The sequence below is a fragment of the Pholcus phalangioides genome, unplaced genomic scaffold, assembly GCF_987345545.1.
Source record: "Pholcus phalangioides strain wild (caught in Gottingen) unplaced genomic scaffold, Ppha-v1.0 ptg000001l_1, whole genome shotgun sequence".
Taxonomy (NCBI): domain Eukaryota; kingdom Metazoa; phylum Arthropoda; class Arachnida; order Araneae; family Pholcidae; genus Pholcus; species Pholcus phalangioides.
In genome coordinates, this window is record NW_028301594.1 from 21,251,127 (window position 1) to 21,375,784 (window position 124,658).

A 124,658-nucleotide genomic window follows, 5' to 3' on the forward strand; every position below is an offset into this window, starting at 1 on the left:
CAAATATGAAATTTGGTCAGTAGTTTTATTTTATGATGCAAAGATTCACTAAGAAGGTTTATTTTTTAATTCGACCCATAAGAGGGTTCAAAGGTTATATAGAGAAGTCTGGGAATTGTGTGTGTGTGTGTGTGTGAGAGAGAACCCATGCCCTCTCACTTGCCGGGTGAACACTAGACCGCAAGGCACTCTAAGGAAAGATTGAGATATTCATTGCCTTTGTAGTCTAGTGCGCTCACTTGGCAAGTGAGAGAACGTGATTTCAATTCTAAATTTTCTTTCTTCCCTAAATTCATCTTCACATCAGCCAGCTATTAAAGCCTTCATATGCGTACACTATTACTGTGCAATGCACACTTAATTGTGCATGATTCAGGTGCTGAAAACTCGTAAGGATACCTTCCCTGAAAGCAAGCCATTGCATCAAACTTTTTTCTGAGCCAGAGTAATGATGAGCTTATAACATAGCTGCCAAGTCTCCCGAATTTTAGCTTCATTCCTCGCCCTCCCAAAAAGTTCTTAAATCTCCAAAATTTCTACAAAAATCACAAAAAATCCCTAATTGTCCCTAAAAATTCCCTATTACATTTTAAAAAAAAATCCCCACTTCTAAAACAGTCCCTAAGGAATTTCTTGTGGGGCATGAAGTCTTTTGCCTCGGTTTTTTTTTTTCTTTCGAAATGACGTCACGCATCGTAAATGGGGAAAATCCTTTTTCAAGGAAGTTTTACAAACCCTCTGATGGTAACAAGAAAGGTGTTTGTCTTATCGTTCAGGAAAATAGCTTAGCAGCCAATAGTCCTCTGGATAATAATGGAAGATTATAGTGCCGCGCATGTGGTTAAAATTTCTTTTGTTGAAGTTACGTATGTGCGATATAACAAAACATGAATACTGATAAGCAAAAACATATTTAATTAATTTTAAAGATACTTATTCCCCAATGAATTTCCTTTCATCAAACGTTCCAGAAAAGGGCAGACTTTTCCTTTTTGTATAAGTTGTGTTATGGACATAAACATCGGTCGGTCATGATGACTGACATCATCACCCATGTGAAAGGGAAAAAACATCAAGCAAGTGTCCCAAAAAGTCGGTGTTCTTCAAAAATTGACGGTTTTTTTCCCTTCATCTTCCGATGTTTTTGGGATCATTCGCGCAGAATGTTTGTTCACGACGTTTCTGATTTATTTTTTTAGATCACCATTTTGAAGTTTTTGCCATCAATTTCACTTGTTTTTTGCATAGGGATTTTATTCCCGAGGTTTTAACTTCCATGTGTATAAAATCTCTATTTTATTTGACTTCAATTTTTAAGTAGGAATGTTATTCCCTACGCTGTAACTTTTCTGTGTGAAAAATCCCTTTTGTATTTATTAGGGGAGTGGTTTTAGTATAAAATATGGGTCCGTGCAAAAATCTCCCTAATTTTCATTTTCAAAAGTTGGCAGCTATGTTATAATGGAAATTTCTAAGAAAACACAGTGAAGAGCAGACTATCTGCAATGAGGAGCAAGTAGCATGGAATGATTAGTTCCATTTCTAACTACAGTGCATCCCACTTATAACGTTTCTCAAAAAAACCGTCATGAGAGTAAGCAGGAAAACGCTTTAAATATGATATGTTGATGAGAATTTTTTATAGAGTTGAGGCCGGAAAAATAAGTCATTCTAAGTGGGATCGACTGTATAGGAGGATGAAAATATGGTGGAGTCCACATGAAATTATGATCCAACTTTCCCGATTGAAATCATACAAATTCATTGCAGGGGGTCACTCTGTGCCGCACTGCACCAAAATTTTTTGTTTTGCGCCATCCTGCTCCAGTTGTGTATTTTCGTATTTTTCTCTGCCAAATAGTGAATTTTGCCTCAGTATGCCCAGAGTTCATGCCAAAAATGTTTTGTTCCTGCTTGCTGTGAAACGATTCCTTCCGGGAAGAATGTGTTTTATTCCACTGTATTTAAACAATCACCTTATTTAAACTATCGGGCGCTCATCAGACTTTCCATCGCGAAACCTGATAATATCCGTGATTGTGCAACTGAAGATGGTTTGTAATGGTCTTTCAGCTTTAAAGCGCAAATATGAGTCAGTTTCCGTTTTCAAAAAGAAAAAAAGTTACCACTGGAAGCAGCAGAAATTACTGTAGTTGATGATCATTGTGTCAAATCTTGATGTTTCATGAAAAAAAATTTCATTCCAGGTGTGCAAAGAGCACGAATTACAAATGCTAATTTAGAAGCTTTGCCAAATAATGAGCGTTAAAATCGCCAATTTTGCAGAATAAAGAGTGTTAAATTGCCAATATCACCAAATAACGAGTTTTAGATCGCCAAATAATGAGTGCTGAATCGCCAAACATCGTGTTGATTTTTCCGAAATTCTGTATAAAAAATTTTAAAACTTATAGAAAATTTTTAGCTCATTTGAAGTGCTGCTGTTCCAGACAGCAAATAGTGCCCTCAATAAGCAAAAATCATCTTGAATAGACTGGTGTGAAAAATTTTGTGACAGCCGCTTTTTCAAACAAGGTGTCAAAAGCCTGAAACACCATAAACAAAAACAAGCTGATGAAAAGATGTTTGATAACAAAAGACAGTGAGTGCAGTTATTTTATTTTGAAAAGGGGTGCAGGTTAATGAAAATATTCTTGGAGATCAAAACCTATATTCAATCAAGGACAAGGTTACTGTTAACCCTAGAATACCAACTCTACGTCTCAGAGACTTAGAGGTATAGGCAATTAACATGCAGTTTTATCAGTTTTTTTTTGTCTAGGGTTAAAACACGATTAATTTTTTGGTTTTTTCTCGGGAAAACGTGGATCAAAGTTTATATTTTTATTTCGTATGAAAAAAAATTACCAAATTTCGTATAACTGATGTACATTAATCTTTTTCTCTCATTTTTAGAAAAAGACAACATATAAGAATTTACATCAACTTAATGTTCCATCAGATGACAGTAGGTTGTTCTGCTTCTGTGTGTGAAAATACATATTGTGCAAAGAACAATTCATTTAAAATTTTAAGTCCGAATGCAACAGCGGCAGCCATCATAGGTTTTCTAAAAGAGAAACCAAAGTTATGTATGGAAGAAAATAATTTGGCAGACCCAGCAGATTTAGAAAGTAAGAATTGTTCCTTGAAAATTAATCACAATTTTAAGGCATAGAATACGGATATGATCCATGATCAGATACGGTCATAGATACCATTTTCGTCATTCGTTCCATTGGGCTAAAACCCCTGTGCGGACACCTATTGCTCCATATTTGGTTCAAATTATGCTCTCTAGATGGCAGCACAAGTTTTAATATTTCATTCACTTTTTAGCTATTATTTATTTAGTTCTTGTTAACCGTTTAAAGGCCAATGTTCCATAAATGGAACATAGTTTTTATTTGCATAAAAATAGATAAAAATTGATTCAAATATTTCCGGTTTTTTATCGTAAATAAAGAAAAGTTCAAAGTATTTTTTGAAATAAATTCAGAAACTTCATGTTGATTTAATCTTTTTTGGCAGAATTTTGAAATTTGACATTTTTTCCCCCATTGTGATTAAAATTTGCCAAAATTTCAATTTTGAAGTAAATTGAAAATTATTTTGTGTGTTTTCTATCACTTAATACATCGATCAAAGTAAATTAGTTTCTTTGTACTGTTAAACATTGAAGAGCTACGCGTGTTCTAATATGCATGTTCTATTTATAGAACATTCGCCTTTCAAGAGAGCTCGATTCTAGGAATATCTAATGTGCAGTACGCTGCTTTGATTTTCCCCATTCGAACCCCAAGGTGATGTCATCATTCGACATGTTTATGGGGGGCGAATTCTAGGTAATATATAACAGAGGAATATGCTTTCTGGAGGGTGAATCGTTTTATTTATACTGGTTGAGTACTTTTTATTCTTGCATTCTTGGAAATACATGTTTTTGTGAACCGCAGACTAATCAAACCGTGATGGGTAAGTGTGGATAGTCTTTTTATGTTCAGCTGTACGTAACCATGTCCGGAAGGTATCTGGCATTAGAACCTGTAGGATATTTAGAAACATTTATATATATATATATATATATATATATATATATATATTATGTGTATGTATATATATACAGGGTGATTATAAAAAAACTATCATAACATTCACAGAAACTGAATGAAATTTTGGCATAAGGTATTTTGATGTATGCGCTCAAGAATATGGAAAACAACAGTGTCACTCTAACAGTTACGGTTACAGTGAGAAAATTTCAAAAATATCAAATGGCAACACCAAGTTTTTTGTATTGGAATGCGATCTCCATTGTGAAAAACCCTAAATAGCGTTCGAACGGCAACTGTAGCATGAAAATCACCGGCGGTAGATAGGCTAAAAGTGAGGACAACCAATAAGGACAGAGAAGCAGCATAAAATAAAGCATTTTATTGTGTTTCACAAATTTTCCACATGACCTCCTTCACACACGATGGCACTTTGCATGCGGCAGATGGTGGATAGCACTGCAGCATGTACCATGGCAATAGGAATCTCTTGAATCGCAGTTCTGATGGCATCTTTCAAATCAGATGCAGTTTGCGGACGAAACTGATACACTTTGGATTTCAGATATCCCCACAGCTAGAAATCCATTGGTGTGAGATCAGGAGACCTTGGTGGCCACGGAAACGGGAAATGACGGGAGATAACTCTGTCGCCAAACTGTTCACTTAAGAAATGTTTGACTGAAGACCCTACATGTGGAGGAGCGCCATCTTGCATCCACACAACTTCAGATAGAGCATTTTGCCGTTGCAATGTGGGAATCGCGTAACGAGTTAACATGTCCAGATAGCGAGCACTCGTTACTGTACATGTTTGCAGATAACCGGCTGTAACCAAAAGTAAGGGCGAGGATGAACGTACTCGTTATACCACGCCACACAGTCACTTTTTCCTCGCGTAATGGACGTGCAAGCACATCATGTGGATTATTGTCTGTCCAGTGCACACAATTTTTCAAATTCACGTTACCAGTTAATGAGAAATGCGCCTCATCTGTCCACAGAATGCTTAAAGGCCAACTGCTATCTTCATCGTACCGGATAAGGAATTGATTCGCAAAATCCAGCCTTAATTGATAGTCTCCCACTTCCAACATCTGGACACTCTGGAATCGATACGGAAACATGTTTAGAACAGAGCGCAGAATCTTGTGGACAGTTGAATTCGGCAGATTCAGAACATGTGAAACACCTCGTGCTCTTGCGGGACGAACTGTGCTTATCGTCTGATGAACTTCTGCAACAGCTTCCACGGGAACGGAAGGTCGTCCAGACCGAGGTCGATCGCATGTGCAACCAGTTTCTTCAAATTTATGAATCAAGTCCCGTACAGCTTTGACAGTGCGCGGGCCTCGCCGTAATCCATGGTTTCTGCAGTAAACACGCAATGTCTCTGCGGCATTTTGTCCATTCAGGTAATAAATCTTTACGATTTTCCCACGTTCTTTCCCTGAAAGTGCCATCTTGTTCGGAATGGCAGAAAGCAACATACGTGGCTCACATTTCGCAGTGCCTTTTCTTTCACCTAGCGTGATGACGTCAGTCATGACTGTGTCTTACGTAGAACCCAAAATTTGCATTTCTTGGTTTGTTCTCGTTTTGTGGAGCACTAATCAGGCTGGGATCTCAGCCGAAGAAACGGTGTGACGAATGAAACGAACATTAATGCTCTGGTGCACGGCAAAGTCCTTTTTACTTTTTCCTTGCCTAGCTCTGGGGATTTTCATGCTACAGGTGCCATTCCAACGCTATTTAGTGTTTTTCAGTATGGACATTTGATATTTTCGAAATTTTCTCACTGTAACCGTAACTGTTAGAGTGACACTGGGGTCATTCCATGTCAAATCACCCAGCCATGACACCCATAGTCTCAGATTTCAATGATTTTTTTTGTATTTGTTGCATTTACCATCCTTATTAACTGCGTGAAATATTATTTGCATGTCTCTAAAACTTTTTGAGAAAAGAAATGTTGAAATTTAACAAAAACTGATGCAGATGACTTTTCCGAGGCTCAATTTTTAAGCGGCATTGTTTGAGAAAATAAATCATAACTTTTTCAATTTTCAATATAGTCAAGTGAAATTTTCACTAAAGTGTTCACAAAAACATACAGAATATGAATAAAAATAATTCATACACTTACATTTGAAATTTACATGCAAAAAAATTATGTAAACTTTGTTTTTGTGGAATTTTTCGTTAGAAAAAATACAATTTTTCAAACGTATTTTTAGACCAGAGGCACAGCAGTTACCAAAACAACTTTTATTTTAAATTTCTCCTAAATATATGAAGTAAAATACTGGGGAAAAAAAATAATGGTTTTTTGACCGTTAATATGTTTATTCTGGCTCGCAACACAAAATTCATCAAAATAAGACTGGATCGTTCCGATTTCAAATCATTCAACTAGATACTGAAATGCAACCTATCATCCCGAATTCCAATTATTATTTTTTATTTATTGCTTCTACCATGCTTGTTGACCATGCAAAGTTTCATGTACATATCTCAAAAAATTTTTGAGAAAAAAAATGTTTTCTAACCTCATGAATGACGTCTCTTAGGCTAACCCATTCAAGCAATATTATTTGTGAAAATATATAACTTTGCAGATTTTCAATATATTCAAATGAAATTTCCACTAAAATGCTCACAAAAAAAATGTAGATTATGACTAGGGAAGAAAATTTAAACCTTAGAGGAAAAAAGTCATTTAAATTTAATTTTTTTATTATTATTTTTTTATTTTTAACACAATTTTTTAAACACTTTTTTTTGGATGCACAGCAGGAATTTTCAATTTTTTTAAAATTTAATCCTATTAATATATTAAGAAGACTGTAGAAAAGTAAACATTATTTTGACAGTTAATATACTTGAGTAACAAAACACAATTGTACTTATATGACTACATTAATTATATTTGTACATTTTGACTTAATATAATGATTTATGCTTAGTAAAGCGAAATTTATATTTTATTTTTCATGTACGCTTATACATTTATTACAGTATTCACTAAATTAAGTTTAGAGTAGTTAATGCAATAATTCAAAAGAATTAATAAATTTTAAAATTCTAGGATTAAATGAATTTATGAAATAATTAGAAATGTTAATGTAATGTGTCAAATGGGAGTTGGTGAAAAAAAAAAGGTTTTAGGTGAACAAAATAATTTTTCAAATTTAACCTTCATGTTCAGATTCTTAGAAGTGTTCAAATTCCAAATAATTAATTTCACTTTTAATTGATCCATAAATATTTCTTATGATGCAACAAAGACAAACTTTTGCAATCTGATATATTTTTGCATAAAGAATTATTTTGTATTTGATAAATCCAGATAATATTAATCATATATATATAGATTAATTTTTGAAGTTTTTTAACATGCTTAATTATAAAGTTATTTTACCACAACAGTGTTAATTTTTTTTTAATTACTTTGATTTTTACAGCATATATTTTAATAAACATATATTTAATGTATATGATAAATATGAAATGGTTATACTTGTGTGAAAAAAATCTACATTATAATATTTAACACAAGCCTCTATATATTTTTCCCAAGAAATAATTTAAAATTGCTGATAAAAAGCCAGAATATGAGGCATTAAATCACAAAGAATGAAATTATCAGCTACAACCTAATTGTTGTAGCTGAGGCAGATGGAAGAGAGTAGAATTGAAAACCTAATGTATATATTGCCTGGTGGTGATATATAAGATGTAATGTTTCTTGTTGTGATGATTATTGTAAAAAATAATAATAGCTTCTGTGAAGATATAAACTATGGCACACTGGTCTTTGTCCTTCAGAGGGCAGCTGGTGTTTTATTTAATTATAAGACTTTATCATCCCAGCAGGTGATGATAAAGTCACTGCTGCTGCTTCATTGAGGAAACTAAAACAAAAGTGTTAGAACTAAACTGCTCCCCATAAAATGATGCAAGTCTCAATTATGATCTTGCTGAAGACAGAATGTGCTCCATAGAGTAGCCAACTCAGGGTTAGCAAATTTTTCTTATGATAACACAATTTCCATTTGAGCTAAATACTTTATATCATTTTGGAATTCAAAGTAAAATGTCAGAAAAGACACTTGAAATTTATAGTGTTGGAAAAAAAACTGGATCTGACTGTCATAAAAATGTAAAATCTGTTACCCATTACATCATTGGACCCATCGGACATCAATATTGAGGAGTGGAGCAAGTTCTGAACATTTATCTACTGTATGTTTAAGCATCATAGAGCTTTTTTCTCAAAGTATGAAATACATCCGAAAGCATGCTTTAATCCTTTAAAATGTCAGAAGAAAAAAAATAACAAAAGGTTTAAGGATAGTAAACTTGTATTTTTCATGTATAAATGAAATAAATGGTTGTACAAAATCAATTCCAGGGCAAAAAATATGGCATGCCTGTAGGGACAGTGAATATAAACAACAAGTTAGGTGAAGAAACTGAATACTGTGAAGAGATGAACAGTGATAGTAATGTAGAGAAGTAACTTGGAAAAATGTCAATTATTAAACAAGAAGCACTTGAAGAAATAAATTCATGTCTACAGAACATAGAAGAGTCACCAATTAAACTTCATAGGGTAGCTCCACAGTGCAAGTCAAACAATGCCAAAAGAAAAGTTGAATCTGCTTGTAACACTTTCAAACCAAATGTTTGTAAAGTTTTTGAAGAATTACCAGAAAATGAATCTCAAAGCACACTTAATGAAGATATTAAACAGAAAGCAAATATGATTATTTTGATAAAGTTAATTAGAAATAAGACTCAATTTAACCATCACAACAAGAGGAAAACTGCAAATTTTAACTCTGGCCCCTGCTTTAGGAAAGGGGAACAAGGAAAAAAAATCTGAAGAGTTCAATGTCACTGAATATGCTGTGCGAAAAGCAGGAGTGCTTTTGTAAATGAAAAAGCAAAGGTGAGCCATTGTGTTTTTATTGTAAAAAGAATCAAAAATTAAATTTCATCAATTTTTTTGCAATCTAATTTTTTAATGCAAAGGTTTAAATTTTTTTCCCTAGTCATAATCTACATTTTTTTGTGAGCATTTTAGTGGAAATTTCATTTGAATATATTGAAAATCTGCAAAGTTATATATTTTCACAAATAATATTGCTTGAATGGGTTAGCTAAGAGATGTCATTCGTGAGGTTAGAAAACATTTTTTTTCTCAAAAATTTTTTGAGATATGTACATGAAACTTTGCATGGTCAACAAGCATGGTAGAAGCAATAAATAAAAAATAATAATTGGAATTCGGGATGATGGGTTGCATTTCAGTATCTAGTTGAATGATTTGAAATCGGAACGATCCAGTTTTATTTTGATGAATTTTGTGTTGCGAGCCAGAATAAACATATTAACGGTCAAAAAACCATTATTTTTTTTCCCCAGTATTTTACTTCATATATTTAGGAGAAATTTAAAATAAAAGTTGTTTTGGTAACTGCTGTGCCTCTGGTCTAAAAATACGTTTGAAAAATTGTATTTTTTCTAACGAAAAATTCCACAAAAACAAAGTTTACATAATTTTTTTGCATGTAAATTTCAAATGTAAGTGTATGAATTATTTTTATTCATATTCTGTATGTTTTTGTGAACACTTTAGTGAAAATTTTACTTGACTATATTGAAAATTGAAAAAGTTATGATTTATTTTCTCAAACAATGCCGCTTAAAAATTGAGCCTCGGAAAAGTCATCTGCATCAGTTTTTGTTAAATTTCAACATTTTTTTTCTCAAAAAGTTTTAGAGACATGCCAATAATATTTCACACAGTTAATAAGGATGGTAAATGCAACAAATAGAAAAAAAATCATTGAAATCTGAGACTATGGGTGTCATTTTGGCATTTTGCCGGGTGATTTGAAATGGAATGACCCACTGTTGTTTTACATATCATTCTTGAGCGCATACCTCAAAATACCTTATGCCAAAATTTCATTCAGTTTCTGTGAATGGTATGATAGTTAGGGGCCCATATGTCGGGATAGTTTTTTTTATAATCACCCTGTATATATGTATATATATATATATATATATACACATAATTAGTAAGATATTTATAACTCGCATATGTATGTCAATTACTTGCTAATGAAAATGGGAACATCACAGATGTTATTGTTGTGTGTTGAATATGATTTAGTGACAACAGTTCCAACTGATGTATGTGGAATGCTAGATATATATTTTGCAACATCGAGGATGAGGTATTAGAAATTCCCGTAACGAGTTTTTAAAAAAATGTAGGGCAGAAAAAAGTGCAACACTCATGTGAAGGTTTCAAGAAAAGGAAGTTTTAAGCAATCCGAAAAAAAACAAAAAAACAATGCATTTGATAAAAAAAAATTCTAGAGAATCCGATCAAAAATCTCAGCTCTGGATTTCCTTTGAAAATATTTGCCATATAACCATTATAGTACGTTGGGATAATTCATTCAGAGTTGCGAGAAGCAGATCTTATTTTGCATTTGGAATTCCGAAGAGGAGTGACAATGAACCTTCTACGAAAGAAGGAAAGGTTAATTAATCATCCAGGTCCACATTGTCACCTGAAAAAAGATGTCAGGCCATCTGATGGCCATTATATTGTGTCTGCGACGCAAGGACGGTGTGCAGTTTCCCAAAAAACACTACATACAAATGCTACCAATGTGACAAACGGGTCCATCAAAGATGTTTTCCTTATTTTATCACGGACATTATAAAAAAATTTGAATTTTCTTCACTCACATTTTTATGCTAAAAAATTGGTATGTGTTGCGAATTTGAAATTGTAGTCCAAAATAGAAAATTTCGTGAGATAACTGTACTCCAGAATTAAAAAATCACGAGAATATAGGCGATACCAGTTTCCGCTTTCACCTCTCCCCAAGTGCCAATGTTCCATATATGGAACGTCGTGAAAAACAAAGGAAAAAATTTTTTTCTTCAAATTTCAAAGTTGATCTATGCATAGGCATGGAAAAGGACCTCAAATTTCAGAACAATGAATGATTTTGTTCATAGTTCAGCCTTTAAACGGTTAATGCTTAGCAACTCTGATGCCAGTTTGCTGGTTGTGCTTGTTCATGCTGTTTAATGTGGCTTTTACTGGTAAATCCTTGCTTTTTCTATCACTAAGATTCCAAAGAGAAAAAAATGAGGTCATTGAATACAGTGAATAATGTAAATGGGAGTTCATGTTCTTGCAAATTAAACAATGTTGGGAGAACACAAATATGCTTAATTTTGGAGGAGAAAGGAATATTGGAAAGAAAAATGGCTGAAAAACAGAAAGCAAGAGAAGATAGAAGAACTTGCCATAGATGCAGTTGTGTATGATTGGTTTGTTTCTACAAGAAAAAGCTTGAGAAGCTGCAGAAGAATTGTGACTCATCAAGTTTAAGGCTTCCAATAATTGGTTAGATCATTTTTGTGTGCATTACAAAATTATATTTAAAAATTTGTGTGGTAAATTTTGTGAAGAATGGAGTAAAAAATTTGCAAAAATTATCAAGGAATATTCTGCCAATGATATAGACCAGGGATGGTCAACATCTGGCCTGAGGGCCTTATGCAGCAAATGTTAGAAGGGGTTGAAATACTCAGCAAAACTAACCAAACATTGGTTGATCAGTTTTTCCAAAAGATGTAAATTCAGTATATGAACTTTACACAATATTTGTTTTGTAATTTTCATTGCGTATCTGTGCAATAATTATGTGCTTTTATGATTTAAATGCATCTTATATTATCAGAATTTCATTCATTTGCAAGCAAAGAACCATTTCAAATATTGTTAGTACTGTATTTTACAGTTTCATCAGGAACCCCTTTTGATGTGGTCACCCCTCCATGGACAAAACAATAAATATTGTATTTCATGTTCTGGAGATTTGTTGTTGTAATATGTTTTATATCACAAGACAAGAGTTTATAGTTTGACAAATAAGGATGAAAAATGTGGGAATCTCTGATTCTTTGTATTTTATGTTTTAGTTCAAATACCAGAAGTGATGAAGAAAAGAATAACGATGGCAAAAAACTACATTTCTAAACTGCAACAGAAAATTGGTAGAGCTGTTTTATTTCGTTATTAAAGTTTTTTGTTTCTTTAGTAATAGCGTGATCCTCATATTCACAAGGGATCAGCACGATCCATCCAGGGAATTTGTTAATTTTAGTAAACACACATCCATGCCCGAGCCGGAATTTGAACCCAGACTTGCATAATGAGAGGCTAAAATTCTGGGTCATTTTGTTCTGACAAAGCATGCAAAGAGCTGCACAATGAAACTTACAAAATTGGACCAATTCCAGTTTTTCGAACATATTGCACGACCAATAAACATCAAAATAATGTTTTAATTTATTTTACTTTATTGAACCCCATAAAATAAGCATAAACTTTTGTGTGTCGATCATTCAGTTTTAAGTAAAATTTAAAATATTAAGAGAAATGTTTTCAATTTTGTCAGTTTCCATAAACTTCAAGTACAATGTGCGATCTGAATGAATGCCAGGGGCTCTGCCACCGGACTTATCTCGTTGCCGAGATCTCTTCCAGCTCAGCTTTGTGGCAGAGTCTGGAACAAAGTGAGTGCACTTAACAGTCTGAGTGTGTAGCTAGTGTTGTGTCTGGTATTTCAGTGCTGCCATCTATGCTTCAAAATTATGAGTGAGGTGTAATGATTGAATATTTGTAATGTTGTAGGTCTGTTGCTCTCTGTGGTGAGACTTTTTAACAGGGAGATCGGCTCGCATTTACGCCTTGAAGTTGGGAACCGCAGAAAACCAACTTCGGCCGGCCACCGGTGGGGTTCGAACCTGGGTCCTCGCGATGAGAGTCGGTCACTATGACCACTTGACCACCACAGCAGCTACGATGCGCGACCAGATGTCAATAGATTTTAAAATTTTTTTGCTTCATTTTTGTTTTTATTAAAGGAGGCAACTTTTCCGCACTATAACGATTTGAAAATGATTTTTTTTTTTTCAACCCACCCTAATGTTCATCATTATGTCCAAATATACATTTTTGGTGCATGTTAAACTGTGTATTTGGTATTTGATTAATAAAATTGACCACACTATAAGGGAATAATTGTTCATACACAAACACAGCCCCTTCTGCGTAATTATATCTGAACCTTGAGTTGTATACAGAACTGTAGCAAGAAGATTGATTGTGAAATTAATGAATAAATGAAATGTAGAATAAATGAATTCGGATAATGAAAATTCTGAGAATTTTCAGAAATGGTGCCTGAATTTTTTTCCTCAAAATTTTTCAAACCCAGCAGAAAATGTATCCAAAATTGTCCTGATCCATCAAAAATAAAACCTTTAGCTATGTAACCAGAACCATAATTTTTTTTTTTTAATCAAACCCAAACTTATAGGAGCTAAAGTCATGTGTTTCTCTTTTTCTTGAATTCCTCGCTGTTAAAGAATACCAGTTTCATTAAATTAAATTTAGAAATGTTTTTAAAATAGCAGTAATAATTAAAAAATGATCTGGTTAAGAAAAGGATATAATAGTTATTCTGAGGATTCATTACTCTGGAGGTATTTTCCACTTGTCCAAATTAGCCATTTTTTGGAACTTAAAACTACAGAATAACTTATTATGATTAAATACAAATGTCAATAACATTATTGTTTATTAGTATCACTTTAAGCAAGACAATCCGTCATGTATAGCAACAGACCTACAGAATACCTTCATCTGGTTGATGATTTTAACAGGCTAATTTTTGGGGTCAGGCTTATATTTTCTGGTTAGGTCTTAGTTTCAAAGAAAAACTATGCTGTTTGTTCTTTTTCACTTGAAGATGTTCGTTACCAATCTTCAATTCAAGTTATTTTGTCAATTCAATGTTATTTTTGTCTCATGATATTTCAGTTGTGAAAGTCTGATGTACCTGTATAAAACATAAAAAAAAGGAATGCAAACATTTAAATATTTTGTTAATGAAAATTCAGTTTACATACATTGGTTTACTTCTTCACAGAGGCTTCAATTTATTTATACAAGGTTTGTGTGTGTGGAAAATTATTGTGTATTATAAATAAGCAATAATTTCTGTGGATATGCTTATTACATATCAGGTATATTTGTTAAATTAAGCTCCATGGTTACAATTTTTTGTTTGCAGTTTCTTGTAACATATTTTAATATGTGAATCTAATACCTAAATGTTTACATAAAAAGGTAGAAGAATTATAAAAAGTGTGTTTTTGATTCCAAAAAATTATTTATCACATTTTTGTTCCTAAAAAAATCATTTAAAAATATTTCAAAATATACATATATATTCTAAACGCTGTACTATGCTGCAATTTTTGGAATACATAAACTAACCTCAAACTAAAATTTTAACCTGAAAGCAACACATTTTCGTCGAAAACAAACAATATTCCCCAAACCAATTTTCCTCAACAAAAAAAAAACCGGGGGGGGGGGGGGGGGGGGGGAATGGGCTGCATCTACCCGGGGAGCAAATTTGACAACCCTGAATGTCACCCCCCTCTGATTTTGTCACCAATTCAATCAATACCCTGTATATGTAACTGCCGATTATTGGTATCAAGCAAATGATTTAAGGATTTCTAGGCTGCTGAATGCTATGTCCTGTTTTTGATTATTTATGCCAGATTTTGACTTGATGCTCCCACCCCTACTGCTATCAAGTAGGTTTGGTATGTCACGGTATATAATATGAATGGCAAGCTTTAGATGATTATATAAACTGGATATGTGCATTACTTGTTGAAGCAATAAATAATTGATGCAATTATTCTTTTTTAGGTCCATCCAGGCGAATCATTCTGTGGGACGTATCTACTATGGATATTCCATACAAATATCTGGAAAATCCCAGCCGCCATTTGAATATTCTGAAACAGTATTTTACAGATGAAACAGCTATCGTGACTGCTATCTATGCATTTTGTCAGTATCCAACAGATTTGGAAATTATGAAGTCCTTTTCTGAAAGCGTAAGTGCTTCCTCCAAGGATGATGTCACTCTCTGCTATCTATATGACTGTCCATCTATGTGTGAGGAGTATTGTGTATGTCCATCTATGTCTCCGTTCAGTGCACAAGAGCTCCAAGGAAAGATCAAGCTATTCTTTGTCTTTGTAGTCTAGGGTGCTCACCCAGTAAGGTAGCAGATGTGGATTCTATTCTCCTGCAAGGGCAGATTAATTTTCTGTCTTTCCAAACTATATCTTCGAATCAGCCACCTGTTAAAAATCTTTGTGAGTGTTGCATTATTATCATACAACAGTAGTTCTCTCAAACTGTACGTCGCAGCGCCATGTTGCACCTCCAACCTTTGTCAAACGTTTTTTGAAGGTCCTAACAGAGGTTCTACAAAGAGATTCTTTGTTAAACAAGCTCTGGGGATCTGAGGAAGCTTGCAGATGAGTATTTGTTAGGGTGAAAGGAGCACCACAGTTGGAAAATGTTTGAGAACCCCTGTCATACGGTATGACAAAATAACATTATTCAGTATTAATGACTATCCATCAGATGAGTAGAAGCTCTGGTGTCTAATGGATACACATATACATTAGATCAGTTGGCTCCGCCTTCGATGCTGAGAAGGGGGAGACAGAAATGGCTTATATATTTACTTATATAATTTCATGGGTTATTTACACCTCATCTTCACTTCTCATTAATTCAAAGCAAACAAATTTTTAATTTTTGTAATTTTTAATTGCTAAATAACAAATTTTTAATTAATACGTTTTATTAATAGATTTTAATTATTAATTTTTAATTATTGGTGGCCCACTTGAGATATGATTTTAAAGCAAATGTCCCAGGGTCAAATTAAGTTTGATGCCCCTGCACTATAACAAGGTTTAACCTCTTGTAGACAGAGTAATTTATTTCAGAAAAATGTACCAAAACTAGAAATCTTTTTTGTTTGTTGTTGCGCATTATACCAATGAAAAGAATAAGCAAACTTAATACAAGTTTCATGGAAAAGAAAAATATTTTTTGGTCACAAATAAGTCGCCCCGTAGGAAGAAAGTTTTGTTCAGGGCGTTATTTTGTCCGGATTTTAGACTTGCCCTTTCACCTTAATTTTTTTGTACACACGGTATGTGTTTTCGAAATTTTTGATTTTCCACACGATCCTGATGTCGTAGACTTTGACCGATTATTCTAAATTAATCCCCTGGAATTTTTGCTCCCCTTGGTGTCAACAGTGAACCGATTTTGAGGCATCTTCGTTGGAAAAATTAAGAGTTTGTAAAAATTTAAATTTGTTCCAGGATAGAGAAGCAGGAGATGGCCATTTTTCGAACTTTCGTTTCCGATCTCGAAGGTGACGTGGAGAGAATATTTTTTTGTTTGTTTGTTTATTTTTGCAGAGGGAAACACACAAAATTACCGCTTTTCGTGTTTGAAACTTTTTGCAACGTCATCAGAATTTTTCTGGAGGATGAGACATACATGCTGATCTATTTTGTGGAATCATTACTTTAAGTAATTCATTAATAATTTCTTTTTTTTTTAATGGAAACTTACACACGTGCCGTTGATATTTGTTAACGTTGAATTTGGATAATGATTCTGATTGGAAAATATTTAGATATTTCAAGAAAGTATTCTATGTGTCATCTTGAATTTAAAATCATGTGTTAATTAATTTTTTTAATTTTCTCTGTCATATGACGAAATTCTTCCTGTATCATTAATTATGCGTCAAAGTATGTCATGTGACCTATCATTGGAACGCGGAATTAATTTCCCGTTTAATGGTAAAATTTGATTGGTATTTTTTTAATGATGTGTGTACGTAATTAAGCGTTTTCCTTTTTGTATAACATTTAGTGCATTGTCCTTGGGATCAGAAGAGTCGCCCCGTAGGAAGAAAGTTTCGTTCATGGCGTTATTTTGTCCGGATTTTAGACTTGCCCTTTCACCTTAATTGGTCAAAATTGATGTCGTAAAAATTTACGCCACGAATCAAAGTGTGCGCATTTTCGAAGCCACGCCCACTTTTCAATTTACTTATACCCTCGAAACGTCGGTGAGTTGGTCAGTTTTTGCTTAGTCGTTGGTCAGTCTTGGTTCAGTCTTCCGTGTTTTCTCTCGGCGAGAAAAACGCGGTTAATTTGATGTTAGTAATGTGAAATCGTTCTCGCGAGATGTTGCTTTCGCTACCGCAATAGTTTCTCCATTTTGTTGCCGAGGCAATCCTGAAGCCTGTCACCATGTCCAGAGCAGAGCCTGAGAGTGCGTTATGCCAGCGGAGAAGGATCCGGAGAGTTTTGTCCTATCTTGGATAGGCCGCCTGTTTCCCGATGTCCCTAGAACTTGATTCGAGATCCAAGAACTGTGGCAGGAACACTGACCCCTGGGTGGCAGAACGTCGAGTAACTCGGAATTTGTGAGTATGTGAGGTATTTTCCTCTTTGTTCTCTCTCTCATTCACCATTTCTTTTGAGTTCGTGGCGGTGATCCGGAAATTTGTAAATTTTTGTTAATATCATGATTTCATTGAGGTTAGATCAAACTCCCCCCTGTTCAATTTTCCAGTTAAGTAGAAATTTCTTATATGTGTCTTAATTCTAATGATCGCTATGGCAATGCACCCATTCGTGTTTATTTTAATATGTTTGTTTCGCTGTTTAAAGTAAGGGTTTGTTAAATGTTGATATTGGAAAAGCATTTTTTTTTCTGCAATAAGAGACTTTTGAATTTGCTCAATGTCAGTTTTGAAGTATTTTAAATGAAGCTGCTGTATTGTTAAAATATCTCATTGAGGAAGAAAAGTAATTAAAATTTAATTATCTTAACTATTATAAATGTGTATGTGTGACTTGTAGTGATTTGGTTCTTTTTACTTGTTTTCATGTGGTAAATGTTAGTTAAGATGGAACACTAGCACTCCCCGTTGATAAGGGTTATTTTGTGGTCAAGGTAACCACGCTCTGTATGCCCTATTCGAATCACTGGCCAAAGTGTTGAACGATATTCATATAAGGAGTAAAATGGTCATAGTTCTCATAAATAATAATGTAGTATGGTAAAATCTATCATGTTAGAAAAGACCAACATAATATATTGGTGCCGTTCCCACTCGAATTGGAGTGCTCAGTGCAACACACTGTAAGCTAACAAGGTTTCTCTTTTGTTTGTTTGTTTATTTGTTGAAATGCATCAAGTTTGCCAATGTGTCAAGCAAGTCACACGGAAAAAAAAAAAGAAGTTCATTTGAGAGTATGTAATATATATGTGTACATATATTTTTTTGAGTTTGCGCATTTGTCATTTTGTTGTAACAGTTGAAATACATGATACAAGGTATTGTTGATCGAATCATTTAGGGGTGACCTCTTTCACTTTTTTTTTCTGCATCTCATTGATTTGTTTTGAGTGACACACATACATTGACCATGGCACAAGCACAAGATACACAAGCTCTGTGGCCTATTCTCATGGGTGCTTATAATAATTTGCCCATATTTTCTGGCACAGCTGAACCTTCAGCTCGTGAACTGTTTCGTTGCATTGACAGTGCTGCTGCATTGGCAGGTTGGAATGCCCCACAGAAAAAGCAACTTGTACTGCAGAAGTGTGCAGGCAAGGTGGCCTCACACTTGCGAGAAAATGAGTACAGAGTATCTCAGCTTACCTATGATCAATTGAAAGAGTACTTAATTGAGCGTTTTGATGCTCATGTCACTCCTGAACACACATTAGCACAGCTCACTAGTTCAGTCCAACAGGATGATGAAAAAGTGAAAGACTTTGCAGACAGATTGGAAGCTCTTTCTCGTAAAGCAGTGCCAGTCACTGAAGGTGAGGATGAATCTGTCACGACCTTGAGGAATTCACTCCTCCTTTCTAGATTTACTCATGGTGTCAACCCCACACTTAGACAGTTGATGGCGACACAAGGTCCCACCACATTTCAAGCTGCAGTGCAGATCGCTCACCGAATTGAGTCAGTGACTAACATGACTGATCTCACAGCTTGGGCTGCCGTAGCTTCACAAACCACACCTCAACCATCTCTTCCACAAGTGCAGTCGCACGTGACTCCCTCAGTGTCACACAGTGTTGATTCAGACATGCTAGTGTCACTTATGGATAAGGTACAGTCACTTGAAAAGTCATTGAAAGAATTGTCACTTTCAACTCAGGCTAGTGTACCAACTACTCGTTCACGTTCACCAAATTTTCATTCATCTACTCAAAGTGCTCAACCACAAAACTTCCAGTCACAAAATGTACCCTACAGTGACACTCGTAAGCATCCAGTTACATGCTTTTATTGTGGATATCGTGGCCATATTGTTAGAGAATGTCGCAAAAGGTTGAGAGACCAGTCCTCTCGTCAGTCTAACACTTACTCACGTGGACGCTCTTCTCGTAACCAGTCATTTCATCGTCCACAATTTTCACGTCCTAACCACAATCGTCCTGTCAGAAGCTCACACTCCACACGTAATGAGAATACACAGTATCAACAACATGAAACTAGGCCTACATCACCAAAAACCACAAATGAAAACAATGCACGCTCCTCTTCTCCAAGAAGGGTCACTTTTCAAGACAATGTGCAGACAAATGAAGAGACTGTAGATTGTTCTGAGTCGGACAAATCACTACCAGTTGTTGATGTCACAGTGGATGGTCGTAAACTCCCATGTCTCGTTGATTCAGGTGCTTCGCTCACTCTGATTTCTCATGTTTGGTGTCGGAACAATCAATTGACTCATAAGTACACACATATAACGCCTGTTGTCATTAAAGGTGTATCCGGAGAGACACTTAAAATTCAAGACACTATTACTCTCTCTTTCCAAATTTTGGACAAAACAGTAGAGCAGACATTTTTTGTTATTCCTGCTAGTTCGTCACAGTTGTATGAAGCTCTCTTAGGAGTTGACTTCTTGACTAAGCACAAACTCACTTCACGTTTTCTTCAAATGGTATGATACTGACATTCCCAGACTCTAAACAAGAATGGTCAACTACACACAGAATAGCATATGGTAGGTCAACCAAACAAATCAAAATTCCTCCACACTCTGAGATATTCATTCCCATTGTTGTCAAACCTCGTGTGTCGTCTAATCTTTTGGTAGTTGACAGAAAACATCCACTTGTCCAAGTATTTCATGTATCGAGTTTTTCAAAATCCTTTGAAGTGGTTAAAAAGAATCTTCGTGTTGCAGCAGAAATCCAGGAGTCGAATCGTTCAGTGAAAGCAGTTGACAAAAACATACAGGTTGGAGACCACGTATACCTTTTCACTCCTAAAGTGCCACCTCACCTTTCGAAGAAATTTTTCAAGAAAAACACAGGACCGTACAAAGTAGTAGATAAGCTGTCACCAGTGAGTTTTCGTATCCAGAAAGTCGATAATGAGCAGGATACCCAGGTTGTCCATGTGGACAGATTGTCAAGACCACATACAAAATCTCCACCTATTTCTTTGGACTCTAACGTAGATGAAAATCAGTCCAGTAATTCCCAAAAGCCAGAGTCGAACGAAGAGACACAGTACATGAGTAATACTCCTTCTTTGTTGTCATTTAGTGACATTCCTTTGTTCAAGTCATGTAATGTGCCTGTTGTTTCCAGACGTAATGTACCTATTGTTCGAAGACATGAGCAATTTCATAACCTTCGTCCCAGTGTTGTTCGACCTGCAAGGTTTCGGGACTAGTTACATTATTATATTCAGCTGTATATGTATATATATTTGTTTTAACGTTATAATTTTCTTTGAGTACTTGTGTTTCTAAAAGTATATTCTGTAATAATTATTTGACATATAAAAGGTTTGGTGTTTTGTAGAACTGTTCACGTTCATGCTATAAAATGTGTGATGTAAGAATTACTCATTATATTTTTTGTTTTCTGTGTTTACAATCAAAACTAATTGTGAATGTGCTCAGGAGAAATATGTGAACATACATATTCAAGTTTTCTTTTCTTTCATACATTGATAATATGTAACTGCTGTGTCTTCTTTGGGAAAGGTGATTGAGCTGCCAAATATTTTTTTTCTTTCAAAAATTAGGCTGTAGCCACACACACACACAGTCTGTGCAAATTCGAATCCTGCATAGGGATACACAAAAAGAGAAAGGATTTGTCAAACTAGCCGAAATTTCTCACTCTCCAGTGCAAACTTTCGGAAAAATCAGACGTTCATAGAACATGTGTAGATCATGAGAATTGGTGTCTCTAGACAAAGAAATATTGTAAGATGATACATGTCTCAAGTATTCAGTATATATGTCATGAAAATGTTTGTCGCCATTTTTTGAAAGATTTGTCTTATGATGTAGGCTGGTGTTGTGACCATGGTGAACAGGAATCCCTTATACCCTGTTTTCTCACTTTTAACTTCGCAAGTTTCTTTAGACCCTAGGGTTGTGATTACCGGAAACCACCCGAGGTAAACCCCTGGCGATCCGGTTTGGGCAAATTCGGCTTGTTCGTTTTGTCCGGCATTAATCCGCTGAGTTCTACAGTTGAAGGTAGGGTCTTTGACTGTGGAGCGAGGATTGGGAGCCAGAGGTCGGGCTATTGCAACTCATCGAAATCCTGGTTTTCAATCCATAATCGATTTCTACATCTTTGCCACGTCACAGCACCCCCCTCTCGAGACCACATTAAAAAAAATTTTCCATTCACTATTTCATATGTCTCTGTAACAAGTTGCATTTGTTTACCAGACCGCCAGAATGAGAGAGAGACGGGAAATCTCACATGCTTGGATGTAATTTTCATTTATGTAACATGTTCTAAAGAATATATATTTTCTTATGCATAACAAATGTCCATATGTGCAAAAAAAAAAAATTTCACCTTTTGAATACTAATCATGTGTTGTTACTTGAGTATTCCAGAAAAAAAAAAGGGAGGAAAACGAAAGCGAGGAGAAAAAATTCTGATAGCAAATCAGTGTTAACCATGGATGTGATAATGTAGATGATTGTGGACAATCAAAAGAATCTCAGAAGAAGTCGGTTTGTAGATTTGAAATTTGTTCGTTTGTGGTATCTGTGAAACACCAGATCTTATTTGTGGTATCTGTGAAACACCAGATCTTATTTGTTGTATCTGTGAAACACCAGATCTTATTTGTTGTATCTGTGAAACACCAGATCTTATTTGTGGTATCTGTGAAACACCAGATCTTATTTGTTGTATCTGTGAAACACCAGATCTTATTTGTTGTATCTGTGAAACACCAGATCACTGTTGCATATTGATGATTCAAGTATTTGTACGTTCATTTCTTCTACGTTTTCATAATTCGTGTGCAGAGTCCTAGCCAGGAAGACATCGGTGAATTGGAAGTAGTATTTTGTATTTTTTTGTGAAGGAGAATCAACATGAGGTACTTTGATGGACTTGCTCAGGTGACACACTTTGATTTTATTCATCTGCGTGGACAATATTCTTTTTCCTCGTCTCAGAATTTAGTTATGGAATGGTATAGCGTTTGCACTTGTTCTTTTCTTCTAAAACCACACTTGCTGTTGCCAGACAACTCACTCAGTCACTCTTTCATTTGTTTTCTTTTTGGCATAAACAGTGACATATCCTCAGTTCTTTACCCTGTCACCTAGTTTTTCTTTGTGGATGTTCAGTCTTCAAAAATGTTTCCTGTGTGAAAATTTTTTTTTCAGATCCGTCGGTAATATGTCAAGGTGGAAAAGTCATAGCACACTTTTCCCCCTCTTTTGACATATGACATAGAGTTTTTGTAATCGAGAGTTATTCATATCATATTTATGTGTCATATTTTTGTATCAAATAGTAGATATGTGTTTTGTGTTGTAAGAAAATTAGTTTGTTGTCCTTTTTCAGTTGGGAAAACGAGTAGGTTACACACCTATTTTTTTGTACACACGGTATGTGTTTTCGAAATTTTTGATTTTCCACACGATCCTGATGTCATAGACTTTGACCGATTATTCTAAATTAATCCCCTGGAATTTTTGCTCCCCTTGGTGTCAACAGTGAACCGATTTTGAGGCATCTTCGTTGGAAAAATTAAGAGTTTGTAAAAATTTAAATTTGTTCCAGGATAGAGAAGCAGGAGATGGCCATTTTTCGAACTTTCGTTTCCGATCTCGAAGGTGACGTGGAGAGAATATTTTTTTTTTGTTTGTTTATTTTTGCAGAGGGAAACACACAAAATTACCGCTTTTCGTGTTTGAAACTTTTTGCAACGTCATCAGAATTTTTCTGGAGGATGAGACATACATGCTGATCTATTTTGTGGAATCATTAATTTAAGTAATTCATTAATAATTTCTTTTTTTTTTAATGGAAACTTACACACGTGCCGTTGATATTTGTTAACGTTGAATTTGGATAATGATTCTGATTGGAAAATATTTAGATATTTCAAGAAAGTATTCTATGTGTCATCTTGAATTTAAAATCATGTGTTAATTAATTTTTTTAATTTTCTCTGTCATATGACGAAATTCTTCCTGTATCATTAATTATGCGTCAAAGTATGTCATGTGACCTATCATTGGAACGCGGAATTAATTTCCCGTTTAATGGTAAAATTTGATTGGTATTTTTTTAATGATGTGTGTACGTAATTAAGCGTTTTCCTTTTTGTATAACATTTAGTGCATTGTCCTTGGGATCAGAAGAGTCGCCCCGTAGGAAGAAAGTTTCGTTCAGGGCGTTATTTTGTCCGGATTTTAGACTTGCCCTTTCACCTTAATTGGTCAAAATTGATGTCGTAAAAATTTACGCCACGAATCAAAGTGTGCGCATTTTCGAAGCCACGCCCACTTTTCAATTTACTTATACCCTCGAAACGTCGATGAGTTGGTCAGTTTTTGCTTAGTCGTTGGTCAGTCTTGGTTCAGTCTTCTGTGTTTTCTCTCGGCGAGAAAAACGCGGTTAATTTGATGTTAGTAATGTGAAATCGTTCTCGCGAGATGTTGCTTTCGCTACCGCAATAGTTTCTCCATTTTGTTGCCGAGGCAATCCTGAAGCCTGTCACCATGTCCAGAGCAGAGCCTGAGAGTGCGTTATGCCAGCGGAGAAGGATCCGGAGAGTTTTGTCCTATCTTGGATAGGCCGCCTGTTTCCCGATGTCCCTAGAACTTGATTCGAGATCCAAGAACTGTGGCAGGAACACTGACCCCTGGGTGGCAGAACGTCGAGTAACTCGGAATTTGTGAGTATGTGAGGTATTTTCCTCTTTGTTCTCTCTCTCATTCACCATTTCTTTTGAGTTCGTGGCGGTGATCCGGAAATTTGTAAATTTTTGTTAATATCATGATTTCATTGAGGTTAGATCAAACTCCCCCCTGTTCAATTTTCCAGTTAAGTAGAAATTTCTTATATGTGTCTTAATTCTAATGATCGCTATGGCAATGCACCCATTCGTGTTTATTTTAATATGTTTGTTTCGCTGTTTAAAGTAAGGGTTTGTTAAATGTTGATATTGGAAAAGCATTTTTTTTTCTGCAATAAGAGACTTTTGAATTTGCTCAATGTCAGTTTTGAAGTATTTTAAATGAAGCTGCTGTATTGTTAAAATATCTCATTGAGGAAGAAAAGTAATTAAAATTTAATTATCTTAACTATTATAAATGTGTATGTGTGACTTGTAGTGATTTGGTTCTTTTTACTTGTTTTCATGTGGTAAATGTTAGTTAAGATGGAACACTAGCACTCCCCGTTGATAAGGGTTATTTTGTGGTCAAGGTAACCACGCTCTGTATGCCCTCTTCGAATCACTGGCCAAAGTGTTGAACGATATTCATATAAGGAGTAAAATGGTCATAGTTCTCATAAATAATAATGTAGTATGGTAAAATCTATCATGTTAGAAAAGACCAACATAATAGAATGATGAAGCAACAGTGGCTGCTGTCATGTCCTTCATCGGTAAAACTTCGATCCAACGGCTGAATCAATCGATTCAGGTGAGGCAATATGTGTAATCTTGGGATGACGGAAGTGGACCAATGATATCGATGTGAACTTGCTTGAAACGAGCGTCTGGCGTTTCTATTTTTCCTGGAGCAGACACAGTATGTTTGTGCACCTTTGACTTTTGCAAGGCACACAACATTGAGTCCAGGTGGTGCAGTCTTTCCGAATTGAAGGCCATGCAAAGCGATCGCAGACAAGACGTGTTGTTGCTTTGATGCCTGGGGGGCATAGATTGTGAAGAACATCGAAAACGTGTCTTCGAAGAGTATTCAGTATATATGGGCACACTCGATTGCAGGATGTGTCACACCAGAGTGGTTTGTCTATACCAACGAAATTGCAGAAGTTGAGTTTTAATTAGGAGGAATGCTTGAGAGAGTCAAGTTCGCTGTCGGTCGCTTGAGCTTCTGCGATCTTGGAATAGTCTATTGATGGAGGACATGCAATGGCTTGTATTCTAGAAAAAGCATCAGAGACCTGATTCTGTACGCCTGATACGTGTCATATGTTGGTGGTATGCTGTCCGATAAAGTCTAGATGTCGTGTTTGTCTGGGAGATATCTTGTGAGGCTTTTGACGAAACGCAAACGTCAACAGCTTATGGTCGGTGTAGAGGATGAAATGTTTTCCTTCAATCATGTGTTGAAACTGCTTCACTGCCGCATACGCTGCTAATAGCTCTCTGTCGTAAGCGCTATAATTCATCTCAGCTTTGATAAGCTTCCTGGAGTAGAAAGCGAGAGGTTGCCAGTGCGATTTGACAAGCTGTTGCAGGCAGGCACCAATTGCTGTGTTGGATGCGTCTACCATGATAGAGAGATCGGCTGATGGATGTGGAAAAGCAAGAAGGGTTGCAGAAATGAGTTTTTGCTTGCAATCTACGAAAGCTTGGTTTGATGTTTCCGTCCACTCGATCTTCGCGTTGCTTTTGACTTTTTTTTGAAGATATGAACATAGTGGAGCTTGTGTTTCTGCTAACCCAGGAAGGAATCTTCGATAAAAATTCAACATTTCCAGAAAACGTTGAAGTTCTTGGATGTTTGCCGGTCTTGGGAAATCTTTTATCGCTTTCACTTTATCATAAAGAGGAGAAATTCCTTTTGATGATATCCTGTGTCCAAGAAATGTGACTTCATCTTGGAAGAATTTGCACTTCAGAGAGTTGATCTTTAGACCATGCTCGGTCAGTCGTTTGAAAACTATGTCCAGGTGCTGTTTATGCTGTTCAGAGTTTGTTGATGCGATGAGGATGTCATCTATGTATCCCGCTGAAAAATTGAGACCAGCCAACACTTGGTCGATGTACCTCTGGAATGTCTGGGCAGCATTGCAAAGTCCGTAGGACATGGAAATTCATAAAGCCCGAAAGGCGTGATGACGGCAGTCTTGGGCACGTCAGCTTCTGCCACTGGAATTTGTTGATATGCCGAGACGAGGTCGATGGTCGAGTAGATTGCAGTCCCATGAAGCATGTGGGTTAGGTCATGGATATGAGGAATGGGATATCTGTCTGGTGTGGTGATCTTATTTAATTGACGGTAGTCACCGCAGATACGCCACGCACCGTTAGGTTTCTTGACCATATGAATTGGACTGGCCCATGCACTATTTGATGGCCGACATAATCCTTGTTTTTGCATGTCCAGAAATTGCTTTTTGGTGCAAGATAACTTTTCTGGAGAGAGACGGCGAGCTTTAGCAAAAATGGGCCTACCTGTTGTCTCGATGATATGCTCACAGCATGGTTTAGCACTCAGTGAAGATTTTCTGAGCAGGCTTTGATAAGTTGTGTCACAGTCGAAAAGTTTGATTGAGTGTACTTCTGACTTCTTTGGTTGACAGTTTGCAGTGAGTTTCGTCCTCATGTTGGGGAGACATTGTCGTCGTAAGTCCGGAAGCAAATTGAAGTTGTACAAGAAATCGGCTCCAAGAATCGGTTTCATTACTGCAGCCAAGAGGAAAGTCCACCTGAAGACTCTGCTGAGTTGAAAATCTAAAGTGACTGTTCGCTCACCATAGACGTTTATTGGAGATGAATTTGCAGCGGAAAGTTGGAGAAGTGGTTGACGTTTGTCAGTGCTGCATGCTGGGAGTATTGAAATGTCAGATCCAGTGTCCACAAGGAATGAAATGTTGGTGCTTGGATCGACTACGAATAAGCGACGAGATGTCGTTGGCAGGGAGCATGTCGCTACTACTCTCCGCCTTCGTCATTTTTTGTAAACCTGCATGGTGAATTGCACCTTCTGGCTTGATTGCCAAATGTCTTATGGTACCAACAAAATTGCCTATCCGGCAATGTAGGTAGTGGTGTTGATCTCTTTGAACGGGAGAAACGCGAGCGCGAAACACTGCGGGAACGCACATGCAAAACTATTTTCAGTTCGCAGCGTAGTTGGGCAACCTCTTCTTGGAGTTGTGCGATCGTGTCCGATTGTTGCCTTTTTTCCACAGCGTCTACATGAGGTGGGCTTGCTTCTTGGATCTTGTCGGCCAGCTCTGCTATTTTGTCAAGGGTTAGTGGGCTGACGGCAGCGAGTATAGATCAAGTGGATTTGGGCAGTTGTTGCAGGAAGAGTTCTGTCAATAGTTTGTCCGAAACGTTGTGAGATTCCGCTCTTCATTTTAATTCACTGAGAATGTTAGACGGTTTCCGATCTCCTAATGGCTCACAAGCGAGAAGTTTCTTAAGCCTGTCCTGTGTAGACGAGGATTCACTGCAGCGTGTGACTAGTTCGCGCTTTAATTTCTCGTATGGCTCCGAAGTTGGCGGGTTCATGAGAATGTCTCGTACTAGAGATGCGTTATCTGGAGGTAGATTTGCAACGATATAGTTGTATTTTGTTTTTTACTCTGTTATTGGTTTTGGAGCGGCTAACTCGAAAGGGCTTTCACACATCACAAACCATAACAAATGGCGGTATAACTACGGCACTCACCTCTGCCATGGTGGTTTCTTTTGTTTCACGTCCAATGTCGCTAATCTTTACTTCATTCATGAAATGATTTCGTTTATATATTTACACTTTATTTGCAATGGCTAATATTTACATAATACAAACAGAAATGCTGGTAGAGAAAAATGTGGCCTGTGCACGGCGAGACACAGACATGCGCGTCGGTGAGTAGGACAGCATCAACAACAAACAAGCAGAGTCAGACGCCTTTGACTCACCATTTTCTGTTGCATTGCCACGAGCAGAAAATAGAATAATTATTATACAAGCTGCGAAGATACGCCATCGTGCGGACAGCACCACGTGTGTAAGCCTCTGCTCAGTTTTTTTTATTGATTTGCATTTTTAAAGTAATTTGTATTTTTAGGCAAACGTCATCCCAGTATTCTGCAGTATGCGCGAAAGTATGGCATTAGAGATACAAATGTTTTTGAAGACAGCATATTCACCAAGATCTATCATTTTAATCACAGGTAATTTAGTTGTTAATTGGTTTTTTGTTTGGGAAATTATCCTTTCGTTTTCCTGTCTGGTTAAATTTTTTCCCGTATATTTTGTACAGAGGACTTCACAATAAAAAATTTGTTGAATGGTATGAAAAACTATTGTGAAGCATCCATTTTTGATTCTTCGAACTTCGACCTGAATATCTTGGAGAATAAAGGGATTTCAGACATCAACAAAAGTGATGAGGTAGTTTTGTCAAAATCTTGTGCTTCTATTGCATTTCTTTTGTTCACTTTATCTAGAATGGCTAATCTATTTTTCTAATTATTTATTAAAAATTTTGCTCATTTTATAAATTTTCTTACAGGTTTTACAAAAAGAGGTGGAAAAAAATTCAATCGTCACTCTAAGAGGCTTAAGTTCTCAAATTTTTCACCTAAAAGGATGTATTGGTAATATTTAACTGTTTGATTATTTTTTTTCCTGATGCATTTGTTTTTGCATTTTCCATACTTTTTATGTCTTTATTTCCTATTGCTTTATATTTGATATTCTTTTAAATCCAATATCACTAGCAAAAAACCTGCAAGATATGCAGGAAACTGGTTATTATGCAGAGATGATTATTAGGCCTATTGAAGAAAAATCCATATTTGCCTCCATTTTGACTTGAACCACAGCCCTGTCTGCATAGCAACCAGTTTTCTGAATATCTTGTTTTGAAAAGAAGAGAGGACATCATTCTTTACATAAAAACCTGCATTTCCTGTTTGTTAGACATTTTTTATAGGATATAATATTTTTATTTATATTTTTTTAAAGGATATTGGGGAGGAAGATGCAGTTAATTTTCAACAGACTAAAATTCGTTGTAAAGTATACCCTTGCTTAATTTTTTGCTATTTAATAAATATGATGGTAGAGCAGTCAGCATTTTACTGCAAGTTAATATTTTTATGGCGGGGGGGGGGGGGGTTTAGAACGGAACACCCCAATTTTAAAATATTTTTCTCCAATTCTTATAAACACTTCTCTGTCTTTTATTCACTCTTTTGATCATTCACATGCTTGCACACACTCTAGGTAGGTGCAGATCCAGAGTGATGTGTTAGGTGGGGGCTATTTTTTGGAATAAAGGTGTCAATCAATGAAGCCCAACCAAGTGTCTGCAGACACTAAACGGCGCAGCTTGACCTAGATGGTCCTTGCACCAAAAAAATCAAAATCCAATCCAGAAACTAAACATTCTTAAAATATAAAAATTAATATTAAAAATTTAAATGAATAAAGATGTAAATTCATTAAAATGTAAATCAATTGAAATTTAAATTAATTAAAATTTAATTATAACTTTAATTAAAAATTAAAACCAAATAAAAATTTATATTTATAAAAATTATATTTTTTTCAATAAGTAACATACTGATTTAAAAAAAAAATTAACAGTATCAAGTGCAATTGTAAAAATAAATGAAATCTTAGCAGATGAAAAGCGAGCAGAATATCGAAAGCATATGAAGAATTATTATTTTAAAATGTTCCTAGAATTCTTCTTCCTTATTTGCTTGATGAAATTATGGCTCACAATTAACCGGACAAAAATAAAAATACATACATATATATTTGATATATATTATTTTATTTATTTTTATTTGATATATATTATATTTGATATATATGATTTTTTTTCCCAGGTTTTCATGTCAAAGTAGGTTAATAATGTCCTTATTAATTTAATTTACTACTAAACCACACGTATACCTTGTTCATATTCCCCTGCGGAATTTCTAATGTATTGGTGCATGTTGGGATGTACATGTCTGTGTCATAGCTGCCAAGTCTCCCGAATTTTAGCTTCATCTCTTGACTTCCCAAAAAGTTCTTAACTCTCCCAAATTTTTAGAAAATCCCTAATTGTCCCTAAAAACTCCCTACTTCATTTAAAAAGAATCCCCACTTCTGAAAACAATCCCTAAGGAATTTCTTGTGGGGCAAAAAGTCTTTTGCCCTCTGTTTGACCCCCTTTCAAAATGACGTTGCACGTCGTAAATGGGGGAATAGTGGGGAATTATTTTTTTAAGGAAGTTTTACAAACCCTCTGATGGTAACAAGAAAAGTTTATTTGTCTGGAAATAGCTTAGCAGCCAATAGTCTGGGATAATAGTTGAAGATTATAGTGATGCGCATGTAGTCAAAACTTCCTCTTTTGTTGAAGTTACGTATGTGCGATAACAAAACACGAATACTGATCATCAAAAAAATATTTAATCAATTTTAAAGATACATACTCCAGTGATTTCCCTTTCATCAAACGTTCCAGAAAAAGGCAGACTTTTTCTTTTTGTACAAGTTGTGTTAAGGACAAACATCAGTTGTGGTGGAAAGACTGACATCATCACCCATGTGAAATAAAAAAAACATCAAGCAAGTATCACACAAAGTCAGTGTTCTTCAAAAATTTACGCTTTTTTCCCCTTCATCTTCTGATGATTTTGGGGTCATTCATGCAGAATTTTTGTTCACATCGTTTCTGATTGAACACACATTTTTTTTTCAGATCATTGAAGTTTTGTCCTCCAATTTCACTTGTTTTTTTACATAGGGATTTTATTCCCAAGGGTTTAACTCACATGTGTAAAATCTCTATTTTATTTGACACTAATTTTTGAGTAGGGATTTTATTCCCTATTCTTTAACTTTTATGTGTGGGAAATCCCTATTTTATGTGGAAAAATCCCTTTTGTATTTATTGGGGAATTGTTTTACTTTAAAATACAGGTCCGCACGAAAATCTCCCTAATTTTCATTTTCAAAAGTTGGCAGCTATGCGGTGTTATAAACCTAACGTGAAGCTTGTTTATATGTAATGCTTGTTATAGTGCTGCCATCTACCACATATTTTTTGAACTATGAGTGAAGTGTAATGTTTGAAGATTTTATCGTTGTAGACCTGCTGCTCTCTGTGGCTAGAATTTTTACTCTTCCCACCCCTGCTCTCAGGGAGATAGCGCACTGGAGTAACCCAGAAAATAACAAGTTCTTTTTACAAGTTTCTGATGTGGCTTAAATGCCTAAATCGATTGTTCAGGTACGAGGCATCATCCTTGACATGCATTAGGCATTTGGTGTCATCTGTAGCTATTGTCATAGAACCTCATAGTATATCAATCACAGTAGATAAATGGGTCATCTACCAATCAAATCCTGAAGCCAACAAATCAAGTTCTCAAAGAATTTATGAATATTGGTCAGAAATATTTAGTCATAAAGATGCATTGGGTAATCCCAAGTACAAACATTTGCCAATTTTATTCAAGGCGCTACTAACATTGGCCCATGGTAATGCAGATTGTGAGCAAGGCTTCAGTGTGAATTAAAAACAACTTGTAGTCCAGAAGTAGCCTTAGTACTGCCAGCATTAATGACATTAGGAAAATCAAATCTGTGTGGCTAAGAAGTGTGGAGAAATTTCCTTGAATACAAATCTTATGACTGCTGTAAAAATGTCATGGCAACGCTATAAAGAAAGAACGAAGGTCGAAGAAAACAAAAAGAGATGAGTGGGACTGACCAATGATTGAAAGACTTAAAGAATGAAGAAAAATAATTGAATAGAAGGTAGCAGTCCATAAATTTTGCTAAAAAAAGGGCAGAGCAATCCATAAGTAATAGACTGAAAAAGAACTCTTTTGTGGATGTAGAATGTGGAGAAGTTTTGCTATCAGATTTGAATAAAAAAATTGCTGAAATTATGTCCCGTTTAGAAAAAAAATGAGCAAATGAAAAGTTATGCGAAAAAGCAGGAGGTGAAATAAGGTCAATAAAAGTATTTTGTATCGTTTTTTCCTTTTTCTCAGTATTTCAGATAAATAACTTTCTTTTGGCATATATATATTGAAGGATAATTGTTATACAATGGTTTGCGAAAGATTTCCCAAAACTTAAAACATCTTTAGGCATTTATTTTTATCTTTTACGACATAAATGAAAGTATGGTTGTCAAATTCTTAGCACTCTAACCTTGTTACTGAATATCAATGTATGTAATCTGTAGTCAAAAGTAAAGTGTAGAACTAATAGTTAGTAACAATGATTTTTCATGCTTTGACACGAAACTAAAATTTCCAGGTTTTATGACAGCCACTTTTTCAAACAAGGTGTCAAAAGCCTGAAACATCAAAAACAAAAAACAAGTTGAAAAAAAATATGTTTGATAACAAAAGACAGTGCAGTTGTTTTATTTTGAAAGGGGGGAAGGTAAACGAAAATATTCTTGTAAGTTAATTTTGTTGCTCCAATTTATAAATACGGGGTGATTATAAAAAAACTATCCTGACATATGGGCCCCTAACTATCATACCATTCACAGAAACTGAATGAAATTTTGGCCTAAGGTATTTTGAGGTATGCGCTCAAGAATGATATGGAAAACAAGTGTTCTCTAACAGTTACGGTTACAGTGAGAAAATTTCGAAAATATCAAATGGCAACACCAAATTTTTTGTATTGGAATGCGATCTCCATACTGAAATGCTTTATTTTATGCTGCTTCTCTGTCCTTATTGGTTGTCCTCACTTTTAGCCTATGTACCACCGGTGATTTTCATGCTACAGTTGCCGTTCGAACGCTATTTAGGGTTTTACACAATGGAGATCACATTCCAATGCAAAAAACTTGGTGTTGCCATTTGATATTTTCGAAATTTTCTCACTTTAACCGTAACTGTTAGAGTGACACTGTTGTTTTCCATAACATTCTTGAGCGCATACCTCAAAATACCTTATGCCAAAATTTCATTCAGTTTCTGTGAATGGTATGATAGTTAGGGGCCCATATGTCGGGATAGTTTTTTTATAATCACCCTGTACTTGCTCCAAAATTACTCTGAATTGTATATTTTGCTGCTCTAAAATGAACTTCGTCACTTAATACCCCTGAATTTGTCTTTCTGTGAAAAATTTAAAAATTCAAAGAAAATTTTATGGCACACCTAACTTGTATCCTCTTTTAAAATGAAAAAAGAAACACTGCAGTACAAATATTAAGCATTTACTCATTGATGACAGGTTTGTATTTCCAAAAATAATATCTTTAACTTTCTCATTTACCTGTCCTAATTTTCAAACAAGATAAGGTCTGGAAAATTTATTAAAAAATTCCAGCTTTGTACGTTTTATTTAAGAAAAATTACGAAATTTTTTTCATCGGAAACCCCATATTCTTTGTCTTCAAATAAAGTATGCCATACTCAGCGCCATCTTAATGCATGGGCCCACCCAGACACGGCCGGAGGCCTGAAGTGCAGAGGGGGGCCTCATGAAAATTGATCTGATTCAAATTGTCATGAGTAAGCATGCAAATTGATAGTTGGGCATTTTTAACCAGGTGGAGGACCTCAGAAAAATCATTTTACCCAAGACCCACGATGCTCATATTACTACAGTACTCTCTCAATAATCCAGCTCATCCTATAATCCGGCGTTTTTCAACCAGTTTTCTCAGAGCCCCATAGAAGAGAAAAACGTATCACTGCATGTCTATGCGCAGAAGTTTATATTACAGTATTTAAATGGGTGTAAAGTATAATTACAGTAATCCAACACACCCTGGTCTGCTATGCACCAGATTAACAAGAGTCTGTTGTATACTAGTAATTTATATCTCTATTAGTTCCAGAAATATTGAACTCTGCATTTTTTTTCTTTAATTTTTTTTTTTTTTGCAACACCCAGATTTTAAACCCGCAGACCCTGCCACTGAAAAACATATCAAAATTACCCAAACTTCAAACCTAAATTTCTCGTTTTTAATAAACACTCAAAAACTATTTTAATTTGGAACCACCTCAGCACAAGTTTTGGAATTACTAATCAGTAGAGCCCGGATTATATGCAAATGCATATGTGCATATGCATTTGCATATTTTGGTCTTTTTTAGCATTAATGTATATAAATGCATAAAATCAAAGAATTTTCATAATAAGTGTATATTTTTGAAAGTTTATTTAAGCGTAATCACTTTTTTTATAATCCTTCAAAATAAATATTGCTAATAATACAGTAAAACCTCTTTTACCGGCGGGACAAAACAATTCGTTCGTAAAAGAGGGGTGACCTTTCATCAGGGATTTGAAATGCATATTTCTATTATACAAGGGGAAAATATTATTTGGCCCTTAAAAAAAGGGCGACTGCATCTGAGAGGTGTCCGTTAAAAGGGGGTTTCATTGTATTTTTATAAAAGGGTTTTCTACCGCAGATGGAATTTAGTGAATTAATAGAGATGTTCGTATTTTCCAAATATCAAGTGTTCTATTATTAAGGCTATTTCCAGAGCTATGTCAAAAGCGTTCAATTTTTTTAGAAATGGTGTCGAAATTCTTTTGTTGGTATTTCGTTACTGAGCAACTACAACAAACTGGAAATTAAAAATGCCTAAATAAAAAATGTGTAGAAATATGCAGGGGGTGTATATGCGGGGATATTTTTTTGTAAATGAAACTATGCATTAAAAAATAGAAAATGTTCATTTCAAAAGCATATCTGCTTTTTTTGCACGGTAATTTTTTAAATGCATATTTTCTCATTTTTGATTACATGTAACTTTCATGACTTATTAGTGTATATTTTGGGTTTTAATGCATATTTTGGCATTTTTAAGTGCATATTTTAGCATTTTAAGTGCATATTTTAGCATTTTAAGTGCATATTTCGGCATTTTTTAAGTGCATATTTCGGCATTTTTAAGTGCATATTTGCATATTTTTAGAGCATATTTCGCCACTTTTTTAGTGCATATAATCCGGGCTCTACTAATCAGGAATTACAAAATCTTGGGATACAAATACACCAAATACTGAATAGTAAATCGGGCTTGTATGAGTAGGAAGACAAGACATCATATGAAAATAGAAAATTAACCTAAATGGTTTACTGCATTAACATGAAAAAGTTATCTAAACAAGTACATATATACTATATAAAATAACTATAGAATATTACTATACTGAAATATGCTAGAATACACTATAGAATAGACTATTTTGATAATGAGAAATAATTAGTGCATATTTCAATAAAATATATGGGTTCTAACAAGTGTACATAGGTGGTACATAGGTGTACAAAATTTAAGCATAATGAAATTTTACTTGCATAATTTAAAAGAGTAAATTTCTCTTTCAATTTTGTGTAAACTAGGGTTGCCAAAAACTTATTCAAATGTTTTTCCTGCCAAAGACGTTAAATTTGCAAGAAGTTTACTTTAATGAAAAATGGAATGATTTGGATCTTTAAATATAATTTATTATGAATATCAAGTGCACCATATTAAATTTAAGATTTTTTGTCTGAAAAGATTTTTCTCGCAGTTAAATTTAATTCCCACAGATCATCCGACACGACATTATCAATTTTATATAGCTGATTCCGCGCTTAGAACATTTTTCAGGGTCGAAACTAGAGGAGGCAGGCTAGTCTGACCCTACTCTTAGAACTTTTCTCACTTAATACAATGCATTTTTGTGATTCCATCTTTTACTAATACTCATTGATATTTTCCATTTAAAACATTTTTACCACTTACAATGTTTTTTTAAAAACGTTATAAGCGGGATCCACTGTACTCATTTATTCGTGCCTGAAAGATTTCAAATGATAAGCTTAAAATTATTGGATAGGACCAAAGCCTATATTTTGATAAATATTATAGAGGCTATGTTCAAATGCCCACCTTCTGCAGCAGAGTTCCTCAGCTAATTTTTTTTGTGTGGTCTTTGGTCCGATTTTTCACAGTCCCCACTATAGTGAATTTATAGAATGAAAAAACAAACAATGATAAGATTCATCCTGAGCCCTGTTAGCCTCACCCTGTAGAGGCCATGTCGATGTGTCAATATCAGTGCATCCGCAAGCAAATGCAACTTCATTCTCTGAGATGCAGATGCAAATTGCCCAACGAGGTGGCTGACTTAAGAACATCATGGATCCCAGAGCCATTTTTTGGAGGCCATACCGACTACTGCTATACCACACATGCACACCCCCCCCCCCCCCCGCGGAACCCCAACGAATCAGTACATGCGGGAATGTGGGTGTACGTGTAGTGAAGTTTTTTGTTTCTCTGTAATGCTTGTTATGTGTAGTGCTGCCATCTGCCACCAGTTTTTCTAACTATGAGTGAAGTGTTATGATTGAATGATTTATCGTGTGTATGATATTTCAGTGCTGCCATCTATACTTCAAATTGTGAGTGAAGTGTAATGATTGAATATTTGTAACGTTGTAGGACTGTTGCTCTCTGTGGCGAGACTTTTTAACGGGGAGATCGGCTCGCATTTGCGCCTTGAAGTTGGGAACCACAGAAAACCAACTTCAGCCGACCACCACTGTGGGGTTCGAACCCGGATTCTTCGCATCGCGAGTCCGTCACTATAACCACTCGACCACCACAGCGGCAATGTGCTACTAAATTTGTAAAAATTATTTTCTTCACATCCAGCTATTTTAAAACTTTAAAATTTTCACTTGTCGAAAACAGCTTTTTTTTCTCCCGAAGATGCTGCCTTTTTTTTTTTTTTTTTGGTCTGTTTCAAGCTTGTATGGTTAAGGACTATGAATCCCCCTCCTCCCAAAAAAAATAAGCATGACTAGAAAATTATGATTTATCTTATTAGATGCCTTGTGCTTCATTGTGTTTTACCAAGAAAACTGAAGGGTGTGTATTTGCATCATAGTTGCACCAGAAAGGCAGTACGGCTCTGGAATTTCACGTCATCTCTACAGAAAAATAGGCTATCTTTGGGGAGAATGCAACTGACTTTCTTGGAGCTATGGATTCTTTATTCTTTTATTTTTTTCTACCTTCCACCAGAAGAAAGCTCAAGGTGACACCTCCTGAAGTGCGTAAATTTTAGCAAAAGAAAATTTGAAAAATAATAAAGGAAAAAGTATTAAGTAATCAGAGAATTAATTAAATTAGGAATTATATATATGTTTGCTTGAAGGCTCTTGGGGGGCCAATCACCCCTTACCTAGATCCGCCACTGACTCTAGCTCACATTTTAAGTCATCAACATGCTTGCACATTCTCTGAATCTTTCTTTTGGTCATTCTGCCATTCACATGCTTAAACATGATATAAGTTATGCTTAAATCACGTTTTTGATCACTCACTAACCTGGTCCCTCATTCTCTGGATCACTCTTTTGGTCATTCTGTCATTCACTTGCTTGTACATGATCTAAGTCATGTTATTGACCACTTACTAACTACGTCCCATACTCTCTAGGTCACTCGTTTGGTCTTTCATATGCTTTCATGCTCTCTAGGTCACACTTTTGATCTATCACAGACCTGGTTCTTCCCTTTTTAGGTCACTCTTTTTGCCATCTTCACATGCTTGCACACTTTTATTCACCCACATGCTTGAACACTTTAATTCACTCACATGCTTCCACACTTTTACTCACTCGCATACTTGCAAACTCTCTGGATGACTCACTTGATCTGGTCCCTCTGCCTCTCTATGCAGAGATGGATATATAATTTAGCCACCTCTTTCCCATTTGTTAATTTTCTCAGCCGCTCATTCTTCAAATTTTCCGTCTTGGGCTGTAGCCCACTAAGCCCCATCTAAATACAGTCAAACCTCGTTAGTGCGTCACCTGGTTAACACGTCACTCCGCTTACCAGATCACTTTTTGGAAGTCCCACTTATCCTCATGCAGGAATTGGCATAGCTATGGCTTACTCCGTTTAATGAGTCACTCCGCTTATCAAGTCTTATTTCTGCTCTCCACCACCACTTTATAGAATCATATCATCAGTACACCACTTTATAGAATCATATTTTTCACTATCTACTTTTTGAAAATATTAATGAATTTTTCATGGAAACTTCATCAACATTTGCCACTTTTTGTGTAGTGTGATAAAATTACTTTAATTGATGAAACAACTGAATTTTATTCATCAACTAATCCATTTGTAATTTTTTGCTGCAAACAAACACTCATAATTGTATTTTATGATGGGGTACTAACAATGCGAATTCCGAAGAGATACTGACAACAACATACATTTAGCTGCACCTGATGATAATGCTAACTATCAATATAATGATAACCTCTCTACAATATATTTTTTCTTGGTCAGCAGAGCATCGTTATATCAGGGCTAATGACACATTAACAACTAAGAAAGGATGGACTCGTTTCTAAAGTATCAATACTAGGCCAATTTGCACTCTCAGGAATAGTTGAAATGGAAAGAGCAGAACTGGTGACCACAAACCTTACCTATGCAAATGAGATCTTCCTATAAACCAGTTTGCAGTTGGTTCACCAAACACTTTTTTTTACTGAAATGTAGAATAAGTATGAAAATAACCCATAATAAGGATTGTTCCATGATGCTAACTGAATGCTAATATCATATTGGGTTGCACACACTTATGTGTACCTTGTACAAAAAGTTAACTTGTTTATGTAAAAAGTGTCATAATATGAACATTTACTTCATTTAAAATATTTTTGATAACTGGAATTGTTTGCACATGACCAGCAATTGAGGGAATGACTAAAGACTTTCTGGTAATCTTATATAAGTTTTGATTTTTTACTTGAAATTTAGAAAGCGAAGCAAGCTCATGCACTAGGAAGGGGAAACGATTACTGGTGTGGGATTTCGAAAATCAAGGCATCTCCGCAGACAATATTTCACCATTTGATTTTATTGTGTTTTTGAAGTCGTCATTTTCAACCAAATTATTTGAAGTCACAAAAGTTGTGGTTGCCTATGATATTAGCAGAGGAACTCAACTTTCAACAACAAAAGAAATAGCGTTGTCGGTAAATAAATTAGAAATTCATATTTCATTAAGTGTTTAGTTTTCAAATGAACCATTTAAAATAAAATACAATCATTCATCTTGTTTCATTGATTTAAATTTGATGCAACAATTTTTTTTTAGGCATCTGTTATAGCCACTAGTGGGGCTCCTGAATCAGCAGACGTTAAAATAATTTCATCCATGAAGGAGTTCACCAAAAATGTGGGAGACACATCATGCTCCATCGTCATGATAACTGGTAATTTTGATTTTCTTTTATGAAAAGTTTTTTATTGTTTTGTTCCATGATTTGCATCTGCGTTGTATTTTATTTTCTTCGTAAATAATTTTTTTTCGGTAGAAGGTAAGTTTTCATGGCCAAAGTTTGCAGAGTTGTTGAAACTTTCCAGGATGTATGCAATGTGCTCAAATCGTTTTCAAGCAAACTTTTCATCCACTACTATGGCCAACATCGGCATAGCATGGGAACAATATGTTCCTCCTTTCAGTGATTCTTCTGGAAATGCAGTGAAATGTATATAGTTTTCATTGACGTGCCACATTGATGTTAGTATGGCGTTGTGTCTCTTGTTTGGAGACTTGTTCAGAATTTTTGAATCAAGAACAGGGTTCGCACATCCTTACAAACTCCTTAAAAACTCCTAACTTTTCATTTCCCTCTGGAAGGGCCCTTATAACTCCTTACTTTTTGCAGCCAAGCCTGAAAAAGTCCTTTTTTTTTCTCTGAAGGGATGATCTTTCTTAGAATAGGCATTCCCCATGGTGATGAATAGCATTGCCTAGAAAAATAAGAGGAAGCTTCCCCCGAATATAAAGAGGAAGAAAAGAGAAAAAAAAACCGCTCTCCCCCTTTGTAATAGGAAATGTGAAAGCAGGGGATGGGATTGGAACAAAGGTTTCTAGAATATTGGATTGGAATTAAGGATTGGAACATCCAATGGTTGTGCATACCTGCCAACCGTTACAATTTTGTCGTATTTAGTAAATTAATACGATTATACACTTTTGCTTCTAAAAATACGATTTTTTACCGAATCGCTAGTTTTGACGTGTTCTCCTGCCTATGTCGCAAACTGGTCAGCGTTGGAAATCGATGGTCCGTAGAACGACATCACTCCGCTGAACCAGTAGCCGAAGATTTCCCCATGCCCAGTGGTGAGAAAGTTTTTACTTATGCGGCGAAACGATGTCTCGAACCTCCTATATTACGCAGTATACTGAGTGCAGACCTCGCAGCTTTCCTGTTTTTCCTACTTTCGCCGCAATCATCTTTTTTTTTACTGCAATTCTCTCCTACTATTCCTATTTTATCCCTCCTTCCCATTTGCTTACAGCCAATATCTCACTACGAAAATTCCGAGAAACCGCCAAATGTCACTGCTTTCCGCAGTTTTTTTGACGTGTTTTATTCACATTACAACTCGCTACTGAAAAAGAAAAAAGGGAAAAAAAATTCAGTTCCACTGGAGTAAGGGACGACGACAAGCGTATTTTTTCGCCGCCGCGCCTTAAAGTGCTAAAAACTGAAGTCCAGTGGGGAAAGCGAATCTGTTTCGCAGATTGGTTTCCGTAAATAAAAAGGCAAAAAAAAAAGAGGAACAGGCTCTATCCACACACAAGAGATTCTATGAGAGACAATGGGTTTATCTCTCCTGGGATCCCGTAACGAGCGTTCATCCCTGAAGCCAGGTTTTCCTAGGAGTAGGCTTTTTGCGCCGCGTGAACCTAACTGGATCATTTCGTGTCGGCAGAAATGAGTTACATAATGACGTTACGCATTTGCGTTTTCCAAGCGTGGTGCATCGGCTCAGTACGGTTATATAGTATATGACCCTGGCGTCATATCCTCTATCGGCTGCATGTTCCGGTTTAAAGGGAAGATCGCTGAAACGCACGGCACACGACGCCCAACTCCTCCAGAAGCAGTCTGCCAATCACGCCCGACGTAAAGCGCTGTCGTGAGCCGTATTGCGCTCTGTAGGAAAACAGTCGTACTGCTTTTCATATTGATGAATAGACGGTGTGTCGCGCTGGATGACTCACGTTGCGCACGGCATAGAAAACCTGCTAGTAAAACCCGGCTTTTAAAAGTGACAGCCCGAGCCACGTCTGGTTTTATAGGAGGGGGGGGGGACGAGCCGATCAGCCGCTATAGCTGAACCCACTTTTTTTAACCTTCAGAAAATAACTTTCGGGTATCTTTATGTTAGGGGTCATTCAAGTATTACGTCAGCATGGATGGGGGATTTTCGATTTGCTGACTTGATGACGTGGAGGGGGGGGGGTGTGGATGATTCTTACGTCATCAACCACCCTTTATAAAAAATATGAAATATTCTTAATGGCGTCTTACTCGGTGCGAGTAAAACTTTTACGAGTAAACGAGTAAAACTTTTCACTAGTTTGTGGGCACCTGAACTAACATTCTTCCTATTGAGTCCCCTACAGAGCCACTCTAGTGATCTTCGAATACTGAGCGGATCCAAATGCTCTGGAGCTGTGCCGCGCGTCATATAAGTGATCCGTGACTATGCCGCAGATCACTTAAGTAATCTGGGAATGTGGCGCGGAATAACTTGAGTGATGTAGAACCGCACTGGTGGCAGGACCAATGCTCTAAAACTTTGTCACATGTCACTCAAGGGATCGCTTAAATGGTCTGGAATTGTGCCACGAGTCACTTAAGCGATCTGTAAACGTGTCACTTGGTTCATTGTTACAAAAATAGATTTAGGGACAGGCCACATCATAACGCCAGGGCCACATTTGGTCCGCACAGGCCGAATGTTTACCGCGGGTCAAGGGTTACCAAGGGCTTAGAGAGGTAGGGTCACAATGAATTTCTTGAGCAATTTTGGGTTCTTGGCCTTCAAATAGTATTGAAATTAACAAAAATTGATTATAATAACATATAAAGATATTTTGTTTCTATATTGTAAAAAATATTTTTACAATTCTTTTAAAAAATATTTTGGTAGATTAAAAAAATAGAGTTGCTGCAAATACAAGGGCGTAGCGAGGGGGGGGACTTGGGGGTCTGGTTCTCCCCCCCCCCCCCCGAAATGTGAGAAAATTACCTAAAAAAGGAAAAAAGATGGCCAAATCCATTGTTCTGTCACTTTGGTCCCCCCCCCGAACAAAATTTCTGGCTACGCCCCTGTGCAAATATAAATAAGTTTGTAAGAAAAATCTTTGTCGTCTGGTTTTTATTTTGAATAATTGGAGGAGGAATGAATATCACTTTTAGAATTTTTATAATTTATGTGATGCTGTTATGAGTTATATTTTTGACTAATACTTGAAGGTTTTAGAACACTTTGGTGACGACAGAAAGCATGTATGTGGATTGATTATTTTATGAATTCTTATGATGCTGGGTAACAAATCAAAACATGTAATTTTTGAACCACTTCTACGTCTATATTTTTGAGAAGAGGGAAAGTTTGTTTGCAAATTAAAAATAAATTTGCATATGTGCCCGCCCCTTTTTTTGCTGTAAAACTTGTAAATTATGAAGTTTGCCATGACTCCTTAAAAACTGCTTGAAACTCCTTAAAAAGTCCTTAAAAACGCCTTACTTTTCATTTTGAAAATTTTGTATGAACCCTGAAGAAGGAAGATCAAGACAGTAGCAAATACAACACCTTTTTAATATTCAGCTCTCTAATTTAAATTTTAATTCTTCGAATCCCACCCGACCAATCAAGAGCCACCACGTCATACAAACATTGATGCATCACTTGTGCCATGTCTCCAGCTGAACCTTCTAAGTCATTTTGCAGTTCTATGACTCGACATAGGTCAGTATCAGGAAACAACAATATCTCATTGTTAGAACAGCCCTGTGAATTCTGCTTTTTAAATGGACTTTGAAACTATACAAAAACTGCATTGGGGTGGGGGGGGGGGGGAGATGCTATAATGTACAAACTGTACCAACAAAGCACGGAAACCCTCTGAGCCACAAATGGTTTTAGTTCTTTTGAGGAGGTCATATCATCACCTTCCTCGTCATTCACCTGCACCAATGATTTCTGAAGGTTTTATCTTCGAATATTTTCTAAGGTTTTTTCTGAACTTATAAATGGCTCAAACACAATTCAGAAAATTTCAATAATTTTTTTTCACTCATTCATTTTTCTCCATATTTATATTCATATAGGCGATGGAGATTATAAAATGGAAATTGAGGCATATCAACGTCACGGCATCAAGTGCATCCTGATATATCCATTCTCGCATAAAGTGGGACTCCCCGAGGTCTTCAATCATTCACTCACCTGGAAAACTGTTGTTGAAAAATTTTTTGTCAATGTAAGTCTTAGTTCATAGTAAAATTGTTTTGTACAAGAGATAGTTCTGTATTTCTGTCTAATGCCAATAAATTTAGCCCTTAAAGTGGCACGGCAGAAATCACTAACCCTCATCAAAATTCCATACTTTTTTGAAGTAGGTTTTCTTTGGATTTTTAGCAGGTGTATAGGGAAAAGTGTTTCATTGAAAAATTAACTTTACAAAATATCTGGACTTGTCAATACCAAAAAAAAAAGAGGCATTTTAGGAGTCTAAGTATCTTTCCAATGCTGCTTAAAGAGTTAAATTTCAGTTTGTTTCAAATCTATTTTATACTTTTATTTTTATTATCTGTTTCATTACTTTTCTTATTGAACAATCTGGCTGAATAACAATGATTAATCTATAAATCTCTCGTATACTTTTCTTATTGTAGCAATATGTGGAACTTGATGAGGAACGGGATGAAGATCTTGCGTATGAACCACAGGAGAAACGCCAGAGAATGGAGTGAAGTTGTCAAGGCAACACTGGCACAAGAAATCAACAAACATGAAAGTCTATGCGGAGGAAGATAATACGAATGCAACTCCAGGCAAGCCATGTATAGATTTCGAACCAGGGGATAGGTGGCGCATCAAAGAGGAGGATAATAATGGAAATGTAAGTCCTCCGAATAAAAACTCTAAAAAACGGAAATCTCGCAGTAGGAGACGGAACAACTCTGCGCGTCCTGCAAAAGGGACAAGGTAAGCACAGAAGTGAAGTGTGATGTTGCTGAAGATGCTTCTGATGGAGAAGAGAAACTGACTACTGAACAAAGTCTCAAAAACTCAAGAGCAATGATGAACAAGGAAACAATGAACCAGGATGCACCAACTGGGAAGATCATGCACCAAATCGGAAGCGTAGGCATTAACCTTTGAATGATAGTTCCGAAAACAAGAAAAACGAGTGTGATTCCGTTTCAAAAAAAGATCTTGTTGAAAATAATGCTGATCAACATTCTGCTGACGCAAGTGGGAAAAGCGATGAAGAACTCGTGGTGGCGAAGAAAGAACCAGCTGGGGAGAAGGGTGAAGAAAACAAGGTGGAATCTAGTTCAGATAAGTGTGCATCGACTTCACCCAGTGTTAAAAATGAATCATGTGATGTAACTAGCAGCAAGAAGATTGAATTGGTGCAGAAAGAAAAAGATCCAGAGAACCTCATCGTTGTTTCAGATGGGGAATCGGACAATGAAATTCAAGTCATCAGCAGCTCCGCTGATGCAAAGGAGGGTGCGAATGACAGCGTTGAATGTAAGCCCATTAAATCTGTCGCAGATTTTAGTGTGTCACATGACGAAGAAACTCTCATGTCCGCAGGATTCCCATATCTTATCTCCTTGCAAGAGAAAATCAAAGATCTGCAACATGGAAAATACAATCCCCGTGAAGTTTCCGCACATGGGCACTTTGATGCTGGAGGAAAATGAGGTCATCATCGAAAGTCCATTTTTGCTCGTTCCTCCTCTTCTTATCAAGAATAAAGATAAATTTCCATCCTCAAAAGATAAACCAGAAAACAGAAAAAACGGCCAGTAAGAAACCTGAAGAAAAGTCCAAAGCTGTGCCTGGTGCCCGGAAAAACTTCTTTCAGAGCTCTGTAGGTCAGTTTCTGATAAACCTTGGAGCGAGTCGAGTTCTGGAATGGCATCACAGAGACATGAGGAGGTCTAAGATGAAACAAACAAGAAAGCTTGGCGGCAGCAACAAAGAGCTTGAAGAGGAAATTATCCTACTTGGACAGGAGCATTAATCTCTCAAGGAGACTTAACGCTCCATTCCAGTTCCGCATGAAGCGGTGTGAATTGTGTAAATTCAAAACTGAATCTGCTATGGTCATGGAGGGCCATTATATGGTCCCACATATGATCCCTAGAAGGGAATTCAAGTGCAATTTCTGCTGGTTTGTGACTCGAGATTAAAGAGAAACCATTGTTCACTTCAAAGAACTTCACGACAGGAGAGCATTCCTCAAAGACTATATGTCCTTGCACGAATGTTTATTTTGTTCATTTCAGAGCCACCTGAAGGCCAAAGTTAGCGTGTACATGAATCGTTGCAAGAGGAATTTTGTTGCTGCCCTGAATCTCTGTCCTCCGTTCGACTTTGAGTTCTTGCAAGTGACGACCAAACCAGTCACTATATAAGATGTCATTGCCCATCGTAACATGCTAATGGGCACCAGCAAGGCTGGCTCCTTCTCGAATGTAAGCCAGTCCGTTCCAATGGAAAGTTTGGCTAGTGCCTTTGCACGGGAAAAACTGGCTTCAGTTCTCAACATGACCGGTGCCGAAGGGTATGCAGACAGTCCTACCTTAGTAAAACACCTTATGGGCCAGCAAATTAAACAGGGTGGGGCTGCATTACAGCTACCAGCAGGATTGATGCTGACGAGGCCAAAATCCAGATCGCCTCAACTCAGACCAGTTGCTCCAAATTTACAGCCTCGCTTAGCAGGCATGAATCAGTCTGCTTATGTTCAAAGCATTGGTTCCACAGCTTCATAGTTATAACACCTGTGGGCAAGCAAGGTGCTTCAAGAATCGCTTCTGCGGCCAACCTGAAGAATATCACGCTGACGCCAATCAGCTCTGCTGGTAACCATATCGTTTCTCAGAAACCTGGACTACCTCAGCCAGTGGCTTTGTTCACGAACGTAGCTGGCAACGACCCTTCACGAAAGGGAGGACTTGCCCAGGCTGGCAGAGTTCAAGCGGATCATGCCTCCTTATCAGCGGCTGAACATACCTCCATCGCAAGTTGTTAAAAGCAGTTCGGGTAGTTCGTTCGTGATGTGTGAAATCTGTGACTCGTACATAAAAGATTTGGATGAACTTAGATCTCACATGAACTGGGTTCATAAGGTGAAAATTCACCCGAAGATGCTGGTTAGTCGCCCTCCTCTAAACTGTCAAAAGGGCCAGTGGCGGTTTTTCACTGACCAGGGTCTTGAGCACCATCTTCTTGGTGCACACTGCCTCGTCACCACTAACATGCAAGAGATGGCAAACAAAAACCAAGACGGTGGACGTTGCATTATTTGCGGTGTCGTCTTTATTTACAAGCTAGTTTCTCACATGACTCAGGTACACAAAGTTACGTTGGTACCAGCTGATCTGTCCTATAAATGTACTGTTTGTACGGCCACTTTCACGCTGTACAGGTTGTTCGAGAGCCACGTCTACAATGTACACAGTTCGTCATCTAAACGTTCTACAGAAGAATCTACCGATAAGAAAGCTACTCCCAAAGAAAAGGTTTCTGCTCCTGCCCCTGTCACAGCAACAGCAGCATCCCCCTAGGATGCCAAGAAAGACTTGCCGAAGAAAGATCAAAAGGAAGTGAAGAAACCGGATTCCTTCGAGCACATCGTTAAGAGGTGTAAGGACTGCAACGTAGTCACAGAAGATTTGATGTCGCACATCAAGGAAAAACACATGAAGGAACTACGGGTGAAGCTGTGCAGAATCGAGAAGTGTCAGAAATGTTTGTACTCCATGGATGAGATGCTTGTCATTAGATTACATCAATTAGGCTTAGATGAGGACTCATCCGATGGAAGCAGTGGAGACAGTTCCAGTGATGAAGAAGAAACACATAAAATAAAGAAGGAGGAGGAGATAAAAACTGAAGCTAAAGATGGTCAAGTCTATGGCTCTGTGGATACTCCCACCCTAATAAGATGAATGACTGGTGAGTATTGTGTTTCTCTCTCTCTCCATTGATCTTTTTTTTTCTCTCTCTTTTTTTTGTGGATGGGCTCAGTCATGTGAGAAACACTATTTGGATGTCTTAACACTAGAATGATAGAAAGTGTCATTTTGATCGCAAAGGGAAAAAAATTAACAAATTATTTTTCTTTACCCAAACTTCTTAAAACTCTATCTATTCCATCTCTTTGACTTATTTTTTCAGACCTGCCAACTCTCCCGATTTAGGCGGGAGACTCCGGATTTTTCATCCTTCCTCCCGCTCTCCGGATTTGTTAAAATTTCTCCAGATTTTGGCAGAAAATTAGATTTTACGCAAGCTTTCACGTTGTCGTGGAGTCAATAATTACCGTCGTCGTTAAGGAAAACACCCATAGATGACAGTCGTAGTCATTTCCATCGAGCAGCCGTAAAAAAGTCTCTGTGACCGCATTTAAGCAACTGGCAAAGACGCGACTTTGTTTTCCTAGCATTTATCGGCAATCATTAATCAGGGGCATGACCTTGGTTGCCAAAATTCCTGTATAAAACAACTTTTATTCTTCAGTAAAATTCAACTCCTTACGCATATTATTTCCATTAGAACTCCGACACAATAACACGGTAATCACATTCCTTACTGAATTTATTGCTTTCATTCGTTACTATTCCAAATTCATACAATCTATAAAAAAAAATCCATGAAGTTAATTCGCGTTAAACTTTTCATGTTACATAAACACAAATTTTTTCGTGTTTGTAGTTTTTGCTTGTAGTTCGTTTGTAGTTCAATTCATTAATGCTGAATTAAATTTGAGCGATTAGATGAAAAAGCAGTCAAGGCCATACATACAGAGCAGGCCATACATAGCCTTGCTACTCCCCTGCCTCCATTAATGTATATATGCGCAGAAAACAAACTTTTGTGTTTTGAACAAGTTGAGTCATAAAAATGAATTCATTTAATTAAGTATGTGTGTACCTAACAGTCTGAGTGCGTATGTAGTGTTGTGTTTTATTTTGCAGTGCTGCCATCTGTATTTCAGAAGCGAAGTGAGTGATGTGTTATGATTGAATTAGATTTGTACTGTTTATAGGTCTGTTGCTCTCTGTGGCGAGACTTTTTAAAGGGGAGATCGGCTCGCATTCGCAATCGTTATTGTATTCCATTAACAGCCGCGTGGTAAAACAAATTTTTTCGTCCGCAGCTTTGTAATTTGAATTTTTTTTTTTTAATTGTTTCTTCCGATTAAACATCTTCAGAAAGCAAATATTAAGCTATATACAGCCAAATATAAAGCTTTTAAGAATTCATATACCCAAGATTATCAATCACTGATAGCATCCACAAAAGGAAACACATACTTTATGAACAGTATGTAGATGTGATTTCTCTATTCTGCATGGAATTATATTCTTCTCAGGGGCAATGCGAACCTGCTTGGGGGAGAGGGGGGGGGGAATGTAACTTTTTCTTAATTTATTTTTTAAAAAAAAAATTTGAAAATTTCTTAATTAACTTTTTTGTTTATGGGGGGGGGGGTGCCCCCCCTCGTGAGAGCCTCCGGATTTCTGGATTTCAAAAGTTGGCACGTCTGTTTTTGCTATAAATCCCTTGTTCATGTGGCAATTTTTTTTTTTTTTTTTTTTTTTTTGGAATTCAGGCAAAACGGTGGTTATGACAAAGACTAATACTGTGTTTTGTTTCTTTAAAAAGAGGTTTGACCACAATATTTTGAGCTCTTGTAATTCGTGACTTCATTGTCACTTGGCAGTCCCAGATCTCCCAACTTTTTGGATTTAGCCTGGCAATGCCAGATTTCGCAACATGGCTTCCGGATTATGAATTGATATTGCCCGATTTCAATTATTGTTGACAACATGGAAAAAAAAGAAAAGCTTGAAAATGAAGAAAGAAACATTGAGTTTGCTGTTTCCCAACTGCCATTGTGTTTTCCTTTAGGAAGTGATCCCCATTAATGTGAAAAGCTCTGACACCACCTGAACGGTACCCTATATGAATGGTGGTAAAGGTCATCAAAATCTATGAATGTTAATTCAATAGGTATTACTATGCCGGCCATAGTTCATGACAAAAATTATGGGAAATTAGAATTCGTATACCAGAAAATATGGGACATTGTAAGTGAAATTTATTATTGCAGATGGGAGAGAAATTGAGGGTTTCTATAAATTTGTAAATTACAATGATTTCACACGAAAGATGTTTAGCATAACAAAAATGTCCAGTATCATTTTTTCGTGGTTACCAACTTCAAGGCACAAATGTGAGGCAATCTCCCCCATTACAAAGTCTCGCCGAGGAGAGCAACAGTCCTACAAATTACAATTATTTAATCATTGCACTTCACTCACAGTTAGAGAAATTGATGGTAATATATTACATAACAAGCATAACAAGCATTACACAGAAACAAAAGTCACGATTAGGTTCACAACACATACGCACACATTCCAGCATGTACCGATTAGTTATAAATTCCGTAGAGGAATGCGTACAAGGTGCATAATTGGTATCAGTAGTAAGTATCATTCAAGGAAATATCATGGGGAAAAAAAAGGCCATTCCTTTAGATATGGTGGTTATTCCTTATATATCGGACAGCAAATGATGACTAAGAATACAGGAATGTCCTGTAAAATATGGTCAATTGATGTAATACTTATTATGGCAAAAAAATAGAAGACTCGGCATGCAAAAGTATGTTTGCTGGATTTTAAAGTAAATTGCAGGATTTTCATAAGAAAGTTACAGGGTTTTCACTTTCTGAAGGTTGGTAGGTCTGCAGTCTACTGACAAAGTGCATAGTGAGCTTGAGAAATTTGTGATGAGATTGCATGAACGGAATAAGGGAAAACTGTAAATAGCCATCAAATCTATCTTGGGAAATGTAAAATACATCCATACAACAGCTTTTCAATGATGATCACATTGCATGTTGAATTAATTCATTTTGTTGAAGCCATCAATGACACTTGTTAGTAAAGTGATAAAATTTCATAATTTATTTCAGAAATTTTGCGATTTCAATTTTGGGTGTGCATGGTACGCAATGTCTAGATTTTCACTGCTTAACAACTGTAGAAGTATTTTTTTTGCCCTGTCGAAAGTATGACATGTGGTAAAATTGTATCATCCCGCAGAATCCAGCAGGCTGGGATCTTTGATCCCCCCAAGAGCTCTTCTATAGTAAATTTATAGTTTGAAGAAACACACAATAAGAGTCGTCTTGGCCCTCTGACTGGAGTCCTGTAAAAATTGTGAAAACTTAAGATTTTCATTGTGTGACATTGCTTTTATTGATTGAATTTGCTGGTACACAAAAATCCATAGAAACGCTAAATGAATTGAATAACATACGACGACAAGCTTTTTCAAAAGTGTATCTTTGAATCGTACAAAATAGGTACTGGGGAAACCTAACACCATGTGAGAACATCTCTGTTCCCTTAATATTAATGTTCACATAAGAAGACTGTCCCATTTCAGCAGATGGTTTCGCAATCACATTAGTGAAATATCTCTATAGCAGTCAAAATGAACCTCTTCCATTGTTCTAGGGTTAAGTTTCCTAATAAAAACACTGTCTTCTCTGCAGATTTCTTTTTTATTCTCAATTATGCAAATCTTATATATGCGATCAGGGTTTGAAAAATAAAAATTTGGCCCCAGCAAAATTTCACAAGTTTCAATTATTATTTTGTGAGCAACAAATTTATGCAAAATAGTGTATTCTTTGACTTATTCGGAGACTTGGACTGGACACCCCCCCCCCCCCTTCCCCCAGTGCTAGCAGACACAATTGACATGATTTTTGATAATTTTGTGCTGTCCTCAGACTTCAATTCAGTTACCATACATAAAAGAAGTGTCACCAATGTCAATTTTTTAGTTGTCACAGCGACCTGCAGCCTGGGATTCACCAAGCCTGGGTGTGATCAAATAAAAAGGTGAGGAATTTTAGGAAAGCATGTCACTCTTTGGAAAATGGGACTGTAATATCAGTAATGTTGAATGAACGTTACCGTAATTCCTTAAGTTTATTCTACGGTTGTTCAAGTGTGGTGATGTGTCTGTGGGGGGGGACAATGCAAAAAATACTTAATATTCTGATTAGCTGGGCCCACACCTGCTCACTACACTGGACCGAGGTGTAAGGTGTTTGAGAAGCTTGTCCCATGTGGAGCAAGCGCTAGTGCTGATCATCATTCATTCAAACTGAGCACAACTCAGGTCTATCACCATTTATGGGTGATTTACTACCTAGTGAGTTGTACCAGAGGTGTAACTGTGTGTGTACCTAACAGTCTGAATGCATATGTAGTGTTGTGTTTGATTTTTCAGTGCTGCCATCTATATTTCAGAAGTGAGTGATGTTTCATGATTGAATTACATTTGTGCTGTTTTTAGGACTGTTGCTCTCTGTGGCGAGACTTTTTAACATGGAGATCAGCTCGCATTCGTGCCTTGAAGTTGGGAACCACAGAAAACCAACTTCAGCTGATGCCACTGTGGCAACGGTGGGTCCTCGCGATGAGAGTCCGTCACTATGACCACTCGACCACCATAGCGGCAGTGCTGATCATCAGCAATGCATGTTTAAAAGAAGATGACGTTCAAATAGAATGTGCACAAATAAGCTAGTTTCGTTGCTATACCAATTCCCAGTGGCTCACTCTTTCAAGAGCAAGGATACATGATGTTATGCTGTTTATCATCTGCATTGATTGGGCTGTGTGCAGCTGTACCTCAAAAACTTGTTTTCCGCTGCAGGTGTAGACCTGGCTTTTGAGGAACAAAATTTTCTGTACAAAATCTATTACTCATCTTTCATAACCTCCTCTGAGAAACAAATTTCGGGAAAAATGGCATATGTTTTACCGATGTGTCAATTTTATTTTCACTCATTCATCCTCACTTTCTACCAAAGGAGTTTGAGAAATAGGTGTACAAACTTACAAATCTGGGACTATGTGCTGGTAACAACTGGCCATTGTTTTTTACATTAGTGAGCATATTCTCTCTAGAATTTCCTGGCAATAGTGGGCTATTCCCAGGAAATAATGGAGAATCATCATGACATTATCCCCTTGCTTGAACAATCAAGAAATAATTTGTTCACTTTCTAAATTTCCTAGGAGCAGCAAAAATATTTTTTCCAAGGAAAACGGTCATAAATTAATTTTGTCTACTTTTTTTAGGACTTATTGACTCTTTCCTGTATTGGTAGCCTGTTGACATAATTTCCGAAAACAAATTGTGTTGTCCTCAGACAACAATATATTCATCACACATATAAAATTTTAGACACAGATTCCAATTTCTTAGCCACCATGGCGAGTTAAAGCAGTATGGAATGACCACTCCTACTTACCCGTACATTCACCTCATATACATTCCTCTGTGGAATTTCTAATGATTCGGTACATGCCAGAATGTGTGTTCTCAGTATGAAATAGCTGAAGTCCAGTTCACTACCATAGCTTCTTCAAAGACTAAGAGCTGCTGCTTATTGAGTTCTGTGAATGCAGAGGTGCCAGCAAAATTCAGGAGCATTGTAACATCTGCATTATGCCAGGACTTGACGAATCAAAAAAATATTTAAGTGCCTGCCCAGTTTCTTCGGAGCCAAGCATGCGGTTTTGCTCAAGAAAAACTGTCCTAAATAATGTTTTCTTTTACTTTTCCCATGTTAGAAGATGTAGCATAGTAAAATCAGAATTTTTGTGTCACCCTTGGAATCAAATTTAGAAATTTACTCCAATTTAACAACCACATTTTAAAAATTTTAGGCACCAATACCAATTTTCAAGTCTCCATTTTGGCCTGGCACCTGGGATTTGTCCAGGCTGCCATTATGCCATGAAGAATGCAGTTTTTGAGTGTAGGTGTTCTGTTTTTGCATGCAATGCCCATCTGTTTGTGTCCCTAACCAACCTCCTCATTAAATTTAATGGGAAAGTCTTGCAGTCCAGACCTCTTATCAGACCAGACATGGCCCGGCTTAGTATCCCAGTTAATAAGATACTTGCCTAAAGTACCAAAGGGTGTTTAGAGGTGTTGCGAGTTCGATACCTGGTTTGGCCTTGTCAGAAAACTTTCCTGACGCAGGGATACAACAAAAAACAGTGACTTGACCACAGCAAAAATTGCTATCACAGGGAGTCCCCCATTGTAGGGTTAGCGCACCAACCTCTCGATGAGTATAAGAAACAAGCCTGCCATTCAGAATCTGCAATAAATTGTAGGTCCCGGTCTAATTAGCCCTCGTGTGCAGAAAATGACAGTGGTGCGACAAAAATGATCAAATAACCAGACATTGCCCGGGCTGCTTCTTCCGTAATGTAAGCCCTTCAGCCGTATGGGTTGGATCGTGCTGAGGAGGACCGGGGTGCCCACTGGTGAACCACCAGCAAACTCCCCTTCCCGACAACCCTTCTAAGTCCTAGCTTCAGGCGAGGAGCCTGGTCTTCTGGTTGTTTCCCCCTTTATAGCAGCATTGCCCTCACCCCAGGAGGAGCCCACAAACCCGAGCTATGGCCAAAAAATCCCACAGCCACACCCCGCGACCCGGTCCCAGAAATCCCAGGTTGTTTTATTGAAAGTAAGTAAAAATGAAATGATGAATTTAACATGGGCTTACAGTCCAGACCTGGCATCCTGACTTTTACTTGTTTGCCTTCTCTTCTTAAAGCATCTGAAAGAATAGAGTAGAGGTTTTTTCAACCTTTTTTACTCGCGAGCACTGCTTGTACCCATCATCAAATGAAGAGCACCCTGATGGCAAGTTTGGCATAAGAATGCATGAAATAAGGTTAATTTTAGTCCTTAAATGCAATTTGTATACAAAGCGGGTTTAATTGTAAAGTTGATCTAGTGCTTGTGAGCACGAAATTGGACACGAGCAGCGAGCAGTCTGGTGCTCGCGAGCAATGGGTTGAAGATGTCTGGAATAGAGGCTAGCTTTGTATGCCGATATGAAGTAATGGTTGCTCTTAGAGAGCCCGGGGCAGTTTTAAAACAGCATATCCTGTTGTGCAAAACAATAGGATTTCGGTCTTCAGGTCCACTGACTGTCATTTCTAGTTGGTGCGCTTTATTATCAGCAGCTCTCATTGATGTCTTTATTTGACTACTCCGAAAAGCAAGTTGGGATTTATCAGAAGTTTTTGAACTAGTCTATTGGCTCCTAAGAGTTTACAAAATCTGTACACTCTGCTATCTTAATTCATAAGACCACCCAAGCATGCGTGGGAGATCTCATAATAATCAGATCTGCTTGAATTTCTGAGAATAATTTATGTAAATTTCAGGGCAGAAATTTCTATGTAGGTAGGAGGCCTCAGAAAAATCCCTTGGCCTGGGGGGGGGGGGGGCTAAGATGCTCGTAACGCTAGAATATATACTAACTCTATGTCTCATAAACGTAGTCAGACATTCAGTTTTTATTTTAGTTAGTATTCTAGGATTAAGGCGCCCTGTGTCTGTACCAACCACACCTTCCCCTAATCAGGGTCTATTTGCGGCTCCCCATAATAGTTTTGTGAATATTCTGTGCATTCATATGAAAACCACTTCAAAGCATAAATAGGCACACATCAATATTTCCATCGCATGTATGTGTGATAGCTGCATTGAAGTCTAAAAACAGCACAAAATATTCAGAAATTACGCCAGCATGTTTGCTGGTTTAAAAAAACAGTCCCCAAGTCCCGAACAAGTCATCAAATATACATTTCGGACCAGTTTAGTTGAGGGATATGCTCTGCTCCCCTATGAAATTTGACTGTTCTCTGAATTCCTCCTCCCACTCCACTGATTTGCCATTCCTTGGTTTTGTGAATACTTCTCCCAAGAAAGTTCTGTACGGTTACAACGATTGCATTCACATCCATTAATAGAGGAGATGAGAGTCTGTAATTAACAATGCACAATATTCCCCCGCATTAGCCAGCATACCGGGAAAGGCAAGGTTTCATGATTATCACAATATGCTTTCAGCCAATTCAATATGCTTTCAGCCAATTCAATATGCTTTCAGCCAATTCAATGGATTTTTAGAATGAAGATATCCAATGATTTTCCAGTGTCTGTGACTCCAATTTTCCACCATGTGGCTAATATCATAATATTCAAGTTTGAAATTAATATTTTTTATCTGCCGTTTTGGTTCTTCATTGATGTGCACCATAAGATATTTTGCTTGCCTAAAATAGTGTCGTACACTCTTTGCCCAGGATCTGGCTACTCGAAGCCCATTGGAGGTAGCAATTTTCTGCTGAGATTCGTCACTGACAAATGTGATCGATTTAAAAAAACAAAACAAAGTGATAAAATGAAACAGTATTTTTTCCCCTTGTTTGGTTTATTCTTTGCCAGTTTTTCATAATGTCCTGTGTGAATGACCAAAGGAAATGTCATCGCTGTGTTTTCTGTCTTTTTTTTTTTTAAAGCTGAATGAAACCTGAAATGGTTTACATGATTCAAAAACGGCTTGATTTCAAGCCTTGTACTGCCATTCAAAGAAACTTTTTTTTTGTACATAAGCATGTGTATATTCATAACAATCCAGAATATTGATTGGTTTTTTTTCCTTCTCATTAGCTGGTACAGCGATTATTATATATTTTTTTCTCCTTATTTATGACCATGTGCACTGCTCAAAACAATTAGGGGAGCACATGGTTTTAACAAAATTACGCAAAGATGTATACCGATAAGTAACATAAAATGGATCATCCATAATTTAAAGCCTAGCAGGAAACGGAAGAAGAAAACTTCATATGCAAATCAAAGTTTATGACGTCAAAAACGAGAAAGTTTTTGGAAAGGAGATAAGGGCAGAAATCTGGATGTTGCAGAAACGTCTGTTTTACTGCCGTAACTGTGAAGTTCGATTGCGCAGTATTTTTTTTTTGAGACAAGGTGTCTTGAGGATGTCTCAACAACGTGATTTACCGGAATCCATGGCATGGCGTGTTTATAGGCAGACTGGAATCCGGGCAAACACAACGTAGTGTCGCGGATGCTGTTGGAGTCGCCAGAAGTGTTGTTGCAAGGCTGTGGAATCGATTATAAGAAACAGGAAATGTTAGACGTCGACCAGGGCAAGGTCGGCCACGCGCCACTACAGCAACTGATGACCGGTATATACGGTTAACAGCCCGTCGAAACAGAACAGAGAATGCTACGCAGCTGCAAAGACAGTTGCTCTTGGCAACAGGACGAAGGGTGTCCAGCCAAACAGTACGTAATCGGCTTCATGAGGGAGGGCTCTATGCACGTAGGCCAATGATCTGCATTCCGTTGACCCCACGCCACTGTGTGGCCCGAAGAAGATGGGCTGCTGAACATCGAGATTGGGAGCAACATGATTGGAGCCAAGTGCTGTTTACAGACGAGTCCCGATTCAGTCTGGAGTGTGACACCCGACGTGTTCTGGTATGGAGGGACAGGGGCACTCGAAATAACCCCGTATTCGTTCGTGAAAGGTCACAATACAGACGAGCTGGTTGGATGGTATGGGGTGGAATCAGCATAGGCGGACGTACGGACCTGCATATCATTCGGAATGGCACTTTGACGGCCCGAAGGTATGGAGACGAGATACTGTGACCTCATATCATCCCTTACGCTGAAGCCATTGGAGATTCCTTTGTTTTCGAGGATGATAATGCTCGACCGCATAGAGCTCGTCTGGTGGAGAACATGCTTGAAGCTGAAACAATACAGCGTATGGAATGGCCAGCGTGCTCTCCTGACCTGAATCCAATCGAGCCTGTTTGGGACATGCTCGGACGACGCATTGCTGCGCGACCAAGGCCGCCTGTTACTGTCCGAGACTTGCAGATTGCACTTCTTGAGGAGTGGAACAGTATTCCCCAAAGTCTGATCAATAACCTCATCCCATCCGTGGCAAACAGGTGAGCAGCAGTCTTAGCTGTTCGAGGAGACCACACGCTCTATTAAAACTCATGCATCATGTCTAAACAGTACTTTTTTTTATTGTTTACATGTAACCAAATTATTGCCCTAAATCATCTTTTCATGTTTTTTCCATATTTTCAAAGAATTCCAAAGCTTAATTCCAAATTTTTTTACGTCTTTTTTCTGTATTGCGCATTGATACGCGTGTACTATTCATTGTATGCCAATACGTGGCTGTCTCGCACGGTTTTCTTCACTTTTTTGCTTGCTCCCCTAATTGTTTTGAGCAGTGTAGTTTTTAAACAAAATTAAATTGCGGTTAAAAAGTGTGAATCGATCTAATGTGATTAAATTAATGCAGATGAATTACGTTGATGTTTCTCCTGTCATGTTGTTCATATAACAACAGACTTCTCTGCCAGCCTTCATAAATACATTCTGATAGAACTAAGCATCTCTGCCAACGCTATCTCACTCACAAGATTCAAAAGTAAATTTGGTCTCTCCAGACTTAACAAGCATCTCAGGGACATCCCCAAATTAATAACTTTAATTAATAATTGCCACACCTCGGAGGATCTCAACACCAAAACGGAAGCGTTGGAAAACTCAATTTTCCAGGCTTTCCATAAATCTCTCAGAAAGAAAACATCCAAACTTAATATCAAAACCTCCTGGTGGACCCCCCAAGTAAATGCCGCACAAAACAAACTCAAAGCTCTACAGCTTAGAACACAAAAAGCCTCCCCAGGTGAAAAACCCAGACTTTATATAATATTTAAACGTGAAAGAGCTAAATTTTATAAACTAATTCGCAAATCAAAAAGAGAAACCTTCAGAGACTTCTGTAATAAAGTTTCTAATCCTTATGGTAACCAATATAAAACAGTTAAATCCAAAAGTATCATCCCCTCCCAGCTTTTCAAACTTCTTGGAGAAGATGCACAAGGAACCCAAATTTTGCTAATATAATTCTGGAAAAACTCTTTCCCACACCACCTAACACGTCCTCCGCACAGAGCACGAACACTATGACATCGTCGAACTACAATGGCCCTCCATTCAGTCCGTCCGAAGTGGATAGGATTATAAAACTGATCCCCACAAACAAAGCCCCCGGTCTTGATAGTATTGATGGCCCAATAATCAAGCATGTACACAAACAATACCCAACTCTTTTCCTCACGCTGTTCAACAAATGCCTCTTACTAAAAACATTCCCCAACATCTTTAAGATAGGGCAAGTAACACTCTTTCAAAAACCAGATGTAATTGACTCGTATCGTCCAATAACCCTTGTAAATGTCTTGAAAAACTTTTGACTCAAAGACTCAACTTTCACCTGGAATCTCAAAACTATAACTCTAACCTTCAATTCGGCTTTAGGTCAGGTAATTCTATAGATGATGCCCTCAACCTAAAACTCAGTAAAATTAACGAATTCAAGAGCAAAGAACTGGACGTCGCCTTTATAAGTATTGATATTAAAGGAGCTTTTAACAACCTGACCTATTCCTCAATAAACCAAGAACTGTCCAAAGCTCCCCTCCCTAACAATATTAAATCAATGTTTTCGGACCTCCTAGCAAATAGACATGTCTTAATCACAACACCGGAAGTCCTGGCAGTTAGAAAACAGGATATTGGCTGTCCACAGGGTTCGTGTAGCGGGCCAGCTTTATGGAATCTTGTGCCAATCAAGCCCTAAAAATCCCCCTCCCGGAAGATGCCCATATCCAAGCCTTTGCTGATAGGGTCAGTAAATGTATCACAGCTAGCGACAAAGGCAACTAAAATTCTTAACGATTTTTCGAATTGGCTTAATGAACATAACCTCAAAATCTCAACAGAAAAAACACAATTTCTCTGTTTCACAAAAAATAAATATCCCCGTAGGATCAAAATTAATGGTAAAAATATTAAATGTGTAAACAATCTCAAATACAGGGTGATTATAAAAAAAACTATCCAGACATATGGGCCCCTAACTATCATACCATTCACAGAAACTGAATGAAATTTTGGCATAAGGTATTTTGATGTATGCGCTCATGAATGATATGGAAAACAACAGTGTAACTATAATAGTTACGGTTAAAGTGAGAAAATTTCGAAAATATCAAATGGCAACACCAAGTTTTTTGTATTGGAATGCGATCTCCATACTGAAAAACACTAAATAGCGTTGGAATGGCACCTGTAGCACGAAAATCACCGGCGGTAGATAGGCTAAAAGTGAGGACAACCAATAAGGACAAAGCAGCATAAAATAAAGCATTTTATTGTGTTTCACAAATTTTCCACATGACCTTGTGGAGGACTAATCAGGCTGGGATCTCAGCCAAAGAAACGGTGTGACGAATGAAACGAACATTAATGTCCTTTTTACTTTTTCCTTGCCTAGCTTCGGGGAGTTTCGTGCTACAGGTGCCATTCCAACGCTATTTAGTGTTTTTCAGTATGGAGATCACATTCCAATACAAAAAACTTGGTGTTGCCATTTGATATTTTCGAAATTTTCTCACTGTAACCGTAACTGTTAGAGTGACACTGTTGTTTTCCATATCATTCTTGAGCGCATACCTCAAAATACCTTATGCCAAAATTTCATTCAGTTTCTGTGAATGGTATGATAGTTAGGGGCCCATATGTCAGGATAGTTTTTTTATAATCACCCCGTATTTAGGCGTAACCATCCAAAATGACCTCGGCTGGCAATCACACATCAATGAACGCGAACTAAAAGCGACTCGCTTCCATTTTAAACTAACTAAAATAGCAGGAAAATCCTGGGGCATCTCACAAAGCATTAGGAACGCTATCTACAAGACTGTGATCGAGAGATTCTTGGCCCATGGCGCCTCAGCTTGGTATAGGCATCCAACCAAAAAAACACAACTGGCCTTAGATAGTGCACAGAGGAAATTTCTTTTAACAATAACCGAAGCCTATGACACAACAGCTACGCTCGGACTCCAAGTGATCACAGGCAACTGCCCACTACACCTAAAGCTCCAAATGGAAGCAGTCTACACAAACACAGTTAGGTTTAGGAAAAACATTCAACCAGAACTTCTAGACTTTGACCCCAATAACTTTGAAGCACAGGAGCATGGCTGGCACCACCACCCCTCCTGCTCAACTATCCCCAATCAAATTTCGATTGACGGCCATGATATGAAACTAGCAAACACCCACATATACACAGATGGCTCCAAAACCGATGAAGACATCAGGGCAGCCTATTGTGTATACACAAACAATACAGAAAAGCAAACATGGCAAGCAGCGCTAGATAAAAACAATAGTAACTTCCAAGCAGAGTTGTTAGCGATAGAAGCAGCTGCACAATACGCAAAGGGAGCAGAAGAGCGAGTTTTAATAATAACTGATAACCGCTCCTTCCTTCAAGCATTTCTAGATCCCACAAATAGAAACAAAATAGTACGTGTATTGAGGCGGCATCTATAACCCAAAAATTTTCCTAGGTTGGACCAAGGCCCATGTATGTAATCTTGGAAACGAGAGAGCAGACTCTCTAGCCAAAGCTGCAATCAACTGTGACAATAAACTTGATAACCCTTTCCCACTAACGCTCCTGAAGCGACAACTTAAACAAGCAACCCTCCAGAAATGGCAGCAAATTTGGGACCAAGGAACAACAGCAAGGAAAATGCACGAAATTGTCCCTCGAGTCACATACAACACACTAAACTGGAATAGGGAGGTGACTATCTTCATAACAGGACACTGCCTATTCCCTATATATCTACACGAACGGAAACGCCGCCGAACAGACAAATGTGCCTGCGGTATGGTGGGTACTCCTGTTCACTATGCAACAGAGTGCAAATTTACAAAACATCTACACATGTACAAATATTCCGAAAACAATATAAAACAATGTTTCACTCAAATAATCAAAAACAAAAACACAGCAGCAAGGATTACAAGCCTTTTCAGATATATACACACCTACGAAAAACAAGAAATCTGCCCACCAGATTTATAAAATAATGTTTTAAATATTACAAAAATAATTGGGAGAAAAAACAAAAATGGATAAAAACAACAACAAAAATCACATCCACATGACTGCCACTACTAATACATGATATAGCATGTACTAACGGGACCCGAACAAGAATTTTTATGACATTCCCATTACAATGATGTAAATGTGATAACCACAAGTGTCCTTCATGCCGCTATTCTAGCTAGGGTGCTAGGCGGGACGACACGAATAGTTTCATAATAACCATTACATGTAGTTTATATTATATGTATTCATTTTTTTTTTTTAATATAAATATAACCAGCCAGATCGAGTCAACCAAAACACCAAGACCGAAGCTGATCCTTAGCTAAGGCTCTCTCCAGACAATCCCCCATTTAAACAAAGCCCACATTGTTCACCAAAATAGGTTTAGGGCGAGACGACTCGACCTGGCAGTTATATATATATATATACAGTTTGCCCCCCCCCCCCCCGTATTCGCTGGGTTTTTTCCTTTCTGGAAATTATTTTTTGCAACACTCATAAATCGTCATTGATGTGTTTTGTTTACAAAACTTGAGTTGTGCATGTTTAGAATGGCTCGCTAATGGCATTACTATCATCACTAGAACCGTGGCAACTCCCAAGAGAGAAACGGTCACCTCGGGTTGGATTAACTACTTTGGTCACAATGTGTGCTAAAGGACACAACCAATTCTACAGAGCCAACTTAAGAGACATTTCACGTTAGCGAAACAAGTGGGTGGAGAATGGTTCAATGATATAGATATATGTCTTGAACAGCTAATTAATAGCAGTTCAGAGGTATTGATCGAAGAACAATTAATGCAGTTGACTGCTCCTGAAACTCAAGCGGTACCAGATGAAGAAGATCAATATAAAAAAGTAGAAGACAAGTTCACCATGCGTAACATAGCGGAAGTGCTTCGCACGCTCAAATCAGCAATAGATTGTTTTCATGGCATAGATCCCTCTATGGTATGTTCTTCACATGTAGAAAAATTGGTAGAGGAAGCCTTGTCATCATATCCCAACATACTCGATGATATGAAGAAGAAACTGCAAATAGAAATCATAATGTTCTTTCAGAAAACATTGCCAACAATTTCTGCACCCTCTTTTACATTCCCTTACACCTCTGCGTTACCTTGCTCTTCTCATGCTGTTCAATAAACGAGATATACAAGAAAAAAAGTATGGTTTCGTTTATTCACAGATTTCCCGTATTCGCGGTCACTCCTGGAACGTAACCCCCGTGAATACGGGGGGGCGACTATATAAATGTGTGTATTTCTTTCCTCCATTCAAGTTCTTCATGCATTTCATGCCCACAACACACGTGCGTACTCATATTGTTGTATTCACGTTGCTCACCGAATAAGGTGCTAAGCGAGATGCCACGGGTGCTCCCTAATTGTATATATTCCCCCACACAATACTTCTATTTTGTATATTTTCATTAAATCCGCCGGAGCGAGTGAACTCAACCCAATAAAACTGATGCTGGCTTCTAGTCGTAACTTATCAAACCCATTTGCTCACCAATAAGGTGTTAAGCGAGATGACTCGCTCCGATGGATATATATATATATATTATTTCACAATAAGATTCTCATTTCTTTTTCTTTTTGTATCCTGTGTATATAATATGGCAAGTGTAGGATAACAGATGAGATGGCATGGGGGGGGGGGGGAGGCGCTCAATTGCTTTTAAAACATACCTCCATCCTAATATGTGTACATTAATCTTAACTAAACCCCGAAACTTCTCCAATTCCTAATCCCATCTTGTCTGTAATCACCACAAAATTTTTCAATCGCGACAGTACCCAATTGTCCGAGAAAAATATGTTTTAAAAAAGTTTGTATGGGTTTTTTTTTTTTTTTGACACTAAATAAAGTGTTCCAGACTCTGCCACGAAGCTGGGCTGGAAGAGATCTCTGCAACAGGATCCAGTGGCAAAGTTCTGGCGTTCGTTCATTCATTGTCATGTTGTTCATAGTCAAGTGATCATGCTGATGGATTGAGTGTCAATGTGTATGCATGTATTGTGTGGAAATGTCTGATGTAGTTGTATTTGTTCGTCTTATATCATTGGTTACTGAAGTTTCTCCCATCATTTAGGTGTGGGGTCTGGCGAATTTTCAGTTATATAGCATTTCAAGATAGATTTTAAGGGTCCTGTTATAGAAAAATATGTTATTAACTCAAATTTTATGTTTTATTTATGGCACAGAAGTGGTTTTGATATTAAAAGTTACTTAACAAACAGTTCGTTTGAGAAAATCAAATAGTAGCAGTAGCTACTGCAAAATTCAATTTTTATGAAATTTTTTGATTCCCCTTCCCCTGAAATAAGTGAGTTGTTCCGCTCTTGAGGAAAGTTGGGAAACAAAATTGACAAAGAAAAAGGGTTATAGTGACATAATCAAGGTAACTGAAATTCAGGTGGTCAAGGTGACAAAATTACACAAAAGAATTATCACATGACAAATAATTATCAAATCAACTTTATTTGTTTCATATTGACAAAATTTTCAGAGAGAGAGTGAGTGACATGTGTGTTCCCCAAAGCAGAAGACTTTGCATGATTCAGCCCTCAGCTGACTGGAAATATTCTGTGGTAAAATTCACATGATAGTGCTTTCAACCAGTTTTTTTTTTTGTTTTTTTTGACAGAGGCGTCAGTGTTGCTTTTTGCATTTGTTGTCTCTGTGTCTTCATTGGTGTCGGTAGGAGAATTTCAGACGTGGGATAATTTTCCTGTTACTAAGTGCAAAAATTATCACAAAGAAAATGTACGTCTGTTAACCTTCTATCGAGCGCCACTGATCTAATAGACACAGCCTTTACATTTTCTTTTATCTAGTCAGGCTTGAGTGTGTAACAGTTAATTCACTCAAAATCTTACCAAATATGGATGGTGATCAGCTAGGTTCATTGTGTGAGCCGGATCACGCAACATTTTGAAACTTAAGCATTTTAACATTGGGTCTGGAGACCCATGCACATGTATTTTTGCCATTTACAGACAGGTGACAGGAACAGCTTTCTTTAGGTTCTCTCTAATTTCCTTCCATCGGGTACATTCGGTGCAACAGGCACAACACAACCATTTGTCACTTTGCTCTGCGGCATTAAAATTTCTTAAGAGTGGGTTTTTTTTCCTGTTGACACCCCTAACAGTGATGTTCATCATTTGGCAGTTGTGTAAATGAACGTAATTAGGTGTTATGTTTTTTGAATTTGTACCCAAATCAAGCACAGCAGCAACTCAGCAATCAGCATATTATGTATATGGAAGATTAAGGGAGTTCTGGATAGTCACACAAGGTCCTACTGTATACATACCATAATAGGTTGATTCAGTGAACATAAATTTGTTTCAGTTCACATACCAGAGCGTGGTTCTCTATAACTAGATGCCCCAAAGCAGAATATGCCGAAATGTGCGACGTGCGTCGCAGAACAATCTGGAAGAATTTTAAGAAAAGTGTAGAAAAAAATGCTATTATATATATGCAAATTTTTAATGCAGAACATTTTCAGTCAGCTGAAGGCTCGTGTTGCAGAACATTGCAAAAAATTCGGCTTTAGGGACTAGATGTATGGGAGAATATGCATTTTCTGTCAATGAGATACAAATGGATTTTTCTTTCTTTTGCAGGTGGAATTGTGGATATTTTGTACATACATACGCAGGCTATATACTTCTGACCTCTTTCAAGATGCTTTCAGGGATTTAAAAAAAAAGGAATAAATCACAATGCCCTTGAGCAAAGTTTAATATTTTTTATCTGCCGTTTTGGTTCTTCATTAATGTGCACCACAAGATATTTTGTTTGCCTTCAAAAATAGTGTCGTTCACTCTTTGCCCAGGATCTGGCTACTCGAAGCCCATCGGAGGTAGCAATTTTCTGCTGAGATTCGTCACCGACAAATGTGATCGATTTTAAAACAGAAACTCAAACAAAGTGATAAAATGGAACAGTATTTTTTTCCCCCTGTTTGGTTTATTCTTCGCCAGTTTTTCATAACGTCCTGTGCGAATGACCAAAGGAAATGTCATCTCGCTGTGTTTTTGCTCCTTTTTTTTTTAAAGCTGAATGAAACCTGAAATGGTTTCCATGATTCAAAAACGGCTCGATTTCAAGCCTTGTACTGCCATTCAAAGAAACTTTTTTTTTTGTACATAAGCATGTGTATATTGATAACAATCCAGAATATCGATTGGTTTTTTCCTTCTCATTGGCTGGTACAGCGATTATTATATATTTTTTCTCCTTATTTGTTGTCTATTTATGACCGTATAGTTTTTAAACAAAATTAATAAATTGTGGTTGAAAGGTGTGAATCGATCTAATGTGATTAAATTAATGCAGATGAATTACGTTGATGTTTTTCCTGTCATGTTGTTCATAGCCAAGTGATCATGCTGATGGATTGAGTGTCAATGTGTATGTATGTATTGTGTGGAAATGTCTGATGTAGTTGTATTTGTTCGTCTTATATCATTGGTTACTGAAGTTTCTCCCATCATTTAGGTGTGGGGTCTGGCGAATTTTCAGTTATATAGCATTTCAAGATAGATTTTAAGGGTCCTGTTATAGAAAAATATGTTATTAACTCAAATTTTATGTTTTATTTATGGCACAGAAGTGGTTTTGATATTAAAAGTTACTTAACAAACAGTTCGTTTGAGAAAATCAACTAGTAGCAGTAGCTACTGCAAAATTCAATTTTTATGAAATTCTTTGATTCCCCTCCCCCTGAAATAAGTGAGATTGTTCCGCTCTTGAGGAAAGTTGGGAAACAAAATTGACAAAGAAAAAGGGTTATAGTGACATAATCAAGGTAACTGAAATTCAGGTAGTCAAGGTGACAAAATTACACAAAAGAATTATCACATGACAAATAATTATCAAATCAACTTTATTTGTTTCATATTGACAAAATTTTCAGAGAGAGAGTGAGTGACATGTGTGTTCCCCAAAGCAGAAGACTTTGCATGATTCAGCCCTCAGCTGACTGGAAATATTCTGTGGTAAAATTCACATGATAGTGCTTTCAACCAGTTTTTTTTTTGTTTTTTTTGACAGAGGCGTCAGTGTTGCTTTTTGCATTTGTTGTCTCTGTGTCTTCATTGGTGTCGGTAGGAGAATTTCAGACGTGGGATAATTTTCCTGTTACTAAGTGCAAAAATTATCACAAAGAAAATGTACGTCTGTTAACCTTCTATCGAGCGCCACTGATCTAATAGACACAGCCTTTACATTTTCTTTTATCTAGTCAGGCTTGAGTGTGTAACAGTTAATTCACTCAAAATCTTACCAAATATGGATGGTGATCAGCTAGGTTCATTGTGTGAGCCGGATCACGCAACATTTTGAAACTTAAGCATTTTAACATTGGGTCTGGAGACCCATGCACATGTATTTTTGCCATTTACAGACAGGTGACAGGAACAGCTTTCTTTAGGTTCTCTCTAATTTCCTTCCATCGGGTACATTCGGTGCAACAGGCACAACACAACCATTTGTCACTTTGCTCTGCGGCATTAAAATTTCTTAAGAGTGGGTCTTTTTTCCTGGAAAAAACCCACTAGAAAATAATTTTCAGTGACGTGTGTTCCCAAAGCAGAAGACTTTGCCTGATTCAGCCCTGAGCTGACTGGAAATATTCTGCGGTAAAATTCACATAATAGTGTTTTCAACCAGATTTTTTTTTTTGTAACATGCATCGGTTTTTTTCAGCATCTGCTTTGGAGTACATGCCCATGATAAAATGATGTCTTGCCGTTGCGCCACTTGTGAGAAACAAAATTTACTGAACGTATTGATCTGGGAGAAGATAAAAATAAATTTTGTGTAAAATATAGTATTTACAAACAGCTTCAAAAACTTGCTGCTGTGGTGGTCGACTGGTCATAGTGACGGACTCGCATCGTGGGGACCCGGGTTCGAGCCCCACCGTCACCACAGTGGTGGTCGGCTGAAGTTGGTTTTCTGTGGTTCCGAACTTCAAGGCGCAAATGCGAGGCGAGCCGATCTCCCCGTTAAAAGGTCTCGCCACAAAGAGCAACAGTCCTACAAACAGTACAAATATTCAGTCATTACACTTCACTTCTGAGATATAGATGGCAGCACTAAAAAATCATACACAACACTAGATATGCACTCAGACTGTTAGGTATGCATACTCGCACAACTCACTAGGTAGTGAATTGCCCATGGCAATAGACCTGAGTTGTGCGTGGCTTGAAAAAAAAAAAAAAAAGCTTCAAAAACACCAGTTTCAATACGTTAACATGTCGATTTCATTTACATTTATCATAGAGGAATTTTCTTAAGTAGGTGTTGCATTTTAATAAACTGAAGAGCCAAAAAAAACTGGTACAGGATGCGTATGCAAATAAAGAGATATGGAACCAATCAGAGTACGGCGCTGCGGTCGGCAACGCCTATATAACACAAGTGTCTGGCTACGGAGCTGAAGACCCACTCGTGTACCCTTGATGACTGCACGACACATAGCTTTACGCCTCGCCTGGGCCCGTCAACACCGACATTTGACTGGAAACACGTTGCCTGGTCTGACGAGTCTCGGTTCCAATTGCTTCTAGCTGATGGACGTGTACGGGTATGGAGACAACCTCATGAATCCATGGACCCTACATGTCAACAGGGGACTGCTCAAGCTGGTGGAGGCTCTGTGATATGAGGCGTGTGCTGTTGGCGTTATATGGGACCCCTGATACGTCTAGATACGATTCTGACAGGTACGTAAGCATCCTGTCTGATCCCCTGCACCCATTCATGTCCATTGTGCATTCCGACGGACTTGGACAATTTCAGCAGGACAATGCGACACTCCACACGTCCAGAATTGCTACAAAGTGGCTCCAGGAACACTCTTCTGACTTTAGACACTTCCGCTGGCCACCTAAATCCCCAGACACGAACATTATTGAACATATCTGGGATGCCTTGCAACGTGCTGTTCAGAAGAGATCTCCACCCCCTCTTACTCCTACGGATTTATGGACAGCCCTGCAGGATTCATGGTGTCAATTACCTCCAGCACTACTTCATTCATTAGTCGAGTCCATGCCACGTCGTGTTGCGGCACTTCTGCGGGCTCGCGGGGGCCCTACACGATATTAGGCAGGTGGACCAGTTTTTTTGGCTCTTCAGTGTATGATTTTTGAGAAGAAATATATATATATATTTTTATTGCCGTTTGCTGTGATGATTTGTTCATAGGCGAGGGTAGGGCTCCTTGACGCCCCAGGCTAATCCGCCATCTTTGAATGAAGTGTGACGTCAGTATTATTTATCTCTATAGTCAATCGCTGTTGTTTATTTACCTTTTTGACTTACGGAGCCTTTTTTAGTTTAAAAAATTCTATGGCGGAGCCCTGTAGGCCTGTTTTTTAATTATTTATCAAAGTTACTCATTTATTTTTATTATTCAAAAAATATTTAATTTCTTTTTTAAATTTACTGGTTTTTTCTTTGTTATTTTCCTCGAGTGGTCACGGAGCACCGGTTTTCTAATGGATGGTGGTGCCAGTTGTGATTATTTCGTGTTCTTACTAGTGCTGTCATTGAAATTTTTACTGTTGAACATTCTCAATCAGCTGAGGGCTCGTTGCAAAATAAAGCAAAACCTTCTGCTATGATGATATTGGGTAAATGACCTGCTGGAATATATCCTAACTTTTTGGCAGCGAATGTTATAGCTGGATCTTAGACAGGGTGCACACTGGCGCGATACTGCAAGCAACCTGACCCTCTGCTTTAATTCTGTAAAACACAGAAGTAAGAGGTGGGTTTTTTTAAGTTTCGAACATTCTTATCAATATTTTATTCAAAAAAGGGTGAACGTTCTTCTATTTGAAATGGAAAATGAAGAGCACAAGTTGCAAATAAACGTGAACTGATGCACTGCTTCTTAGCAGACCCTGTCTTAAAAGGGGGGGGGGGGGAACCGTCGTGTTGCACAGAAATAACGTTGGAACTAGAGCATTAACGAGGGAAAACCCATGAGAAGAATCTATTTCTTGCGCACCAATAAACTCACTGGTTCGCAGTATTCAAAACTAAGGTGAATTTAAGAAGCAAAACAATGCAGGTAGATCTAAACAGCATCATCTGCCTCCGGACTATAATAGACGTGTGTGTGTGGTGCGCTCTATTTTTTCATCACACTGGAAGTATCGGCCTGTTAATTTACATAATCGGTCAAGAAAGTCAACGTACAAAATCTCACTATCGATGAACTCCATCTTCTCTCCTATGCTAATATTTTTTGGGAACCGGGGGCCTTCCCCGTATCCGCCCATGGGGTTTATCCTATGCATCTTGGCGCACTTAAAAGGCGAGGCTATACGTCGAGACAGCCCTAGTGAAAATATTTATAAAATAGTGATCATACAAAAAAACTGGGTTTTTTTTATTTATACGAAATTTTCTTCTATTCTGTGTAATACGAAGATGAATCATAATATTATAATAATAATCTTTATTGTTTAGGGCCAATTGCCCCGTTACAAGGAAATTAGGGGAACAGTTGAATTTTTGTGTTATATGAAATACATGCATGTATATACAGTAAAATCTCGTTAAGTCGTCACTCACTCCGCTTAAGTCATTTTTCTTCAGGCCCTTCCAACTCTCATAGACAATGTTATCAGGGGCGTCGGAAGTGTTTCGAACCTGTGGGTGCTCGTCTTGAGTTCCATATAGGAAATTTCGATTTCTGAATCAATTCTGTGGGTGCTCAGACCTGTTTTACAAATTTTCGTGGGTGCTCGAGCACCCACAGCACCCCCGGCTCCGACGCCACTGAATGTTATTAAACCCTCGTTTACTCGTCGCTAATTTCGGTTAAGTCGTCACTATGAAAAAGTTTCAGAAAGAGGAACAGACTATTTTTATGGCTCCCATTAAAATAATAGCTTGTTAACAGCATTGTCATATGTTTAAAAGTCACCATAAAATCCTATATACCCAAACGGAACAGTTTAAGTAACGAAAGTTACGCTGGGGAAGTTCATTTGCCGAATAAGGTTTTTACAACGTTGGGGAGTGTTCAAGCTAGATCTCATTTCTGCCTGGACTCCATTGGAGAAACTGGACAAACCGCGAGACACCCAAGCTCTGTCGCAAGAAGCAGCGTAAGCACTTCGCCCCCTCCCCAGGAAGGGGGGCAGGGCATCTCCGGCAAAACCAAAATTTACTGATATGCCAAAGATTACATATAGTACAAGGAAATCAAAAATTATGTAAATCGAAGAATCAAATTAATCAAGTTAAAGTCAAAGTGCAACGGGCACGGATAATAAATAATCGTAGAAAGCATGGACTCTACTAATTTAGAGCTTGAAATTTAAACAAAATATCTGTTGAAAAAAATTAGGCATTCTTTCCCAAGTGTGTTGAGGTCTTCTGTTTACTTTTCCCTGTCCAGGGCCCCTCCACCAAGTCAAAAGTGTTCGAGATTACTTTGTAGTTTCATGAACTACTGATGAAGAATTAAAATTTTAAATTTGATTTACATGTAAAATTAATGTGCAATAGAGAGTTCTGTTATGAAGAAAAACTACCTATTCTAACAGTTGTGTGTGCTCTTTCAGTCTAAATTTAAAAAATTATTAGTATTTATGAAAGTGTACCCCAGTACATTTTACCACAATAAGTTAAGTAATAATAGATCAAAAAAGATAAAAAAATGCTATTTTTTTTTTCTTTAGCAATCTACAAATTTTATTAATATTGTTATTACGGGGCAAAAACGGTTAGTCAGCGCCCCCCTCCCCCAGGCATGAATCCAGTCTGATGTGTCAGAGGAGGCATTTTTTGCTAGTCATTACTGTCCCGTAAAATACGGGACAGATTCATTCTATCATATTATCGAGCTAGAATGGGATTACTGCTATTTAACTCGTAAACAAACATAAAAACCCAACTTGTTTGATTTAATTAAGAGATTTAAAAACATTAAAAAAGCAAAACGTCACACATTTATTCAAGATACTCATCACAAAGAATCTATCTCTTTTCATACTTATTTTAATTGAATTTTATGGTAAAATTCGTGTAGTGCACGCATCACGTACAGGCTAAGATGGATAAAAGTGGTTAAATTAAAGTGATATTTTTCCTTACGATTTCTTTCATATTTATGAAACTCATGAACTTCATTTGAAATTATCCCTTTCAGACCTAGTACTAAGAAACGGAAGGGGCAGGCCTGTAACTATTCTGAGGCAACTTGGGCGGTGCAACGAGCTTAATGGGGGGGGGGGGGGGCCGCTTGTAACTCCTCATTTTTCTGAGCATAACAATTTCAAGGTGACTGCAAAAAAAGACTTCCTCAGAGAAAGCACGCTACGGATGGGAAGGGGCTACCTAGTAAATTCTAACTAGATCTCATTTTCGTGAGGCATCTCTACTCTTGAGGCTCCTGGATGGGCACATGCGTTAGATGGCAAACCCCTGGGAAGCAGTTGATTTTTCTCTCAGAATTTTTTTTTTAACTTCAGGGACTTCAGCTTTAATTTCAACGATAACGCACAATTCTTGAAGTTTGGGCTGAACATCCCTGAGGTTAAAAAATAATATCTAAAGTGAAAAGAAGCAACCCGCACGTTTGTGCATACAGGGTCTAAAAGGATTATGCATAAATTAGAGATGTAAAATTCTCGAGAATAATCTTTCGGAGAATATTCTCATCAAGAATATTCGAGAATATTCTCTGGTAGAACTACTATTATAAATAACTTGAGAATATTCTCCTGTTATTTATAATATAGTTATGTATCCTTATAGTTATTATCCTTGAGAATATTCTCTGGAAGGACCACTTTTATAAATTACTGGGGAATATTCTTATAGAAAATAATAAGAATTATTCTGAAGTTATTAATAATAGTCCTTCCAGAGAATATTCTTGAATATTCTCCTCAATGAGAATATTCTTCAGTTACCGAAATCTTTCCAGAGAGTATTATTAAGAATATATGTAGTAACATGTATTATAATAATCTCGATAAATAACTTGAGAACAATTATTTTTTTGATAATATTCTCTAAGTAATTTATAATAGTCCTTTGAGAGAATGTTCTAAAGAATATTCTCTGTTCCCCTCTCTCTTCTTGTCAGGAAGATGGGAATATTGAAATCTGTAGACCACAATATTAAAATTCGAAAGCCAGAAAATTAAACCAACATGGCTGAATTGCACAACTTTTAAAGAAATGTGAGTGGTACAGAATTTAAGTGTATGTGCATAGAAGAAAACAACAGTTCTATACCTTAGAACGAAGGTGATTATATAAGAATAGCTTCCTTTATTAATCAACTTTTATTTAATTTCTTTTGTTGTGAACTTATTTCTGAAAATTTATCTAATTTTAAAATAATTTAAGGTTTTAATCTAAAGATTTCTAAAATATTTATATAACCAAACTTTTAAAACCATCATGACCTGGAGAACTAAAATTGTCATTGGGGGTGATTATATACCAAAAATTGTTTTGTTGTAAATGTTTCAGGCAATGAAAACTGATTTATATTTCACAATATAAACAAAATTAGCGAAAAAATTTAAATCATTAAAAATAAAAATGAATATTCTCGATTATTCTCCAATTTTTACGTCCAGGAGAATATTCTCGTTCTCCGAGAATATTCTCGGGAAATGTTCTCACCTCACATCTCTGTGCACAATCGTCGGTAAAAGTGATAAATGTTGCGAAATTTATCAAAGTTACCGGGACGATTGGTGATTATGCATTACCGATTCAACGCATTTACCGTAACATACATTCAATTCTATATTTCATCAGCTTCAAAAAACAATTTTATATATACGAAAATACACTGGTGAAATAAATTAAGAGAATTTGTATATTTTGTCGAATTTCATGAAAAGAACTGAATTGAATGTAAAAACCACTGCTTCTATACAAAAATGCAAATCTTGTACGTCAAATACGTAAGCGTACACGTGTGTGTAGGCGGAGCCAGTAGAGAAACAGGCTTTATAAGCGAGCGTAACTTAAGACGCATTTCGTTCGCTACCACACCTTGGCGAATTTCTTGGTGTTATTTTGCAGCAATCGGTTAATTTCAAACTGTAACAGTAAAAATGAGTAACCACCAACGTTTAGATGATGGAATGAGGTGGCGAATTGTGGGGAGGCTAGAAGCAGGCCAATCTCAAGTCCAGATTTGTAGAGAGTTCAATTTAACTGCCAGCGTCGCGTGTAACTTATGGAAACAGTTCCAGGATACCGGATCCATCGAGAGAAAGCCTGGGCAAGGTCGTCCAAGAGCCACGACGGCCAGAGAAGATCGCCATTTGTCGATTATAGCGAGACGTAACAGGAGTGCTACAGCTTCTCAGCTCTCTCGTGACTTGTACGCAGCCACAGGAACCCGTGTATCAAGGGTGACTGTTTCCAAAAGACTTCATGAGAGAGGGTTATTTGCAAGAAGACCTGCTGTTTGCGTTCCGCTCACTTCTACGGACAGGAGAATCCGTTTATCATGGTGCAGAGAGCATAGAGATTGGAGTATGGATCAATGGGCGACCGTTCTCTTCACTGATGAGTCCCGGTTCAGCCTAAGCACCGATTCTCGCCGTACGTTCATATGGAGAGAACCAGGGAACCGCTACCTGCTCTCCAATGTCCGCGAAATCGACCATTATGGCGGAGGAGGTTTAATGGTGTGGGCAGGCATCGTGTTGGTTGGCCGCACACCTCTCCATGTCTTTGAAAGAGGCACTGTGACTGGTGTGAGGTCTTGGAGCCCTATGTTCGCCTTTTCAGGGGTGCAGTTGGCTCTGAGTTCATTTTAATGGACGATAACTCGAGGCCACATAGAGCTCTTCTGCTCGACGATTTTCTAGAGAGTGAGGATATTCGCCGGATGAATTGGCCAACCAGATCTCCAGACCTTAACCCTATAGAGCATGTCTGGGACGCTCTGGGGAGGGCAATTGCAACTCGCAACCCCACTCCGGGAACCATCCAGGGAATGAAAACAGCGTTGCTGAACGAGTGGGCCCAATTTCCACAGGAAATGATAAAATGCCTTATTTCAAGTATGAAATCACGCTGCGAGACCTGTATATCTGTAAGAGGGGACCATACCCCCTATTAACCCATCTATTAACCCATTTTTTTGTTTATTCTGCAACCGCTGTTTCATACCTTCCGACTCCAATGAGTGTTACGCACGATCATGCGTGTGTATTACAATTATTGAATGGCTATTTGTTTTGTATTGTATCAATGTATGTACATATCAAATTTCATTAAAATCGGTACAGTAGTTCTAGAGATAATCGACCAAGTCTGCAAATTCTCTTAATTTGTTACACCAGTGTATATATGAGGGAATATTTTTTTTGTAAATGAATACATGTGCACTAAGAAATAGAAAAGATGCCTTTTAAAAACACATTATTTTTGCATAGTGTTTTTTTTAATGCATATTTTCTAATTTTTTTGTACATATTTCGTGAAATTTTTGACTTTTAATAAGATTCTCCTTATAAGATTTTTAGTGCATATTCTGGGGTGTTTAATGCATATTTTGGGATTTTTAAGTGCATATTTGCATATTTTTAGAGTATATTTTGTCACTTTTTTAGTGCATATAATTCGTGCTCTACTGATAAGTTATTAGCTACTACGTTTCTTCTTTAGGTCATAAAAATCAGAGCCCTTGTAATAAGCTTGTGTTATCAATAATTATAAAGTTTCGCGATGAATGTATAATATACATTCATCTATGCATATAGTGTCACTTTATTGACAGTGATTGAAAGCAACATTTATTTGAAGACAACCTACCAAAAAACATCAAATGCGGATAAAACGGTTTTGTTGGCATCAGAAGAGACAAGGCAACAACTTTGTAATTGGGTTTTTGAGCACACGGTGTCCGTAAAAAAAGTTAACATTTTTATTTTAATAACTTGCAACCCCCATGCAACATGAATGGCTAAGTACTACACATTATTTGAATAATTTTTCTAATTGAAAGTATTCCTGTAGGTTGAACGCGGTTTGCCAGTAAAATATCATACGTCTTGTTACCTATGCACTCTGTACATTACATATAGCAGTGTCTGTTATGTGAAATATTGTGTTGTTTTTAAGAAAACTCACACGTTGTTTCGTTCGCCTGTGGGAGAGAGGTCACATCATGAACAAATAAAGCCACTTGGAGATAGCTTGTCATTCAGCGAGACATCAGATTTTCACGATGAATGTAAATCCCACCGTATCGAAATTATAATTAATAAACCGATAATTTTCTTTTTTGAAATCTTATTTATACTTCCTGATTTGTTTGAAATTCTGATTCACCCAAATTCAAATTTACCCAAGAAAAACTAATTTGTAAATAATTCAAACTTCATCCTGTACAGTAACTTGCTGACATTATGCCGTCTTCAAGCGCAATATTTATATTGATTGAAAATAATTTATAAATTTTTTTGCTGTGTTGTATTATGTTTATTTTACTTCAAACAATATTTGAACAATTGTCTTTTGACAAGGGAAAACGGGGGGGGGGGTAGGAAATTGATCATGGTCGCAAGGGGGCCACAGGAACGAGAAATGGTTGAAAGGGGGCCATGGACAAAAAAAGGTTGAGAACCATTGATCTAGAGATGTCCATACAGACCATGCTACAAACCTCCAAGGAGAGGGGAGGTTTTCAAGGAGAAAAAGTTACTATAAAAAAACATATATATAGATAGATTTCTTTTGTGGTGCTCCTTTTCGCTTGCTGATTTTTTTTTTCTGGGTTAATTCTGTTATTCTTTAATGGCAGAAAGAAAGGCCAGGACTTTTTTTCAGGGGTAAAGAATGCGACCACCTGCATGCACTCTTTTCCTCTTTGAAATAAGCCAAATAATAAGCCATGCCTGATAACACTAAAAATTGATGTTACTGTATAGGGGCTTTAAACTGAAAGCCCCCCCCCCCCTTTCACACAATCAATAATAGTTTAATGGGAAAAAAATTAAATTTTAATCAAAAATTTCCAAAACATCTGCTGAAAAAGAAAAGGGTTTTGTTTGGAAAAATTGCGACCCCCTGAAATTTTGCGGCCCGGTGTGACCGCACCTTTCGCACCCCATTAAGTCCGGCCCTGGCCGGACCTACTTTTGAGTTGGATATTCATGCAATAACATTCATTCCAACTGTTTATTTATATCTTCTCAAGCATGAAAATTAATGTTTCCGTATTCCCTTTTAACAACTGCATAAATTCATATAGTTTAGGATGTTTAATTCGGGCCTGTAAAGTACATCGAAGAAATTCCACAGCTTTAATTAAACATTTTTGAAGCAGAAACACGCAGATGGGTAACTTGAAGTTCAAGGGGAATCGAAATAATTAGCGCCCCTTAAAAAAGGGCAAAAATTTATTCATTTCTACGTTTCTTTAAATCTAGATTTGTTTATTTCATGAGTCGCGCAGGAAGTCGCCATATTGGTTAACAGACACGGTTTGCATGTCTCTCAAAGAGAGAGGGAGATATCACGTGATCCAAAAAGCCTAATTGAAGAAAACCTGGGCAACGCCGGGTATTTTAGCTAGTAGTATATATTCCTTATTCAGGGGAAATGGATTTTCCATCAATTATAGAGCATTTTTGAATTGGTTTTAAAATCACCCCCCCCCCTCAAAAAACGTTTTCTTTGGGGCAGGGCCACAACTAGGATTTTGTGGTGGGAGGAGAGCAACAACCCTACCACTTTCTTTCAAACCGACCCCAACTCAGGTCTATCGCCATGGGAAGTTTTACACCTAGTGAGTTGTGCCAGAAGTATGAGTGTTTATACCCAGCAATCGGAATGCGTGTCTATTAGTGTCGTGTCTGTTCTTTTCAGTGCTGCCGAAAGTATTTCACAAGGGAAGTGAATTGAGTGTAATGATTGAATATGTGTACCATTTTAGTCCTGTTGCTCTCTGTGGCGAGACTTTTTTATCCGAGAGATCAGCTCACATTAGCACCTAGAAGTTGGAAACTACAGGAAAACAACTTCAGCCGACCACCACTATGTGGATGGTGGGATTTGAACCCGGGTCCTCGCGATGCGAATCCATCGCTATGACCACTCGACCACCATAGCGATCCTACTACTGAATGAATGAATGAAGGTCAGGGTCTCTGCCATCGGACTTATCCCGTTGCCGAGATCTCTTCCGAGTCTGGACGAAAGTGAGTGCACCTAACAGTCTGAGTGTGTATGATATTTCAGTGCTGCCATCTATACTTCAAATTGTGAGTGAAGTGTAATGATTGAATATTTGTAACGTTGTAGGCCTGTTGCTCTCTGTGGCGAGACTTTTTAACGGGGAGATCGGCTCGCATTCGCGTCTTGAAGTTGGGAACCACAGAAAACCAACTTCAGCCGACCACCACTGTGGGGTTCGAACCCGGATCCTCGCATCGCGAGTCCGTCACTATAACCACTCGACCACCACAGCGGCAGCGACCCCCCCCCCCCCTACTACTACCACTACTACTACTTCGCCAAACAACTCTGGCCATATCGCTATATTGCAATTTACTACCATTAGTGAGATGGGTTGGAAACGACCCTACTACTGTAAAATTCAATTGTTTTACGGTGTTTTTGCTCACAAAATCTTCTTTAGGGGCCGTTCAAGTATTACGTAGGCAAATTTTTAACCATTTTTGACCCCCTCCTGCCAGCAAAACTCTAACCCCCCCCCCCTTGTCAGCAAAATTTCGTTATCACTGCCCCCACCTCCTAACGAATATTGGTGGTATCAGAAATGTACGCAGGAGGGACGGCATAGGGAGCTCGTGCGCCTCCCCCAGACGAAAAAAAAATTTTTAATTGAAAAAATATTTTAAAAAAATTAAAGTTTTTAAAGAAAATACCTTTATAGCCCCGTTCACATGTGCAAATATTGCGGTAGCATTGGGAGTGCTAGCACCCGCTTGACGACTTTTTTCCTTCGTAAGGAAGGAAATGGAGAGCAGTCATTGGTGAAAATTATTGAAGCGGGTTTTAAACTAGCTTTTCTATTTAACCATGTGAACGGGGCTTAAATCTTATATATATAAAATTGATTTTCTGTATGTTCTCTATACAAAACTACAATTTTAGATCGATCGTCACCAAATTTTGCATAAATACCAAATGGGACCCGACTTGAACGATAGGCTACTTTAAAATTTCGTCAGACCAGGGCAAATGCCCCAAATGGGCAAAAAACTGTCCGGCAACAATGGTTTTTGGGCCTCAACAATCACTTTCCGAACGTTTACTTTGGTTACCGTGCATGGAGGAAAGAATAACAGGAGGTGACGCGACCAGCGCGTCCGTTGAGAAAGCATGGGGAATCTGGGTTGCCAGATGAAGCCAGTGATCGCTCTATTAAAGGGACCATGTAAGCCCAAACAAACCGTGGCTTCCCATGCTTTCCTATGAGAAACATCCCCGTTTTTAAAAATCATTTAAAAATATACTATTCAGTTTAGGAACTCGATTTTTTTTCCTCAAATTCTGTGCATATATTTATACAATTGAACGAGAGCTTTTATAATTTTAGTTGTTATTTGTTTTCGAATATTAACTTAAACAACATGGCACCTTTTACAAAAATAACCAAAATTTACCCATATCTTGTGCCCCAAAATTCCTTCTCGGCATTTTAATTTTAAAAATATTATGCCAAAACATGTAATACCTCAGTGCTGAGAGAAATACAATGTTTAAAGACACTTGAACAAGCGGTGTTTGAAAAAATCTGACTTTTTTTGCGAAAAACATTATATATGCAAAACATTAGCATATATAACGCTTTTCAGCTGTTTATATTAAAATATTGTAGAAATATTTCTCCATTCCAGGCAAGGACACAGACACGATTTTAGATTTCAAATTCAACTCGAAACTTTTTTGTGTTAAATTTTCGTACACATACCACTTTAAAAGCAAAGTGCATAACTGGTACAAAATGAAGAAGAAAAAAAACAGCCCAGATTATTTTTATAAACACTATAGGCCAGAGAGATGACTTATCGCGGCTCGTAAAAAAAAGTTTTTTATTTTTCAATATTTTTTTCTCAATACATCTACATAGCGGAAAGTTCGGATGGGCGGCATATATTTCCAGTAATACGTATTCAAGAATATGAGAGTGGAACGGAAGAAGGGTGGCGAAATTTGTACAGCCTACAGGCAGCAAAACCATAAATACACAGTGGTGGAGGACGCTCGAGCACTTCCAGTACTTTGAGGCCATAGGCGGTGATTGACTTGGAAGTCTGGGGGGGCAAGGTCATTATTGCTGGGGGGGGGCGATGATGATGATGTCAGCTCGTATATACATTAGGTCAGTCGACTCCACCTTTGCCCCCCCCCCTCCCGTATCTCCGCCCATGTTTGAGGCACGGGGGCGGCAAAATGCTGTTTGCCCCGGGTGCCAAAAATCCTAGCTACGGCCCTGTCAGAAGGTGCTCGAGCACCTCAGGATTGATTCAGAAATCAAAATTCCTCATGTAAAGCTTAAGACGAGCGCCCACGGGCTGCAAACACTTTCCAAATGTCCCAGATCTATGATAATGATGAACGAAACAAAAAGGCAAAATAAACAATTAAAAGAAAAAATTATGAAAATTCCATTTTATTGGAGCTTCATATTATTTTAATTAATCATATTTCCATAGACATTAATGTGATACATCGAATTTTTAAAATAAATTGAAGGCACTGAACTAAAAACGTATGACGAGTTGAGAGTGAAAAATGATCTTCCCCTTTCAAAAATAAATTAAAAATATAAAAACCCCTTATACAAGGATAAACTTTTATCTTTCCCCTTTATCGGATCATGTAGATTACCTGAAGACGCATTAAACAGTCATGGTGCTTAAATTTATTTAGATATTAATATTTTAAGAGAATTCGATCCGGCAAAACACATGTTAAGTATAGGGAAAAGAGCGGTTTGTTTGGGCTTACTTGTCAGCCCATAGGGTTGCCAAAACGGCTTCAATTTTCGTGCCTGATGTCACCTCCTGTTATTCTTTCCTCCATGGTTACCGTGGTTCCCTAGCAATGCGTTTCAGACGTGTATATGCCTTTACAACGGTTTGTCACTTCTTTAATCCTGTTAGTATATGTATAATAGTTTATGCCTTTATAATGGTTTGCCACATTTTCAATATACTCTGAGTAATGAGGCTTTTTGAATAGACGTCATAATCATCATCAGCATCGCTTTGAAAGTCAGGAAAAGGGTGATCCTCATAGAAATCAGGGCTAAAATTGTCGATTTTACTGTAGAAATGCGGAAATTTGGTGGGATTTTCCGCCCCATCAATTATTTTAAAAATTGTATTGAATTCTCAATTTTTGAAATATTGAGGTCGCTTGGACATATACGAAGCCCATTAAATAGGAAGTAATTAGCCCCGGACCTACTTTTGAGTTAGACATTCATGCAATAACATTGATTTCAACCATTTATTTATGTCTTCTGAAGTATGAAAATTAATATCTCCGTATTGTCTATTAATATTCAACTGCATAAATTCATATAGTTTAGGATGTTTTAAAACTAATTATGGGCCCATAAAATACATCGAAGAAATTTCACAGCTTCAATTAAGCATTTTTGAAAGCTGAAACAGGCAGATGGATAAATTAAAGTTCAGGGGGGGGGGGTCGAAATACCTAGCGCCCCTTAAAAAAAGGAAAAAAAAATATATTCGTTTCTATGTTTCTTTAAATCTAGATTTGTTTATTTCATGAAGTCGCTCAGGAAGTCGTCATATTGGTTAACTTAGACACGGTTTGCATGTCCCTCAAAGAAAGAGGGAGATATCACGTGATCCAAACAGCCTCATGGAAGAAAACCCGCGCAGCGCCGGGTATTATAGCTAGTCTATCTATATATATAAAATTGATTGTCTGTGTGTGTGTGTGTGTGTGTGTGTGTGTATGTTCTCTATACAAATCTACAATTTTAGATCGATCGTCGCCAAATTTTGCATATATACCAAATGGGACCCGACTTGAACGATAGGCTACTTTAAAATTTCGTCAGACCAGGGCAAATGCCCCAAATGGGCAAAAAACTGCCCGGCAACAATGGTTTTGGGCCTCAACAATCACTTTCCGAACGTTTACTTTGGTTACCGTGGTTCCCTAGCGATGAGTTTCAGACGTGTTTATGTCTTTACAATGGTTTGTCACTTCTTTAATGCTGCCAGTTATGTATAATAGTTTATGCCTTTATAATGGTTTGCCACATTTTCAATACTCTCAGTAATGAGGCTTTTTGAATAGACGTCATAATCATCACTATCATCGCTTTGAGGGTCAGGAAAAGGGTGATCCTCATAGAAATCACTATTAAAATTGCCCGATTTAACTGCATAAATACGGAAATTTAGTGGGGGGGGGGGGGGGGGGGTTCCTGCCACATCAATAATTTTAAAAATTAAATTGAATTCTCGATTTTTGAAATATGGAATTCACTTGGAGATACGAAGCCCAGAAAATTAAAAATACGAAGTAATTAGCCGGATCTACTTTTGAGTTGGATATCCATGTAATAACATTGATTTCAACTTTTTATTTATATCTTCTCAAGCATGAAAATTAATGTCTCCGTATTGTCTTTTGATATTTATTTGCATAAATTCATATAGTTTAGGATGTTTTTAAAATTAGTTATGGGCCCCGTAAAGTGCATCGAAAAAATTCCACAGCTTTAATTAAGCATTTTTGGAAGCTCAAACAGGCAGAGATGGATAACTTGAAGTTCAGGGGGAGGGAATCGAAATACCTAACACCCATAAAAAAAAGGGGGGGAGGACTATTCATTTCTACGTTTCTTTAAATTTAGATTTATTTCTTTCATGAGTCGCGCAGGACGTCGCCATATTGGTTAACTTAGACACGGTTTGCATGTCCCTCAAAGAAAGAGGGAGATATCACGTGTTTCTAACAGCCTCATTGAAGAAAACCCGGGCAGCGCCGGCTATTATAGCTAGTCCGGGTATTATAGCTAGTCTATATATATAAAATTGATTTTCTATCTGTCTGTCTGTGTGTGTGTGTATGTTCTCTATACAAATCTACAATTTTAAATCGATCGTCGCCAAATTTTGCATATATACCAAATGGGACCCGACTTGAACGATAGGCTACTTTAAAATTTTGTCAGAGCAGGGCAAGCGCCCCAAATGGGCGAAAAACTGTCGGGCAACAATGGTTCTTGGGCCTCAACAATCACTTTCCGAACGTTTACTTTGGTTACCGTGGTTCCCTAGCAATGCGTTTCAGACGTGTATATGCCTTTACAACGGTTTGTCACTTCTTTAATCCTGTTGGTATATGTATAATAGTTTATGCCTTTATAATGGTTTGCCACTTTTTCAATATACTCTCAGTAATGAGGCTTTTTGAATAGACGTCATAATCATCATCAGCATCGCTTTGAGAGTCAGGAAAAGGGTGATCCTCATAGAAATCAGGGCTAAAATTGTCGATTTTACTGTAGAAATGCGGAAATTTGGTGGGGTTTTCCGCCCCATCAATAATTTTAAAAGTTGTATTTAATCCTCGATTTTTGAAATATTGAGTTCGCTTAGAGATATACGAAGCCCAGGAGTTTAAATATGAAGTAATTAGCTGGACCTATACTTTTGAGTTGGACATTCATGCAATAACACTGATTTCAACATTTTATTTTTATCTTCTCAGGCATGAAAATGAATGTCTCGGTATTGTCTTTTGATATTTAGTTTCATGAATTCATGTAAAATTCATTTTAAAATTAATTTTGAGCCCGTAAAAAGTAGGTCGAAAAAACTCCACAGCTTTAATTAAGCATTTTTTGGAAGCTGAAATAGGCAGATGGGTAACTTGAAGTTCAGGGGTGGGGGGGGGGTGGAGGTTTATCTAAATACCTAGCGCCCCTTAAAAAAGGAAAAATATATATTCATTTCTACGTTTCTGTAAATCTAGATTTAATTATTTCATGAATCGCGAAGTCGCTATATTGGTTAACTTGCACACAGTTTGTATGTCTCTCAAGAAAAAGAGAGGGAGATATCACGTGATCCAAAAAAAGGTTCATTGAAGAAAACCCGGGCAGCGCCGGGTATTATAGCTAGTGTTATTATAATCGATTTCTATTAATTTAAATGCTATTTCAAGGGTAAGAACTCAAAATTTCTCTTTAAAAAATTAATTGCGACCCACCCTTTAAGTCATATATGGAAGACCCGCATACCAAATGTGGCCCTGAAGGTTATCTGATGTAGCTTGCCCCACTCCCCCAACCTAATTCCCCCCCACCTACAACCAAATCACTGAAGTAGGCCTCAAAAATCGCTTTCACATTCAAAGATCACCAAAGTAACCCGCGACGCAGTTATAGAATACGTAAACGATCCGTGGCACATTTAGAGATCTCTTGAGTGACATGTGGCACAATTTTAGAGCACTTAAGTGGCCCCCCACAGTGCGGTTCTACATCACTCAAGTTACCCGCGGAACATTCCCAGATTACTTAAGTTATCCGTGGCATAATTTCGGATTATTTGAGTGATGCGTGGCACAGTTCCAGAGCACTTAAGTGGCCCCCCCGGAAGCATTTCCAGAGCATTTGAAGGATCTGTGAAACATTTAGAGATCATTAAAATGGCTCTGTAGGGGAAATAGGTATAATGTTAGTTCAGCTGTCCAATAACTATCGAAAGGTTTTTTTTCCGTTTTTGACGCACTGAATAAAAAAGGTGCCATTAAGAATCATATTGCCATTATCTTCATAAATAAAGGGTGGTTGATGACGTAAGCATCATCCAAACCCTCCTCCCCCCTTGTCATCAAAAGTCAGCAAATCGGAAACCCCTTCCCCATCGATGCGATGCTGACGTAATACTTGAATGACCCCTTAAACTATTTTTTTTCGCCCGGGGGTAGTTGCCTCCCTTCCCCCCCCCCCAAGGTTTCAAGGGATTTAAAAATATTATTAAAAACACTGGAGCACAGTGAAATGATTGCAAAGTTTTTGACATTACACGGGGGCACCAAAATGACTGTTTGCCTCGGCTGGCAAAAGAAATAATTTTTGCACTGAGCCCCGCGTCTTATAAGGGAGGCCCTTGTGTTTTTTAGACATATGGCTGAGTTCTGCTGCAGAATCATACATAAACGTAAACTTGTATCCGGCCCGAACGCCTCCAATAATTGCGATCTTCTCCATAAGGCCTTATGTCAATTGTTCTCAAAGTGTGCACCGCAGTTCCGTGGGGCGCTGCCAACCACTGTCAGGTGCGTCACGCAGAGCTGTCCCTATTGGATACCGATGAAGTGATGGTTGGTTCTATGACTATTCTGGGAAACAGCGGAAACATGTCCACTAGGGCAAGGGAACCGCGGAAGACAAAAGAGAACCATTGTCCTACATAAATATTGAACTCGATACCACACCCAATATTTTTAAGTCCTCTCATTATTTCCAATAACTTTACGCCTAAACGAAATGTCGGTCTTTGAACTTTTTCTGGGGTAGGAGAAGGGTTTTCTAGATTCATACCACGAAATACTGAGGTTGCTCGAGCACCCCCCCCCCCCCATTCCCGCTCCTACGTCACTGGTTCAACTCCCTTCAGTTCCCGGTACCACATACTTACTCTCAAAAACCTGATTTAACAGATCCCATTATCATAGGAACCCTATATATATATCATTGGGCTGCACCTGAGTAAGACCCATGCGTTAATATGGCTTTGGATCTAGCTGTAAACCCTTCCTTCTTGCGGACCTGCGATGTCGAGAAATAAAAAAAAAACTGAATGATGAACATGCATTCAAATTTAAGAGCAGACAGTATATTTGAAACAAGAACAAGTTTCATAGTGTAATTGTCGCTAATGTCTAATATATGCCACCCAAAGCAACGGGGTGACCTGGGGGCCCGGGTTAAATTATTATTAATTTTGCACTGGGGGAAACTTACTATGAAGAGGTCCGAAACACATTCTGGCCTGTGGTCAGGGCCGTCTAAAGAACATCATGATCCCTCCTCGGGCAAAGCGATTTTTTATTTTTTCTGAGGCCCCATACCCGGCTAGAAATGCTTGCCCCTCACATGTGATGATTACTGTAGAGAATTTTAACTAAAGCACCATCATATTTTTATGAAGACTTCTGCACTTGAGGCCCCATGCGTTAAGGTAGTACTGCTATAGGTCCATCCCCAGGGGACCCATGCTGTTATAAGTCACATCATTTAAGGAATAAACATAAATGAAGATTTTTCTACCAGTATGCTTTTCTTTGATCAGAGCGGTGTAGGCCTATATCGAGAGAGTTCAGGTTATAGTCGGTTCATGCCCCACCAGGATAGGTCTGACAAGGCCAGCGCCACAACTAGGGGGGAGCAGGCGGGTCTCGTGCCCCGGGCGCTGGACCAGAGAGGGGGGGTGCAAATTTTATTCGCAAACCTCTCTAACATTACAAGGGGGCACCAAAATGCAGACTTGCCCCCGGTGACCAAGCATCTAGTTGCGGCCCTGGACAAGGCTCCTAGGCTGGGGATGATTCTTATGGTTTTTTTCCACACTGTAAATTCACTATGGAAGGGCCCGTGAAAAATTTAAGTGTGGCCACGAGAAAGATACCAGCTTAGAGGCTCTGCAACAGGATGTGGGGGCCATACCGTGTACTTGTGTTGCATAGTACAATTTGCAATCAATACAGTATCATTACATGATTCCCATCAGAGGCATATGCAAGACTGACCTTTGGTGAAGGCCGAGACTGCAACTAGGAAAAGCTGGGGCGGGAGTCTGGTGGCTCGGGCATCGGTCTGTGTTGTGGCCCTGGAGAGGACACATCGGGTTTCGGGTGGCAAGGATCGCAACTGGGGGGGGGGGGCAAGCGGGTTTGGTCAACACCGTTTTAACATATGAGCCGAACTGGGGGGGGGGGGGCTCACAAAAATGTGGGGTGGTTGACATTTTCGAGAATTCGCCTGGAAAGGCTTCAGAAAAATCACTTGGTACGGGGGCGCCCATGATGCTGTCAAGACGGCCCTGGGTCTGGCGCCCCGGGCACTGGACGGAATGGCAGTGCCGCCTTAACGCATGGGCCCCCACCGTGAAGAACGGGTCTCACAAAAATGAGATCTGCTTGAATTTTTCGAAAGTAAGCATGCAAATTTCCCAGAGAGCGCCTCAGAAAAATCATTTGGCCCTAGGAAGCCCCATGATGCTCTTGCGACGGCGTTCCGGGGGGGGGGGTCCGAATTCATTCTTTAAGCCGCCCCTTCTACATTACACGGGGGCACCAAAATGACTGTTTGCCTCGGCTGGCAAAGTATCTAGTTGTGGCCCTTGGGAGGGAGGGAGGGGGGCCACAGGGAATCTTTTCCAGAGATTTTTGAGTTACTAATCTTCACAAAAAGCATTTTAAATTAACAACAGAAATTGATTAAAATTTGCTCACAAGGGAATTTTCTAATAAATAATATTTTTTCCAAAAAAATGTTGATGATGTCACTTTTTATCTTCTTGGGTGGGGGGGGGGGGCATTGGGAGCACCCTGTGCCTCTCCCTGCGTACGTCTCTGGACCCTATCAATTTTCATTTTGTGAACGAGCACTGAAAGCAGTTTACTGGTGAGTTCGTATGCGGATATCGCTTCGTGTAAATTCCGTTCTGCTCGAAGAGATAAGATTAGATCTCAATCACGGGGGACCAACCAAACATTTCGTCAATAGAATTTTTTTTTGTCTCGTTGGGGGCCCCATCCATGGTACTGATTGCTTGGGACCCATGGATCCGCGACCCATTACCATAATTTTTTTTGCCATGCTATAAATTCACTGTAAGAGGGCCCGTGAAAAGTCCGGTTTGGGGCCCCAAGATCCAAGCCCGGGGTCCCTGCCCCCGGATGTAGGGGCCATGCTTGGTCACCATTTGTTGTCACAAAACAAAACAAAAAAATCGTACAGGTGGAAAAACAGGATATATATATTAGTAATGTCCAATTACACTTTTTGTGGTATAGACATAGAAGAGGGTCATAGGACTCTAGCCCGGGGGCCCCTGGGTTTCATCCTTATTTATGGATTTTTATGGTAGAAATTCACCCATAAAACCGATGTGAGGAGGGGACCCGACCAAAAAATATTATTCCAGGAGCCGTGCTCTGAGTGGGGCTCAGCCATGCTTTTCGTGGGGGCACCCTTAATAACTAAATCGTGAAAATATTCTTCAGGTTACTTTCGGAACCGACTAGCGACAAGCTAATGTTGGCTTTTGTACGTAGCGGTGACGAACGCCAGAGGAATTGGGAAAAAAAATCCATTCAACATGCTATTTTGTGATTCCACTGACGCCACTGTGGAAATTTTCCTCCATGCTATTGAACATCCGGGACAGACACAGTGTTTCACCACCACCACCACACACACCCATTCTTCCCGCCTCATCCCTTGGGCACCTTTCTTCCCTCCCAGCTTCCCCACCACCCGACCCCTCCTCTCTTCCAAACAAAGTTTTTGCTCTCATAGGTGTTGCCACTCAAACGAAACATTACAGAGGAAACTTCATTAGGTTAACGAACAGGCCCCCACAAGGGCCCTGGGCCCCCATTCCTCACACTTCACCAACGAAGTCGAAGTACGCCAGATCCTACTTGGCGTATTGATTCGAAAAGTAACCATTGATACTAAACCCCCCCCCCTTCTTCCTCCTCAGCCCAGATACCAGTTCATACAACACTAACACGTTGTTTCCTGGGGACTCCGCGTACACCATCGGTAGCGTTGATATAAACCCTCGTCCCAGCAACCATCCGATCCGTCCGACTAAAGCGCCTCCTAGTGGGGCTTTTCGAGACCTATCCGGCGGCGCACAGTGGTTAGAGAGTATCCCTGTGCTATCGGATCGGAACTGGGGCGAACCCGATTTCAGGGCCGCTCATTGGCCGCCCGGTCACGTGACACGCATCCGAGGCGTCCTATTCGCTGGGAGCGGACCCCTAAGAGAAGAAAAAAAAAAAAAATCCAGGGGAAAATAAAACAACCAAAAAATTCATAAGCTCGTGGGTCACGTGACGAACGTCGCCATGTTGGCATCGGCGGGCCCCGCAGTTTGAGGTTCGAGCCGGCTGTTCGACTGTCGGATAGGAATTGTTATTATTATTTTTTTTTCGTTTTTTGTGTTTTAATTTAAATTATCAATTACTTTGTGGAGTGCGGGATAATTATCATCATCTGTTGGCGTCTGGGATGTTCTGAAGGATAATTTGACAACCAGGTAAGGAATGATTTTGAACCGAATTATATTAACTGATTCCGTGTGATTTTGAACTCCTTTTTTTTTCCGTTACCGCTGTCTCTAGTGGTAAGAGGGGGTAAAGAAGAGAGAGAGATGGGGAGAAAGAGAAAGAATTGTGCGCCAAGTTTTAGGCCTAGAAGAGATTTGGGCATTTTTTAGTTTCTTTTAATTTATATTTGAATCGTAGAAATGATCGATTATTTTTTTTTATTGTCAGTCAATGTATAAACAAATTAGTTTTTTATTTGTATTCGGTTTTTTTTTTCTCCTGTTTTTTGATTCAATGGAGCGCTTGTTTTTTTTCTCTTTCTTTTCCCGCCGAGTTTTTCAAAGATTGACACGAGATCGTGAATTTTATTTTAATTATATTTGGCGCTAATTTCTACTAATGATTAGAAATAAGAAATATGTGATTTGATCTAAATTTATCAATTTTTATTTTTTGTTTTTACGATGATTAGTGATTTTAATGATAGATTTTTAATATTCTTAATGAGGTCATGTTGAATTTTCATTACGCGTGTTGATTTGGTCGAGGTGAATAAAATGTGATGTTTGTTCTGTTTTAGGCTGGTATTACACTATAAAAGTTTGATAAAAGTTCTTTTATAAAACTTGACAAATTTAACCAATAAACACATCTGTTACATTCGAGCGAACTTGACCGATCCCCCCTATTGGTTGCATTTTTCAAGTTTTATAAACCATCTTTTATCAAACTTTTATAGTGTAATCCCGGCCATAGATGTATTTTATATGTAATTTTTTTTTGTTATTTAGATCAACACCTTATTTTAAAATTCGTCAAATACAGTGCTGTCTCAAGACATATGCGCTTAACTCCTTGGCAGGCCTCATAAAAGTGAGATCTGGTTGATATTTTCAAGAGTGAGCTTGAATTTGCCAGCCTACAAAAAATTACCTGGCCCTTGGGAGGGGGGTGTGTGTGTATGTGGCAGTATACGGTGGAACTCTTAACCCCCTTAGCTGTTGATAGAATCTTACACGATCCGCAACCCCTGTGCTATCCTTTTTTGATCATAAAGTGTAAAGACGTATAAATACGCTCGTGGCAGTTAAAGCACAGATTACCTAGGGTGTATTTGTATATACCCGTGGCAGTTATGCGGTTGAACCAGCCATTTTCAACCTGCTGTTTTTGCGAGCGCCAAGAAAGCTCAAAGCCTGACTGATTTCGCTCTCGCAAGCGCTTTCTCAATGTCTCAGTTAAACACCTTGCAATTCAAATTGCATTCAAGGATTACAATTGTTTTGATTTTTCGTGTAAGTTTGTCAAACTTGCCAAAAGGGGGTGCTTGCATCTTGAATAAAGTTTGAAGACTTCTTCCTGTATTATATGGTGGATCGTTTTTATAACGTTCCCATTTAGAATGGCTTACTTCCATGGTTCCAACTTGTACTGATTCTCCTCAACATTTACTGTTTAAAGTATTTTCCCGCTTGCAGTGAGATTGTATATAACATTACTGTCATTGCACCACATTTCTCGTATCGTAGCCTGAATATATTGCATCAAAAACAATAAATCCTGTATATATTTTCTACCTTTTCAAATGCCTGGAAAGATTAATCTTGATGCTCAGTCCTTGGAGTTTGTAATACAGGAATCTCACTGAATACAATTTATACAAAAACGCAAAATGCCCACCGAGGTGGCTGAGGAAAAAGATACCCACAAAACAAAAACCTCAGCCGAGTTAGTGGGATTATAGAAACCACAACCTTTGCAATGTATGTCTCACTCTCTAACCACTGTACTAACTGCGGATTTATAGTTGCATATGCACATAAATGACAATTTTGAGATCAAATTGCATTAATATTTGACAAATACACTATGGTTTCTAGATTATTATATCTTTCATCAGTTTCCTGGTTGTGTTGGATGTAGTGACTTTTTCATTTGATAAATTAAATTAAGTCATAACGTTTGAGAGACTAGGCACACAAGCTTCTCGTTACGTTTTGTATACAGGGTATCCTGTAAGTCCTGTTTTAGCCTTTATCTCATCAACTCTTCGTTGTAGAGGCCACAACTTGGAGGAAGCATGCAGGTCTGGTGCCCTGGCCATGGGACCAGATGGGGCACAAATTTCATATGTTAACCCTGGAATATTACTAACTCTGCAATGTAGTCGTGGTATAGATAACATGCAGTTTTTATTTTGGTTAATACAAGGCTGGTCAAATCCCAGGTGCCCGTTCTCCATGACGACTTAAAAATTAATTGATACTGGCACCTAACACTTTCTTAATAACCTGTCCTTCAACATTACAAAGGGGGCACTGAGATATATGAATTCAAATAATGGAGAAAAGTTGGGGAAGAAGCATCTTAGTTTGTGCTGTTCTTTCCCAATTTTTCTGTTTTTTGAATTCAAATATCTCTGCAATTATTCTGCTTTTGAAACAGGATTTTTGTTGTTTTGAAAGAGACGATAACTTTCTGATGGGAAGTTGGACAGTATACAAAAGTGCAATTTTTTGGGACACTGTATTTTCACTCTCGAAACTGGGACAGGGTGATTCCTGAACACATTTTAAGCATTCTTTACATTATAACCATACTTTTACGAACGGTTAGAACATACAACGAATGGTTGAGATGAGGGCAGGATTAGGACTAAATGGGATACCCTTTATACTCTTGTAAAATGAGTGTTTTTGACGTCAAAAACCAGTTTTCTATATCACAAGTGCCAAAAACTGGTTTAAACTGTCGAAAACCTAAATGAGTGCTTTTGAATAATATTTTGAACAGAATAGGTGTATATAACATGGAGGAAATTATTTTTTTGTATATTAAATTTTATTTTTAAATACAGATTTATTAAAACAAAATATATAGTTACAATTTGAAATTTTGAATTTTTTGATGTAAAAAGTTTAGAACAAATAATGTGTAATTTTATTGTTTATTTTATCGGAACTACCGATTACCTTTGCAAACTAGCAAAATAGAGCTGTTTATTCAAAATATGTATGATAGAGGATCAGGGTTAGGTTGGTAACTCAAGTATTAATATGCAATACAGTCAAAAACTGTCAGAGTTGTCAAATAGTTTCTTTTAACCTGATATGTTGAATAACAAAAAAAAGCTACTTTTTATACAGATTAAAGTTTTTATATTTTGAATTCCCGTATAAATACAAAGTATAAAATATCTCAGATTGATATTTTTAGTTTTCTAATCTACCCAAAATTTTATTCCATGTTGAAAATTTTCACTCACAGCATTTGTTAATATATTAATTAAACTTGCCAAAACCACTCATTTATTCTTGCCTAAAAATTTCTTGGCTTAGGCTGTATGAATCCGGCGTTTCACAAAATATCATTACTTATTTCAATCAAAGCAAAGCTAGCAAACCAATGTGTGGTTTTGCATTCTTAGATATAGCTTCAATTAGAAAAACATTGCATTATAAATGCTATTAAATATATTGTATCGTATAATAAAACTTAATCTTACTTTTGCACTAAGAGTAAGTTACAAGAGTTCTATAAGCATCATATGCAAACGAGCATTGCCTATTTAAAAAGGCATTTTAGTCCTGCAATTTAGACTTATGTTGACTGCTGGATGTATTCTAATGTTATGCGCAATAGGGGTATTGTTTTAAGTATCTGATTATCTAGATAATTTAATAACAGATCAAAATTACATATGGGGGCGTAAAGAACTTTTAAACATCTATTTGTTATGAAAGAGTATAGCAGATAGTTTATATCTTTATATGTATACACACATTTAGGCCTAAGTAGCTGAAGAAATCTCGTGAGCTCGAGAATCATATCTTGAATTGAGGATTATCAAATAGTTCCATAGTTTTTCCTTCAGCTTTTATGTTATGCTCCATTCAAATTGTATATTTTACAAGAAAAGAACCCATTTATATATTGTCCAAAATAATTCTGTAGGAGGTAGAAAATTATTTTACAATCATTATACTAAGTATTTAATCTTTGCATAACAGTCACTTTAAACATTACATGCAATCAATATGTATTTTCAGTGGGATTGTTTATATTTAAAAGCAGCAATATTTGAGGTTCTTGACATGACAGTTTAAACCGTCAAAAACTGTCATGCGTCAAAGATCTGCCAACCCTGGTGTAAAAGTTCTTTTTTAAAATAAAAAATTTGCATCTATATTGGGGGGGTCGACTTATACACTATTATACAGGTATCCCTCACTTTGTTTTTTTACGGTCACAACATTTTGAAAAGTTGATTCAAAACATCACAGATCTATGAAATTCTGTAGTTTGATTCTATTGATATAAAATCTGAACATGAGCTTGCAAATTAAAGAGATGACGTAGTTAAGGTGAAATCCATTGGGGATTTGAGGATGTAGATGAGATAAGTGTATATTAAATTCTCAAATCCTGTCCATCAGAATGAGATTGTAGTAACATATTGTTTCCCTTTCCCAAATATTGTTTATAACTCATTAATAAACATGGAAATGTAAAATAACATGAATGATGAAAATAAGAATCCCTTCGTATTTAAAAATCATCCATAAGATGTAGAGTTTGTCTTTCAGACAAATCTTGATTAGCAGACCAATATTGACCAGACCTATTAAAGAACCTGTGAGCCGAGTGAAGACTCAGAAATATCCAGCATTTAGGCCTATAAAATAGTATTACCCCTGAAGCAGAATGTACCAAAAACTCCAATGCACGTCGACAGAATAATCAATGTTGCAGCAGAATGTCGGGAAAAATCTTGGGAAAAGATGAAAAATAACTCTTCTGTACGTAAAATACAATATTAACAATATAATGGCAATTTTTACTGCAGAACATCTTCAATGAAAGCTCATTGCAGAACAATTCAAAAACATTCTGCTTTGGGAGTACTAAACACACAAATAACTCATTAAGTTTTTTTATTTTACTGAAGAATGCCCTTCTCCCAATCGCAGTCTTACCCATTGCTAAATTCAACCCACTTTACATGATTGTTTCGAACAACTAGTTTGCAGAACCAAGAGTTGATGCTCGTTAGAATGGCCCCCCAATTGTTCTGTCTGAAACGGATAGATGTTATATCGAAAGGTGTACAGATAGGATATTTATTATATGAAAGCATTTGGGACTTATCCTGCCAGTCGCTGTAATGGAATAGTCGCTGTAATGGGGGGGGGGGGGTTGGTTATAATGATCTCAATTTACCCATACATGCACCTTGTACACATTCTTCTGCAGAATTTCTAACACATGATGCCTGTATACAGCAGGGATTTACAGATCCCCTTTTTTGATTTGTCAAGCCCATATACAGTATGCAGTTTCAAACCTTCTCTAGGAATGCGACTGAATTCAGTTTCAACAATAACATGGCTCACTCCAGTGTACTCTTTTACTATTAATACTTTTTTATTATTAATTTGGTGATTGTCTCTATTACCGGTGGCCGGGTTGTGTGATGGTCCAGAGGATATGAATCAAGCCCTGGATTAATCCTTCACTGAACTGTTTTTGGAATCACTGGACAATATCTTCCATACAAATCCATCTGATAATTTCATTTCATGTATGCATGCTGAGGAGTCTGTCCAGTCAAAATTTGGGTCCATTTTTCAAACCCTTCATAAAATTATAAATCTGAGAAGTGAACCCTTTACAAAAATCTGTATCTGAAAAAGACAGACAAAATACAAATTATTGAAACTGAAATTCTGCATTTTATTTCGTTTGTGAACTAACTAGATTGTTTCGCTTCCCACCAAATTACTTATTGTTCACAAAAGTAAGAAAAATTTTCCCAAAACAGGATCCTATGTAAAAAATGTCTGGGTGACACTACCAAGAAGTTCAAATGTCACATTTCGAGGCACGATTGTTTTGTATGCATGTAGATGGGTTAGGGTAAAAACCGCAACTCAACCATTCAACTAGTTTAACCTTTTTCTATCTAGCATCAAGTCCTTCTATATGCCTCATGTTTTGTGATCAAATTATTGAAAGTGGCACTTTAAAAGCATGAATCAAAGATTTATTCATTAAAATTAGTAAAATTTAAAACTAATATTTGGAAATTCAAATTTTCAACATTCCAGATTATTTAAGATGTAAGTTAGCAAATTTTCATACCAGTACTTTGTGATAAATTGTAAAAGCGGCAACGGCACGTGTAGACATATCCTTGCAGCCACAAAGCAGAATGCTTTGGATTGTTCTGCAACAAGCCCATGGCTGACTGGAAATGTTCTACGGTGAAAATCTCCTATAATGTTTTCTACACATTTTCCTAAAATTCTTCCAGATTGTTTTGCAGTAGCACTGATTGTTCTGCGGTGTATGTTGCAGATTTCGGAATATTCTGCTTTGGGGCCTTGCAGTAGAACCTTGTTTATGCAATTTTAATGCACCACTTCAAAATCTACATGCAGTTATACCTCTGCTAACAAAGATGATTTGTTCCGGAATCACATTCGTTAGCTGAAATCTTTGTAAGCCGAAACGTGGGGGTACCATAGATTTCTACAGAAAATTGTTTGTGTTCCAGGTTTTGCCGAAAATTTAAAGATAAGTAAAATGAAAGAACGCTATAAAAAGACAAAAAAGGTGACTTGAGATTACAATGAACAGCTTCAAAATTGGATAAATGAGAACTTTATAGGAAACTGGAGAAACCGTGAGACACAAAGAACTTCATAGGAAGATGAGATACTGAAGATATGTTTTATTTCGCACTATTTACACAAGCAGCACTATCTGTAGACTATTAAAGCTAGTGTTGACACAACCCAGTCAAGTCTGCCGTTGTCACCATTGATTTGGGATTTGGTCAGCTCATTTCTGTATCCAATACATTGCAGATAAAGAAGATAAACACTTAGAATGTGTCCAACTGTTCAGTTTGATGCTAAGGGTATTGCACTTGAAGAAAGAACACTCTGAAATCATGGGCTGATTTTGTTTAATGCATGTTCTATCAGCTGAATCTGTTATTTCACATGAAATGATTCAGTTTCAGAAAGAGAAGTGAAGGTACATCTGGAAAAAGATTCCGAGGTGGACATGGGTTAATCAAATTTGAGTGAGAGTAATTCTGATGATTTATACGCCAAAATTCAGCTTATGGTGCGGCTGTTTTATATTGCACAAGGTGTATCCATATCAAACGTTCGTTAGCTGAGGTGTCACTGTTATAAAGTTTATTTTCTCTGTGTGAATGTTCTCTATACAAATCTACAATTTTTGACCAATCCTCCCCAAATTTTGCTTTTATACGAAACTGGACCCAAATTGACTTTAATGATAGGCTACTTTAAAGTTTGTCGAAGCAGGGCAAATACCCAAAATGGGTGTAAAACCATCAGGCAACGATGACTTTCGGAATGCTTACTTTGGTTACCATGGTTTATTCCTTTACAATGGTTGATCACTTTGTCAAAGCTTGCATTATATTGTATGTAAATGTGAAAGTTGTGTAACTGAAATTTAGCTTCAGTTATAACGACTTTTTTAGAGATAATTTTTGATGAGAATGCATTACTTGTGCAAAAATAAAATTTTGAAGTTTTGTGTATTGGGTCAGGGCCATCATTTCAACTTTTTCTAGGGGGGGGGGGTCAAAGCACATATACTCAATGTATGTATATATTTATAATGTTATATACCATTTTTAGTGTATTTTCAAAAGCCGGGGGCAACCACCCTTCCCCCCTAAATGACGGGCCTGTATTGGGTTGTTGAATTGGTAAATACCTAGTGGTTTGCTGCAGAACACAAAAAAAAAAAAATTTGTGATGCATATCGGCAGGGATTGCAAATCCCGGGTGCCATGATGACTAAAAAAAATTTGGATTTGTACCTAAACTTTTCTGTGTCATTATTGAATACGAGTCTGAGGACAACACAAAGTTTTCAGACTTTATATCAGCATGTATATCAACTTGGAAATGGAAGACCAAGTTCCAGAAAAGCCTTAACGTTTTATTTTTATGTGGGGACTATTTTTTCTTTCTCAAAAAATAATTCTTCCCCCCCCCCCCAAAAAAAAAATTGGCTTACACCTAAATTTTTTTTTCAGATTTGTTGTCTTGCTTTTTTTTTTTTGGGGCGGGGGTGGGGGTCCATGAGCTGGAATAAGGAAACAACTCACTGTTTTTCTATTGTCATTGCTATATACTTGATAGCATTTTGTTAAGGGGATCTGTGGCCTTCATTTTATTGGCGTAGAGTCTGCTGGCACAAAGGGTCCGGGAACTGAGAAAGGTTAAGAACCTGTGATCTAATTGCTTCTTACCCGGTGTCAAGGGCTATAGAAAGAGTTTATAATGTATTCCTATTACAATTGTTAGATTTACATGCATCTATTTTATTTATTTTTTTCATTACTCTTTTAGCCTGTATAGTGATGAATGCTGTCAAGATTGACAAGAACAGGCACAAGGAATCAACAAACATGAAAGTCGATGCTGAGGAAGATAATACGAATGCAACCCCAGGCAAGCCCTGCATAGATTTCGAACCAGGGGATAGGTGGCAGATCAAAGAGGAGGATAATAATGGAAATGTAAGTCCTCCGAATAAAAACTCTAAAAAACGGAAATCTCGCAGTAGGAGACGGAACAACTCTGCGCGTCCTGCAAAAAGGGACAAGGTAAGCACAGAAGTGAACGGTGATGTTGCTGAAGATGCTTCTGATGAAGATGAAGAAGAGGAACTGACTACTGAACAAAGTCTCAAAAATAGCAAGGACAAAGACAAAAATGAACTCGAAAGTAAGGATGAAGACGACAATGAACTCAACAATACTTCTAAGAGCAATGATGAACAAGAGAACAATGAACCAGGGTGCACCAACGGGGAAGATCATGCACCAAATCGGAAGCGTAGGCATTCACCTTCGAATGATAGTTCCGAAAACAAGAAAAACAAGTGTGATTCCGTTTCGAAAAAAGATCTTGTTGCAAATAATGCTGATCGACCTTCTGCTGACGCAAGTGAGAAAAGTGATGAACTCGTGGTGGTGAAGAAAGGACCAGCTGGGGAGAAGGGTGAAGAAAACAAGGTGGAATCTAGTTCGGATAAGTGTGCATCGACTTCACCCAGTGTTAAAAATAAATCATGTGATGTAACTAGCAGCAAGAAGATTGAATCGGTGAAGAAAGAAAAAGATCCAGAGAACCTCATCGTTGTTTCAGATGGGGAATCGGACAATGAAATTCAAGTCATCAGCAGCTCCGCTGATGCAAAGGAGGGTGCGAATGACAGCGTTGAATGTAAGCCCATTAAATCTGTCGCAGATTTTAGTGTGTCACATGACGAAGAAACTCTCATGTCTGCAGGATTCCCGTATCTTATCTCCTTGCAAGAGAAAATCAAAGATCTGCAACCTGGAAAATACAATCCCGTGAAGTTTCCGCACATGGGCACTTTGATGTTGGAGGAAAATGAGGTCATCATCGAAAGTCCGTCTTTGCTCGTTCCTCTTCTTATCAAGAATAAAGATAAATTCCCATCCTCAAAAGATAAACCAGAAGAAACGGCCAGTAAGAAACCTGAAGAAAAGTCCAAAGCTGTGCCTGGTGCCCGGAAAAACTTCTTTCAGAGCTCTGTAGGTCAGTTTCTGATAAACCTTGGAGCGAGTCGAGTTCTGGAATGGCATCACAGAGACATGAGGAGGTCTAAGATGAAACAAACAAGAAAGCTTGGCGGCAGCAACAAAGAGCTTGAAGAGGAAATTATCCTACTTGGACAGAAGCATCAATCTCTCAAGGAGACTAACGCTCCATTCCAGTTCCGCATGAAGCGATGTGAATTGTGCGAATTCAAAACTGAATCTGCTATGGTCATGGAGCGCCATTATATGGTCCCACATAAGACCCCTAGAAGGGAATTCAAGTGCAATTTCTGCAGGTTTGTGACTCGAGATTCAAGAGAAATCATTGTTCATTTCAAAGAACTTCATGACAAGAGAGCATTCCTCGAAGACCAGATGTCCTTGCACGAGTGTTTATTTTGTTCATTCCAGAGCCACTTGAAGGCCAAAGTTAGCGTGCACATGAATCGTTGCAAGAGGAATTTTGTTGCTGCCCAGAATCTCAGTCCTCCGTTCGACTTTGAGTTCCCGGGAGTGACGACCAAACCAGTCACTATATCAGATGTCATAGCCCATCGCAAGATGCTAATGGGCACCAGCAAGGCTGGCTCCTTCTCGAATGCAAGCCAGTCCGTTCCAATGGAGAGTTTGGCTAGTGCCTTTGCACGGAAAAAACTGGCTTCAGTTCTCAACATGACCGGTGCCGAAGGGTATCCAGACAGTCCTACCTTAGTAAAACACCTTATGGGCCAACAAATTAAACAGGGTGGGGCTGCATTACAGCTACCAGCAGGATTGATGCTGACGAGGCCAAAATCCAGATCGCCTCAACTCAGACCAGTTGCTCCAAATTTACAGCCTCGCTTAGCAGGCATGAATCAGTCTGCTTATGTTCAAAGCATTGGCTCCACAGCTTCACAATTAGCATCATCTGGAATCTCTATAACACCTGTGGGCAAGCAAGATGCTTCAAGAATCGCTTCTGCGGCCAACCTGAAGAATATCACGCTGACGCCAATCAGCTCTGCTGGTAACCAAATCGTTTCTCAGAAACCTGGACCACCTCAGCCAGTGGCTTTGTTCACGAACGTAGCTGGCAACGACCCTTCACGAAAGGGAGGACTTGCCCAGGCTGGCAGAGTTCAAGCGGGTAACAAGCCTCAGCGGATCATGCCTCCTTATCAGCGGCTGAACACACCTCCATCGCAAGTCGTTAAAAGCAGTTCGGGTAGTTCGTTCGTGATGTGTGAAATCTGTGACTCGTACATAAAAGATTTGGATGAACTTAGATCTCACATGAACTGGGTTCATAAGGTGAAAATTCACCCGAAGATGCTGGTTAGTCGCCCTCCTCTAAACTGTCAAAAGTGCCAGTGGCGGTTTTTCACTGACCAGGGTCTTGAGCGCCATCTTCTTGGCGCACACGGCCTCGTCACCACTAACATGCAAGAGATGGCAAACAAAAACCAAGACGGTGGACGTTGCATTATTTGCGGTGCCGTCTTTACTTACAAGTTAGTTTCTCACATGACTCAGGTACACAAAGTTACGTTGAAACCAGCTCATCTGTCCTATAAATGTACTGTTTGTACGGCCACTTTCACGCTGTACAGGTTGTTTGAGAGCCACGTCTACAATGTACACAGTTCGTCATCTAAACGTTCTACAGAAGAATCTACCGATAAGAAAGCTGCTCCCAAAGAAAAGGTTTCTGCTCCTGCCCCTGTCGCAGCAACAGCAGCATCCCCCCAGGATGCCAAGAAAGATTTGCCGAAGAAAGATCAAAAGGAAGTGAAGAAACCGGATTCCTTCGAGCGCGTCGTTAAGAGGTGTAAGGACTGCAACGTAGTCACAGAAGATTTGATGTCCCACATCAAGGAAAAACATATGAAGGAACTACGGGTGAAGCTGTGCAGAATCGAGAAGTGTCAGAAATGTTTGTACTCCACGGATGAGATGCTTGTCATTAGATTAGATCAATTAGGCTTAGATGAGGACTCATCGGATGGAAGCAGCGGAGACAGTTCCAGTGATGAAGAAGAAACACCTAAAATAAAGGAGGAGGAAATAAAAACTGAAGTTAAAGATGATTAAGACTGGCGCTGCGGATACTCGCACCTGAATGAGTGGTGAGTATTGTGTTTCCATTGATCTTTTTTTGTGGATGGGTTTAGTCGTATGGGAAACACTATTCGGATGTCTTAACACTAGAAAGATGGAAGCTGTCATTTTGATCGCAAAGGGCAAAAATCAACATAAGTTGTTTTTCTTTACCTGTATCTATTCAATCTCTTTGGCTTATTTTTGCAATAAATCCATTGTTCATGTGGCATTTTTTTTGGAATTCAGACAAAACGGTGGTTATGACAAAGAATACTGTGTTTTGTTTCTTTAAAAAGAGGTTTGACCACGATTTTTTGAGCTCTTGTAATTCGTGACTTCATTTTCACTTGGCAGTCCCATATATGCCAACAAATAAAGGAAAACTGTGAATAGCAGCCAAATCTATCTTCGGCAATGTAGAATACATCCGTGCATTTCAATGCTGATCACATTGCATGTTGAATGAATTCATTTTGTTGAAGCCATCAATGACACTAAAATTCTATCAATAAAATTTCATGATTTCTTTCAGAAATTTCTTTTGTCCGCGATTTCAATTTTGGGTATGCATGGTACACAATGTCTATATTTTCATTGTGTGTACCTAGCCAACCTCCTCATTAAATTTCATGGAAAGGTACTCTTCCTACAGTTCAGACCTGACACGGTCCGGTCTCTATCTCTTCTGGAATGTAAGCCCCTTTACCCGTGTGGGTTAGATTGTGCTGGGGAGTACTGGAGTGTGTGTGCTAGTGAACCACCAGCAGCCGCCGCTTCCCATCACCCTGACTTTCTAAGTCCTAGCTGCAGGCATAGAGCCTGGTCTTCTGGTTGTCCCCTTGATAGCAGCATCACCCTCATCCCAGGAGGAGCCCACAAACCCGAGCCACAGCCAAAGCATCCCACAGGCACAGCCCCGTCACCCAGTCCTAGAAATCCCCAAGTTGTTTTATTGAAAGTAAGTGAAAATGAAATGATGAATTTAACATGGGCTTACAGTCCAGACCTGGCACCCTGACTTTTACTTGTTTGCCTCCTCTTCTTAAAGCATCTGAAAGAATAGAGCGGAGGTCTTTCCAACCTTTTTTACTCGCGAGCACTGCTTGTACCCATCATCAAATGAAGAGCACCCTGACGGCAAGTTTGGCATACAAATGCACGGAATCAGGGTGATTTCAGTCCTTGAATGTAATTTGTATACAAAGGGGTTTAATTGTAAAGTTGACCAAGTGGTTGCGAGCATGAAATCTAACACAAGCATCAAGCACTCTGGATGCTTCAGGAAGCACCGTGGTGCTCGCGAGCAACGAGTTGAAGATACCTAGAATAGAGGCTAGCTTTGTATGCTGATATGAAGTAATGGTTGCTCTTAGAGAGCCTGGGGCAATTTTAAAACGTCATATCCTGTTGTGCAAAGAAATAGGATTTCCTTCTTCGGGTTCGCGGACTGTCATTTCTTGTTAGTGTGCTTTATTGCTTTTTTGCTGAGAGAGCTTCAGCAGCTCTGGAGGGGGACCTAGGATGCTTGTAACCCTAGAATATATACTAACTCTGTCTCATAAACCTAGTCAGACATGCAGTTTTTATTTTAGTTAATATTATAAGATTAAGACGCTCTCTGTGTCTGTACCAACCACACCTTCTCCTAAATCAGGGTCTATCTACGGCTCCCCATAATAGTTTTGTGAATATTAATGTGCATTCATATAAAAACCACTTCAAAGCATAAATAGGCACACATCAATATTTCCAGCGCATGTATGCGTGATAGCTGAATTAAAGTCCAAAAACAGCACAAAATATTCAGAAATTACACCAGCATGTTTGCTGGTTTAAAAAGGAGTCCCAAACAAGTCAACAAATATACATTTCAGACCAGTTTAGTTGAGGGGTATGCTTGGCTCCCCTATGAAATTTGATTTTCAGAATTTCTTCTCTTTCCCCCCCCCCCCCCCCACTGATTTTCCGATCCCTGGTTTTATGACTACTTCTCCCAAGAAAATTTTGTACAGTTCCAGGGTCCAGGGATTGCATTCACATCCATTAATAGAGGAGACAGGAGAGTCTGTAATTAGCAATACAGTATTCCCCGCATTAGTCACCATACCCGGAAAGGCAAGGTTTCATAAGGATCACAATATGCTTTCAGCCAATTCAATGGATTTTTAGAATGAAGATATTCAATGATTTTCCAGTATCTGCGACTCCAATTTCCCACCATGTGGCTAATATCATAATATTCAAGTTCGAAACTGCTCTCTAATGTTGATTAGTAAATTGGAGTCTGGGGACAGTGTAAAAAGTTTTTGGAAATTATATCTGTGTGCCCGCCAACACTGGAAGGAATGACAGGCCGGAGAAAAAACATTACTTTTATTATTATTTTTTTCCTTGAATGAAAAAAATGTTCAGAAAAAACTTCGTAAGAAGTTTTGCTGATGCTCAAGTTATTTTTTGAAAATTTGTCATGCTCTAGTATAGGCAATTTTTTTCCACAGCATCACTGAGCTTTTTAGCAATACTATTTCACAAGTGCATGGCTTGATCAATTTTGGGCGTGATGGTGACGTGGAAATAAGGATTGACACCTAAAATCTTCTATGTGTGGTTACAAAATTCGGATCTGAGAACTGTATCGAGTTACTGGAATTCCTGTCAATATCAAAAGTGGTCACTATGCTCTGGAAAAGTTGAAAGAAACGTTTTAGACTTGTTCAGGGCTCCCACTTGTCCTACTTTTCCTACATTTTTTTTACCAAATCTTATCAAAATTTGTGGAATTGATTTTAATTGATGACAGAATTATCAATATATTGCCAAATGTTGCGGATTGCAATTAATGATTCTGCTAAAGAAGAAATTATATCGGTTTTAAGGTTATTTGGGGTGGGGGGCGTATGTTGACCATTTGGTTTATTAATTTTTCACTTGCTTAGTTTAAGGGTTCAACAAGTAGTCATTAAAAGCTTGGATGGAAGAAATAATTTTGTATTTACTACTTCATGGTGTTGGACAGTAACTAGCATTCTTATCATTCAAAATTATGGTGCACATTTTGTGTATAGGTGAAACAACAGTTTGCATTACAAAGCAGTTGGATACGTAGGCCTGTTCTAGGATTGTAGCATTCAGTTGTCTTCTGTATTTTTATGACATGAAGAGTCATGAACAATATTTACAATACTCAGCAAAGAGCTAGAAATAAAAGTGCTTCATTTGTCTAAAACAATTACAATGGCACATTGAACAGTAAAATGTAAACAAATCCCTAAATCCCTTTTTAAAAAAGGAGGCACAGTGCAGTAAAACCACCCCGTTCACCTTGACCTATTTACATCAGACCTTGTTATTTACACAGTTTGTACGTTGCTTTTTTTTGAAGTGGTCTTGAAGGAGCATCATTCTTTAAAAAAACTTGCACGCTTTTATAATTTGTTGTGTATTGTCAAAGTGATTTGACAGGCACTGCACTTCGGAAGACTCCAAAAAAAAAATAAAAAAATGTAACATATATCATGAGAAAAGAGACGGATAAGATTTATCTATGGTTGCTTGTGCACTGTTTTGGCCAAAAGTTGTTTTTGTAACAAAGTCATTGCTGTCATTTTGTTTTTGCTTGAGTCAGTTTTATAGGATACTGAAATAATGCTATGAAAAAAAAAATTTTAGGGATTTTTTTCTATATACTACGATGTTGTAGGAGTGCCCTCCCCGTCCTACTTTTTCCAATTTTTGAGTGAGAGCCCTGCCTTTTTCGTGAGAAAAAATGTTTTGTATTCAAAAAAATGTCCTGGCACCTTTATTTTTCAGGGCCGTCATTTCAATTTTTTCCAGGGGGGGGGGGGGGGCAGGGAGAATGTACTAAAAGTACACACACATATATATACCATTTGTAGTGTATTTTCTAAAGCCGGGGGGGGGGGGGCACTGCCCCCCTAAATGATGGGCCTGTTATTTTTGTAATTTTTCAATCCCTGCAGGTAGTTACAGTGTTGTTGCTGTTCCAACTAAGCAATGTTGAAAATTGTTGAAGGGCAGGGGCAGGGCCTTGATAAATCTCAAAATTCATATCTGTGTTTACTAACATGTAAAAGGGTTACCCAATCTCAAAAAGGCCATTTTTTTTTTTAAAGAAAAATATGCTTGGCTTTTGAAAAAATTTTTGGTTGACATCTTAATTTGTGTTTTTCAATTTGTGAATTCCTGCACAAAGGCGTCAGTGTTGCTTTTTGCATTTGTTGTCTCTGTGTCTTCATTGGTGTCGGTAGGAGAATTTCAGACGTGGGATAATTTTCCTGTTACTAAGTGCAAAAATTATCACAAAGAAAATGTACATCTGTTAACCTTCTATCGAGCGCCACTGATCTAATAGATACAGCCTTTACATTTTCTTTTATCTAGTCAGGCTTGAGTGTGTAACAGTTAATTCACTCGAAATCTTACCAAATATGGATGGTGATAAGCTAGATTCATTGTGTGAGCCGGATTACGCAACATTTTGAAATTTAAGCATTTTAACATTGGGTCTGGAGACCCATGCACATGTATTTCTGTCATTTACCGACAGGTGACAGGAACAACTTTCTTTAGGTTCTCTCTAATTTCCTTCCATCGGGTACATTCGGTCCAACAGGCACAAACACAACCATTTGTCACTTGGCTTCACAGCATTAAAATTTGTTAGAGTGGGTTTTTTTTCCCTGTTGACACCCCTAACTGTGGTGTTCATCATTTGGCAGTTGTGTAAATGAACGTAATTAGGTGTTATGTTTTTTGAATTTGTACCCAAATCAAGCACAGCAGCAAACTCAGTAATCAGCATATTATGCATACGGAAGATTAAGGGAGTTCTGGATAGTCACACAAGGTCCTACTGTATACATACCATAATAGGTTGATTCAGTGAGCATAAATTTGTTTCAGTTCACTTACCAGAGCGTTGTTCTCTATAACTAGATATCCCAAAGCAGAATGTTTAGCACTGTTCTGCGACCATCCCTCAGCTGACTGCAAATGTTCTGCGGTAAAAGTCCCTATACATGTAATAGTGTTTTTTTATACTTTTTTCTTAAAAGTCTTCCAAATTGTTCTGCAGTAGCACTAATTGTTCTGCGACGTACGTCGCAGATTTTGGCACATTCTGCTTTGGGGGCTAGATGTATGGGAGAATATGCATATTCTGTCGATGAGATACAAATGGATTTTTCTTTCTTTTGCAGGTGGAATTGTGGATATTTTGTACATACATACGCAGGCTATATATATACTTCTGACCTCTTTCAAGATGCTTTCAGGGATTTAAAAAAAAAGGAATAAATCACAATGCCCTTGAGCAAAGTTTAATATTTTTTATCTGCCGTTTTGGTTCTTCATTAATGTGCACCACAAGATATTTTGTTTGCCTTCAAAAATAGTGTCGTTCACTCTTTGCCCAGGATCTGGCTACTCGAAGCCCATCGGAGGTAGCAATTTTCTGCTGAGATTTGTCACCGACAAATGTGATCGATTTTAAAACAGAAACTCAAACAAAGTGATAAAATGGAACAGTATTTTTTTCCCCCTGTTTGGTTTATTCTTCGCCAGTTTTTCATAACGTCCTGTGCGAATGACCAAAGGAAATGTCATCTCGCTGTGTTTTTGCTCCTTTTTTTTTTTAAAGCTGAATGAAACCTGAAATGGTTTCCATGATTCAAAAACGGCTCGATTTCAAGCCTTGTACTGCCATTCAAAGAAACTTTTTTTTTTGTACATAAGCATGTGTATATTGATAACAATCCAGAATATCGATTGGTTTTTTCCTTCTCATTGGCTGGTACAGCGATTATTATATATTTTTTTCTCCTTATTTGTTGTCTATTTATGACCGTATAGTTTTTAAACAAAATTAATAAATTGTGGTTGAAAGGTGTGAATCGATCTAATGTGATTAAATTAATGCAGATGAATTACGTTGATGTTTTTCCTGTCATGTTGTTCATAGCCAAGTGATCATGCTGATGGATTGAGTGTCAATGTGTATGTATGTATTGTGTGGAAATGTCTGATGTAGTTGTATTTGTTCGTCTTATATCATTGGTTACTGAAGTTTCTCCCATCATTTAGGTGTGGGGTCTGGCGAATTTTCAGTTATATAGCATTTCAAGATAGATTTTAAGGGTCCTGTTATAGAAAAATATGTTATTAACTCAAATTTTATGTTTTATTTATGGCACAGAAGTGGTTTTGATATTAAAAGTTACTTAACAAACAGTTCGTTTGAGAGAATCAACTAGTAGCAGCAGCTACTGCAAAATTCAATTTTTATGAAATTTTTTGATTCCCCTCCCCCTGAAATAAGTGAGTTGTTCCGCTCTTGAGGAAAGTTGGGAAACAAAATTGACAAAGAAAAAGGGTTATGGTGACATAATCAAGGTAACTGAAATTCAGGTGGTCAAGGTGACAAAATTACAAAAAAGAATTATCACATGACAAATAATTATCAAATCAACTTTATTTGTTTCATATTGACAAAATTTTCAGAGAGAGAGTGAGTGACATGTGTGTTCCCCAAAGCAGAAGACTTTGCATGATTCAGCCCTCAGCTGACTGGAAATATTCTGCGGTAAAATTCACATAATAGTGTTTTCAACCAAAGTTTTTTTGCAACATACGTCAGTTTTTTTCAGCATCTTCTGCTTTGGGGTACATGCCCATGATAAAGTAATGTCTTGCCATTGTGCCACTTGTGAGAAACAACATTTACTGAACATTCACTTGGAAGAATTTAAAAATGAATTTTGTGTAAAAAAAAATAGTATTTACAACATCTTCAAAAACCTGACCCTCTGCTTTAATTCTGTAAAACACAGAAGTAAGAGGGTGGGGTTTTTTTTTTAAGTCTCGAACATTCTTATTAATATTTTTACTTCATTCAAAAAAGCACTAGCGTTCTATTTGAAACGGAAAATGAAGAGCACACGTTGCGAATATATATATAAACGTGAACTGATGCACTGCTGCTTAGCAGACCCTGTCTTAAAGGGGGGGGGGGGGAAGTCGTGTTGCACAGAAATAAAGTTGGAACTAGAGCATTAACGAGAGAAAACCTATAAAGAATCTATTTCTACGGTCGCCAATCTTGCGGACCAATAAACTCACTGGTTCGCAGGATTCAAAACTGTAAGGTGAATTTAAGAAGCAAAACAATGCAGTAAATCTAAACAGCATCATCCACCTCCGGACAATAGACGTGTGTGTGTGTGTATACTCTTTTTTTCATCACACTAGAAGTATCGGCCTGTTAATTTACATAATCGGTCAAAGTCAACGTACAAACTCTCACTATCGACGAACTCCATCTTCTCTCCTATGCCAATAATATTTTTTGGGAACCGGGAGGGGGGGGGGCTTCTCCATATCCGCCTATGGAGCTTACCCTATGCATCTTAGGGGCTCACTTAAGAGGCGAGGCTATACGTCGAGACCGCCCTAGTGAAAATATTTATAAAATAATGATCATACAAAAATAGCTGGATTTTTTTTAATAAATACGAAATGTGTTAAATTTTCTTCTATTCTGTGGTAATACGAAGACGAATCATAATATATCGAAAGAGTAATACTGGGCTCCCAGCGACCCGGAAGCAGAATACTTTGCGTTGTTCTGTAACGATCCGTCAGCTGACTAAAAATGTTCTGCGGTAAAAATGCCCACAGTTGTTCTCTTCCACAATTATTTTACCAAGATTGTGTTCTACATTGTTTAGTTTTCGGCACATTCTGCATTGTGGGCCAGCGACTTGAAAAATCAGTGAAATGAGAAATGTTTAGGGAAAATGTAAAATATTCAGCAATATTTTACGTAAGAAATATGAATAAGGGAAAGTCAAGATAAAAGTGAGGGGGGAAAATATGCGGGAAAAATAAACTGAAAGCTAAGATTTTCATCTATTTGGGGTCATTAAAGTATTACGTTAGCATCGAGAGGGGAGGGATTTGCTGACTTGATGACAAGGGGGAACGGGGGTTTGAAGATTGCTTACGTCATCAACCACCCCTTTTTGAAGATATGAAATATTCTAGGCTGCTGACGAAACTTTGCTGGGGGGGGGGGGGTAAAAAATGGCTGAAAATCTGCTTACGTAATACTTGAATGGACCCTTTCTTCTCCGGGGTTTTTGTCAGGGAAATGATCAAAGCAGAATTTGCTGGAAAGGTGTCTCTGTATTAAGAGCGTAGAATTGCAAGTGCCCAAAAATTTATTTCCATTTACCATGAAAATTTTCCGTAGATAGGTTCAGCCAATTTTTTGTTGCTTTAACTGCAGTCAGGGCCTTTTAATTTATGGGGAAGGGGGAAAACAAACCCCCTCTTTTTAGGGGTCAACGATATTTGGTTTATTAGTGCTGACGAAATTATGGGGTTCCCAGGCTAATGTCGCGCTGTCATTGCCGATATCCGGCTCGTACTTGATTGCTATTTTGTACATTTTCGCTATCATTAATTTGGATTTGTTGACATGAGTGATTTGTGTAAAACGATGGCAAAAAGCAGAGAAACTAAGTATCACGAACCATAGTTTGCGTCAATGCTGAGTTTTTGGAATGAGATTACGCGCAGTTTCCTCCATAAAGCAATCCCACGATCGTCTTAACAGCATCGTACGTCCTCGGGCAAAGTGATTTTTCCGAAGCCTCGTAGCTGAAAGTTTCTGCGTACTAATTTTCATACGTACTCTCGAAAATTACAAATAGATCTAATTGTCATGACCAGGGACGCAGCTAGATACTTTGACACCCCTTGCATGTAGAGGAAGCAGTTAAAGGGTGAATTCGGCACTCCTTCTGGTTCAGCGCCCGGGGCACCAGACCCACCTACTTCCCCCCCCCCCCCCCAGTTGCAGCCCTGGTCATGATTCATAAGGTTCCTCCCTGGGCCGTGCTCGGGCAGTCCCATGCATTAAGAGTAAGCCAAGTTCTACAGAATGACGAGAATTAAAAAGAAAACCGCAGGTCTTTGTAAGTCCTTAGTGGATCACCAGTGTAGAGTTTGATCCAGTTTTCTCCAATACGCATCAAAATGCAATTTTACTCCAGATTTTGTTTAGGAGTGAAAATACCCCAATATTAATTTTTTTTAATAGTTATTTCTCTGTTACACTCTCTCTTTACAAAAATACCTCTTAAAATTTTGGAGAAGAGTGAAATTACTCTTCACAATTATTTTTTCGGGGTTGATCTACCGTAGAAGTGAAAGGAATGCTACGTACCAGGTGTAGATTGCAAACAAACTCGGAAAATTTATCAAAAGGAAACGGTGCCCAATGACGGTGATTCACCACAGATAAATGTACCTGGTGAGTAATATTATAGTCATAATACGATTCAGTGGTTTCTCCAGAAGCCGTTTTAGGAAATTCTAAAAAGCAGTCATTGGGAGAAAAATACCTTTTGAATTCTTTTAATTAGATTTTAAAAAAAATAAAATTCTAAGGGATGTGTCTTGCAATATATGAAAAATTCCAAAAAGTACATTTTTGGCAAACTAAAAAAAAACAATGATAATTGACGACTCTTTTTTTTAGCTTAATTTTAACAGATAAAAAAGTTCATTAGTTACTTTAATTTAAAAAATATTGAATCGAGAAAAATTTTTCAACCTTTTATTTGGCCACATGTTGCTTGAGAGCAACGTGGTTTTCTTATATTTTCCAAGTAAATGCATTGTCCATTTTGAGCTGGTTTTGGCATTGATGCTTTCAAGCAACTCCTAGTTATTAGATTTTTACTTGTGAGATATTCATAAAGTTTCTATAATTACCAGCAGAATGCCACAGCTCTCCCCCTTTTCCTTTACTAGCCAAGTAAGAACGAGTTTTGACCATTGTATTTGGAGGGAGATATCTGAATGCACATTTTTGTGATCCTTCAACAAGATAGAAAAGTAAGTTGGGAAAATGAAATTTTTCAAACTTCAAATTTATGTAAATAATATAAATACAGCGTGTTCCCCTGAAGTGCAACACCTCACATTTGTTTAAATATTGACAATAAAATTTTAGTTTTGTCATGCAATGCATATAGTATTCAGAGCACCTCATTTGCTTAATATAAACCCCTCAGGATTTTTCTCTTGGATATTTCAATGCTTGCCAATTAAAGGGTTGATGAAAAGACATCAAAAACTTTGTAATGTTTGAAGCGAGAATTAAAGGCCCCAAAATGAAAATTTAAAAATACTTTGAGTCAAGAAGCAAAGACGTTTTTTTTCTTTGATTGAGTGCTCATTTTATCAATTGTATATAAAAGATCTCAACAGAACAATGCAGCCTTAATGCTTCATCTCTACTGAGTATAGAAGCGGATGTATGCTACTTAGCATTAGTTTTGAAGATATTATCAAAGACTTAGCAGCAGGGGCGTAGCCAGAAATTTCGTTCCGGGGGGGGGACCAAAGTGACAGAACAATGGATTTGGCCATCTTTTTCCCTTTTTTCGGTCATTTTCTCACATTTCGGGGGGGGGGCAGACCCCCAAGTCCCCCCCCCCTCGCTACGCCCTTGCTTAGCAGCTAATTATAACTTATGTAAAAAATGGGAGAAAGCTTTCAAATAAATAAAATGTGTGATTACAGGGGTGTTTTTGTGAAAATGGTCATTCATTTAGTGGGAAGCGAAATCTAGTTAATCTATCACAAACGAAATGAAATGCCAAATTTATGGCTTAACTCATTTTTATTTTGGTGAAGGGTCCGCTTTTCAGATCCGGAATTTCGTGAAGGGTCTGGAAAACTGATCTAAATTTTGACTGGACTGACTCCTGGATCAGAAACGTTCATATATTCTGCTTTGTGATTAGTTACTTCTGAAATATAAAATTCCCTTTAATGTTTCTTTTTCCATTGGTAAATTCCAATATTGAGTAAAATATAGGTCTGCTTAGGACCTGGGCCGGATTCCTGTCTGTGAGGATTCTTATTTTTGTTTTTTCACGCTAATAAATTTACTTGTGGGGGGCTTTGAAATGTCCTAGGGGACAAAGGTCCTAGTCCAGGAGCCCCTGCTGCAGTGTGCGTGGGGGGTCGTGGGCTCTACTGCACCACATCCAAAATGGCGAAGTTGCGCTATAGTGTACGTGTGCAATTTCTCAAACATTGTGCTGCTGGCAGTCCGTTGATTGGCGATTGATGAAAATTATATTATTAATTATATTAATTCCAATTATATGGTTTGAAAACAATATTTCTACGTAGCAATCAGCATTTTTTTCCCTCAAAAATATTCATTTTGATCTCAAAATGGCGTCGGGTGGTGCTTCTTCCTTTGCTTTCCGTCGTTTTTTCCCCCCCCGACAATTTTTTTTTCTCTTGCTCGCTTGTGTGAGTGAGTTCGAGTGAGTGCGTGCGTCTGTACCAGCAGAATTTTCGCCACACTCGTTGCGCCACACCGTGGTTACAAAGGCCGCTTCGAGAGTAGAGGTAGTTCAACGAGCTGTTATGTATGCGTGCGTGTGTATTATCCTCGAAGCAATTTTTATTTACTTTTTCTTTATCAATACACTAACTCCATCGTTTTAGTTAGCAATTTTCATGTTGCACATGTGTTTGATGGGTTTTTTTTTTTTTGAAAAATTTTCAACTTTTAGAGCTCTTTCTCTCTCTCGTGGCTTTCAAGAATCAGGCTTTTGCTCCGATGATGATGCTGATGGCGGGTTGGGCTCCCTACGAATCTCTCTGGGGCGCTCCTTTTAAGCTGAGCAGGAAGTGCAGGTTGGAAGGACGGGGTTATGGGTAGAGAGTGGTCCAATCTAGTCTGGCGTGTATACAGTGTCCTGCCGTTTGTGGGCCTTCTCTTTCTTACTAACCGTGGACCCCCCTCGATATTAGTTTTGGAACGGTCCGTGTTGTGACGTCAGCGTCTGCGCCTCTCGGTGATGATGATGATTAGAGCAAGTTGACGTGGTGACGTCAGTTTGCTCTTGCATTATCGTACGATGGAATTTTTTTTTAATCTATTTTTTTCCGAAATGTGTATATGGGCCCCCTATTCAAAAAAATTTTCGAATTATTATTTAAAGGGGGAGGGGGCGTCTCACACGCTATTTATATATATACGCCAACCTGATAGCCGAATAGTCAGCTATGTGTGTGGGGTGCGTGTCCCGGTTTGGAGGGATCGATTTTTCATGTACATAGAGGAGACAGTTCTAGGAGGGCACGTGCCCCGGCGGAAAATTTTACGAGAAGAAGCTTTTTTTTTTTTTTCTTCAAGCTCTTGAGACACTTAAACACGCTTTACTTTTTCACAGGGCCTCCTCCCACATTCGGACAAAAAATTCTAATCACCAGTAAGTCGGTGTCCATGTTTTTAGGAGCTGATCAACGTAAACGCGTGACGTTTGTTCCAATGAATGTGCTTTTCTAAATTTTTGTACATCTCTGTCCTTCCTGTTCTTTTCTCTTTCTACCGTCTCGAAGGGTGCCGCCGCACCTGGCCGGAAAATGGTTGGGGGGCCCGTGAAAGGGCATTAAAAAACACTACCGAAGGACTACGCATTTCCTCTACCTACGAAGACCTTGCTTGAAATTCTATCAATTTATTAGCTAAAACTCCCCTTAACGAACACCCTTCAAATAGTTATTTTCCCTTGTATATTAAATGCATGTATTTCAAACTCCTGATTAAGGTTCACACCTTTTTCACGGGCGAATTTTTCTTGTCATGCCGGTGTCCGCAAGAAGAAGGTGTTTTTGCCTTATTAATAGATATAATAGGGCAGATATTGCAGATAGAGAACCCTAACCTCAGAGATTGTTTTTGAACTGGGGGGCGAAAAATATCTTAGATTTGACGTAGAAAACATTGTTGAACTTGCAGATCTGTTGAAAGCAATGTTTTAACTTGCCTGTTATATTAAATCAAAAACTGTCAAATGTGAATTGAAGGGTTTGATGCAAAAAAGATGCGGCTCCATGTTTTCAAATTGTTGGAAAACCAACAACTTTTTAAAAGTTGCGGAAAAAACGTTTTAAAGTTCCAGAAGTTGTGCGAAAATATTCTTTTTGATAAATTTTCTCGGCTCGTCTTACATTATTACGTCAGTGTTTTCACACAAAAATACATCTTCCAGAAGACGTGGCACATTCGTGGATGCTGGTGCTACCTCATTCTTGCCACAAAATGAACGCAAATTACTGACGAACCGTTGATACTTCCAATTAGAAAAAGTATCCAAATAACATGTAGAACTTATTACAATGCGTCATCATTCATGTTGCAAGGGGAAAATAACAAATACTTTTTATACGGAGACACACACCCCCCCCCCCATGTGCTCAAAAACCCGATTAGAAAATTGTTGCCCTGGCTCTCTTGATGATAAAAAAAAAACAATGTTTCTGTGTGTATATATATATATATATATATATATGTATGTAAGTCACTTAGAATATTGCATGTTAAGTGCAATATTCACTGAGATATTTGAATTCAAAAAACAGAAATATTGGGGGAACGTGAAACGCGTTTTCTCCCATTTATCTTCTCAGAATTTTTTTTAATTGGACCGTCCGTTCTTACTATTAAGTAGATATATTCTCAAAGTGGTCGGTGGACCACGTGCTGAAGACTCCTGGTGTAAGCGGTAAAAATTACGATAACTTTTTATCCACTTCGCTCCGGTGGTACACTATATGTGCGTGCCTTCGTTTTTAACGGTTTTAAATGATTTTGATTCTTTTTTCGACCTGACACGCACAATATGTGTACCTAACTCCAATGTCCTAGTGAAGATATCGATTTAATTAATATATTTTTTTCTTTTAAATGGGCATTTCGACGTACAATATAAGCACAAATCAATCAAAAAGGAAGAAAAATTTATTTTGCCAATTTTGGCTCTGGTTTGAAGAGGCTGAATGAATGAACGCCAGAACCTTGCCACTGGACTTATCCCGTTGTCGGGATCTCTTCCAGCCCAGCTTCGTGGCAGAGTCGGGAACACTTTATTTTGTATATAGAAACGTCCTCTCCACTTGTCAATACAAGTATCATCGAAAGACTGGTTATTTGTGGGGATGAAGATTATAAGGAAGAAAATTCATCACTGCCCCCACGGGGACTCGAATCCCGGTCTCTCGCTTGCCGGACGAGCGCTCTACCATCTAAGCTATGGAAGCAGATAGAATATTTCAACCTTAGAGCGTATTTTCTTCCTTGTAATCTTCATCTCCACAAATAACCAGTCTTTCGATGAATCTTGTATTGACAAGTGGAGAGGACGTTTCTATATGCATATGGCCATCTGGTTGGCCTTTGTCATTCACGTGCTATTAGTTTATTGTTGACGCCGTCCGTGTACGGTGCCTTTCAACATAAAAGAAATAAAAATAAAATAACACAAAATTTTTACAATATATTTTCCCTGGATAATTGAAGACTGTCGCGATTAACAAATTTTGTGGTGATTATAGACGAGATGGGATTGGGAGAGTTGGAAAAAGATTTCGGGATTTCGTTAAGAGACGGATGGAATGTACGCATATTAGGGTGGAGGTATATTTTAAAAGCAATTGTGGAGGGGGGGGGGGCGCCCATGCCACCTCATCTATTATCTTACACTTGCCATATTATATACACAGGATACAAAAAAACACTAAATGAGAATCTTGTGAAATATAAAATATCCATCGGAGCGAGTCATCTCGCTTAACACCTTATTGGTGAGCAAATGGGTTTGATAACTTGCGGTTTGAAGAGGCTATTGTGAGGCTATCAGTCTATACTTTGGTGTGTAATGTCACTCAACTTATAAAATCCGTTCTTAACCCGTTATTAACGCGTTAAGAACGGATGTAACGGGTAAGAACTTTGTAACTTGCACAGTGAAAATCACTGCCCCACCCTGCGCACGCCTCTGTCATAGAAGGAGGAGCGAATTTTATGAATCGACATTTTCTTGATTAGAGGCCGCATAACAGTTTCATTTTACGTACTACTTGCTATAATACCCGGCGCTGCCCGCGCTTTCTTCAATTACTTAGAGGATTGAAAAAGTGACAAAAACTATTATAAAAGACTTTTATACATATGCTGCCAGCAATAAAGAAATGACAAATCATTTTAATGGCATATACATGTCTAATAAACGTTGTTAGAGAACCAAGGTAAACATTCCAAAAGTCATTGTTGAGGCGTAGGAACCATTGTTTCCCGACGGTTGTTTTAGGCATTTGCCCAGGTGCTCTGACAAACTTTTAATGTAGCCTATCGTTCAAGTCGGGCCCCCGTTAGGTATATATATGCAAAATTTGGCGATGATCAGTCTTAAAATTGAAGATTTGTATAGAGAACATACAGACAGAAAATCAATTTTATGCATAGATTTCCCCTAAAAAAATCATTTTTTGTGCGATTCATTCCATTACAACGAAATTCTTTTTCTGATGATAATTTGTCGTATTTTACTTGAATTTTCACAGACGCTTCTGGTGGGAAAAATGTATGCAGCCATCACGCTTTTTCCGCTAAATAATCGCGTTAGACGAAATCGAGTAGAATGAGTTGAATTTAACGTGGGTAAGATAGGGATGGGGGAGTTGTTCAGAAAGATAAAAAAATAATAAACCCAAGGATTCTCTAGCAGCAAAACGATTTTATTTTGGAATGGATTGATTATTCACACTTAAATAAATCTCGTGAGTTTTAGCTGTTTTAATGAATTTAATTGATAATTTTTAATCCTGTCGGTACTTCTGATGTGAGTGCGGATGTTTTCTTTCCTGAAGAGTCTAGTGTGATAAGTGGCTGCGATGCCATTATTTTAATGAAACAGTTGAGATTCAAGCTGCATTCTTCGTGTGTTTATGAAAACTTCAGTAGCAAGAGAATCGCCAGAGAATTCTGAACATCCCTAGCGAATACGAAAATTCTAGTTTCATTAGGAATATTTTTTTGGTTAAAAATCTGATAGCAATGTCAGTGTTGTAAAAAAGATGTTTAGTGACGTCTGGCGAATTACATTGGAGTGTTTGTCCCACATTCGTCTCATCTAAATCATTAAATCCAACCGATTTCGTTATTTTAACGTCATAATCTTCCAGTATCCAAGCCTATTTTCACGAGAGAAGATTAACATCAAACTCCAGGCCAAATTCAGTAGGTTGCGATTATTAAAATCAACTTTTCGGCCCTGGCCCGAGGTACACGTCCAGATCGCTTAAGTGACATGCGGCTCACTCGCAAATAACTGGAGTCGCTAGTGGTACATTTACAGATCACTTTAGTGACTTGTGGCATGCTTCAAGATCACTTAAGTGATTCGCGCGGCACTTTTCTGGATGATTTAATTGGCCCGGGTACCATAAGCGGGTACAGGCTGTTCGAACGGGGGGAGGGAGGGCGAATTTTCTACCCCACCCGTCCGCCTAAGCTAATAATACAAATTTTTTGGGAAGGGGGAATCTCTCTCTCGCCCTGTACCCTCCTATGCGTGTTACCACGGTGCATTAAGTGATGTGTGTGATATGATGCCCTCAAATTCAAGGGCCCTCCACCCTTACATTTCCACCAAGTTTACACCTATGCCAGCGAAGTGTGGATTATGAGAAAATCTAATAAACACACATATCTACATTATCAGGACCGGAACTAGATGATTGCGGGGGCAAGCACGTGTTTTGACGCCCCCTTGGCAATGTTGAAGAAGGGATTAAAAGGTGAAATTTGCGCCCCGTCTGTTCTGACGCCTGTGGCAACAGACCCCCCCCCCCCGCTAGTTGCTGCCCCGATCATTATACATCCAACAGCCATTTGTAGAATCGACATTTCCATCCGACATCAATTTGAGACTCGAGACGTCGGTCCGCCATCACGGATCGCCATTTCCTTATACTACCGTGAATTATGTGTCAGCGTGCATATAACAACTACTATGCTGTATGCAGATGCTATTTTTATGATTCCGATGTCTTTTCGTTCGGGTTTTTTTTTACGCGGAAAATAATTTTCCTCCGATTTTCAGCGGTTTTACCCGATTTTTCCTCACCCAGCATGGCGCCCACGAAAAACCGGTCAATAGAAATGAGGCTCACGCCTAGACCTATATTATCAAGTGGAAGGATACGAAAATTTTCACTGCGGAGTGATACAAATACACACGCTCGGTGGTTAGGAGTCGTCGAAAAATAGCTCTGGCACAAAATGGCTCCATAGACACTGGACGTGGCTCAAATCCACAGGCACAAGGAAACTACTTCACAGCGCATGCGCCTTCATGAAAGAGAAAAATCTTCCAGCAAGAAAAAAAAAAAAATCCATGAAATATATTTACATAATTTTCGAAATTTTTGACGCAGGAGAAATAATTTTTTTTTGAATTAACAAATGATTAACAAATTCCACACTTCGGCCAAATCTTTTGATGTATCCTTGACTAGGAGGCAAGTTAAAAAAAATCGAAATTTAAATGCTTTCACGTGGAATAACATACAATTAGATATAGCCATGACTAGGGCTAGGATTTTTATGACCCAAAAACGGGTAGAAAATTTGTCTATAAAAAATGCATTAATGCCTTGAAAATCTAAAATATGTCCTAAAAATTGGAAATATAGGCCCTGAAACAGCGGTTCTCAACCTTGTCTGACTCGCGAAGCCCTTTTTAGTATGGGGGCATTTAAGTATTACGTAAGCAGATTTTTAGCCATTTTTGACCTCCCCTCCCCTTGACGGCAAAATTTCGTCAGCAGCTTAGAATATTTCATATTTTCAAGAAGGGGTGGTTGATGACGTAAGCAGCCTTCAACCCCCCCCCCCTTCCATCAAAAGTCAGAAAATCCGAAACCCCCCCCCCCCCCCCCCCTCGATGCTGACGTAATACTTGAATAACTCCTATATAAATTTCTATGGCGGAGCCTTTTTTGTATATAATTTTTATGGCGGACCCCTCGTGTAGACCTCTTTTTTTTTATTTATCTATCAAATTTACTGATTTATTTTATTTTCCTCAAGTCGTCGCGGAGCCCTTGGGAAGTGCACCGGTTGAGAACCGCTGCCCTAAAAAAACCAAGTCGGGGAGCGCAATGGTCTCCTATTCCTGCAGCCATTCGAAGATCCTGTGCATATGGAACTGTGTTTGCCTGAAAACAGTGAAGAATGTGAACATATATTAAGCATAGGTGGAGATAGACATGAAAGGCTGGGGGCATGATGATGCCAGCTCGTATTCAGCTATACTTCACGCGATTTTTAAAACATTTTAACAATTCCAACATGGAAAATTTGGCTTGGAGTTTAACTTTAATCCTGGAAAAAATTGAAGATAGGCACACGGTATAACATAGTTAAATCCTTTGACGAAGAAATATATACATTGGAGACAAATTCCCAGATATATCACCACCATATCTCGCTGATGAACAACGTCTGTTAAACACATTGGCAATTATATGAGAAATTTAATCGGAAAAAAAAGCGGTTCCAGTGGAAACTGTAATTTTCATATTTGTGAGAAATATGGGGAATTCTCTGGCTTTGGTATTCATAAGAAGACGAAGAATGTTTGCTCGTCGGCCGAATCTCGACCAGGTTCTTCAGGAAAGAGAACATCCACACATCAATCAGAAGTAGTGAAGACAGGAAAAAGTATTAACGTATTCATATTGCCTAAAAATTCACGGAATTCATTCATATACAAGTTTGAATATAATTCATTGAAAAAAAAAAGTTCTTTCGCTGTTGGGTTCAATGTTTTTATTCCTTCTAAAGAAAAACCAATCCCTTCTCCTTTCCCATATTCAATTCAATTCACTTTACGTGATTTTGTCTTTCGCGACTATTTTGTGGAACCAGTTAATCGCGTAAATCGTGGGACGGCTACATATGGATATACCGGCTCCGTCATTGATGCATATCTCCGCCCATGATATTAAGGCCTTGTTATCTAAGAAAATTTCGGAACTTCTATACCATAGTTTCCCAAAGGTTTTGTTCCATCGCCCCTCTTCTACAGAATTTTTTTTTTTCTATCGTCGTCCCCTCCCAACTCAAGCGAACCCATAAGGTCCTATGTTATACCAAAGCCTCCTAGAAGTACATCTGGAAGAAGTAGTATCTAGGAGGCTTTGATTATACCCGTAGCTTCTATCGTCCCCTGGACCATTCCAATCGCCCACCAGGGGGCGATATTGCCCACTTTGGGAAACTTCTATATCATAATATTGCATTCAATCACTCCGTTGAAAATTACCTTACCAACGGTTTTGATTAAATAACAAATTCTAGAAAACTTCAATTAGGAACTGGGGCATTCTTGAAAAAAGTCGGGACGGAGGAAAAAAAAACCTGGACAGTCCCGCAAGATATGGGACACCCTATTCACACAGCGACTAATTTTTTAGCAATTTGTATAATCATCCCTTCCCAACAGCGAGCTCTAGATCCGCCCATGTTGAGGGGTTAAAAGACAGTTCGGGGGGGGGGGGTGCCCTTGAGAGACCACTAGATAACCTTGAAGACAAGACTAGCAACGGGTCTATCCAACACCTTCTAAAGCACAAGCATATAGCTAAAGATAGCGCTGGTCTATCTCCTGTTTGAAGAAATCGGTAACGTCACTAGGAGCCTTTGACTACTACACACAAGTTCATCTCCCCTTCAATCTCTATCTAGATTTTCCTAATCTTTTATTAGGAGAATAGCTAAGAAAAAAATTGCATTTGCATTGGAAATGCTTAAATATGGACACGTTAGTAAAATCATGAAAAAACGATGTATCCCGGTAAAAATAGCAAAATGAAAAAAAAATGTGCAAAGTTGTAAAAATCCTAACCCTGGTCATGGCCCTCGCATACTGCAGCAGGGCCGCAACTAGAAACGAAAATTGGGCAAGTGCCTATTTTGGCGCTCCTCTCCCCATAATTTTGAACGAAAAAACAGAGGATCAGACCCCTCCCATACTTGTGGCTCTAGGAGGACTCTTAGGCTAGGGATCTTCGGCGGGTCCCCCCCCCCCTTAACTGTAAGGAGCATGAGTGACTAAATAGCTACCTATAGAGCAAGGGACCTGGTCGGTGAATGGCCTGGTCCCTTAATATATGGGGGGTCCTCAGACAACACTCCCCCCCATAGATAAGAGGGGAGTAGATATAGATCTTATCCATATGTTGGGGACTAGGGGTGTTGTCTCAGATGCATAGGGCCCCCCTTAAAGATGGGATCTGGTACGGTACATAAGTAGTTCGCAATCTGGCGCCATGCCCAGTGGATCCTGAACATTCCTGGGACATTGTGGGAGCAGGCACAAATGAAAATCAAATGGAATTGAGCCATGGCAGGTATTTAGCCAAGTAGTTAAGGTGGGCTGGGGAGATTCAGAAATGTCAATCGTCTCGTTTTAGTCTATAGAAGTGGATCAGAACGGGTGGGGGGGGGGGGCATCTCGTAGCCCTCGAATATTCTAAGGGTAATCAAGGGTAAAAAGCAAGTAATGAAAGGGATCGAAGGGAACACACAAATCTCCGATAATAAAGCATTCAAGAATAAAGCAGAACTTCCCATAAAGCCAGGACCATCCGGGCGTGGTTGAGGGGATCCTCGTGTCCATAAGGGGACCCTACACGATGGTAAGAATATGATTTTCGAGAGTAAGGATGTAAAAGCTGTTATCTCCAGCTAAATACAGGTTCCCAGAGCACCACTTTGCCTGAGGGTCCATGGTAACTCACGGAAGTCCAGCCAAGGAATCCGAGTGGCATGGTGGTAAGATGCTCGTCTACCACCGTGAAGGTTGTTGTCAGGGACCCGGGTTCGAACCCAAGGAAAGATATAGATATTTTCCCTAACGAACTCGAGGTGACCACCGATAGACAGCGCCTTCACTTCCAACCCATCTCACTAATGGCAGTAAATTGCGATATGGCCAGAGTTGGTGTTTGGTGAAGTAGCCTAGGAGTCCGGGGACCGACTAAATTTATAACTCAATATAAATTAAGACCGACTTATTTGTTCACTCTATACGTATGTACAAGAAAAAATAATTCAATAAGTAGAAAGGATCTCGGTCCTGTGGCTGATGGTGGAGGCATGAGAAGAGCCATTACAGCCCAAAGGAGTGGTATTGGTGGAAAGAAGGGTTAATCAATCATATATATTGCTGTCCCGCCCCTACAGGCATAAAGCATGGAAAGAAGGGTTAAGAAACCCTGCTATATACAGGGTGATTATAAAAAAAACTATCCCTACATATGGGCCCCTAACTATCATACCATTCACAGAAACAGAATGAAATTTTGGCATAAGGTATTTTGATGTATGCGCTCAAGAATGATATGGAGAACAACAGTGTCACTCTTAACAGTTACGGTTACAGTGAGAAAATATCAAATGGCAACACCAAGTTTTTTGTATTGGAATGCGATCTCCATTGTGAAAAACAATCATTCATTATATATATGACATGAATGTCGCTCTCCACTTGTTAATACAAGATGTACGGAAGACTGGATGTTGTGAAGATATTTATTATTTGAGATGTTAATTTTTTAAGGAAGGAAAAAACTCATCTCTGCCTCTACCGGGAGTCGAACCCGGGTCCCTCGATTGCCGGACGAGTGCTCTGACTACTAAGACCACCATCATGGTGCTTACTCATTTCTATGAGTAACTACACCATGGTGCTTACTCATTTCTACTCTGGTGATGCCATCTGGGCATCACCAGAGTAGAAATGAGGACCTCGCGCAGGGCCTGTTCCTAAGTTCGGTGCCCTGGAAACAGGCGCGGATCCAGAGCGATGTGTTGGGAGGCGATTAATCATCCCATATTTTACGGAACAGATCTGTTCCCATATGTTTCTGCTCTTGGGAGGGGCAATCCCCCCCCCACCCTCTGGATACGCGTCCGCCTGAACAAATGATTTTTCAGGACTCCTTGCGTGTAGTCTCCTTCGAGGCATACGCAGGGGCATGTATCTAAAATACAAAAGGCAGCTAATTGTGGAGCCCTGAAAGTTTGTGCCATGGGCAGCCCCGTATCTCCTACCACAGCGTCAAAGGTGGAGTCGAGTGATCTAATGTATAGCCACTTTAAATAGCTCCTCAATCTAATGTATATATGAATTGACAATCATAATCGTGCAACCCCAGACTTCCAAGTCTATCTCCGGGTATGGTTTGTTTCTCGCGTAAGTGAACGGGCCCAGTGAACACAACTTATAAAAGATAAAAGGGGGGGGGGGGGGAGGCATTCGGGTGGCAAAATCGGCATCTTTCGATATTTTAATTTTGTTATAAAAATAAATATTTTTAATATTTGACCGTCTTGGAGAAACGGGCTGGGCCCTTCTACCCCAGCCTCGAAAGAGACTAATTTAAGGAGCCTCAAAAATTCATATTTGTCCAGGGTCCGAACTAATGAGGAACAGGCCATCATCAAAAGAAGTGTACCCTTACGGCAAGTTTAACATACGAATACATGAAATCATTGACGCACACAAAGGGGGAAGAGACGGACCCCCCCCCCCCAGCCAAGATTAGTTTCTTTTGCAGGAAAAAATTCTGCCTATGCATGAAATGATTATGGTTTCAATTCTTGAATGCAGTTGCTCTAAGGCAGTTTCCCAAAGTGGGCGATATCGTCCCCCGGTGGGCGATGAGAGAAAAAAAAATTTGAAGGGGACGATGGAACAAAAAGTTTGGGAGACTATGCTCTAAGGTATTTAATTTGAATGTTCGATTCCGTGCTCGCGAGCACGAAATCGAACATGAGCATTCTGGGTACTTCAGGAAGCACCGTGGGGTGCTCGCGAGCAACTGGTTGAAGATGCCTGTCCTAGATATATGGGTATCTCGGAAGTAATGCTCTGTGTCATATGCAGAGGCGTCGGAAGTGTTTCGAACCTGTGAGTGCTCGTCTTGAGTTTCATGTGAAATTTTGATTTTCGAATTAATTCTAGGGATGCTCAGACAAGCTCCAAAAATTTCCGTGTGAGCACCCCCGGCACCGACATGCAAGTTCCAGTGTATGAGTTCAACAAGAGGGGACAAACTTTTAGTTGAATTAGTGGGCCACATCAGAGGCGGATTTAAAGGCGGGAGCGGGGCCCCGAAAAACCCAAACTTTACTTTTCCTAATTTAGCGTCCGGGGCCCTCAACCAACACCCACTAGAAAACATTCTCTAGTAGGTGTTGCCTCAACCGGCTAAAATCCGCTTCAGGGCCAAATTTTGTTTGGTAAGAAATTATTATTTTTGGGTTAAGTCCCTGTTGAAGTTCTTTTAAGATGGTGCGGTAACGCCATCTGGTGTGCAAAAACTAAAATAGCAGGACCTGGTCGTCATGAAATGTATCACAGCCAGTCTGATAGGCCTGTAAAAAGCCTCCCAACTATATGTTTGTTTTGGGGCGGGGGAAAATTTAATTTCATCGAATTTTAAGATAGTGAATCTTAAAATTCGATGATTTTATAGCGGTGTTTTTGTTATCTCTTACGAAAAAAGCCGCTCCCAAACGTTTTTCGCCTTTGTCCTCCCTTCAACTTTCGGCCCTGTCGGTGCACCCAATTTTCTCATGGGAATAGGCCAGCAAACAGGCTCACCATATTTCGTCGAGAAAAATCGCTAATTATATCGTCACAAATGATACTTTAGTGTTTTCCAACCTTTTCATGTTGCGGTCCCCCCGTGTGCCGTAGGTCAATCCTCTGCGGACCCCTTGTAGCGTCAGAATGTGAATTTCACGCCGCCACCCTCCCATTTAAAATACTAAGTGCACTTTCCCCCCCCCCCCAAGGAATAGGGTGTTCTTTGTTTCGGCGTTAAATGATAACGGTGTTCTTTGTGTCCACCACAAACTTGCTCCCCTTCTAGTTCCGACCAGATTCGTGGAATGGTAGTAAAAAAAAAATATATACCAATTTTTTCTAAAACTGCCATTCACTTGAAATGAAGCACTACATTCCAAGAAGCAAGTTGCTTGAAGTTGGATTTAAAATTACTTAATTTTGTGAATAAAACGAAATTAGGACGGCAAAAAAAATTATGTGAATGTCCTGGGAAATACGGATCATTTGGTCACATCCCATGGGAAGAGACCATATTTCCTCGGAGAAAATTGGGGTGACGTTAATTGCGGCCAAGTAAGAAACGAAGCGCTATTGAAATTGTACAGTGTATTGTCCTCCATAAAATTCGTTGAAATGACGGGACATTTTATATAAAACGAGTCAGGACGACCAAAAATACGAGTCACGTGGCACCTTATGGGCCGCGAGTCAAATGTGGCCCTCGGAGTAATCTACTGCGGCCCACGACCTCAAA

At 38.2% G+C, this 124,658-nt stretch overlaps 4 protein-coding genes and 1 pseudogene across 5 annotated transcripts in view; all 5 read left to right on the forward strand.

The window, feature by feature from the left end:
- Positions 1-15,227, forward strand: part of LOC149090051 (uncharacterized) — a 19,558-nt gene extending 4,331 nt beyond the window's left edge. Inside the window, exons 2-4 of the mRNA XM_089232030.1 lie at positions 2,917-3,134; positions 12,072-12,146; positions 14,884-15,227. Coding sequence (XP_089088156.1) covers positions 2,917-3,134; positions 12,072-12,146; positions 14,884-15,227 — 637 coding nt within the window. The remainder of the gene's footprint in view (positions 1-2,916; positions 3,135-12,071; positions 12,147-14,883) is intronic.
- Positions 15,228-18,497: 3,270 nt separating this feature from the next.
- On the forward strand, positions 18,498-20,048 carry LOC149090052 (uncharacterized). The gene has a single exon (XM_089232031.1). It carries the CDS (start codon positions 18,498-18,500, stop codon positions 20,043-20,045), a length of 1,548 nt encoding a protein of 515 aa, XP_089088157.1. The 3' UTR covers positions 20,046-20,048.
- Positions 20,049-28,033: 7,985 nt separating this feature from the next.
- On the forward strand, positions 28,034-44,136 carry LOC149090053 (uncharacterized). Its single transcript, XM_089232032.1, has 7 exons — positions 28,034-28,471; positions 28,561-28,691; positions 28,813-28,897; positions 39,079-39,296; positions 39,419-39,536; positions 43,461-43,612; positions 44,028-44,136. The coding sequence occupies exons 1-7, from the start codon at positions 28,393-28,395 to the stop codon at positions 44,103-44,105; spliced, it is 861 nt and encodes a 286-aa protein (XP_089088158.1). The 5' UTR covers positions 28,034-28,392; the 3' UTR covers positions 44,106-44,136.
- On the forward strand, positions 44,058-65,067 carry LOC149090054 (uncharacterized; annotated as a pseudogene). The gene is made up of 4 exons (XR_016193007.1): positions 44,058-44,340; positions 44,513-46,907; positions 47,004-47,331; positions 64,963-65,067. The product of XR_016193007.1 is annotated as an uncharacterized LOC149090054 (transcript).
- Positions 65,068-88,250: 23,183 nt separating this feature from the next.
- Positions 88,251-106,315, forward strand: LOC149090055 (uncharacterized). The gene is made up of 3 exons (XM_089232033.1): positions 88,251-88,653; positions 97,066-100,393; positions 105,587-106,315. Exon 2 carries the CDS (start codon positions 97,077-97,079, stop codon positions 100,356-100,358), a length of 3,282 nt encoding a protein of 1,093 aa, XP_089088159.1. The 5' UTR covers positions 88,251-88,653; positions 97,066-97,076; the 3' UTR covers positions 100,359-100,393; positions 105,587-106,315.
- The last annotated feature ends 18,343 nt before the right edge of the window (positions 106,316-124,658 follow it).

Coding starts and splice junctions, on each gene's coding strand:
- LOC149090053 (XM_089232032.1), top strand. CDS start 28,393: ATGCGCGAAAGTATGGCATTAGAGATACAAATGTTTTTGAAGACAGCA. Junction 28,898..39,078: donor TCACCTAAAAGGATGTATTG/GTAATATTTAAC, acceptor CTTGAAATTTAG/AAAGCGAAGCAAGCTCATGC. Junction 39,537..43,460: donor CTCCATCGTCATGATAACTG/GTAATTTTGATT, acceptor ATATTCATATAG/GCGATGGAGATTATAAAATG.
- LOC149090055 (XM_089232033.1), top strand. CDS start 97,077: ATGAATGCTGTCAAGATTGACAAGAACAGGCACAAGGAATCAACAAAC.
- LOC149090052 (XM_089232031.1), top strand. CDS start 18,498: ATGGCACAAGCACAAGATACACAAGCTCTGTGGCCTATTCTCATGGGT.